The sequence below is a fragment of the Lynx canadensis genome, chromosome F1, assembly GCF_007474595.2.
Source record: "Lynx canadensis isolate LIC74 chromosome F1, mLynCan4.pri.v2, whole genome shotgun sequence".
Taxonomy (NCBI): Eukaryota; Metazoa; Chordata; class Mammalia; order Carnivora; family Felidae; genus Lynx; species Lynx canadensis.
Genome location: NC_044319.2, coordinates 56917367 through 57039262, shown reverse-complemented (window position 1 = coordinate 57039262; position 121896 = coordinate 56917367). Strand labels below are relative to the sequence as shown.

Here is a 121896-nt window from a genome sequence, read left to right as displayed (position 1 = left end):
TAAGAGAGCCACTGGGAAGCAGTCCTTGATGTTCTTCATTTGTTTGGCTTTTCACTGAGGAATGAACCTTCTTTACGTTCTTCAGCAGCATTTACCTAATCAGCAGAACCCACACTGGCTAGGTACAGTTTGTTAACGTTATTCAAGTCCTGAAGAAACTGATGCATCATTTTTCCATAGAGCCTATTGGTGGTGATGTTCAGTTCATTATGCATCAGTGGGTTTCTCTGATTCAGTAAGAAGATTTTGAAATTGGTGATGCAGACATCCTGACTTTCAACCTGACCCATTGGAGCCCTTCCTTTTGTGTCTCTGTGACTTCATTAAAGTGTGTCAAATTTCCCTCTCCAAGATGATGTCATCTTAATATCCTTAACTTCATAACATATGCAAAGACTCTGTTTCCAAATAGTCACATTTAGAGGGACTGAGGGCCAGGACTTGGACTTTTCTTGGGAGACACAAGAAATCTACTACAGACCCCAGTGAACCATACCTCCTCGTATTGATGCTTTGGTGTAGTCCCTTCTTTTGTATCCAGGTGGGCCCTGTGACTCACTGGTCACCAATCAAGTGGCCCAAAAGTGACGCTATGTGATTTTCGAAGCTAGATCAGGAGGACCCTAGCAGTTTTCATCTTGGTCTTTTGGAACCTTCACTTTCCTGATACTGAGATACCCTGTAAGAAGTCTTACTCCCCTGCTGGAGGCTTCACATGGAGAGGACCTATGGAGAGGGGTGGGGTCCAGCTGAGCCTAGGCTTCCAGACTTCCCACCTCAGGCATCAGGTGAGTGAAGCCCTTCTGCACCTTTGACCACCCCAGGCTCCAGTTGAATAGCACCAAGTGGCCCCACTTAATGCCACCCCCACTTGAGGCCACGTGGGGCATGTATTGGTGGTGGTACTGGTGGGGTGATGAAGTTGAGATATTTTTTTGGAATCAATTCTTGACCCCTTGGCTCGAATACCAGCCCTTGGAGTACACACACGCACACACATGCCCCTACCTCTACCCCCACCCCTTCCCACGGGGTGTAGAGGAGAAATCCGCGTCCAGGCAAACAAAGCCAAGACAAACGCGGGCACTGGCTTTTAGTAACGCCTTTTACAAATAAATCCTTTCTTTTTAAGCATTATTTTCAAACATGAAAATAACTCTTGGAAATGCATTCTTCTTTTGAAAAATGCGGAAAATCAGAAAAGCTCCCCCCATCCCCAGTGTAACATGGTTTGATGTGCACGGTGCTTCCACGACTTCTCTGTGTTTCTAAACACACAGTGCCCATCAACAACACACCGCTCCCCTGGCGTGTTCCGTTTTGTGGCTCACGTGCAAGCCCTCACACCTCGGAAACGCTCTCACACCTGCTCTTCTCGCTTTACGAAGGGTCGTAAAGTCTCGTTCGCCTCAGCCCCCTCCGTTGGCCGCGCGAAACGCCTCTAGGCCCTCCTTCCCTCTGAAGCAGAGGGGCGGGGTCGAAGACCACGGGGCCCGCGGCGGGGCGGAGACGGCGCACGGCGATGACGCATCACGGTGTGCGCGGAGACGGCGGCAGCCACGACGCAGGGGAGGGGCGAAGGCTGCGGCAGCGTCAGGCGCGTGCACACGTTGCAGCTTCTCGCTTTCGGCGGGTTCGGGGTGGTTCTGACGGCCAGGCAGGCGCACTGACAGAGCCGCAGACCGGCGGGGATGGCGACGCTCTGTCTGACCGTAAATGCAGGAGACCCTCCGCTGGGTAAGGGACCGAGGCCGCCGACCTAAGTGGGTTGCATCAGCCGGGGAGGGTGCGGGGCAGGGAAGGTCGCCGCGCCCGGCGTTGCGCAGTGGCGGTCGCGGTGTGGGATTAGGCCTGCCGTCTTCCCGAAACTGTACACGGAGTAAGCAGCGCGGCCCTCATCTTCCGTCCTTGGCCGTGTGGATCTGCTCCCGGAGACGGTTTACTCGGGCGTGGAGGGAGGCGTGGTGTGAGCCCGGGCAGGGCGACACGTCGCTCAGCCTCGGTCCTTTTCTCTAAGAGGGATGACTCTCAGCCAGCTCCCCTCTCCCTTTTTGAAGTGGCTTTCCCTAGAGACCTAGAACTGCTCATAGAAATATCATTTTGAAAGTTAAAATCCCATTATCTTCGCCTCTCTTGTAGCATATCCCCTTCCGTCTCCCTTCCTCCCTCGTCTCAGAAAAGATCTTCAGTGCACTTCACTACTTTATGTTTTATTGGATTCAAAGGGAACCAGGCAGACGATCGTAGTCGCTGAGGTTGTATTAAAACTGAGGTTGCACTTGTTTTTAATTAATGGTGGCACGGTAATTGCTGGAACACTCAAGTATACTGCGGACTGATCGGGTTGCTTTACCACACACATCCTTATGGATGTAGTCAAGGCCAGAATAAACATCGGATCTGTCACCTTCCTAATACATCTTTTTTTTTTTTTTTTAACTGCCTAGAGTTTTATTTACAGAATTATTTTTTGCATTTTACATAGTATGTGATATAGTGTGAAGTCATTTTAAATATTATCAAAGGAAGTATATTATTTGAATTCAGTTGTAAATACTTTTCTTATTCATAGGCACTTGTTTTAGATAGGGATTTTTTTCTCAATATATGAAATTTATTGTCATATTGGTTTCCATACACCTAATACATCTTCAGTTCTATTTGGAATTGCTTTTTCTTTGTGGCTGAGGTTATTGTAGATAGATGGCTTGGAATTTCTGCTTTTTTATTACTTTGGAAAATTACACAAAAGAATTTAAGTAGTTTATTAATCTCCTATTTGGTAATGTGTTTACATAGTCTAGACTCACAGATACTTTACTAATGTGGGAGAAGTGCCGATCTTTAGATGCAGTTGACCACATACGGTTGACAGAATTATTCACTCCATTTTCAGCTTTGGTGGCATTCTGAGTCTTTTGGAACAAAACCCACAATAGCCATTTTAAGTACTTTAAAAATGCTGGTGTTTGAACCTATTGGTTCCAGTAATTATGGGCTAACCTCACCCTAATCCATGAACTCCGGAAGAAATGGGTTTTGCTTTTTGGGCTGGAAAGCACTAGACAGTGTGGTCTCATGGTTAAGAGCAAAGACATTTGCTTCCTGGAGACTTAGGTCCAATCCTGGCTGCCACTTACTAGTTGTGGAACATTGGCAAGTTCTTTGTTTGGCTTCTCCTACAGTTTCCTTGATTAAGAGGAATAGTATCTTCCACATAGGGTTGGTTGCCAGAATTACATGAGACTGTAGGTAAAATTCTTAACAATTTATGTATTTTCTAGCTGTAGTTTTTACTAATGTTACTTAGAAAATCACCTTGAAGGTGATAGACCTGTTTCCTTAGTGAATTGTAGAACTCAGAATCACATTCTGACTTAATTCTGGAAGAGGATCTTAAAAAAAATTATTGTCATTTTGAACGGTAGACCAGTTATAGAATATATATTTGCTTCTCTCCTTTTTTGTTTTTAATTCTTCACATTGCTTAATCAAAATACATCTTACCTTTAAATCAGTAAAATTAGATGAAACATTTAGAAAACAGATTGCATTATTGTTATTTCCCTATTTTATATGCGTTCAGCATGTGGAGTTTTAATGTTAAGATAACTTCAAACTTCAAGGTACAAGAATAGAACAAAATACTTTTCCCCTTGTACCACTGGAGAGCACACTGCAGATAATGATGCTTCAGCATCCAGAATATGCCAGTGTAGTGCTCTCTCAAGTGAGGAAAAAGTTTGTGACCTGACAGGAACATCAAAATCAGGAAGTACACATTGATATCATTCTTCCGTTTAATGCACAGACCCTGTTCATTCATATTCCAACACTAATTGTTCCAGCAGTACTCTCCATAGTGCAGGAATCAAAATCCAGAATCATGCTTTGCACCTAGTTGTCATGTCTCTGCGGTTTCTTTCAATCTGGAATATAGTCTTAGTCTTTCCTTGACTTTCATAGCTTTGACCTCTGTGAAGGCTGAAGACCAATTACTTGAAGAATGTCCCCTGATCAGATTGTTTGATGTTTCCTTGTGGCTAGATTCAGCTACACATCTTTGGCAAGAGTAGCACAGAAGTGATTCAGTATTCTTCATTTCAACCCATTAATTGGTGCATGAAGTTAATTTTTCCCATTACCGGTGATCTAATCTCAGTTACTTAAGATGGTGTCAGCCAGCTTTTCGCACTGGAAAGCTTTCCCTTTGCATTTAAAAGGCATTTTGAATGCTTTGGGACCATGTAAACATCCTACTCAAACCTTCACTTACTGGTTTCATCATCCATTGATGCTTCCTTCCCAACTTGATTATGATTAAGAAGGTGCCAAAGGTGACCTTCCAATTCTGCTGTTCTTCCTACATGTATTAGTTGGCATTTTTGTGTCAGAAGATATTTTTCTTTCCCATTAAAAAAAATTCATAACAAAATGTACTCAAAAGTTATAATCTGTATTATTTACTTTTATTCTTTTAAAATTTTTATTTTTTGAAATCATTTTATTGACTTACAACATGCATATACTAAACTTTGCCAATTTAAAATTGACAAGTAACATACAGTAACCACCACAATAATGATAGGGAATATTTCTCTGATTTCGGAAAGTACCTTTATGCCCCTTTGCAGTGAGTTTCCCTTCCCCATCTCTCATCCCTGATAGTCACTGATCTGTTTTCTGTCACTGTTGTCTTTTTCTAGAATTACATATGTATTGAATCATATATATATTCTTTTGTACATAGGATAATGCTTTGGGATTCATCTGTCCTGCTGCCTGTAACAGTACTTCATGCTTTTTATTTGCCATTTAGGATTTCATTGTGTGGAGACAGTAAAACTTGTGTCATTTACTTTAGTGGTTACATTGCTACTGTTTGCCAGTGGGAGCCCCTCCAAGCTGGCCTCTGTGTCCTTTTGGCATATCTATTTGTGTACTTGCTTTCTAGCACAAGATTTTCCAGGGTTATCTCGTACCTTCCCTGCCGCAGCCCTGTTTCCAGTAGAGCATGATATTTAGAAATCAATATCTGGGTGTTGGTGGCCCATGTTATCCAAACTTACAGGACTAAATGAGTCAATTTAGGATATTTAATAGGTATTGAGAGGCAGATTACACCGTGTTTTAGAGTTTGAATTCTGGACTGCCTTAGACCTGCGTTCACTTCCTGAGTGGCACATATTTAGTCAAGAACTTGGGTTCATTATTTAATCCTTCCGAGCCCAGTTTCCTCCTCTGTAAAATGGAGATAAAGGTGACCACCTCTTAAGGTTACCATAAAGATTGAAAATTCCGATGACTGTAAAGCATTTAGCACAGTGTCCACCACATAGTAATCACTGAAATGTTATTAACAATAGTTTTTATAGAAGGCGCTATTCTCATTTCTTCTTGTCTTCTGAGGGAGGAAAAGATTAATTTCAGTGTCCTTAACTGGAAGCTGAACATATTCAAAAGCAGTTGGACTGTGCCAATGAATAATTTCTGATGTAATATTTCCTCAAGACCAGAAGACCATACTTTCTGTTTATAGACCATTAGGAAAAAAGTTTACTCCTTGCAGGACTTAACACTGGTTTGTTGAGTCATTCTTACTGCTTTATGATTCAAGTTTATAAAGAAAAATCTTTTCATGTCATTATTTTTAGGAGCTTTGTTGGCTGTAGAACATGTGAAAGACAATGTCAGCATTTCTGTTGAAGAAGGGAAAGAGAATATTCTTCATGTGTCTGAGTAAGTACTTTTATATCTCTGTTTTCAGTACTGAACAGCATTTTTTGAAATATTCAGAATTCAATGTTGTGTGCTTGTTTTACTTGCTAGTTGGTAGATTGTCCCTAGAAAGAAGTATGCTATTCTTCATTCTTAAGAGAAGTATATCCAGAGACACATATTTGTCAGTAAGGTATCTGATCCCACTTATAATCTAAAAGAAAGTAGAAATGTACAGAATGATTTATACATGAGGTTTTTTTTTAAGAGTGAAGAATTTTTAATGATTGTCTATTTTTGAGAGACAGAGTGGAGGAGTGGGGGAGGGGCAGAGAGAATTCGAAGCAGGCTCCAGGCGCTGAGCTGTCAGCACAGCTGACATGACAATGCAGGGATTGAACCCATGAGCCGTGAGATCACGACCTGAGCCAAAGTCAGATGCTTAACTGACTGAGCCACCCAGGTGCCCCTATACATAAGGGTTTTTAATTCTACTGTGATTTATTCTGGTAGAAAATTGGAAATATTCAAAATTAGTAGTAATAGCAAATAACTAAATATGGTAAATCCACAGCATGGAATGTTAGGCATCTGTGAAAAAGCTTATGAAAAACTTTTAGTGATGGGTTATATTTACAATATAATGTTAATTAAAAAAACAGAACGTAAAGATAAAATCACATATTTGCATAGAAAAATATGTTTGAGAAGTGTGCAGCACTTTCAATAGTGTCTGTTTCTGGGTGATGGAATTATGGGTGTTTGGGTTTTTTTTTTCCCTTCTCTGTTTTCCAAGTTTTCTACAATGAGCATATACTATATGTTCTTGATTAAAGTGAATCATTTGCATCCTGGGATATATAGAAGATTAAACATCTTTCTTTTGGAACCCACTGGAAAGAATAAAAAGAACTGGAAAGGGAGATATTATTCTCTTTAATTTTTGTTTAATGAAACTAAGAAATGGACACAACCTGGTTTCAGATTCTTTTAACAGTATTTCACCAGATAGTAGAATCTAGACCAAATTGAAAGAAAATTTCAAGGATATTCTCCAGCAAGGTGCAGATTTGAAAAGTGTTGAAAGGTTCATAATAAACTGACAGAAAGACTTATTTTGGGAAAGGGGCAAGATACACAAAAACACATACTCAAACACACTCTTCCACTCCCCTCTCCTCCTTCCTCCTAGTGTAGTTGTATCGTAATTTTGATTAGGTCACCTTTCAGTGTTTACACTGTAATGACCTAGTAAGTTTTACTCACTGCTGAGCCACATACTATGATTACTTTTTGTGTACAACTTTTACTTTTCCATGGAATAATTGTTTGCTTTGTTCTCTTTTGAAGCCTGTCTGATTCCTGATCTGTTCTGTGTGACTTTAGGAATTTGCAGGAATATTTTCTGGTGATTCAGTATTCTGAAATTTCACAGTGATATGCTTTAGTGTGGGTCTGGTTTTTTTTGTTAAGATGTTAAAGTAATCACTACCCCCAACCTGGGGCTCGAACTCACAACCATGAGATTAAGTCACATGTTCTACCGACTGAGCCAGCCACGTGCCCCGTGTGGGCCTTTAAAAAAATCTCTTCCACTGGGTGCTTGGTCTCTTTTAAATGTGGAATGGAAATCTTTCTGTTTTGGAAAATGTTTAAAAATTTTTGATGATTTTCTCCTCCATTTTCTGTTCTTTATAGGGATATTAGGATTAAGTATCACCTTCACTTTCCATCTATTTTTTTCTTTTTACTTTCTGGAGTGTTCTTCAACTTTATCATCCCATTTTTTTCTATTGAGTTTTTTCTATTTTTGCTACTATATTTTTAGTATCTAAGAGCTGTTTTTTATTTTTTGGGTACTTCTCTTAACAGTATCTTGTTATTTTATGATTGCAATATATTGTTTCGTTTTCTTTTTCCTAATTTGTCCAGGTTGCATTTTACTATGTGCTTATTTTGGTTACTATCTTTTAAGTTAAAAGCTTTCTTCAAATATTTGGTAATTCCTGATGACCTTCTTAGATTTTGGTAGGAATTTAAAGCTGTTTGCAAATTCTGACCTCAAGGGTGGGCTTGTCAGCTCTGAGCATACTTTGGTCTGATTGAGCATTTTATTTAGTGGGAACTTCTGATGTTAGTATCCTTAGTTATTTCTTCTTAAGCTGATGAGATTATTCAGTGAAGACTTTCAGTCTCTTGTTTAGAAGGTAAAGAGTTCATACCAGAATATTTTGGGAGCTAAGAGAGGGAAGAAGGCTAAAGATCTCAGCATCTAGTATATGTATATTCATTTACCCCGTTACTTGCATAAACCAACTCAGCAGTGACCAATTTCCGCCAGTTGAGAGACCCTCTGTTTTAGTGCTTAGAGAATAAACCTCCAGTTTTTGCCGAGATTGAATAAGAGAAGCAGCCCAGCTGTGCAGAATAGGGTTTGATGGTATCTATTTCCAGCCGATTCTCTTTTTTTTTTAATGTTTATTTATTTATTGTGAGAGAGTGTGTGTGTGTGTGTGTGCAAGTGATGGAGGGGCAGAGGGAGAGGGAGAGAGAGAATCCCAAGCAGGCTCTGGGCTGTCCGTGCAGGGCCTGAATTGGAGCTTGACCCCATGAACCATGAGATCATGACCTGAGCCAAAATCAAGAATTGGACACTTAACTGAGCCACCCGTGTGTCCTCCAACTGATTCTTAAATAGACTTTTTACCAGCCCTCCTAATTTTAGCCCCAGTTCATTCTTATTTCCATTCCTAAGTCTTTTGTGGATTCTAAAATTGAAGTTAGGTTGGTTTTCAGCTTTGTCCACTGTCTGCTTAAGATTCGTTTTTTTCAGACCTGTTAAATTCATCTCTCTAGCTTCTGAATTTTTATTGTTATTCTTTCTTTTCCTTAGTCTCTTTTTCCTATGGGTGTGTGTCTTTTTAAAAAATAATTTTTACAGAACAGTTTTTATATGGTTTGATCTGTCATCTTTACTTGGAAGTTGATACAACTAGCATCTTTATGACTGTATATCCTTGACTTCTCTGCCTTGATTTATTTTACATCAGTTACTCTTGATATCCCAATTATATTTTCACCACTGAATAGACAATAGTTAGAAGGACAAAGCAGTATAGATAGTCCACTCTTAACTGAATTGTCAGATTTAACTGAACATTCAGAACATATTGGAATTTGATAGAAACAGTAAAGAATGAATTAGGCAGATTGTTTTTTTTTAGGCAGATTTTTTTTAAACTGTAGTAGAAACTACATGGTAAATGTAAGGGTTCTATTTTTACAGTTCTTCGTAAGTCTCATGACTCCTACTGATTTGCTAGAGCTATGGTAATATTTTATCTCCTGCTTGTATTCTAGAAATGTGGTATTCACAGACATAAATTCCATACTTCGCTACTTGGCTCGAGTTGCGACTACAGCTAGGCTCTATGGCTCGAACCTGCTGGAACATACTGAGGTAAGGAAGGAACACTTCCTTGGGTTTGTTTTCTTTTGTTTTGATTTATACTTCTATTCTTTTGAGAACTTCATTTTATTGTTGACTTATGTATGATTATTCTATTTAAGGTTATTGATGGAGTTTTAGTTACAGACCTAGCTAAGGAATTCTCATCTTATTTTTATTTTCAGGAAAAAACTTCCTAGCTCCTAAATTTCAACTTTTAATCCCCACCAGCAGTCCTGTTGGGTCAGTGAGTGCTATCTTCTTCATAGAGTCCTAAAATTTCATACCTGGATGTAACTGTATAGATCATCTCCTGCACCTCCCTTAATGTTACAGATGAGGCAACAGGCCTAGAAAATTACGAGGTTTTCCCAGGGTCACACACATAGTTTGGATTCTCTTTTCCTTTCTAGGTATATACTTTGATTAATTATAGCAACAGTAGATTAACTTCCTGCACAATTGTTTAGATGCTTTTCTCTTTGTTTGTAGTCAGCTCTAATTTTCCTAAATTTGCAAAATTTGAAATATAAAGAATAGTTTCCTAAGAATTTACTTTTAAATTTTGCGGGTGGATAATCACCTGCCGGTTTTGATCAAGTTGGTTATTTCTTCCTGCTGCTGCCAGTTTTCAAATCTTTTTCTTCCTTGAAGTGCCCCTCCACACCCCTGCAAAAAGAAAAAAACAGAAAAATGAATGAAATTAAAATGAAAAATGAATGAATGAAATTTGTTTATTTTAATGCCAATTTAGATCCCAGGCAACCAGAATTAAATCCACATAATGGCAGATTCTGTAATTGGAGATAAGATAGGCATGTTTCTAACTAAGGCCATTTGTTTGTTTAAATCTAAACCGTGGTGTGCATTTATTTTCCATCTTTTATGTTCACAGATTGATCACTGGCTGGAGTTTAGTGCCACAAAATTGTCTTCATGTAATTTGTTTACTTCTGCAATCAACGAGCTCAATCATTGCCTGTCTCTGAGAACATACTTAGTTGGAAATTCCTTGAGCTTAGCAGATTTATGTGTTTGGGCTACCCTAAAAGGTATCAATTATTCTTCCTGAAGGTTGTTCTATTTTAATTGATATTTTGATGAGTAAGAAGTGTACATATTTCTGAATATGTGAATATATACATACATATACATGTGCATACACACAAACATACCCACATAGAAAGAGTCACTTAGGACTTCCTTGCAAAGGAATGACCACCTGCTACTTTATGCCGGTCAAGTCACAGGGATTCCCTATCCTTTGCTGCCCCTAGAGGTCATCTTTCTCACTAATCCATCTCCCTGCTGCCTATGAAGCTGACCTTGGCCCTGCTAAAGAAGCCCTCATCCCATTTATGTCAGCACCTCTCCTGTCTCAGCCATTCCTTTACTCCAGGCAGGCATTGTTGTCTCTGATTATGGGTGTATATGTGTTTGGGGGGTAATCTGGAGTTGTTTCTCTTGGGGGTCACTGATCTGCTCTTCTGTGACTAGTTTGTAACAGGGTAAGATTATGGGATTGATGAGAGGTATAAAGGGGACTTGAATTTTGTTATTTTCTTTAAAAAAAAAAAAATAGCAAATATGCCAGAAGGTTTTATCATTGTTTAATTCTGCATTATATGGCATTTTTTACATTATGTGTAATATTTTTGTGGCTAAAACTTTTCTCCAAATTCAATTAAATTATTATTAAAATAACATAAAATGAAGTCCTTTTCTAATTAAATGTTTTCATGTATAGGTTTGACATTGTTGTCTTTTTTTTATTTTTGACTTAATATGTGTGAAAAGGAAGATAATATCTTAAGGATGTAGCTTTGTGATGTTAATTAAATTTTCCGTCAGTGCCTACTTTTGATGTTATATCTGAAGAAATGAGCTACTTCTTGATCTTGATTTCTATTTTGTTTTCTAGTGGATCTACTTAAAGTTTTTCCTTATCTACGAAATGTGGCATTGGTTGGGGTGCCTGGGTGGCTCAGTCAGTTAAGTGACCCACTCTTGGTTTGGGCTGTGGTCATGATCTCACAGTTCTTGAGATTGAGCCCTGTGTCGTCAGGCTGTGCCCTGACAGGGCAGAGCCTGCTTGGGATTTTCTCTCTCTCTCCCCTCAAATAAACTTTAAAAAAAAAAAAAAAAAAAAGTGTGGCATTGGCCTTACAGTGGGTGTGTGGTGGTGGTGAGAGCAGGATTTAGTATTCATTTCATTGAGTTGAACTGCAGAAATAGTTTTAATTACCTTTTGTGAATTCTGTAAAGTATGTTAAAGAATTACATGAAAACATTGCAATGTGTGTTTACATTTAAAATGTTTCATTATGGAAGTGTACCTTTTTTTTTTTTTTTGGTAAGTAGACTCCACACTCAACAGGGGGCTTGAACTCAAGACCCTGAGGTTAAGAGTCACATGCTCCACCGACTGAGCCAGCCAGGCGCCCCTATAGAAGAACAACTTTAAGCCATCTTGTTTATTTAAATTAACTACAACTAGAACTTTGCTTTCAAAGTCGCAGATTTATTGAATGGTTTTAAAATTATGTTTGCTAACAGGAAATCCAGCGTGGCAGGAACAGTTGAAACAGAACAAAACTCCAGTGCATGTCAAACGCTGGTTTGGCTTCCTTGAAGCCCACCAGGCCTTCCAGTCCGTAGGTACCAAGTGGAACGTTTCAACGACCAAAGCTAAAGTGGTGAGCCATTCTTAATGCTGAGACTGTAGATCTGAAAAGAAAATTATTCCTACTAATAGTTTGTTTTTTTTTTCCCCTTTCCATCCATGAAAAAGGATCTTCTTGGGAAAAATCTGCCAAGGCTATTATAAAGTTTTAGCTTACCTTTAATTATTTAACTACATAAAGCCTAATCTTTGTAATTATATGTCTAAAATATTATGGTCATCCGGTGTATGTCCCTTAGGAAATCCAAACTCCAAGTAACTAAAACCTCCTTTTTATAGCTATACCGTATTTTCTTCCTCCTGACTCTCTCCTGTTTGTTGATTTTTAACCATTGAGTCCTAGGCTTCTGCAGAGCCTTTTTGTTGATTCTCTAGGACGTGTGACGTAGAGTACAGTAGAAAAGATTCTCTTCCCAAGGTCTCTGTACTGTGATCTGTTTAACATATTAGGCATGCGTAGTAAAGTTTAAAGATTTTCTGGCACAGTAAAATTTGAAAACTACTGTCTGCTTGGGTAAAGACACCACAGTCCACTCAGCTGTTTTTGCTAAAAATCTTCATTCATCCTTCACCATTTTTTTCCCATGAAATCAGTCAACAAGTTGTGTTCTCATATCTATGTTTTCTGTCTCCACTGCTTTTGATTTTTATTGAGGCCTCATTACCCCCTGTTGATTTAATACCATAATCTCATCAAACGTCTCTCTCTTTTCTAGTTTAGCTTCTGCACTGGGCTGGGTATCATTTTAGAAAGTACAAATAAATGGTCCCATTACCCCCTGAGATTTCCTCACTGCCTAAAACTTAAAAGCAAGTTCATAAGAGGCTTCGTATTTTGGACCTTGTCAACAGCTTCAGCTTCTTTGCTCATTCACCCACCCCATGTATTTCTAACTTTTCATAGACATTGCATTGTCTTTGTGTCTTACCTGTGCTGTTACCCCTTTTCTTAGAATGAATACCTTCTACATTCTGCATCTGATGTATCTCCATGTACTTTTTAAGGTCCAGCTTGGTTCTTACCTCCTTTTAAGCTTTTCCTGATGACCCTAGATGCTGTTGGTTAACTTCAACTCACTGCTGTAACGCATTCTATACATACATATGTATGGTCTGTTGCCAGTGTTTAGTTTTATTTATGTCCTTCACAAGATTTGGCGTCCTTAAGTGCAAGGATGACGTTCTAGTCATCATTTGTCTTGTAACCGTGCCTGGCACATAGTGGGTATTGAGTATTTGTTGAATGAGTGTATTCTTAAACATCTAACGATGTAACTATTTTATATGTTGTTTTTCTTCTGCTTTTCAGACATCTGAGAAAAAGCAAGATGTTGGGAAATTTGTTGAGCTTCCAGGTGCTGAGATGGGAAAGGTTACTGTCAGATTTCCTCCAGAGGCTAGTGGGTAAGAAAATGTAACTTGTAATTACAATGAAATATATTTAATGGAAAAGCTTAAAGACCATTAAATGCTTTTAATATTACTAGATTACTAATATGGAAGAAAATGAGTAAGGTTTTAATTGTTGGGGGGGTCAAATTTCTGAACATTTAAGTCTGTTATAATTAATGTTAATGTATTGAATTTGTAGTTTTAGCTTTTTAAAGCAATTAGACAACATTGTTATTTTGCCCCAGATGGAATTTTAACTATAAATAGGAAACTTTCCATAAATAGAAACCCTTAAGTTTTATTTACATTTTGAGATTTTTAGGCTCTCATTTAATAGGGATTTGTTTTGTATCCTGAGCAGTTCGTTTGGTGAGCAGAAGTTATGGTAGAATTATTTTTAAGTTACTTTTTTACGAAATAAAATGGCATCCTGAAAAGCCTATTCTTATTGAATTCTTTCTGTTGTTAGCATGTTTCCCAGTCCCTTTCACTTTTGGCACCAATAGAAAATAATATTTGAAGGGTGCAATAGAGAAAAAGACTGTTCTGGCTGGTGGTCACCAGCCTGGGGCTGTCTCAGGCCTTGCCCAGCATTACCCAAGGTCAGGGGGAGTCCACCTTTGCACCAGCCTCTGTGAGCATACCAGACAAGCTTTGTGATAGCCCCTTTCCCGTGATAGTGAGTAATACAGTAAAATGCCTCTTATTAATGCCAGAATTTTGCTTAATTTCAGATTTTCTTACCCATTTGTGGTAAGTGGAATGTGTAGATAACAGAAAGTGGCAGATAAGGAAAAACCCATTTTATTTTAGTTGTTCTTAAGAGTTCTCCACAAAGTTTTCATAAACATCATTGACAAGAAAATCTGTTTTAGAATTCTGCATTTTCTCTCTGCTTTTCTAAGTTTGCTGATTTTGGTGTCAAAATAAAGGATTGATGGAAGGGGATGAAAGAGAAATAAGGATTTTGGAAAATTCACAGACTAAATCATTAAGTGATCGATGGATAGTTGACTAAGTGGAATCTCATAGATAAGACTTCTCATACACACTTAATTCCTACTGACATCTTGGGTCCATGCGGCCCTGTGTTCTGTTCCTGTGTGCTTACTGCGACAGGTCATGCTTTCCCGTTGGGAGTGAGTAACTTTAATGGTTTGATAAAAAGCCACTTTCTAAGCAGTGGCTGTTTATAGCTGCGGCATTTGGACATTTGTCCTTTTAGAATCTTCTTATATTTTTGTCACCATCATTTCTTGGAATAGTGAGTGCCTCACATTTATAATTTACTCTGTAAAACACATTTGTCTGCCATAAGTCATGTCAATTTCAGAGACCATAGTCTTGGCCAAATACAATTTTGGGATTTGGAATATAAATTAATGTTCAGGTATTTTGGGAATCTTCTTTTTTGTTTGGTGGGTTTTTGTTTTGTTTTCTTATTCATAATTTTTGTCCTATCCCCGTATACTGCTAAAGAATTCTTTAATTTTTCTTTTTTCTTTTTCTATGTCTTTCATGAAGAGCCAGAAGGCACGGCTTCAGCCCTGTTTCTTTCTTTTTTTTTTTTTTTTTTTTAAGGTTTATTTTTGAGAGAGAGAGAGAGAGTGCGCAAGCTGGGGAGGGGTGGATGGAGAGAGAGAATCCAGGCTCCGCACTGTCAGCGCGGAGCCCCATGCAGGGCTCAAACTCACAAACTGTAAGATCGTGACCTTAGCCGAAATTGAGAATTGGACACTTAACCACCTGAGCCACCCAGGCACCCCAGCCCTTTTTCTTATTCCAAGCTAACATATATAGAAGCTGTTATGTACAGGTACTATCAAACCCTATACACACAGCGTTTTAATCCTCACAGCCCTGTGAAGAAAGCACTGTTAACATCTCCGTTTTACAGATGGTTTCGGAAACTGATTCATTCAACATTTTAGTAATTTGCCAAACTCAAACCTGTGCTATCTGGTTCTAGAATCCATTTGACTTAAAGTTCTATTGCCTATGTTTGTTATGGGTGGCAGAAGCCCTATTCAGCATAAGTGCTAACTGTGACATAGCGCGAATCTCACTTTTTTAGCTATTCCAATTAGGTTGTTTCTTGAGCTGATTACTATTTTAGTTACCTTGTGAATATTTCATAGTCTTGTTAGCTTTCTTGACATTTAGACTTGTTAGAACTGCACACATTATTTCAGGTTCAGAATAATATCTTTAAAATTTTTTTTTTTTTAATCTTTATTTTTGAGAGAGAGAGAGAGAGAGAGAGAGAGAGACACAGAGACAGAGTGCGAGTGGGGGAGGGGCAGAGAGAGGGAAACACAGAATCTGAATCAGCACAAAGCCTGACACAGGGCTGAAACTCACGAACCGTGAGATCATGACCTGAGCCGAAGTCGGACGCTTAACCTACTGAGCCACCGAGGTGCCCCCAGAAATAATATCTTTAAGTGTAAGAGAATGGTTTGATTTCCTCATTCCTCTTAAATTAATTCTTTTGTGTAAAGCCTAGCACATTAACTATCATATAGTATGGGTAGTCAGTGATTAGTAGTTGTCTTTTTTTTTTCTGTTTTTAATGATAGGTATAACATGATACAAGTATAACACTTTCCATGAAAACTGCAGTAGGTGTTTCTGTTTCTTGGAACTCACAGTCCTTTGTTTTATTTTACTTTCGGTAAACCTTTTATCTTAGCATAGTTCTAGACTTACAGAAATGTAGCAAAGATAGTACAGAAAGTTCCCACATATACCGTACCCAGTTGTCCATGATCTTAACATCTTACATTACTCTAAGGTACCATTGTCACAAGTGGTGAACCAATATCAGTATATTACTATTAACACTAAACTCCATACCTTTTTTTGATTTCATTAGTTTTTTACTAATGTCCTTTTTCTGTTTTAGAATCTCATCTGGGATACCAGTGACAGCCTTTTATTTTATATAGAAAGTTTTGAATAGCCGTAAATGCATTGCTTTGTACTTGTCTGCATTAACTGGTGCATATAAATCCTTCTTAACATTGAATCATTGATCTAGAATGCTGCGTGAATTTTTAAAACATGGATTGATTTAAAAACTGGTGTGAAGACATGCAAGGAGTTGTATTTTCCTCTCTCCTGTTGACCCCAGCTGAGATTAGAGGTGGGCGAGAAACTAGGAGACTAGCGCAGGGAGACGGTGGCTACCATTGTCAGTGGCAACTAATAAAAGTTCGTGAGAGCGGATTATTAAACTTCCTCACTTCATGCCCTGTTTGCTGCCCGGGAAAGTGTATTTTCATCGTTAGTGGTACAAGATACTGCTTTTTACCCACTTCACTGATCAAGGGAAATGGTGACTTATTATATCAACAGGGCCTCTGATATATTTTATTCCTTGTAATTGCCAACTGCCCATAGGAACAGAATAGTATTTTCACAGATTGCGGTTCATGGAGCATTGGTCCTGGATGAGACCTGTAAAGTCCTTTAGTTGAAATCCTTGTATTTTGGCTTTTGAGAAAATCGAAGCCTTGAGAATAAGTGGCTCTTCTGCAGCTTCCCGATTCCCGTGTGTCCGTCCACGAGTTAGCATGTGGCAGTGGCGATCTCAGAGGCGCCTCTCGCTGGTGTGCACGAGATGGGTGCTCTGTCCACCACAGAGTCAGGTCTCTGTGCAGACGCACTCCCGTGTAGCCCTGGACACCGTTTTCCAGGAAGCAGGTTTCCCCTAACTAAACGACCACTCATTTCCTCTGTAAAAAAGAAAAAGATTCTCCTTAAGGTGGTAACGTGACTAAATCACTTGTCTCTTTGTGAGATGTTCCATGTGAAATTGTTTCTTGTGATGACTTTATAAATGTTGTAGTGTCTTTTTCTTCCTGTGAGGGTCAGCTTTTCTATCAGAGTACTTTCTTGTTAGAAAATAAACTATGACGGGAGTACCAACTAGAAGGATTTTTGTTTAGTTCTCATCTCCTCAGGAAGGTTAAGTTCAAGTATTTAGGTAAAACATGTTAATGAGTTTCTTTGTGAAATGTTTTTGTTTTAGTTACTTACACATTGGGCATGCAAAAGCTGCTCTTCTGAACCAGCACTACCAGGTTAACTTTAAAGGGAAACTGATCATGAGATTTGATGACACAAATCCCGAAAAAGAAAAGGAAGATTTTGAGAAGGTAATTAAAGGTGTAGTGATGACCCTTTGTCAGAAAAGTTAATTAAAATTAGAGGGTGACTGGATACCTTCATGGTAAGAAAATAAATGAAGTTTGTTCTCATAGCTGCCTTTTTCCCTCATCTGTCTATTCTGTGTCTGAGACCTAAGGCAAGCAATATTGAGCTCCTATAGCAAAAAGCTTCCACTTACTGTTTTCTTCCTCAATTGTACAATTTTACCAAAGTGCTATGTTTTCCTATAAGTACCAATTTCTTAAATGAATTGGTCACTAGAGACAGGCTTCCTTTCTGTCATATAATTGTAAGTGTGTGAATGAAACAAACACCAAGTAGGTATCAGAAAATGGGGAGGTTTCTTGGCCTCTTCTATCCTCTTTGTTCAGAAGCACTGCAATATGTTCAAAGAGAGGGCAAATGATTGTTGGTATGACCAATAATAACCAGTTTTCCAGAGTAAATGGAAAGCTCCATCATGAAATCAGCTTTCTCAGCTGAAAATTTGGAGACTAGTATAATGATTATTTTTTTTTTTTTCTTTTCTGACCTAATATACAACTTGTACAACCATTTTCAGGCTTTTTTTTTTTTTGACTGATGGTGTATTATTACATTTGCCCAAATGCAGTATCAAGGATTGAAAATACACAAGAAAATGCAAAAGATAAGTTGATGGTTATTTTGGATTCTCTTTGCAGGTTATCTTGGAGGATGTTGCAATGTTGCATATCAAACCGGATCAATTTACTTATACCTCGGATCATTTTGAAACTATAATGAAATATGCAGAGAAGCTAATTCAGGAAGGGAAGGCTTATGTGGATGATACTCCTGCTGAGGAGATGAAAGCAGAACGTGAGCAGAGGATAGAATCCAAGCATAGAAAAAACTGTAAGGCTCATTTAATGCCTTATATTTTAATTGGCGGTCTTGTGTTCTACTTCTTTAGTAGAACAAGATTTCTGTGAAAGATGCTGGTTTGAGGCCCATTTGGGAATGTGATCCATACGTTCATCACAGGTTTCTTTTCTTCTTTCGTTATCATCTTTACATTGTTACTACTTTGTTGGTGTCACAACTGCATGCGAAGTGTGTGTGCCCGTAGTTGTGCCCATAGTGTCTCACTGCACTTGGTCCTTTGCATTGTGTTCATTCCATTGCAGTGAGTACTTCTGCATTTCTTTGTAGTTCTCCCAATTTAAATACTTAGCCTTTCTAAGAGGTTCAGTGATCATGTTATTAGTACCCGAATCTTCTTTTCAGCGTGTGAATGTAATATGTAAGCTTAGTTAGTACAACTCTATACCTCTGAGATATCACTTAACGAAAAAGCATATTTCTTATTCATTACTTGTCTCCTGAGCTACTGATTGGGGCTGTTTTTATTCTGCATTTATGTTGCCATAATGTCACATTTGGGAAGTGTATAGTGAATTGTCAAATTGTTAAAAAGTCTTTTTTTTCCCCCTCTTTTTGAGGTTTCCCTAACATTTTCAAAAATAGTTAACAACTGTATTTTTAGACTCATTTGATTTTTTTTGAGGGCAAAGTGTCCATCATATCTTCAGGAGCTTCCACAGAGAGTCATTGTTTAATAGTTCTTTCTTACCTGCATGGGGCAGGTTTTCAGTATTTTCACAAGATAGAACCGTAGCTACTTGGGACAGAATTTTCTGGGATGAAATTTGTATCATTGTTTTCTGTGATCTCTTTTTTTTTTTTTTTTTTTTTTTTTTATCCAAGAGTCTCCTGTTTTCCACTGGAATGACTGACAGGGCTTTCTGGTAGCCCATGGACTCAGGCTCACAGCCCAAGCCATGTTCTTTACATGGGCACAGGCTGCAGCACTGATGCCTGTGGGCCCTGTGGATCAGGCCAGTCTGGTCTGTCCCCTGAGCATGAGGAGGCAGAGGAACAGAATGCTTCTGCTTCAAAAGCAGAATTAAATTTGAGACGCTCAGGGGCTGGCTAGCTGTGCCTTGATCGGCAAGTGGGAAACACAGGGCGAGAAAAACCTTCAAGTCTCATGTTTCGTCTCTTACCCTTACTTTTATTTATTTATCTCAATGAAAAAAAATTTTATTTAGTTTTGAAAGAGAGACAGTGCGAGCAGGGGAGGGGCAGAGACAGAGGGAGACACAAAATCTGAAGCAGGCTCCAGGCTCTGTTAGCACAGAGCCTGATGCGGGGCTCAAACTCATGAACCAAGAGTCATGACCTGAGCTGAAGTAGGACAATTAGCTGACTGAGCCACCCAGGTGCCCCAGGTCTCTTACCCTAAATGAGTACTATATCAGTGAAATGTATTGCTTTGACTTCTGAAAACGTATTCATAGAGTACTTTTCCTAAGTGTTTTTTGTGAGACTTCTTCATAAAAAATGATGCATTTACTCTTCGTACCAGATATTGAAACTATGATGGTATTTTAATTTATTTTTTATTTTATTTTTTTTAATTTGTATATTTATTTATTTTTAAGAGGCCACGTTCGTTTCTATTGACAACTCATTCTCTACATACATACAGTTATGATGGTATTTTTAAATTAGGGGAGTGTGCTTATAATATAAAAGTAAACCATTAAAATAATTTCAGTTCAACTAGGTTAGTAATATATTAAACTGTAATATAATTAATCTTACAGCTATTGAGAAGAATTTACAAATGTGGGAAGAAATGAAAAAAGGGAGCCAGTTTGGTCAGTCCTGTTGTCTGAGAGCAAAAATCGACATGAGTAGTAACAATGGATGTATGAGAGACCCAACGCTTTATCGCTGTAAAATTCAGCCACATCCAAGAACTGGAAATAAATACAAGTAGGTGTATCTCTTTCATTATGCTAGGCAGCCTACTGTGATTTCACTTTGATTGCCTCTACACACAGAGTAGATGCAGAATAGTCAAGAGACCTGGATCTTTGTTCACTCATGGATTAATAACTGCTTTTGGTAAAGCATGTAACCTAATCTCTTGGGCTGTTTACTCACCTATTGATTAAGGTTATACTAGGTTGTTTCTCAGGTACTTCCTTAAGGTCCTTCAGTTTGCCTAAAGTTGCTTTTTACGTATTGATTAGGTGTATTGTGGTGTGTATCTTTAGAAGATCTTTTTCTTCCTCTTATAAACTTGGATTCTGCTGGGCATAAGTTGATTCACAAAAAAAAAGTGATAGACTTGAAACTTTACAGAAATGTGAGCATTATAAGAAAATATGTGGGGTTTTTTTTCTAGTTTTGATTAGTTTTCTAAGTGGGTTTTCAGTTAAAAGATTCTTTTTCTTTAAATCGGTTCCCCTTCTCCATTAATTTACCATATAAAGCAACCGTAGAATGTATTTTTTTATACTTTGAAGAAACCCACTATAGATAAATGCTGAATCATAACTTCTGAAGAGATTAGTGAATGTAAATGATAACCTGTTTAGCTAACGTGACTTTCTTTAAACTTGTGGGTATAGATCTGTGTGTCCGTATGTAGACAAACACATTATGGGTGTGGTTACACATGTATACACAAATCTTTTGTTGTTTTTTGTTTTTTTTTTTTAGTAAGTCTCATTTTTAACAGGGTGCTTACTCATTTTACTAGGCAAATACTTTGAATACATTGGAAAAGTTAATTTGGATGTGCATTTTCAGTATGAAATAATTGCTAAGCATAATGAAGTAGAAGTTTAATGAAGTTGTAGCCTAAAAATTAGAAGGCATAATACGGCATATTTTTTAAAATTCAAATTAAAAGTACTTGTGCATTATGTACATTGTATTAATCAGAAATTGTTTTTGAGACTATTCCATCTTAAATAGAATTTTAATTAACCTAGTTTTCTTCCCTTTTACTTGTCAGAGAAGGAAATGCTTTGTTCTTGAATTCATTTAATCACAGGAGATTAAGCATAGGGATTTACTTGAGTGTGGGATTAATTAAGATATTGGAAAGCTAAAATTTCCCTTGAATTATTAAGTACAGTTGACTCTTGAGCAGTGCAGGGGGTTGTGCAGTCAAAAATCTGTATGTAACTTTGGATTCCCCAAAAACTTGACTATTAATAGCCTCCTATTGACCAGGAGCCTTACCGATAACACAATTAACACATATTTTGTTTGTTATATGTAATATATATTGTGCTCTTAAATAAGCCAGAGAAAAGAAAATGTTGTTAAGAAAATCGTAAGGAAGAGAGAATACATTTATAGTGCTGTATTGTATTTATAAAAATTCATGTGTAAGTGGACCCATATAGTTCCAATTTGTGTTGTTCAAGGTCAACTGTATGTATATTGCTTATTGTTTTCTACCATGGTATACATTGGCCATTACAGAAATGTGATTGTGGAATTTGCTGTGAATTGGTTTGAATATTGAGTGGGTTAACTGATTTATTTTCCTCAAAGACTGATGTTTTGATATGCTTTGATAATATTATGGGTTGTAAAACCTATTATTTTTAAGAAATTCCTAACTTGTAAGGAATTATTTCAAATTACTGTTGCTGCTTATAATGCATGATCTAATATGGAAAGGGTAAAATGCTTTATTTTGCTTTTAAAAATATTCTTTTTTTCCAGTGTGTATCCGACATACGATTTTGCCTGCCCCATAGTAGACAGTATTGAAGGTGTTACACATGCCCTGAGAACAACAGAATACCATGACAGAGATGAACAGTTTTATTGGATTATTGAAGCCTTAGGCATAAGAAAGCCGTATATTTGGGAATATAGTCGATTAAATCTCAACAACACAGTGCTATCCAAGAGAAAACTCACATGGTTTGTCAATGAAGGATTGGTAGACGGATGGTATGTTTACTGTTACTTAGAATTGAGAGGAAGTAAGAACGTGGTATATCAGTGATTTTAAAACTTTTGAGTGGTGGGGAGGATGAATGGGAAGAGGTGGAATGGGTGGGTCTCTAGGGGTTTTGGTCCTTGTCTTTATTTCATCCAGTGCATCGGGTCCCCTTCCCCTCCCCTTTATTTTAATGCTACAAACACGGAGTGCCCATTGTGGACCCTGGTGCATGGGAATGAAACACACAAGGGCACAGCCTCTGCAAATCTCAGCATTGTTTAGAAAAATAGTTGTGACTCTGGTCCTTTGTAGATCTGGTTACCACTCTCCACACTGCTGAGGCTCTGAGGCTTTTCTTTTCAGCTGGGTCCCATGAAGACCAAAATGCCCTGAGTTGAAGCAAAGACATAAATGGTCTCTGCCTTGGTGGTGAAGATCCACCTTGTGGAGCAGTTGGTTGCCCAGAGGATTCAGCACCTAGGGAAAGTTTGCAAATCTCGGTAGCATATTAATAACCTATATGGGATTTCTATGAGGAAGAAGAGTATGAAAATTAAAGTCACCTTGTAGCCATGTATCTGTGTAAACAAAACCTGTTCACATGGGTTACCATGCTGATAAGTCAAGAATATTTTTTATCTAAATAAGAATGTATTCAGTAGTTTCTGTTGGCATCACATAATAGTGACAGTATGTATTAAGTATTATATGTTGAATAAGATGTATTTTATACTGGTTTATTGTGAAGCTATATTTGACAAAAGGCAAATGTTGGGCTCCAGGCAAAGGGTTTTATTGCAAACTTACTAAAGTGTGCAAATTTCTGCAGAATATTAATAAGCAGTGTGTATATTTTTTATAACCCAAATGTGTATATTTTTTTATAACCCAAAGGGCTTTGTGAAGTATATTCATATGTGGATGACATGAGACCATCTCTTCTCTGATTTTCATGGTCATGTATAGAATAGAGACCATGAATATTGTAAAATAAAAAGCAAATAAGAATGTCTTAGTGCATGGATTTTCTGTATTTGAAGCTGTCACCTTTGTGTCTTTTTGAAATGTACTTTACTCTTTCTAGTACATTTATTTTACTGAGCAGTATTTGACCAGAGAGCAGTTTTTGCTCTTCCATGAACGAGGGCTCACGGGAACCCAGTTCTTATAAGCAACTGTTAGTCACAAGTCTTTTCACAAGCTGTTTATAGTTTATTATTCATTAAGGCATTTTGTACTCCTTGTGATTATACATTAAAGAGTTCTCCTTGGTAACTGAACATTTCCTTCTTTCCCAGGGATGACCCCCGATTTCCCACAGTTCGTGGTGTGCTCAGAAGAGGGATGACTGTCGAAGGGCTGAAACAGTTTATTGCTGCTCAGGTGACCTACGCTTTGTTTTCCGGCTTCTCGGTGTTTTTACGTGTCTCATTAATACCCCTTTAGTCTCTGTTATTTCTGTCCATTCTGTTCCTTATTTGTTCCTTCTAATGTAAGGGTAGGATTTTTTTTTTTTTTTTTTTTTTAAAGGAGTATGTTTCTAATAGTGGAAAATTGAGAATGTCCTAAACCCTTAAGCTGGAGTGGGACAGAGGCAGCCATGGTATGCTTACCTGTTGAAATATGTGCTCTTGACTGTTGCTGTTCAGGGCAACTGGATTGGTTCGTGCACACTGTTTTATATCCCAGTGGAAGTCAACAGTATTTATTGGGTGTATTCTTTTCTAACATGCGTGCTTTAATTAAATATTCTAATGGACACTTCTTGACCTTTAAATCGTTTTATTTATTGTTTTTCTAGGGCTCTTCACGTTCAGTTGTGAACATGGAATGGGACAAAATTTGGGCATTTAATAAAAAGGTACATGTTTTGACTCTTGGTCCTCCTTTCTCATGCCTAACTCCCGAATAATGTAATATGTGTGGAATTCATTAATGTGTTCATTGTAGAGAAAATTTTGTGAAGGATGTTGTCATTTTGCAGACCTTCAGGAAAATGGAATGTTTTCCTTTCTTAAACATAAAAAGAGCATTAAGCCTATTAGCTATACCAAGCAAGTAACCATGATTAAAACAAACTTGGAGTTAGTGGGGAACGGTAACAGTTTTTTCGTTCAATCTTTTATGAACACTGCATTTCATTTTTCTGCTTTCAAGCTGCGAGCTCTCTGTAAGAAGGTATTACCTAATGCTTTTATCTGCCTTACTTAGCACATAGCTTTTAGCATACATGTTATAACCTGAGATGTTATACAGCCTTGAAGCACAATCACATTTATATAAAAGACTTGCTTATACAAATCCATTGAAAATGCATTATTCCTAGTTTCAAAAAAACATGTCCTCTAGTTTTCTTAGTGGCAAAGGGAAAATTGGGCTAACTCCATTCTCCTGTTCCCTTGTGTACTGAGAGGACAGAGTTTTAAAGTTGTATGTTTCATTGAGTTGTATTGAAGGTTCACTGTGTCTTAACTGAATCTAGCTTTTATTTTTTTAACTATTTCTTAAAGTCAAGGAATACTGCATATGGACATTTTTAATTACTAATTGGAAGCAGATGCTTAGACACTATAATAAGGCAAATCATTAAAATGCCATGTTTTAAACTATAGTCTCTGTGATTGTGTTCTGTAATTTTTTTTTTCTTATTGCTGCTTGATTGTGCTGATGCCTTGCCTCAAGAAATACTTGCTTGTCTCGCATGTGTCTTGAATTTGTTTTATTTAGTCTTGTGTGTTTTTTGATACATAACGGAACTAATTGGTTCTTTCTGTTGCTGCAGTTACTAATAATAAGTACAAGTAGAATTTATAGGTAAAGTTAATTTGGAGTACTTTTCATTAATAAACCAAATTTTACAGGTTTTCAGTTCTAATAAAATCATACATGTGCACTTAGTTCAATTGTATGAGCTATATATTTCATTATGGTTAGAGAGTTCTGTAGGGTCTGTTAAAGTGAATAGCAGATTTTCCTGTCTTCTGTTCTTACATTTTCTCCCTCTAGAGAAATCACTTTCAGCTCTTTTGGGTAATTCTTTTGGTATTTTTCTTGCCTGTATCTCTAAATAAGATGTGTGTTCGTACTTGATTTTTTTTTTTTTTAATTTCAGGCATCCTTATTTGACTTCCTACAGTGGAAAGCAGGGATGTGGGTCTCTTTTTCTTATATCTTGTTGGCTTTCTTGTAGCTGATTGTTTTGTTTTCCCCCTCATTTGTTTAGTTTTCTAATTCTGTCTGCAGCTTTCTGCAAGTTATCTAAATTTCCTAACAAGATGTTCTTATGCCTCAGTATACTTTCAGTTTCATTGTGGAGACATCTCTTCCAGAGCCTTCTGTGCTACTCCCTTCTGATCTAGATTAGGGCCCGTTAGCTTCTGAAGCATAGCAAGCAGTCTTCTGAGGTCAGTCATCATCGTCCCGGAATCCCCTTTGTGTTTGTTCTGTGATGGATCCTCTGGTTCTTGGATCTCCCTTCTCTTTTTATTACTCTCTTGCTTTGCTGTACTCCGTCCTTTGGTAGCTCCCTGAGAAGGGGGCAAGGGATGAAGATTTTTGAGACCTTGTATATGGCCTTTTTTTTTTAATTATTATTTTTTTAATGTTTGTTTATTTTTGAGAGAGAGAGAGAGAGTGCAAGTGAGGGAGGGGCAGAGAGAGAGGGAGAAAGAGTATCTGAAGCAGGCTCTGTGTTCTTAGCCCCGGTGCAGGGCTTGAACCCATGAACTGTGAGATCATCAGCGGAGCTGAAGTTGGATGCTTAACCCACTGAACCATCCAGGCGCCTGACTTTTTTTTCCACTTAAAAAATTTCATGATTATGTGCTGTGCTGGGGATCTGTTTTCATCCCTATCCATCAGAAGAACATGTGGCTTCTAGTTTGGAAACTCATTCCTTCAGTTCTGGGAAATTTTCTTGAATGCTTTATTTTTTCTCTACTATGTTTTCTTCTCTCTGGAACTCTTCTTGAGCAGATGTTGGGCCTCCTGGACTGGTCCTCTAATTTTATTTTCTCTCTTTTGCCTTTGCTTTCCGCTAGATCTGCTTGACTCTGTCTTCCTACCTTTCTGTTGAGGTTTTCATTTATGTATCATATTTCTAAGATTCCTTTTTTATTCTCTGCTTCTTGTTCTGTTCCTGCTTAGAATGCTAACATCACTAGGAGTATTTTTCTCATGACATCTCTTTCCTGCAGATTGTTTCTTTAGGCTTATTCTTTCCTGTTAAAGGCATATCAGAGGCATCTCTGATGTCTGGTTAGTCTTGGTCATCTGCACGTGTAACATGGAGGACTAAGGGAGCAGTTAGAAGCCCTGAAGGGAAGAGTTGGACCTTCAGCTGAGACTCACTGTAGGATGACCTGGCTGAGTCAGTTAGTTGGACAGCCTCTGTGTCAGTAACTTTATATCTCACTTCTTGGATTAGGCAGGTTTTCCAGAGGATTTCTTTTCCTTTTTGTTTCTACTGCTGGCCTTCCTGACATCTTCCCACATGTCATTCACTTTGCCATTCTCTCTGACCCTTGCGGTACAGATCTCTTGTTTAGGGCTCATGTCACATTCAGCCTGATCACTGCTTTGTTTTTTTGTGGCTTGTTCTTTTTTTCCAAGTTCTGCAAATAAAATGTAAGTGAAGCATCAGTGAACTAAATTTAATGCTCTGGCATTGTGAAGCAGTTATTAAGGATAAAGAAAATGTCATTCTTTGGACACTCTCCCACTCTTAGTAACTTAGCATTTCTGTTAAAGCATCTCTTGCTAAAAGACAAGTGGATTAACTCTGGATTAGCTGGAACTCTTTAAATACATTCTCCTTTGGGGAAAGAGCTTTATTTACAGAGTGTGGTATATATAGTAAAGAGAAGAGAGGAGAAATGGATGAAGGAGACAGTGACATGTGGGGTGGTAATAATCTTAGTATCCCTCTGCAACTACTATAATCTGTATTTTCTTAGCCTGACTTTTCATCTCAGAAGGAAACTAATACAGAATAACTAAATAGAATCCATTTCCATTAAATGATCTACCTTATTACTGATAGACATTTCACCAGCTCCTCTCTAACTTCCTTCTTGGTTTTACATGTTAAGGTTTGAAGTCTTCAGTCAAAGCAGAAGAGTCACAAGCTTTATTAAGGTGTTCATTTCAGAATAGTATTTACTTCCATCAAATTTTATCTAGTGCTTTAATTTTAAAATCTGTGTTAGTATTTCAGTGGTATGATAATATAACAGTTTTTTCCCCAAATCTCATCTTTACCCTCATGTGCTCCTAGCTAGAAAATTCATGTAAAGACTTCCCTCTTCAACCCGAAACAAGCAGAGTCTTCCTTGAAATGAACAACTTTCAAGTAAACCCCAGTCAGTGAAAGGGTGTCCTGGTTGAAGTGTGTCGAGGGTTCTGGAGTCCTCTTCTGCCCAGTCCGAGGCCTGTCCTTCCCCCACTCGGTGGTGTCTGCTAGAGCAACTCCTTGAAATTCCTGGGACCCTTTAGAGTAATTTGATCCAGAAAGTTTTAGAATTACAAACCTTTAGATAAATAAAACTATAATTTTAGAGCTGTAAAAGACTTAAATCTTTTAATCCAAGATTTCCCAAACTTGTCTGATCCTGACCATCTATGGAATGCTTATTAAAAATAGATTTCTAGAGGGGCGCCTGGGTGGCGCAGTCGGTTAAGCGTCCGACTTCAGCCAGGTCACGATCTCGCGGTCCGTGAGTTCGAGCCCCGCGTCAGGCTCTGGGCTCATGGCTCAGAGCCTGGAGCCTGTTTCCGATTCTGTGTCTCCCTCTCTCTCTGCCCCTCCCCCGTTCATGCTCTGTCTCTCTCTGTCCCAAAAATAAATAAACGTTAAAAAAAAAAAAATAGATTTCTAGAGGTGCCTGGGTGGCTCAGTCGGTCGAGTGTCTGACTCTTGACTTCGGCTCAGGTCACGGTCTCACGGCTTGTGAATTCGAGCCCCGTGTCAGGCTCTGTGCTGATGGTGCAGAGCCTGCTTGGGATTCTCTCTGTCCCTCCCCTGCTCATGCTCTCTCTCAAAATAAATAAACTTAAAAAATATGTAGATTCCTAGACTTTACTTCAGACCATTACCTTGATAATCTTTTAGTGTCGAGTGGCCCAAGTACAGTGCCGGCCATTGCCCTGAGTGAGCGTCTCAGGTAGTCAGCTATGGGAGGCCGTCTTCTACTCCTTTCATCAGTTGAGGAAACTGACTTGTCAGGTTGGCTTGTCTGGTTGTAACTTTAAAGAAATTTCATCTGTCTTCCTGGCTTAAATACTGAACTGAGTAATCACTAATTAAATCTTGGATCATTCTAGCCCAGTTGTAGCTGAATGAAGAAATCCCAAACAGTAAGAATGACCTGTAAGCTAACTCAGGGAAGCAAAGAATGAAATAATTGAGAGGCTGGTGTTGATCTACTACCGACATGGAATATAAGCCATTAGGAGTAGCAGACAAGGGGAAGTTCAGTAGCTTTTCTAGTTTCTTTGAGGGACTCTCTAAGGGTGTTTCGAGTCACTCATAATTTTCAGAAGCCGAAAAATAGTCTCAAAGCAAACAAACAAAAACCAACCCAACAGTGGCAACGACAAAGTTAATACAAAACAAACCAAACAGCCAAGTTTAATTAGCCATACCACTATTTCCTGCATCCTTCTACTTAGCTGTTTGACTCTACACATGCCTCTATCTGCATTTTCTTCCATATGCTTTATTTAGTGTCTAACCACTGCTGTTATATGTGGTCATCATGGATCATTTTAAATTTTGAACAGTGAAGTGAAGAAAAGACATCAGACCTAGAAGGGCAGGCTACTCACGTTTTGGAGGTGGAGTTAGTTTAGAGCCTCGGGAGCACGACCATTTGTTCAGTTAGCCCGCAAATGCTTGTTCATTACCTGTGTGTGCCAGGCCCTTGCTGAGTACTGGGAACACAGCGTTCCCTGTATATATGGCTTGCAGACCAGTAGAAATGTCTTGTTTATACTAAGATTTATAGAATTGCCTTATTATAGTGACCTAATGCTATTTTGCTTTTGATGGTGTTGTGTTGCCAAACGCTAAAAACGGTACTAAAACACATATATCTATATTCTTTCAAAATGGACTTTTCCAACAATACAAAATTACGTAACACATTTACCTGTAGGATTGATACATAACCCCACAGGATAATTTTTCCTCACCTTCTTATACTAGAGTAAAACATGACTTTCAAAAGAAGTATTTTGCTGTAACTAATTGGTTTCTTTTTTACCTGTTAGTAGTTAATTCTTGGAAAGGAACTCTAAATTTCATGATTGTTTTTTTTCTTTCTTTCTACTTGACAGTTAAATATTAGAAGACTTAGCAGGTAAACCAAAAAATTAGTAAATGCAGTAACAAAGAAAGCCAGTTAGTATTCCTGTGCTATTATTTATTTATGATGTTTTTAAAATGTCTGAATGTTTTAAAACGAGGGTGCATTTGTTACAGGTTATTGACCCGGTGGCTCCGCGATATGTTGCATTACTGAAGAAAGAAGTGATTCCGGTGAATGTCCCTGAGGCTCAGGAGGAGATGAAGGAAGTAGCCAAACACCCAAAGGTCACCTTCACTTCCACCAATGTTATTCTCAGAAGGAGCAGGATTAAAGAGGGGACAATGTGGCTTAGTGGTAATAGTGTGGTTTGGGGATCATTTTCTATTCAACCTTATTTGTTAGGGGTTGATACTAATTGAAGTCAATATTTTTGTGGGTTTCCTGCTGAAGAAAATTTTTCTAGTAATAATCCACAACACCTCTCAGAGAACTACTACCCTCTGTGCCTCTTTTTCTTATTCTGTAGAGACAGTATGGAAGTATATAAATAAGAATTATCTTTCTGGAGTCATTTTGAAAGATGAGGTATTACAATTCATGCTCTTATCTTTATAGGGAAGATGAGGTGCATTCGCTGTTAACGAGGTTATTCATCATTACCTTTCTTTGTCCTGAAGCCAAACATTAGACCTAGTAATATTAATCACATTTTTTTTTTAAAGTAGTCTCTACACCCAGTGACTCCACACCCAACAAGGGGCTTCAACTCATGACCCTGAGATGAAGAGTCACATGCTTTACCAACTGAGTCAGCCAAGCGCCCTTTGAATCACGATTTTAGTCCAGGATCTATCACAGTATCATTTACTCTGTTGTAGAAAGTATCAGCAAAGAGAGAATATAAATCTTAAATGTAGATAGTGGGGAATTCCTCTTAAGTTAAAGCATGGTTGTTGTCTTAGATAGTTATGACTGCTTGGTTGACAGTCATGAAGCAAAAATAGGTCCATGTATTCCAGCTTTGGGGGTTGTCTATAAATACCTTCATTGTGTGATGGAGATTCATACACCGATTCACTACCCTCATAGCCTTACTCATAATTACGTTACATTCACAGACTAACTCATGTATAACAATATGCATCACGAAGAGCTATGGATTTTCTAAGATGCAGCCTTAATATGATTGCCTTTCTATGACATTGGCTATTTTTGACTTTAAAGATTTGAGTTATTTTAAGGAGATTCCTGATAAGATGTGGAAAGTGTGTGTGTCTGTTATTGATTTGGCTTTGCCTTTATCTTACATCTGATTGGTTCAGCCCGGTGAGTGGTAGTATCTGATATATCACCTACTACTGTTAGCTTAATTGTGAAGCTAACTGAATGTTTTGAAATTTGAATGGTGAGGATAAAACTTTTTAAGGGTGCTGCTGCTTTTAAAATGATGGTTAAATGTATTCAGATAGCTTAGTTAATAGAGTAAGTGATAAAGGAAAGTAATAAGTTAGGAACTAATTGAGTTGGAAATACACTTTAAATGATGACTGGATTACTCGGTTTGATATGTGGAATTTTCATTATTATTACCCTCACAAAGTGTTATAGATTTAGCCTGTTAGCATCCTGTTCTGAGCCCAGCAGAATATAGCTTGATACAATATACTAATTTTTCTCAGATATATTGGTACTTTCATTGAACAGTTATTAAACACATGCTGTGTAAGATTTATTTCAAAGGATCTTCTTATACTTTTTTCTCTTGAAGTGAAACAACTGAAAGTTAACACAGCATTCTTTTTATTCCTTAGGTCTTTTTTCTTCTTTACATAACACATTCTCTGACAAGGCAGAAAATTTATCTGTATGCAAATATAATACTTGTTAAAATTTGTTTTTTAAAATATGAAAGGTCCACAGTTTCCTGCTGTGGGGACATCTGTTGTCCTGTAATACTCTGTAGTCACTGATCAGGACTGACTTTATTTTCTCCTTTGCTGAAAAAGCTTTAGTGACATTCTGAGGATAGCAAAGCAGATTCTGTTTGGAGGGACACCAAGGACAAATAATATGGGCTTAGCTCTGAAAAACAAAGAATTTTAGGCTGGAAGTAAGTTTAGAGGGACAGGTCACTTCCTCTGACTCCCCTTAGCATTATTGGTCAGATGGCTTACTCATTGTCATAGAGCTGGGATTCGGACTAGCATAGGTAATACATTTGGTTAAAGAATAAAATGAATGAATATATAAATCTGCATGCTGGGTTCAATAAGTTGTTTCAATCAACACTCTTTTTTTTTTTTTTTTTTTTTTTTTTTTTAATCAGAATCCTGATGTTGGCTTAAAGCCAGTGTGGTACAGTCCTAAAGTTTTCATTGAAGGTGCTGATGCAGAGACATTATCAGAGGGTGAGATGGTTACCTTCATAAATTGGGGCAACATCAACATTATTAAAATAAACAAGTAAGAACTTTTCATCTATTTTCAAATAAATGTGAAAGGAAATTCTTAAGTTTCTTCATTATTAAAAATTACCTAATTTAGACTCATTCATTTTCCCAACTGGTTAACTTGCTCAGGTGTAGAAACTGCCAATTCTGGACACATAACAAATTTCTTTTACATATGTGTTCCAATTAATTAATTGGATATTGGGATATGTTTTGTTTGTGATGTTGAAAATTACTACATCTGAATATAAAAAAGAGTTCTAATGCTTACAGGGTCCCTTTTTGTCATTAATTCTCATTATACAGTTTGCCTGTGGGAGGGACCCTTTGGACAGAATTTGTATATGTAACATAATCTTTATCCTAAAATCTGCTTTAAAATTATTTTGTGATGAGTATGCTACTGTCCAGTTATTATAGTGTGCTACACTTGTCAGTTCTTAAGATTATGTAAATGGAACATAGCATGCTAGTAAAATTAGTTTATGTGAACTCAGAAATCTTAATTGTCCAGTCATTGCATATGATTTCAAGTAATTGTTACATGTTTTAAAATTCTTTACATTTTTTTAATACTTGGTGCTGGTGACCTTAAAATTTGTAAATATATTCTTGTTTTTCATCAAATATTAGACATTCAAATACATGTTTGACACTCTTCCAAAGAAAATTTCTAGCCATTTATTACAGATCACAGAACAAAATAATGCATTCATGGCAATTATGGTTTGTTTTCTCTAAACACTTTTCAATCTTACATCTAGAAATGCAGATGGAAAAATTGTGTCTCTTGATGCAAAATTGAATTTGGAGAACAAAGACTATAAGAAAACCACTAAGATCACTTGGCTTGCAGAGACCACGCAAGCTCTTCCCGTCCCGGCAGTCTGTGTCACTTATGAGCACTTGATCACAAAGCCCGTGCTAGGAAAAGATGAAGACTTTAAGCAGTATGTCAACAAGAACAGTAAGGTAGACCCCTGAAAGAAATCGTATTTCTTTTTTCCCTGTCATATAAGCTTTTTTTTTTTTTTTTAAGAATTTTTAAAAATTACTTTTAAGTACTTGGTTTTCAAACAAAATGGAGAAAAGATCTGTAAAATTTTATTAAAATGAAAAGATGTAAAAGGGTGATGTTTCCATTTTACGGAAGATAGAAGCTGAAGCACACTGAAGGTGAGTAAGTTGCCTGAGGACAGGCAGAGCCCTTGTGCCTAAGTGCTGAGGGCTGTCATGAGTTTCAGCCAGGTCTGAGTGTGCTTTTTGCACTGTGGCTCCTACCTATGGTGGGAAACTTACTTATATATCTTCAGGGACACCAATCAAGTTAGTTGAGAGGTTTTCTGAAATTCGTCAATTTATAGATTTTGACTTTTGAAAATACAATAAATGTAATTGTTTAATTCTTCACTGTTTCACGGTGTCTGCTTAAGTAGTAAAGCTTTTAACATATTTGTTGAAAATAGCCTCTGGAAAAACAGCTTGTACTGTAGAGTTCTTTTGAGTGCTCTGATTTCTGAGAAGGTGTATTTTCGTCTTCTGTCCTCTTTACAGCATGAGGAACTAATGCTGGGGGATCCCTGCCTGAAGGATTTGAAAAAAGGAGACATTATACAACTCCAGAGAAGAGGGTTCTTTATTTGTGATCAACCATATGAACCTGTTAGGTAAGTAAATGTAGTTAAGCGTTTATTTATTTTTTAATTTTTAATTAAAAAATTTTTTTATAAATTTTTTTATTTTAGAGCATGTGAGCAGGAAAAAGGGGTAGAGGCAGAGAGAAAGAGAATCTTAAGCAGGCTACCTGCTCAGCATGGAGCCCAATGGTGGGCTCAATCCCACAACCCTGGGATCATGACCTGAGCCAAAATCAAGAGTCAGATGCTCAACTGACTGAGCTACCTAGGCACGCCTGTATTTGAGCGTTTAAATGAAAATGCTTAAAGTTCTTACAGTAAATAATATTTTAAAAATCAAGTTTCTACTTAAGTACCATCCCTGATAATTCTCTATTCGGTCCGATTTGTTTTTTTTATATTTAGTATTTCGGGCTTTATAGTAATAAGGGGTAACTTTGAAACAGTAATTACTAATAACAAATTATTCATTTCTAAAATTAAACCATCTTATAATTCATCTTCATGGAGTCCAAGTATAAACAAAAAAGTTTCATCATATCTTACCTTTTGGGTGAAAATTATCACTCTTACCTCTTTTTTCATAGTGTATTTTCTTTTTTTAAATTTTTTAAAAAAATATTTATTTTGAGAGAAAAAGCATGAACTGAGGAAGGGGCAGATAGAGAGGAGAGAGAGAGAGGCCCAAGCAGGCTCTGTGCTGTTAGAGTGAATCCCCATCCAGGCTTGAACTCACAAAACATGAGATCATGACCTGAGCTGAAATCAAGAGTCAGATGCTTAACAGACTGAGCCACCCAGGTGCCCCTGTGTTTCTCTTTATTTTATTTTTTTATTAAAAAAATTTTTTTTTGATGTTTGTTTATTTTTGAGAGAGACACAGAGCGCAGGTGGGGGAAGGGCAGAGAGAGAGAGACACAGAATCTGAAGCAGGCTCCAGGCTCTGAGCAGTGAGCACAGAAGTATGATGATCAACCCACTGAGCCACCCAGGTGCCCCTCCCTGTGTTGCTTTTTAAACTGTGAACTAATGGGATTATTAGGAAAACTTTTAGTTTCTAAATTTTTGTCCGTGTTCCTTTTGGTTTTCTTTTTGGTCTCTGCTGTTTTTTCATTGTCATCTCTTGCGTGATCAGACCTTTCTCTTGAGCGCTACACTTGGGAATCTGATGCCTTTTAGACATCCTTGAATAGACATGTCAAACTCCATATCTTCAAAATCCCGAGATCCTTAGTACCATCTCTGCTCTGTTCCTTCATCCCCTCACTCCAGTTGGTAAACTCTAGTGCTTGCACTGCCAGTCTAGGCTAGGCTATCTCTGTGTGGCCCCTGCTCTGCTGTGTTAGCCCCTCCGCTCCTGCCTGCCCCTCCCGGGCATTTCTTCTTGATTACCAAAACAGCTTCTAAAGTAGCGTCCCTGCCTCCAGTTCTGTCCATTTCTAATCCACTTTTCACATGGGGCCAACTCTAAAAATTTCAAAATAACAATTTTATCACATTTCCCCCCTGCTTAAAAACTCTTCTCGATTTCAGGGTAAAATCTAAACTTTTTAGTGTGACTTGTAGGATTTTTTTATGTTGTGGCCTCTCCACCCCCCCTGGGCCATATCTTTTGTAATTACCCTGTCACGTATCCATTCTGTTCAAGATACTGGATAGCTTGGAGCTTTCCAAAGGCATCAGATGCTTTTGAGCCTCCTGTCCTGCCTTTTGCTGGAATGGCCCTGCTTTTTCTTCATTTGGGTAACCTTTCAGATGTTACTTCTCCCAGAGCTCTGGTCTGGATAGGCACCCAACCTATGTATCTCCATAGTATCTCGCACTTTTTCTCTTTAGAGTGTTTATCACACGCTATTGAATCTGTCTTGTTTCCACTACTGGAATTCATTCATCAGGGAGAGATACTTTTTTTTTTTTCCTTAATGCCACATTGCGTTCAGTCATATAACATCATACATGTAAACAGTGTGGTGCAGTGCCTGATACCTACTAACCCTTGTCACACATTTAGTGATGATGGTGGTAGTGGTGTGGGTGGTGATGGTACCACAATTAGAGTAATGCCCCGAACAGAGTAGGTTCTTAACTTAGTCTAAAAAAAATTGCCAAGTTTAAACAAATGTGCCGGATCAGTTGGATGGTCACATGCAAAAGAGTGAAGTTGGACCTCACTCCGTCTACAAAAATTAAGTATGAATCAAAGAACTAAATATCAGAGCTAAAACTATAAACCACTTAGGAGAAACATTAAGTGTAAGTCTTTGTACCTTAGCATTGCTTTCTTAAACAAAGCACAAGCAACCGAAGAAAATATACATAAATTGGACTACATCAAAATTAAAAAATTTTGTGCTTCGAAGGATACCACCAAGGAACTGAAAAAACCCACAGAATGGGAGAAAAATGTTTACACGTGTATCTGATAAGGGACTTGTGTACAGAATAAATGAAGAATTCTTACAACTCATAAAAACAGATTAAAAATGGGCAAAGGATTTGAATTTTTTTTTTTTCAACGTTTATTTATTTTTGGGACAGAGAGAGACAGAGCATGAACGGGGGAGGGGCAGAGAGAGGGAGACACAGAATCGGAAACAGGCTCCAGGCTCTGAGCCATCAGCCCAGAGCCCGACGCGGGGCTCGAACTCACGGACCGCGAGATCGTGACCTGGCTGAAGTCGGACGCTCAACCGACTGCGCCACCCAGGCGCCCCAAAAATGGGCAAAGGATTTGAATAGATATTTCTCCAAAGTGGATATACAAATGGTCAGTCAGCATGCAAAAAGATGCTCAGTATCATTAGTCATTAGGTAAATGCAAATCAATACCATAATGAGGCGTCACTCCACACCCACTGGGATGACTATAGTCAAAAAGACCGACAATAACAAGTGGTGGAGGATGTGGAAAAATTGGAACCCTCATACACTGCTGATAGGATTATGAATTTTGAAAAAAACTTTTTTTTTTTTCAACGTTTTATTTATTTTTGGGACAGAGAGAGACAGAGCATGAACGGGGAGGGGCAGAGAGAGAGGGAGACACAGAATCGGAAACAGGCTCCAGGCTCTGAGCCATGAGCCCAGAGCCCGACGCGGGGCTCGAACTCCCGGACCGCGAGATCGTGACCTGGCTGAAGTCGGACGCCCAACCGACTGCGCCACCCAGGCACCCCAGGATTATGAATTTTAAGATGATCTGGTCACTTTGGAAACTGTGGCAATTCCTCAAAAAGTTAAACATAGAGTTAGCATTTGAGCCAGCAATTTCCTCCTGCCTGTGTACTCCAGAAAAATAATAACGTGTTCATAAAAAACTTTGACAGGAACGCTCAGAGTAGCCTCATTTGTAATAGCTAAAAGTTACAAATAACCCAGATGTTCCTCAGCTGATGAATGGATAAACAAAATGTGGTATGTTCATACAAGGGAGCATTATTCAGTCCTAAACAGTAATGAGGTACCCTTCATGCAGTAGCGTGCACGAACCTTTAAACATACGCTAAGTGAAAGAAGCTGGTCACAGCCGACCATGTATCGTGTGACTCCATTTAAACAAAATACCAGAATAGACAAATCCATAGAAACAGATTAGTCGCTGCCAGATGCTAGAGGCATGGAGGACCAGGAAGTGGTAGATAAAGGGCACAGGATTTCTTTTTGGGGTGATGTAGATGTTTTAAAGTTAGAGGGTGGTGATGTTGCACAGTTTCATGTAATCATTGAATTGTGTACTTTCGAAGGTTGATTTATAATAATATCTCAATAAGACTATTTAAAAACATTGCAGAGATACAGGACCCTATTGTTACTGAATTCTTTTTGTTTTTCCTACAAAATTTGAAGAAATCATTTGCTTATGAATAGTCTCAGGGACAGTGGATCTTGCTAATTACTGTACTTTTAGAATTGAGAAATTCTTATAAATGTTCTACAGAAATTCTTGTTTATAAGCAGATTAGGTGTGGTATGTAGACGCACTTGCTCTAAATCAAGAATGAGACCATTAGCAGCCACTGGTGCCATTTCTGGTGACAGAGTAGCTTTTGTCCAGGAGTTAGCATGTTTATATCTATAAAAAGTTCTTAAATTGGAAGCATGCACTTAGAACTGCAAATTTTTATTTGTGTATTTATTGGTTTTAAACTACTCTGAAGAGCTTCTGATTTAAATAATAAGAGAATGGACTGTTTATACTTTGAAAAACATTAACGTAGACGGTACCATTGAATTAATCTAGGAATTCAGTTTTAATTGATGTCAGATAGTTTTGTTCAAATAAACTTTATTTGACCCTCTATTTTCTCTTTAGCCCCTATAGCTGCAAAGAAGCCCCATGTGTTTTGATATACATTCCAGATGGACATACTAAGGAAATGCCAACATCTGGGTCAAAGGAAAAGACCAAGGTAGAAACAACAAAAAATGAGGTAAATATTGACTTTTATGGATATGGCTCTAGTCGATGATATTTTTGCCCCAGGGTTTACACTCTTTCTTTACCTTAAGTAATCTCTACATTCAATGTGGGGCTCGAACTCACAACCCCAAATTCAAGAACATGCTCCACCAATTGAGCCAGCCAGGTGCCCCAAATCCTTTTCTTTTCTTCTTCTTCTTTTTATTTTTTTTTGGAGAGAGCTCACATACCAGTTGGGAAGGGGCAGAAGGAGAATCAAGTAGGCCCCACCCCCAGCGTGGAGCCTGACATGGGGCTCTATCTCAGAACCATGAGATCACAACCTGAGCTGAAATCAAGAGTTGGACACTCAACCAGCTGAGCCACCCAGGCGCCCCCCTTTGTTTTTTTTTTTTTTTTAATAACCTGTCTACTTTAGGATCGTTGTGTAGAGCTAAAGAGTACTTAGAGGACCACCTGTTCTTAGCTACTCATTTACACATGGAAAGAAAAGGAAAAATCCCTTGCCCAAGATAACAAAAGTTGTTATTGACAGAGTTAGGACATTGAAGCGGTTTTATGGTTCCCTATCTGTACTTTTCTGTCAGACTCCAGTGTCTCTGAGAGAAGAGCTCCTGATAGACCAAGGTTCAGAAAAGAGAACATGGATAGGAGTTGCCATGTTGTGGGCGATAGGTTTCTTTCTTGAATCTTGGACTCAGATTCGACACTGCCATGCTGATTTACTGTTCCACAATGATTTTCCTGTAGTACTTGATTTTCACACAGCAGTTGTGGAAAATTTAGTTTTGCAAAGATATGACACCATTGAAAGAAATGTAGCATACTGTAAAGACTGAACCACTTTGAGCTTGTAGTACATGCAAACTACAAACATGTAATGTTTGAGAGATGTTGGGTATATTACTCTGTTTACCTCAAATACATAAAATATTTTGTGGCACCCTGGAGCACCTTGATACCTGGTTTGGGATCCGTAGATGTTGGCAGTTGGGTAAACACTGGTGATTTGGTATCAGCGTAGAAGATACTTTGATGTTGGCAGTTGGGTAAACACTGGTGATTTGGTATCAGCGTAGAAGATACTTTGGAGGGTGGACTGGAAGTAGGGTTAGAAGATGTTATGAGTGGTAAGGAAGCCAGAGGGTGAGAGCATGGAGGATGTAAAGGAAGACATGAATTTGGGAAGTAGAATTGTTGAGACAGTAATTTCTAATTCTGTTGGGTTCACTAGGTAAATAAAGATAAATAACCTGAGCTAAGGAAGACAGAAATATGAAAGTTTATTAGATGTGAGTTTGGAACTGTTTACAGTGATGATGTCGTGGCTTGAGCTTTTAATTTACACAAATATTGTGGGATCTCAGCCAAAAGAAAAAGGAAGAAAAACAAGAGGTTTTTAAAAAAAATTTTTTAACGTTTATTTATTTTTGAGAAAGAGAGACAGAGTGCAAGCGGGGGAGGGGCAGAGAGAGGGAGACAGAGAATCCAAAGCAGGCTCCAGGCTCTGAGCTGTCAGCACAGAGCCTGACGCGGGGCCCGATCTCAGGAACCTGAGATCATGACCTGAGCCGAAGTCAGGCACTTAATGGACTGAGCCACCCAGGCACCCCGAAAAATAAGAATTTTAATGGGGCAGTATCTACGTTCTGTTTTTTATAAGTATATACCAGCAGCTCTCAAACTATTTAGTCTCAAGACCCTTACATTCTTAAAACTGGACCCCTTTTGTTTTATGTGAGTTATGTTTATTAGTATTGGCTACGCTAAAAATAAAATTGACAAGTTTTCAAAGAACATATTCATTTTAAAATGACAATTATAAGCCCAATTATATGTTTATATAAATAACACTTTTTATGAAAAATAACTATGTTTTCCAAAACAAAATTGTGAATTAGAATGGTGTGGTTTTTGCGCTTTTATTTTACTTACTTGTTTTTAAATGTTTATTTTTGAGACAGAGTGCACACATGCGGGGGAGGGGCAGAGATAGAGGGAGAGGGAGAATCTTAAGCAGGCTCCGCCCTGATGCAGGGCTCAATCCCGTGACCGTGAGATCATGACCTGAGCTAAAAGTCAGTGTCAGGTGCTAACCCACTGAACCACCCAGGCGCTCCAGCACTTTTAAATTTCTCTTTCTCTTTAGTGTCTGACTTAACAGCCTCCAAGACATTGCATTGTACCCTCATGAAGGACTGACTCAAAATGACAGACTACGTGTTAGTATTATTATTAAATAACTGTGGGCTTGCAGCCCTCCTTCAAAAGGATCTCAGAACTCTTCTGGGTTCAGGGTGCCTGGGTGGCTCAGTCAATTAAGTCTTCAACTTTGGCTCAGGCCATGATCTCATGGTTTGTGGGTTCAAGCCCCGCGATGCTCCACACTGACAGTGTGGAGCCTGTTTGGATTCTATCTCTCCCTCTCTCTCTGCTCCTTCCCAGCTCGTGCTCAATCTCTCAAAAGTAAACATTAAAAAAAAAAAAGAAAGGAAGAAGTTCTCTGGGTTCTGTAGACCACACTTTGAGAACCACTAGTATCTGTAATGAAATAAACATGAACTGGGAAATGTGACCGTTCCCTCATTGGTCCCAGTTTCCACCTGTACCTCTCACCTTTTACATATTCTATAACGATGCTAGTGTTATGCTGTAAGTTTATGTATTCCTTTTTTATTTTCAAAATTTTATATACATTTTAGTTAACTAGCATATAGTGTAATATTGGTTTCAGAAATTTGTGTATTCCTGAAAAACTTTATGTTTTGCAAAATGGCATACTAAAAATAACAGGGCTGCTTTATTAGGGAAAATAGAGTTGGGGCAAAACACTAAGAATAAGAACCTGTACATCTCATGTAGTTTCAGTCAAGTGGTGGCTGGTTAGCAGTCATGGAAGGCTCAGCTAGGCTGGACATCACAGTGGCTCACTCAGAAAGTAACGAATGGAACAGCTGCAAGAAACCTCTTTAGTCTGGTAGTGTCCGGGTAGTGAGACTTTGTATATGACAGCTTGCGGCTTCAGAAGTGAATGTCCAGTAGACACGGTGGAAACACCATTGCCTTTTATGATTTAACTTTGAAAATCTCACACGGTGTCATTTCTGCTGTTGTCTGTTGTACCGAGCACTCATAAGCTTGCCCACATTTCGAGGGGAGGGGACATAGACTCCACCTCTTGATGGAAGGAGTGTCAGAACGTTTGTGGATATGCTTTGGAACCTGCACAGACCCTCCTGGAAACTCAAGAACAGTTGACTGGCATTGGTGTCCAACACTGCAGTCAGCCATTGTTTGCAGCCTTAAATCTTAAGGCTAATGCCCTGTCCTTTGATATGTGGGTTTGAGGGTATTTGCCTCTAGTACAGATCAGTGTCATCAAAAATAAAGTCTGACTCATCATAGACCCTGCTTCATCTTTTCTTTTCTTTTCTTTTTTTTTTTTTTAAAGCCCAGGAGGATAGTTTTTTGAAATTTCTTCATTTACACTTGTGCACCTTCATTTGATGGCTTAATGTTATGGTAACAGTGTTGTTAAAGTACCACCTGCACTCAAGCCACTTCTAAAGCTTTCTCTCTTAATAGTGAGAAAGCTTTTCCCTGTATGCTTCTTTGTCTCATGTACATGAACGAACACACTGGGAGAAATCACCACCAGGTGGTGTGATTTTTCAGTGTTACCCTAATATTATTTCCTTGTTTACCAGGCATGATTGAGTCAGTTCATGTTATCAAAAATAAGTATAACAGAACAGAATGTATGTATTTTTGGCACAGAGTGGCTCCCTTTGTGTATTTTCCTTTACTGTATAATAGGCATTTATATGTGTATATTAACATTCATGGTTCTGTATTTTGAAGGAGTAGTTTTGAGTGTATGTAGGTTTTTTTTTTTAAGATTTTATTACTTTTTTTAAGTAACCTCTGCACCCAATGTGTGACCCCGAGATTAAGAGTCACATGCTGTACCCATTGAGCCAGCCAGGTGCTCCACGTGTATGTGGTTTTTGACTTACATGCTAACTTCAGAACTTAGCCCCCATGTAAAATGCAACTCTGATGTAGCTTAAGGTGCTTCTTAGCTATCCAGGTAAAGATGTCTTAAAGACCATTCAGAATGCTGGGTCTGGGGTCAGGACAGAGTCCTGGCCTAGAGATGAAACATTTTAGAGGTAATGCATGTGACTCATGAATATGGATGAGATTCTGAAAAGTTAAGTGGAAGACCATTAAAGAAAAAAGTCATGGGGAAGGTATGATGTGAGCTGGGTTTTAAATTTGGAAGGGTTTCAGTAGGGTAGAAAGCATCCTAGGTAGAAGGAAAGTATGACATTGAGAATAAAAATAGCATAGTTATTCACTATCCAGAACATATCTCTAGGTTTATTGCATACACCTTTATATAACCATTTGCCCATAAGTATGTAATTTTATACAAATAGAGTTATTCCACAGTACTGAGTTAAATTTGTATCAGTGTTCCGTGGAAGTCTTCCTTGTCAGTAATCGAGATATTGTCTCCTCTTTTAAAAAATTAATAATACCTAAAACTTCGTGATACTTTTTCTCAGGCTTTGTAACTAAAAGCTTTACACATATTTATTACCTTTATTTTCCCATCACACTGTTGGGTTCAATACAATTATTCCTGTCTTTTAGTTAAAACCAGAAACAGCTTTTGTAAGTAATTCAGGTCGCAGTATGTGGTGGAACAATGATTTATTCTCAGATATATTGGATGTGTCATAATTTCTTTAATCCTCTAATGGTTAAGATTTAGGTTATTTTCAGTTTTTTACTGTGATAAAAATGCTCCAGTGAAATCTCTACCTACCTCTGTTTTTATTTCTGTCATTTTTCATTAAGATAAATTGTTAAGAGTGAGGTTATTTACTTAAACTTTTTAAGGGATTAAAACTTAAAAATTTTTTAGCATGGAATGTTATAAGACAATGTGTATAATTTTGTGGGAAGACATTTAACATGAATTAACTATTTCACTTTTGGTTTTTTGTCTCTGTAGCCAACTATTCCTTTTAAGGAAAGACCAGGTCCTTCTTTGGATAACACTTGTGCTACATTTGAGGATTCCTTGGTCCTTTACAACAGAGTGGCTGCTCAAGGGGATGTGGTTCGTGAATTAAAAGCCAAGAAAGCAGCCAAGGAAGATATAGATGCGGCTGTAAAACAACTTTTGGCCTTGAAAGCTGAATATAAGGAGAAAACTGGCCAGGAGTACAAGCCTGGAAATCCTGCCGCAGTGGTACAGAATGTTTCTTCTGTATCAGTAGCACGTCCTCTGGAGAGTAAATCTCTGTATGATGAAGTTGCTGCCCAAGGAGAGGTGGTTCGTAAACTGAAAGCTGAAAAAGCCCCCAAGGTCAGTATGCTGGAATGAGTCGAGACAGCATTGTGAGGAAGCTCATGAATTCAGATGGTCTAGGATGGTCGCGTCTCATCTTCTTTGAAGACATGCTGTGTATAGACTGTCTGCTTGAATATTTTGGCAGAACGGTTAACACCTACTGATGCCTGCTGTGTGCCAAGCTCGAGATACTAACAAGCAGCAGCTCACCATCTAGTTGGGAGAGGTGTCAGGGAAGAAACATACACGCTGTATCCCATGTGACACGACTGTAGTCCTGTATGACGTGTAAACTGTTCTCCCCAGTGTTTGTGGTGGTTAAGTGGCAGGGAAGGAGGAAGCAGTTCATAAAGGATATTTAAAATAGTCCTGAGGTAGAGGAAGCCCTTTATGGATGAACAAAGTTCAGGGAAGGTACTCTTTAAGTGTAGATCCGTGCTTCTCAAGCTTCATTGTACATCAGAATTACTAGAGAGCTTGCTAAAACACCGATTGCAGGGTCCCACCTCCTGAACTTCTGCCTCAGTAAGTTCACGGTATGCAGAGAATGTGCACTTGTAAACAGTTGTCCAGGGGATGCTCGTGCTGCTGGCCTGGGGCCGGGTGTGGAAGACACACACTGGCAGGGGCAGAGAGGTATGAAGGTTCAAGGTGTATTCAGGGAGTAATGGGTTGTCAAGAGGTTTTGGACCAGTGACTATTTCTCATTCTTCTCAGGGGAACCCTAAAGCGATACTAAGTTTTGACTAAAGTATACATATTATTCTTGTTTTAATGATATCTTTAGGCAAAACATTTAGCCAAATGGATGGTAGCCCTGAGTATGGAACAGGATTGGTTGCTGTGAGAGATGAAAGGAATGGCATCTGTGGTAGAAAAGGGCCATATTTAATAATCAAGGTGTACAGTTCTGTTCAAACAGTAGTGTAGTTCTAAAACATGACCGAATGGGTAGTGCTGTAACTGGATATAATTCAGTCCCTCTTAAACTTCCAAAATTATAGGCTCTGGGCTGTGACAAGAACACAGAGAGGTATGGGGAACTCTTGGACTTGACTTCTGGTGCTGGAGGGGATTTGTTGTCCCATCAGTGTCCTGGGCTTTGGTTGGAGAAGAATGGAATAGGAGGTTCCTCACCTCATTAACAGTTGCTAGGCCTCTGACTAGAAACTATCCCCCTAAGATTCTTTCTTTCATGGACATTTGACCTCTGCTGAAGAGAAAATGCTTTAGGGAAGTCTTAGGGGTTTGGTGCAGAAGTTAATGTTTTTCTCTCTATTGTGAAGTGTGATAAATCTCTTTTTCTCTTTAGTGAGCCTGTTGGAAGTCCTGCAGAGCCATGACGATCTCAAAATAGCTCTGCTCCTAGGAATAAATCCTGGAACTTAGGACATAAATCCTTGGTATCTCCTACCCTCTGGCAAGGTTAGGAGTATTTCCACTCTGTACATGATCCACTCTATAGATCAGACACAAGCTGTGGACCCCTCTCTAGATGTCATTTGAGGGGAAGAGCGTTGGTCTTTAAATTCCTTCATTCTGAGGGGCTCCTGGGCGGCTCAGTCGGTTAAGTGTCTGACTTCAGCTCAGGTCATGATCTCGCCGTTTGTGAGTTCAAGGCCCGCATCGGGCTCTGTGCTGACGGCTCAGAGCCTGGAGCCCGCTTCCGATTCTGTGTCTCCCCCCTCTCTGCCCCTCCCCTGCTCATGCTCTGTCTCTCAATAATAAATAAACGTTAAAAAAAATATTAAATTCCTTCATTCTGAGTAGAGTATATTGAGATTCTGTGCTGATTCTTGGACAGCTAATGATGTGTGGGGTAGTAACAGCAGTAACCGTTATATGTAGGGCAACAGCCAGCTACACCTCCCATCTCGTTGAGTAATGGATTATGGCATACTTTCCTGACACAGCATTGTCAAGCTTATGAAAAGTCCGCCTATGGGTAAAAAAATCTGTGTCTTTGGTAATTAGTCAGATACTTTTACTAGGTGCTTTTTGATCATGGTGACTGTGATACTGAAATTAAGCTGACTTTAGTTTAACCTTGTTTTAACTGAATGCTTAAAATGCACCATAGCAGTGTTTTAAAATACTGCTTGTGTTTTTTCTTCTCTAAATGCTAACAGTGGCACATAGTGCTCTTTCCTGTTCCAGAGAATCGGCCCAGTTGCTAGGAACGGACGGTGTTATTTAGACCACATCTGGCACTGTGGACTACACACTGGTGCTGTTCTTGCATTGACTCCTCCCCACAGCTTTGTTCAAGAGTGTCCAGATGATGCTCCCTTTTTTATTGCCTCGTTTTAGTAACCAGTAAGAAACTGGATCTGAAAGTAACTTCCTGCAGTTTACAAAGCCTGGATTCTAATTTGGCAGTCAAATTCCAAGTTACTTCCCTTTAGAGGTGATGGGAGTGGTGTATTGCATTAGGAACACTAGAGAGTTCTGGTTTTACCAGTTTATTAATTTATTAAGCAAGTCCGTACACATTTTACATTAATAACTTGTCTAAGCCTCTTAATTCCATTTCCTACAAAAGTAGTTCTTCTGTTAAGTCATGTTCAGTGGCTAAGTAAGCGATAGTTACAAGCTTCAATTAGACTTTTCTTTTTCTGTTTGTCCATCCTTCTGTTCTCCTCCCCCGCCTCCCTCCCCCCACTTGAGGATCAGAAACGTGATTCTGTGTAGGAACTTGTAAGCATAAAGGCAGAGTATAAGCAACGGGTAGGCAAGGAATGAAAACCTGGAAGAACCTACCTTCAGTTTCTCCTTCAAGTCCACCTTCTGCTCTTTTCCTTTCTCTCCTGCTCAGTAGGTTGTTACAAAACAGTGGATCAGGCAGATACAGTGGAAGTTGCATGTCTGAGAATACACCAAAGATAAAATAATTCTGCATGCTGAGTTATTTAAAAATGGAAGTCACTTTTCAGATTTGAAATACTAACTTTTAAAGCTCTAAAGTTATAGCTTCAAAAAATAAAACTTTGATAAATAAAACACATTTCTCTAATTTGAAATCTAAATGAATGCAGTTTGAACATGAAATTACAGTGTTGCTTGAAATGAGAGTCAGAAAATTAAGGGCTTTATGGAATACTTAGCAACACTTTAAACTCTGGGACCGGGTTTGGCAAACTGTAGTCTGCACCTGTGTTTTGTAAGTGAAATTTTACTGGGACGCAACCATGCGTTTTAGTTTACATATTGTCTAAGGCTGTTTATGGGCTATAATTGCAGAGTTGAGTGGTTATAACAGACTCTCAAAAACCTACAGTATTTTTTATTGACCTGGCCCTTTATTGGAAAGTCAGCTGACCCATCTCTTAGAGGACAGAGTTTTGAGAAGCTTTATGGTAATGACTTTTTTTTTTTTTTTTTAAATTTCTTTTTCAACGTTTATTTATTTTTGCGACAGAGAGAGACAGAGCATGAACGGGGGAGGGGCAGAGAGAGAGGGAGACACAGAATCGGAAACAGGCTCCAGGCTCTGAGCCATCAGCCCAGAGCCTGACGCAGGGCTCGAACTCCCGGACCGCGAGATCGTGACCTGGCTGAAGTCGGACGCTTAACCGACTGCGCCACCCAGGCGCCCCGGTAATGACTTTTTTAATTGAAGTAATAAATGGCAGCAAAATCAAGTGATTATCATGTTAAATAAAAACTATTTAGGGGCACCTGGGTGGCTCAGTTGGTTGAATGTCCGACTTTATCTCAGGTTATGATCTCACAGTTTGTGGGTTCAAGCCCTCATTGGGCTGGCTGCTGTCAGCACAGACCTGTCTTGGAGCCTTTGTCCTCCTCTCTCTCTACCCCTCCCCTGCCCATGCTCTCTCTCTCAAAAATAAAAGTAAAACTTAAAAAAACAAAAACAATTCACAGTTGTTTCATCTTGTCATTGACAGCCTCTTTTTGTCCAATCCTGTCCCAGTGGACAGATGTTGATCGTCTTTTACTTCTGCACTTACAGCATTTCAGTTCATGGCATGTTTTTTATGCCCCCAGTAATTCATCTTCAATATCCCACCCATCTGTGCTCTTTTATATTTTACACCAGTGTTTGTGGTTTTAAAACCCAAATCATAGCTTATCTGTATTTAGCTTAAGGAAAGGAAACCCCATCATTCTACCCCTTTGTCTGGTAAACAGGCTATTCTAGGAAACCACTGCCCCTCACCCCTACCCCAAATAGCCTTAAGAATTCTAAGGCCAAAAAATAAAGATTAAAGGGGGAGAATATAAGAAGAAACAAACCCGTCCTTTTTCTTGACAGATTTTGAGCTTCTTGTTTAGGATTTGTATGTGGTGGGTTTCTGCTATATCTGTATTTGGTACTTGATGCAAACTTGCTTTTGCTCTAAACAAGTATAAAACCATCCATCTTGTCTGTGAGACCCAACACTTCACAAGACTGACTACAGCTTAGGGATCGTCTAGGAAAATCTGAGGAGTTTCTATTGATTGATTTGTGTCAGAGAAAAGTAGCAGATACATTGTGATTTAGGTAAATGAACTATTAGCTGAGAAACAGCAGAACAGGTGTTCCAACCCGACTCTAGTCTGGGTCCTCTGTTGTGCTGGATTGGCTCCTGGGATTGGGGTTCCATAATTGGGCTGGTTGGGATTTCAGTAAATTTAAGTAGATTTAAATAAAATTTATTTAAGCTAAATACAGGTTTCTAATTAGTTGACTTAGGAAAAAAAGACCCTTCTTTGAAAACCTGTGAACTTTTAGTTCGCTAATTCTCCTAGCAGACTTTTTTGTATGAGACCGGCTTCATTTCTTTCTCTCCTCAACTTGGGAGGATTCCTGCTTTGGATTGTCATCCGTCCTCCCCCACCAAGTGAGAATCTGCTTCCGGAGTCATTATCACTGATGTGTGCAGGTGTAGTTCTCTCGAATTATGTTAGAAAGGAACAAAAAGTGGGAAAGCGTTTATTATAGAGTTGGAAAAAAGTATTTTTTTAAAAAACTGTTTTCGCTGATAATTAAAGTGCTCAGGCCCTTTCGAAAGGTTCTGTTCTTAGAATTTTAAATTGGTAAAGTTCTAGGTTTTTCTTATTAAAGTTCTTTCGTTCCCCATGGAGAAAGGTTCCATCTAGTGGCTGCTGCGTACATGGCTGTTTGGGTACTTCTCAATCTGCAGTCAGCTCTCATCTGCAGATCATGTTTACTTCCTCCAATTCCCATCTTAAACTTTCTCATTCATCTGCATCAACAATTATTTACTGAAAACTTTTCGTGTTTGATTTGGCACACGTTAGATAAGTTTAAAATGATCTTTGTCTACTAAGAACTTAAAATTTATCAGCATACGCTTTGTAGGGTTCTGTTGTTTACTCTTGTATGGAGTAGTACCATCCAATTTCCCTTTGTAAATGCCTCTTATTCCAGAAAACTAGAATATTAAAAGACATTTTTTCCTCATTGTAGGAGTCATCATCAAGTAAGAATCAAAGATATCTTTTGAAAATGCCGTTTTCGTGGCATGGCAGGAGTGAACGGAACACTTAAATCATTGTTTCATACCTTCTGTGATGCTTGGCAAACTGTGAGGGTCAAGATCACAGACTCTAGAATAAACCCTAGATGAAATCCCGGCTCCACTGCCACTTAGTGTGTAACTTTGGGTAAGGTGCTTAGTCTTTCTAAGCTTTACTTCTTGTATAAAATGAGTCAGGGTTGTTTTGAGAAATAAAATGATCCACGTAAAGCACTAAGCATAATGTCTAGTGCGCAGTAAATAAATAGGCCATCAAATGATAGTGCTAATTTTTTTATATTGATAATTCTAATTCAAGAATCTTTAGATACCTTCTAAGTCATCAGATAAAACTGCATAGGGAGTAGTATAATTTCATTGTTTTGAAAAATAACCTGAATAGAAAACTTAGTTACCCACAGTATTCCATTTCTCACTTGGAGGGGATATAAGTATATATAATTTAGTCTATTTTTAGAATATCATATAATAATGAAGTGATGGACACGTTAGAATTTTCTTCTTTATAATATTTTGAATTGTAATCTTGCCCAACAAGGTTTTTGTTTTTCTTCATGAAGTGTGTGCCATTTGACTTCAGACTCTGGTCAATACTTGCTTATGGTGTAGATTGGAACTTCTTTCAAAGGCCTCTTTTTGTAGAAGTGGTTGCAGGAAAGTCCCTTAACTTTTTTCCCATTTTCTTTCTTTTAGCTGATGGAAGTTTCTTTTTCTTTTTTTTTTTTTTTTTTTTTTTTTTTTTTTTTTTTTTTTTTTTTTAAATTTTTTTTTTCAACGTTTATTTATTTTTGGGACAGAGAGAGACAGAGCATGAACGGGGGAGGGGCAGAGAGAGAGGGAGACACAGAATCGGAAACAGGCTCCAGGCTCCGAGCCATCAGCCCAGAGCCCGACGCGGGGCTCGAACTCACGGACCGCGAGATCGTGACCTGGCTGAAGTCGGACGCTTAACCGACTGCGCCACCCAGGCGCCCCTGGAAGTTTCTTTTTCTTGCTTCTTTTATGTATCACTAAGTGTGTCTTATTTCTTATGGACAGGTAGATTCTGCTGTGAAAATGCTTTTAACTCTTTTTTTTTTTTTTTTTTAGTTTTAAGTTTATTTATTTATTTTGAGAGAGATCATGAGCAGAGAGAGAGGGAAAGAAGGAGAATCCCAAGCAGGCTCTGCATCACCAGTGTGGAGCCCAACATGGGGCACGAACTCGTGAACTGTCAGATCATGACCTGAGCCCAAACCAAAAGTCAGACGCTTAACTGACCGAGCCACCCAGGTGCCCCCAAGATGCTTTTAATTCTGAAGACAGAATGTAAGCAAGAGACAGGTCAGGGGTACAAATCAGGCAAGCTGCCAGCTTCTCTTTGTGTGATTTCTCCTCTTCTGTTTACTCCTTCTGAGTGGTACCGGGTGTGACAGACTCTACTTCAGTACCAAAACGTTGTATCATAAGTGACGAGGAAATGTCACTTGTTGATTCATAGATGCAAATTCTTTAAAGGTATCCCAGTGCTTCCTGTAGGCCTTTGACCCCAGTTGTGGTAGTTTCCTGGTTTCTGTTGTGTTGCTTTTAGCTGTCTGGAGCATTGTCATAATGTAGCCGTGAAGCTTGGCTAGGGTAATTTAGAGGCCCTTTTTCTCTCTGATTGATAGATGCTTTGCCTTTTCAGTGGTATCTTGGTCTGTGTTTAGACAGTACTACCATTCAGGTAAGGCGTCCAGCTTGGGCCCTTTGCCTGTGTTGTCCTCTGCTGGCATCACAAGTGTCTCAGTTGGGCTGAATGTTTCATTCTTTTTCATTCTGATTATGTTGAAGTATCAGAGGATGATGTATATAGGTTAATGTCTAATTAAAACCTCAGCACACCTTCCCATTGTATTATAAATTTTTAAAAGAATAATGTAACTGTTCTTTACTTGGGCCCATATTGGTTTGTTTGTTTTAATGCTGTATTTAGTGTTTGTTTACTAGGCTAATGAAAATAAGGTTTGTGTAGCAAAGCCGTTGAGCTGATCTTTGTTCTGATTTTGTAAATGCTGACTCCACTATTTATAGACCCAGGGCTTGGACACTGCCAGTTTGCTTGGATATTCTATTATTTATTTGTCTGTTTACATATGTAAAATGAGAAATTATGGTACTATATGTGTGTGTGTTTACTTTTATGACTTGTATAGAGGATTATAATTTGATTTATGTTTTCAACATTTTTTTTTAGCTTTGATCTGTTACTTTATGATTGAGCTCCTTTGTTGCTTGGGTTTCTCCATGATTATTTATAGGAATACTTTGATAGAACAAATGATTTTTAATAATCATTGAAATTTTCAGAAATTTCACAAAGTTTCAAATAATTGTTTTTGTCTTTCATTTCAGGCTAAAGTAAATGAAGCTGTAGAACGCTTACTCTCCCTGAAAGCTCAGTACAAGGAAAAAACTGGGAAGGAGTACATTCCTGGTCAGCCCCCATTATCTCAAAGTTCAGACTCAAGTGCAACCAACAGCTCCGAGCCTAGGGGTCCAGAAACACCAGAAGCCAAAGTTCTTTTTGACAAAGTAGCTTCTCAAGGAGAAGTAGTTCGAAAACTTAAAGCTGAAAAAGCTTCTAAGGTTCGTGGGATATTTAGTTTGTATTTTTGTTTTTTACATTACAGGCTATTTTCTTTGCCCAGAAAACTTTCTGGCCCATCAAATCTAAGTTCTGCTCATGTATTTCAGTTCTCAATTCTGTGTAGTAGAGAAGCCTTCGCTGACCATTTCTCTCCCCAACTAGATTTGACTGGATAGTCTCTTATATAAGACTCTGCCTTTCTCTGGCATAGTACTTAAACCCTGTGTATTTTTAGCTGTTGGTTCAATTGTCCATTTCTCTCTAGGTTGTGAGATCCTGGAGAATAGGGCCCTAGACTCTAGCAGTGCCTGGCCCATTGTAGGCCCTTGATGTCTGCTCTTTGTTTTACTCATTCTCCTAAAGCTGAATCAGTCTCAGATGGCAGGTTTTATTTATTTTGAGCTCTGGTGTAGTTTGTGCTAATTATATTCACTTCCTAGGAGTAGGATTTTTTTTGGTACAGATTTGTGAGTGGGAAACAGTAAGTCATTACAGGTTTTGAAGTTTAACCAGTAGTGCAGAAACTTGATTACTGTTATTTTTCTGATTGTGAAATGCTCAATATGTATAGTTTAATGGCTCCTAACTTAAATTGCAGTGGAGTGCTTGTTACATACTAGTGCTTTCTTACAGAACTTTCTCTGATGGCGGGCGTGTTGTGTAGCAGCTCTGTCCAGTACTGCAGTCACTAGCCGTGTGTCGCCATTGAAGACTTGAAATACGGCTGTTGTGACTGAAGAACTGAGTTTCAAATTTTATTTACTTCACATTTAAATAGCCGTGTGTGGCTGGTGACTGCCGTTCAGATAGTGCAGTTATAATACTGTTTTTCAGTCCCTCTTTTGCATAATTCTGTTCCTGTTTATCATATTTTTTTGTTCTCAGTAGTTAGCATATTTAATGTTCGCCACCCCTACCCTATTCCCCTCTACCTTTACTTGTGTTTTCAAATCTGCTTATGAAGCTTCGGAGATGGGTGCTTAGTCAGTGATTTGAATTAAATATTATCTTCTCTTTTCCTCTTTTGTTAAACTGAAGGAGCAGGTAGATACGGCTGTCCAAGAACTCCTTCAGCTGAAGGCACAGTACAGATCTCTGACAGGAGTGGAGTATAAGCCTGTCTCTGCCACTGGGGCTGAGGACAAAGATAAGAGAAAGAAAGAAAAAGAAAATAAATCTGAAAAGCAGAATAAACCTCAGAAACAAAGTGATGGCCCAAAGAAAGACTCCTTAAAAAACCAAGGAAGTGGACTGTCATCAAGTGGAGCAGGAGAAGGGCAAGGGCCTAAGAAACAGACCAGGTAATAAAGCGTGGAAGCTTCAGTAGGAGTGAAGCAGAGCTTTGAATGAATTCGGCTCTTAAATGGCTTTTTTAAAAAACAAATTTTGCTTAGTTTAACTGTCACATGAGGTTGGAGAACGCTAGAAGTATAGTGCCAGCAGATAGCTATTGTCGATCTTCTGTTTATTTAAATAGGTAACAGATTCGTTTGCTTGGTTCAGGAATCTCAGAATATAGAAAGCTCAGTGAAGTCTCACTCTTACACGTTTTGTCCGTCCTTCCCAGTTTCTCCTACCGCCATAACGAGTTGGTAACCACAGCTAGTCTCTTCTGTAACCACTGACAGGTGTTCGTTTGGTCACACAGTAAAAACAAATATATATAAACAATCCTTTTTTCCTCCCTTTTAACACAATTGGTAGCCTGACAGTAGTCATTGCTTTTTACCTTAAGCAAATTTTTTGAATGAAAATCTTTTATGGAATGACAACATCATTCTCAATAGGATTTTAAATTTGGTTGGTTAAATACAAAACGAAGGTGTTTTAAAGACAAAACAGTGGCATAGATGGTGTTTCAGTATGTTCCAGTTCGTGGGAATAATGTGATGCCCCTGTCTGTGATCCCCATGGCAAAATTAGAGTGAACTTTGTGCCAGCTTCCTTTCATGGCTTAATAAAAGGAGAAAGCTGCCATTAGCAACTGCTATTGTGAGATCTTTTGGTTTTAGATTTGTTTAGCTGATTTTAAAATTCTGCCTCTTAGCTCTCACATCATACATGCAGTATCTCCTTAAACAGAATATAACGGTGGTTTTTCTTGCCTTTTGACTGGGTGGTCAGATTTATAGATTATAAAATAATAGAAGAGAGAACAGAATCTCTCACCTTTTACCTCTTTGTGAAAGGGTCAAGTTTCATGTAGGCATCTTGTTGAGCTGTGTCAAAAGTGAAACAGCAGAGAAGTCAGATACAAATACATTAAGATTTTAAGCCAGTAAGCTTTGTTGGTAACTCTAAAATGTAACTAATGGGTGAATTTTCCTATGTGGATCATAAGCCACAGTGCTTGAATAATTACTGATGTTCCAAGAAAAGGATTCTCATCTGGAATAGTTTTTTGTTTTTTTTTTTTTTTATCGCAGATCTAACTTATTTTAGAAGCATCTGTCTGTGCAACTTTTTTTTTTTTTTTAAACATTTATTTTTGAGAGACAGAGACAGCATGAGCAGGGGAGGGATAGAGAGAGAGGCAGACACAGAATCCAAAGCAGGCTCCAGGCTCTGAGCTGTCAGCACAGACCCTGACTCGGGGCTCAAACTCATAAACTGCGAGATCATGACCTGAGCTGAAGTCAGATGCTTAACCAACTGAGCCACCCAGGCACCCCTGCAACTTTTATTTACTGCAATTAAAAGAAAAATTTGTAGGGACAACTGGGTGGCTCAGTCCATTGAGTGTCCGACTCTTTGATTTCTGCTACGTCATGATCCCAGGGCCTTGGGATTGAGCCTCGTGTCAGGCTCCGTGCTGAGCTGGGAGCCTGCTTAAGAGTCTGTCTCCCTCTGCCTCTCTCCCCCACTCATGTGCTCTGTCTCTTTAAAAAAAAAAAAAAAAAATAGACCATGTAAAGCTTATTTATACACAGACAGCTATTGGTTTTTATACTTTTTGTATGTTACTTTCAGTGGGACACTGATCTTGCTAATTATAATTTTTTTCTGGATTGAGGTTGGTCAAAGATTCTTCTTTTTAGTGAGAGAATCCCATGTAAGTAGATTCTTTATTACAGATACATTGCCTTATAAATTATAAAGGACTTTGTAAAAGAGATGTCTGCATTAAAATCATAGCTGTTCTTGGGCTTGACTTTCCTAGTTCTTTGTGGACAGTACCTTACCACCTTTAAGAGATGGTGAAATTGTTTTCTAGGTTAAAAACTTTATTTTGGGAATGAATATACAAGAGAGATACATATGGAAATAACTCATACTGAAGAGAAACTAATCTGTTTTGAGGCTTATTTTCATTCAACCTACAAGCAATTGATGAACGAAGGGATTCATATTTTATTTTTCATGCCTGCAGGTTGGGCCTTGAGGCAAAAAAAGAAGAAAATCTTGCAGATTGGTATTCACAAGTGAGTATTTTATTCAGTTGATTTTTATGTTTTAAATTTCTCGAAGACTACGTTGTATTTAGGTTCTAACGTTCAGACAAAGTAATAATGTGTAATGTCGTTAGTAATATATAGTATAGTCCTTTAACGTGTCCCAGTTTTCAAAGCATGTTCACATAAAGCATTGAATTGAGAAGTAGCCCTATGAGGTAGTCATTATTCAAGGTTGTTTGTTTTTTTTTTTTTAACGTTTATTCATTTTTGAGAGACAGAGTGTGAGTGGGGGAGGAACAGAGAGAGAGAGACACAGATTCCAAAGCAGGCTCTAGACTCTGAGCTGTCAGCACAGAGCCTGAGGCAGGGCTTGAACTCACAAACCGTGAGATCATGACCTAAGCTGAGGTTGGATGCTTAACCGACTGAGCCACCCAGGCGCCCCATGGGGCACTTAGGCTTTAAAAAAAATTTTTTTTAATGTTATTTATTTTTGAGAGAGACAGAGACAGAATGTGAGTGGGTTAGGGGCAGAGAGAGAGAGGGAGACACAGAAGCAGAAGCAGGCTCCAGGCTCCGATCCATCAGCACAGGACCCGACGCGGGGCTCGAACTCACGAACTGCGAGATTATGACCCGAACCGAAGTGGGATGCCTAACCGACGGAGCCACCCAGGCGCCCCTGTTGTTATTTTTTAATGGTGAGGTAAAGGGATTAATCCAAAGTCACAAAGATAGTAAACAGAAGAAGCAAGATTGGAATTCAGATCTTAAGAGTTTAGGGCTTGGTGTTTCTCAGCCAAGGAAAGTCCATTTTACGGGCACAGTAACAGTGGAAGCCTTCAGATTTGAAGCTTGGTTATCATTCACTTGGCACTTGTAGTGTAATTTTGGTTTAATTTAGGCTTCACAGACTATATTTTTCTTTTAAAAAGGTCATCACAAAGTCAGAAATGATTGAATACTATGATGTAAGTGGCTGCTATATTCTCCGTCCCTGGGCATATTCCATTTGGGAATCCATCAAGGACTTTTTTGATGCTGAGATCAAGAAACTTGGTGTTGAAAACTGCTATTTCCCCATGTTTGTGTCTCAAGGTGCATTAGAGAAAGAGAAGACTCATGTTGCTGACTTTGCCCCTGAGGTAAGTCAGCTTGCTTTATTTATTTTTACAGTTTTCTCATCAACTCGAAAGTGTATTTTCAGTTTACACTTGAATGGTAATTTAAATGGCAAGTTACAACAACCAGTTTAGATAAATATACAGCCATTTTTAAAAGTATATATATATATATATATTTCTGTCTTCAGGGCAAGTTACAGTTCTGTTTGTTACATTAACTGGCTCTTACTTTTTGCTAAACATTTATAAGGACAGTAAGTGTCTACTTTTCTTACCATGAACAGCAGCAATTATTTTAACTTGCCTTAATTTCTCTAGCAAAAATTGAAGTAGAGATTTGCCTGCATTAGTGCTGTTTTTCTAAACTGCTGTTTAAAAAATGTGTGGAAAATGATTTTCTCTTCCTAGGTTGCTTGGGTTACACGATCTGGCAAAACAGAGTTGGCAGAACCAATTGCCGTTCGTCCTACTAGTGAAACAGGTGAGGATGGGCCTTGGAGCAGGAGGGCACTCACTGGGACACTAAGAGGTGGCTTCTAGAGTCGAGTCTCAGTGTCTGTTCTGTGATATTTATAATTCTTGTTGACGGTACAGAGTTGAACGAATGTTGATAAAGGTGAATGTATACTGAGGTTACGTAGAATTTTATTCTGTGTGCAGTAGTCATTAGGACGAAGGTGGTTTTTTAAAAATAAAAAACACTAATCATTTTTTATTTGATGCTGTAACTTTTCAGAACTTGCCAAGAATTTGATTCTTGGAATATTTTTTTAATGTTTATTTATTTATTTATTTTGAGAGAGAGTACGAGCAGGGGAGGGGCAGAGAGGGGGAGAGAGAGAATCCCAAGCAGGGTCCTCACTGTCAGTCCAGAGCCCGACATGGGACCTGAACCCACGAACCATGAGGTCATGACCTGAACCAAAATCAAGAGTCCGACACTTAACCGACTGAGCCACCCATGCGCCTCTCTTGGAATTGATAATAAATTTGCAAGCACTGATGTTTTATGCCATATTTTCTTAGGAATTTTTAGTTATTTTAACATGACATTCATATTTGTATAGGTTTTTATAGGTTCCTAAGTGACTTCATTTCCATGGTGTGTTATTCTTAAAGTAGTGAGTGGGAGAGGTGGAGGCAGCTGTTGTCTCAGTTGTGGAGGTAAAAAGAGGTCTCTGAGGTTGAGTGGTTTTTCTAAAGTTACATGTAGTGAGTAGGAGTGCCACTTGGAGGTTTTGAGTTTTGGGGCTTGTCAGTGTTTTGCCAAGTGATTATCCATCTTTAGAATGAGGGATTGTTTGCTCTTTATTTCATACTTCTAGGGATAACTCTTGTATAATATAAGGATGCATTATTGAAATTATGACCACAACTGTTTTCAGATAGGCAGAGTTTTATTTTAGGAATTATAGGTAGTCGTGAGTACCTATAATAAGACCGACACCTTCCCTTAAATTAGCAGTTCATGATAAGAGTTTCCATACTTTGGATTGATGCATTGAATAGGTTTACTCTAAATAGATAAAATTTAACTTGCTGGATTCAGCAAGTTATTTAACTTCTCTATGCTCAGATTCTGCATCTTTAATGATGAGATTCAAGTATCTACTTTGTGGATTGAATGAGAATTGAACAGTATAATGATGCAAAGAACATGACATAGAACATGATATATACTCTAAGATCTTCACTTAGTGTTTTTGAAAATAAAACAGCTGAAAAGCAGTCAACTTTAATGTCAAATGTAAATCCCAATGTAAAAAGAACATAAAATAAGGTCAAGTTTAGATAGATTTTCTTGACTAATCCGCTTTATGCAAAATACAACAATACCTTTTACTTACCATTACATACGTCAGATACACATTTACACAAACATCATTTTAATTTCTGGTAATTATGTTGTTGGTGTAACTGTTAGCAGCCTTCAAAGAGAAACAAAATCTTCAGTGATTAACTCTGCCTGTATTTGCCTGTATCTTTTCAGTAATGTATCCTGCGTATGCAAAATGGGTGCAGTCACACAGAGACCTACCCATCAGGCTCAATCAGTGGTGTAATGTCGTGGTAGGTACACACTCTTTCTTCTATTCTTTCATTCTTCTTCTTACTCATTTTTTTTTAAAGCACATTTTGTTTCTCCTGATTTTTATATTCAAGGGATTGGGAGAATGGAAGTATTTTTTTTATTACAGTTATGGATTACAATTATGATTTCTGATTACTTACCACATGAAATTGTTAATAAAAATTGAAATGCTCTCCATAATGATGAAATTATATTCCTGCCTCTTCCAGCGTTGGGAGTTCAAACATCCTCAACCTTTCCTACGTACTCGTGAATTCCTTTGGCAGGAAGGGCACAGTGCATTTGCTACATTTGAAGAAGCAGCAGAAGAGGTATAAAAAGTTATCTTCCATATTAATTATGTTCCATTTCTTTGTCCAGGCTGTGCTTTTATTTTCCCCCAGCTGTAAGTAATACAGTGCTGTCTATTTGTATAGAAATCATTCAACAAATAAATATAAGTTGAAATATAATCTGATCTCAAAATAACTTTAAAAGATAATTTCCTGGTATAATTGTTTTGTTACTTAAAATTTATGTATTACTTGTTAAAAGGAAAAAAAGCAAGTTATTTACTTATTTATTTAGAGAACACGAGTGGGGGAGGGCCAAAGAGAGAGGGAGAGAGAGAGAATCCCAAGGAGGGTTGGTGCTGTCACATGGTGCCCAACGTGGGGCTTGATCTCACGATCTGCAAGATCATGACCTCAGTGGAAATCAAGAGTCAGATGCTTGACCAGCTAGCCACTCAGGCAGCCCTTATATTTTCAAATGAAAGTATTTTTGGACTTCCATGTATAGAGGAAATTATAATCCCAGGGGTGAAATTAATTATTCTTCAGAAGATTTTCACCCTGGTTACTATATATTTTTATATCTTTCATAAATGTTTCTTTTTATTTTTTTTTAATTTTTAAAAAATTTATGTTTATTTTTGAGAGACAGACAGACAGCATGAACAGGAGAGGGTCAGAGAGAGAGAGATGGAGACCCAAATCTGAAGCAGGCTCCAGGGTCTGAGCTGTCAGCACAGAGCCCGACGCGGGGCTCGAACCCACGAACTGTGAGATCATGACCTGAGCTGAAGTTGGAAGCTTAAGCCACCCAGTGCCCCTATTTTTCTTGTATTCTAAACTTATGAACGTTTAAAAAAATTATTCAGTTTCTTTTACACTACTTGGTTGAATGTTTTTCCATAATAAATACACACTAGCTGCTTTAGCCTTCCCATAAAAAAAAGGTATTTATTGTTTGAGATGCTTGTTCCACCACATTTAGTTTTAAATAGTACAGTTTTATAGACCTTTAAGAAATAAATACAACGTGAATTTTGATCGCTTTCACATTTAAAATGTTGTTACAGGTCTTGCAGATACTTGACTTATATGCTCAGGTGTACGAAGAGCTCCTGGCAATTCCTGTTGTAAAAGGCAGAAAGACTGAAAAAGAAAAATTTGCAGGAGGAGACTATACAACTACCGTAGAAGCATTTATATCTGCTAGTGGAAGAGCCATCCAGGTATCAGCAAAGTGTGCAAGCGGTTCATAGGGACTATGAGCATAGCCTCTGGGCACATCCAACAGACTGCAAGTCGTCAGAGAAGTAGACCATTTTCAAACAAATCAGTACATTTCATGTGCTTCCTGGACCATATAATTTCAGGCTTCTCTGTCCCATTCTTCTCTAAATCTCTGAGGTCACTTAGTTAAGCAAAGGCTTGTATCCTGAATTACCAAAGCACAGATTCTTTTTTAGCCTTTGTAGTTGAAATTAATCCTATGAAAGGGACTGCTCCCAGCAAATACACTTCTGTAGTGTTTTTTTGACTAATCCTAGTCTCTTTGTTGTATCATTTATGCTTTAAGAATTTACTTAATATAAAAAAATCAAGGAAGCTAAGTTTATATATCTAGTGTCATTTTGGGTGTGTGATCTTATAGAAATCATTTTCAGAGGCATGATTGGGGTTATTAAAATTAAAGCTTATATTTCTATTTTTAGGGAGCAACATCACATCATTTAGGGCAGAATTTTTCCAAAATGTTTGAAATTATTTTTGAAGATCCAAAGACACCAGGAGAGAAGCAGTTTGCCTATCAGAACTCCTGGGGCCTGACAACTCGCACTATTGGTGTTATGACCATGGTTCATGGTGACAACATGGGCTTAGTATTACCACCCCGTGTAGCTTGTGTTCAGGTAAGGAAAATATTTCTGCTTATCATTCCTTTTATAAAATACAAGCCCTGTTTACTAAAGGAAATTTGAAAGGGTGATTTTCTGAGTATCATTCAGGTAGATTTTGCTAACATAGAAACAGCATAGAGTATGATCTGTTAGTATTGTGTAACTACGTGTATCATTTCTGTTATTGTTTTCTTTGCTCTTAATTTTTAGCTGCTTTTTAGGTAAAACTCAGAAATCATTTTTTGAAATGACTTACAATAGGTTTAATGAAATATAGTAGGTCAAGTAAAAATGCATTTAGCATAGAAAAGTAATGCAGCTGAGTGCTACACGTTCAGTGGAGATGAGAAATCACATAAGTTGATCCGTGTTAAAATTTATAGTCCCTACTTGGTTTTGACATCTGGGTGTCCCGCAGCGGTAAGACTTTATTACCTTTGTACACTGTTTCTTTGTATAAATTTGTGACATTGTGCTGGTTCTAGGTGGTGGTTATTCCTTGTGGCATTACAAATGCACTTTCTGAAGAAGACCGAGATGCTCTGATTGCGAAATGCAATGATTATCGAAGGCGGTTACTGAGTGTTAATATTCGAGTTAGAGTTGATTTGCGAGATAACTATTCTCCAGGTTGGAAGTTCAACCACTGGGAGCTCAAGGTAAATTCTTCAGTTGTATCTTTCCCTTCCACACTCCCAGTTTGGAGTTAGAGCTTCTTTATGCATATGCTTTTGTGAGACATAAGGCTTCTCATTACATTTCTCTGTTTGGATAGTTGTTTTTTTTCTTCTTCACTTAAACTTCACTTAGACAAAGTCCAGATCTTTGTTACAGCGAGGGATACCTAAAGCTTACATATTTTCTAAATTTAAAATCTTTTCTGTGGAAGCTTATTTTTATTATGTTAGAATAAAAATGATCTTAAAGACCTTCTATATGATCAATAAACTTAAGACTGTTATACAAAAATGTTTACACCAAGAATTCGTATAATAATAAACTATTTAAATATTTAAGCTATTTAAACAGTAAGACTGTCAGAATAATGGTGCATGGTTATCACCTAGCTGACATTGTAAAACATCAGAGATTATTATCGTATTTGGTTTTTCACACCACATTGTTTTTCAACACCAATTTGTTGGTTTTTATTTTGTATATTCAAGGCTAAATTCTGGCTTAATGTTTTAATACGAATTTCATTTATTGCACATTGTCATTAGTAGAATAATCTGTATTGTTAATTCCATTTTGTAAACTTCTGGGATTTAACTTGATTTCATATGCTTTGTTTAACAAGGGAATCATATTAGATTTAGCAGTGAGGAGTCGAGAATTTATAAACTTACAATCCAGGAAACATGCGAGAAGATGTAGTGATACTGCAGCTGCAAGCTGGTCCCAAGTGTGGAAGCTCAGCAGTATGGGGATTATTCGGTGTGAACACACATAGGGTTCCCCAGATTGCTATTAATGGCCCAGTTTATTTTAACTGGCCCCTAAGGTAAATCTTCTGTGCTAAAAATTAGTAGTTATATTCATTCTGCTTCCCTTCTGTGTAAAGTGCTTTTTCCTTTACTTACTCTCCTACGTTTAATGAAGACTTTAAAGATAAATGTTTTCTCTGCATAACTTGCCTTTAACTGCAGTGTTTTTTGCTTACTTAGAAGTAACTGTTGTGTGATTCTGGTGGCAGCTCGTCTGAGCCCATGAGTACTTAGAGGAGAAACTTTCTCTTTGCTGCTGGCTGGATTGAAAGGGGAAAAAAGGCATCCGTATTCACTTCTCCCTTCTGTGTTGTTCCCCTTTCGTCTCCCTTCTTCTCTTAGAACCGACTTGACTTTGTCCCCGTCACTCTTCTTTTTCATATCCTGCTGAACCTGTACCGTGAAGGGGACCTCTTAGTAGGAGTTGGCTCTCCCACAGCTTCCTTGTCTACAGTTCTCGGGAAAGAAAACAAAGCCCCTGTGTTCCAAACATGATTCCGAAAACTAAGGAACACCAAGAGAGTTCTCCAGTTAGTGAAAAGTATTGACGGCACTTTTTAATGCCATTTTAATCTCCGTTTAGTCCTAGAATTCCTGAGAAAAGAAAGTATTTTGAAAGATCTAGATTCATACTCATTTGGTAGTAATTAATTTTATATAGAGAGGCGGTGGGGGTGGTGCGGGATATGTACTGTGAGACTCAGTTGAATAACTGGGGATACGGTTTGGTGGTGAGACCAGACCCTGCGACCCCCCACAACTTCCTTAATACCTCTTCCTGTAGTAGGAAAATAGAAAGGGGGAAAATAATATGAGTGAATTAAGTACTTTTCCTTTTACTGTGTTGGATCATGTTGTGTTGCTATTGAAAAGAAAAACAAGCAAACAGCCTTTTATGAGTAAATTCGTAACTTGTTACTTAGAAAAAACTATCAACAAAATCTATGCCTCTGCTATGGTTTGGCCTCAGATTATCTTTCTAGCTGTTATTTTTTGTTAACCTCCTTTCATACATCCTTGTCTCTGTTCTCAGACAGTCTCTTTTCCACCTCTGTGTCTTTGCTTGTGCTATTTCTTCCACCTCGGTTGTAAAATTTGCTATCATGAAACAATCATACATTTTTTTAATGTGTTTTGTAATGTTGTAATTTATTTTTGAGAGAGAGAGAGAGAGAACAACAGAGCACAGGCAGGGGAGGGCCAGAGAGAGAGGGAGACACAGCATTCGAAGCAGGCTCTAGGTTCTGAGCTGTCAGCACAGAGCTCGACGCCGCGGGGCTCAAACCTACGAACCGTGAGATCATGCCCTGAGCCGAAGTCAGACGCTTAACCAACTAAGCCACCCAGGCACCCCAGACAGTCTCAATTTTGTGACAAGCATGTATAGTACAAAAAATTAATTTTTCCTTCCTGAACCAGTTGAAAGTAAGATTCTAGCCTGATGCCTCTTCACTCTATGAACACAAAATTGGAGAGTTAACATTGATCCATCACCAGTGAGTTTTTGAACCCCATTGAATTTTCTCAGTTGTCCCCTAGTGTCTTTCATAGCAGAAGGATCTGGTTCAAAACTGAGCTACATGTAGTTACCACATCTTGTTAGTCTTTTTTACTCTGGAATAATTCCTTAGGCTTTTCTTTGATTATCACCATCTTGACACAGCACTTTCCACATTCACCTTTTAATCAATTAAATAATACATATTTTTGTTTTAAAAAAAATATTTTTGTGGAGCCATAGTTTCTCATGTCATTCAGTGGATTATAATCTATTACAATCAGTATTTTGAGGCTCAAAGTATCTTTGATACGACTCATAAAATCCCTTAAAGCTGACTTTTGAGCATTTCCTTGCTGTCTGGTACTAGAATTAGTCGTATCTCACAGAAGCCCTGGTTCTCTGAGCAGAGATGGTATTTCATGCTGGATGCACTCATCACTTTTGAGCTGTCCCTCTTTCCAAACCTTCTCAGTAGACGGGGCTGCAGACTGGGGATGTGCACGCACACACGCACGCACACACACAAATTTACGTCTGTGTTTCTATATCTATGTAATTTGATAACTGAGAGTTCACAGTAATACTTTCAATTCCAGTAAAAAAACAGGACTCATTCTAGTTTTCTCCCATCCCAGGTTTTCACTCCCTTCTCTGACAGTGAAACACCTAGCTCCAGTTATCCTTAATACCTTGATTTATTTGATCAGCCCCTCTGTATGCAACCAGTCTCTCTCTGCCTTTGCCACCCACTCCCCACGTGAATGCCCTTCCCATCCCACAAGGGTGGTGTCACTCCATGCCAGGCTCTTCTCAGGCCCTCTCACCCCACTCAGGCTCTGACGCCCTGCCCTGGGCTGCCACGGCTCTCCTTGTCCAGTATAGGATCCATCTATTGCTGTTAGTTGTCAGTGTCATTTTAGTTTCCTTTCATCAGGAGTAGTTCATCAGCCTTTCTTTGCCATTCATGAAATGGGCATTTTTGTAAATATAGGTCAGTTATTTCATAGAATGTTCCTCAGTTTTGATGAAATCCCTCATTAATTTTTGCCTTCTGTAGTAACGTTCTTCTCTCTTCCAGCTGAGGGTGGTCTCCCACTTCTGATTTTCTGTACTTACTGTTTGTATGCGTGCCTTATTTGCCTGGCAAATGGGAAGCTCCTGGAGGACAGGATCTGTTTTTTATCCCTCTTGTAAATCTCATTACACTCAACACTGTTACACATGCATGTACATTGGGTAAAGAAAGGAAAACAATGAAATAATGTCATACTTAGTATACAACAATTTGATGGTGTTCATTATTTTATAAAACAAGTCTTCTCTAAAGGTAAATCATTTTTTCTAGAATAACGTGTAAAATTTTCCTGTGGCTTTGATTTGGAGGACTACTATCAGCAAAACCGTGTATGTAGAGGTTGCCTAACTTAAATTTGAAAACCCCAAATTAGTTTTACAGGCTCATTTACTCAAAAAAAAAAAAAAAAAGTTTGAAAAAAAACCCTACTGTTTATCAGGTAAGGTACTCGACCCTAAAAATAAGGTTTCCCTGAGCCTTAATCCCCTCCTGGAGCATTCATGAGGGTTGAACATTCACAGGCTTAAAGTTGCATTTAGTCCTTAAGCGTCTTTGTAAAATCCAAAGGTATTGAATAGGGGAGTAGTTCCCAGAGTGTAGCCCCAGGACGAGCAGTGCCAGCATCACTTGAGAACTTGTGAGAAATATGAATCTTTAGGCCCCATTCCTGGGCCTAGTGTAATAAGAAATTCTGGGGGGCAGAGAATTTGCAGTCTTTGCTTTAACAAGCCTTCAGAGATTCTGCTGCACAGTAGAGTGTCCAGACCTGAGACCAACCAGAGTATACCATTGTGCCCCGTAAGAGTCCCAGATGTGCCAAGTTATGCTAATCAGTGGTTTGGTGGCCTTAGGTTCAAGAAGCCTTCTCTGTTTACCAGCTCGTGCCACACAAATGTAACTTTCTGTGCGTGCTGTCATTTGAGAAGAGTCAAGAATACTGATCTAGACAGCACTACCCTCCTGTTTCTCCATTAAACACTTTATTAGCTCAAAACCACTTGGGCACTACCTCTTTTCTTAGGTTCATACGTTCTTATTGGAGATCACCTTAGTATCTTAGGAATATTGCCTGCTGCCTTTATTTGTTAATGCCTTTGATTTGGGGGTTTTTATGATTTATGGTAGATAAAGCCATGAAATAATTCTTTATCTTCGAGTGGAGACATGCATGTATCATTTTAACTGTCTTTTTTTTTTTCTAGGGAGTTCCGATCAGACTTGAAGTTGGGCCACGTGATATGAAGAGCCGTCAGTTTGTAGCTGTCAGACGAGATACTGGTGAAAAGCTGACATTTGCTGATAATGAGGCTGAGACTAAACTTCAAGCTGTTTTGGAAGACATCCATGTGAACCTTTTTACAAAGTTAGTCCTTAGAATTGCTTTTGTCTCTGATCTTGAAATCCTGTTCAGCTTTTGAGAACTTACTGAGGGATTTTTTGAGCACCCCAACTGGAAGCCATCTTTCCCTCTGAGCTCCTATGGTTCTTCATTTACGTTTCTCTTTGTGTTTTTGACTGGTAGCATGACGATTTTTCCAAGAGCTTTCTGCTTAATAGGTTTGCAGCAGTGGACTCTCTGTCCCATGGACTAATTGGGGTTAACTTCAGATGCAGGCTTTTATGACATGAATTTGGGGGATTAAGGCACTGATTGTCACCTGTGTGGGTAGACATTAGCAGCAGCCAGGAGCTTTAAAAAATACCAGTGCCTAGAACCCTCCCTAGAAATATTAATTTAGTAGGTCTAGAGTGAGCCTGGCAGCTGTAATATTAAAAGCTCCTCCCCACGTGATGATGACCTGTAGCCAAGGCTGAGAACCTTTCGATTGAGATTGTAGGTCCGGGATGAGAGGGAGCTTCAGGGCTGCCCTGACCTGTGGAGAGGGGTCTTCTAGAATCAGGGGTTTCAAGTCAGAGGCACTAGAAGATTGGTGTGTGTGTGTGGCGCCTTATTTTCTCTCCGACCCACCCGAGGCAGAGAGAAAGGCCCACTGCCCCTGGGGATGGAGGTTCAGTTTGGGGGAAGGTAGTGCCTGCATCTTGTTTATTCATATGTCTTCTGATGCCTTGTGCCGGGCTCATTAGGCTCCCATAAATCATGCATTTAAGGAAAGAACTAATTTTAGCTGTGGCATTGGTGCTTGCTTACGTTTTTGGGCAAGTGGTTTCATTTCTCTGGGCTTGCTTGCCCTAAAATGGGAATGATAATGGGTCTCTTGACTTCAAGGATTTACTTAACCAGCTAATGAATAGTGCATTTGAAGTCCATCTGAACTCAGAACAGGTAATACTGTCAGAGGTGAAGGATCAGAAAGCTGCCTGTCTCTGTTGCTGCCATTTAATGCTGCTGTGCATTTGGGGGTGCCTGGGGGGCTCAGTTGGTTAAGTGTCTGACTTTGACTTGGGTTATAATCTCACGGTTTGTGAGTTCGAGCCCCGCATAGGACTCCCTGATGTCGGTGCAGAGCCCGCCTCAGATCCTCTGTCCCAGTCTCTCTCTCTGCCCGTCCACTTGAGCGCACGCACTCTCTCACTCAAAAATAAATAAAACATTAAAAAGTAAATAAGTCAGTCATGCATTTAGGACAGTGGTTCTTTTCTAGGGATTCTCTTCAGAGTCACCTGGGAACTTTGGGAACAGAAAGATGCCTGAGCCTCACGGGTTTTAAGATAGATTCTGGTTATCTGTAGTATTAAAGTGTTCTCTGTGTGATTTCAGATGCACACGCCTGGTTGGAAAACTGCTTTAGTGGCTAAAAAGCAGTTTTTTCATTGGCATTTTTATTCAGTAAATTTGTTAACAATGTAGGTTGCATAAAGGTGCATTTTTTCCCCACCTAAGTCTTAAGCCTGGGAAGCGTGTATTCGTTTTTCTCGATCTCATTGGCTATAACTTATTCACATAAGCTTATCTCAATATGAAGAAGCCCACAGGAGGGGATTTGGTGGAGAGCTAGCAGGTACTGGCACAAAATTCACATGGTCTTAGACCTGATAGTCAGAAAAGAAGTGTATGCTTTCTCTTTCTTTGTCACCACCCATGAGTGGTCCTCATGTATTGTGTGGCTTTGAATGTGGAAGAGAATAAATACTTACTTCCATTTCTAAATGTAGTTTAGAAGTACTTATAAGGGAGTTACGTAGTGTACGATAACCGCTCGAATATTGTGTGTTTATTGTTTTTCCTTTTTTAAAACATGCTCATGCCTTTGTGTTCGATTCTTATAATAATCCTATATGGTAGTTAGATTACTTGAGTATTTTTCCAGTTTTGTGGAAGGGAAAACTAAGACCAAAGAGGTTTAAAAAATGATACAGACTCTCATAGATGGTAGTAGTATAGACAGGAATAGAATGTTGGTGAGTAGAGATTTAATGGCAGTAACAAAAGTAATTAGAGCACCTGGCTGGCTCAGTGGGAGAGCCTGTGACTTGATCTCAGGGTCCTGAGTTCAAGCCCCATGTTGAAGTGACTTAAATAAATCAAACTTAAAAAAAAAAAAAAAAGTATTACCTGTTGTATGCTTGGGAAATTCCCCTTTCATTTACTGTTAATAGTAATACAATGATGAGTTGGCTGAGACTTACTGCGTGTTGCTGTTATTGACAAAGTTGAGATTCAAATTGGTAAGTTCTCACTTCCAGGTAATTGCTCTTTTGTTAGATTATGCTTATTTTTTAAAGAAAACTTTGTCATATTTGTAAGAAAAAATATATTCTTTTTCAATTATGTTTTGATAGGGCTTCTGAAGATCTTAAGACTCATATGGTCGTGGCTAATACAATGGAAGACTTTCAGAAGATGCTAGATTCTGGGAAGGTAAGAGACTTCTGGAAAGTTTTGAATATAAAATATTTCAGTAATGGTATTTTAAGACTCACTGAATGATGTTAATCCCTTTTATAAGGCCAGTCACGCAACAGGATTATATATTACTCCACATTTTATCCTGTTTTCCATTGGCTTTCCTAAAGCATTACAGCATTTTATCATTTCTGGATAACACTGTGAACTGATTATGTAAAAACTTTTTCTCTCACTTTAAATACTGGCTAAACAGCATTCATTCTGTATGACCCTTAATGTTTTAATTACTGAAGGTGTTTTTCATCTTGAATTAAGTTCCTGAAGTAAGCGTTAACATAATGTAATATTGAAATATAATGTGCATATTCCTAAAATAAGGTTAAAAATCCATGTCAAAATTTTCAATTCCCTGATCTTAATTGATTGAGCTTTTCTGAATAATAAGGGGGAAAATATTGCTCATGTCTAAGCCTGTTTTTCAAAATGAATGGGTACTTCACGCTCCTTTAAAAAACCTAGGTCTTTCTAATCAGGTGGGTACATAGTGGTTCTTTCGAATTTTATCAGTTTTATGTGTTGTGAGTATGCAGATGTTCCTAGCTGAAACTTCTCTAATTTTCAAAGAAAAGAGGTGTCCTGATTTGCACAATTATTAATTATTGCAATGAATCACTTGTGAACTTTAATATTCTGGTATTCATGCTTGATTTTACAACCAATCCTGTGTTCTCAGGTTATAAATGAGAAAACCATGGGCCAGAGTCTAAATGAATTACCCCGAGCTCTACAGAGGCAAACTTGGTCCTAAAATTTAGATGTCATTTTGACTAAGTTTAATGCACTTCTGTATATTTTTGTTCTTATGTATTATTTTTTTTAAGTTTATTTATTTTTAGAGAGAGCAAGAGCAGGGGAGGGACAGAGAGACAGGGTGAGAGAGAAACCCAAGCAGTCTTTGCGCTGTCAGCGCAGACCCTGATGCAGGGCTCCAACTCACAAACGGTGAAGTCATGCCCTGAGCCAAAATCTAGTGGGACACTTAACCGACTGAGTCACCCAGGCGCCCCAGGTCATAACCTCTTAATATGTCTTTTATTGCATGAACTGGGACAATGTGTTAATCTCTCTGGCTCTCAGTTTACTAATCTGTAAATGAGTACAAGATAGATAATCTTAAAATCCCCTTCAGATCCATGATTCTTCAGTAGGTTTCTATTATTCTTGGTTTATTGCCTTTGTGATCTTCCACCTTTCTGGTTTCTGGAAGTTGTCACTTGATTCAGATTACGTACTTCTTTTTTTTAATTAAAAAAAATTTTTTTTTTAATGTTTGTTTATTTTTGAGAGAGAGAGAGCTGGGGAAGGGGCAGAGAGAGGGAAACACAGAATCCAAAGCAGGCTCTAGGCTCTGAGCTGCCAGCACAGAGCCCGACACGGGGCTCGAACTCATAAGCTGTGAGATCATGACCTGAGCCGAAGTCGGACGCTTAACCAATGAGCCACCCAGGAGCCCCTCAGACTACATACTTCCAATAGAAGGCTAAAGATTCAATGTTTATTTTTTCTTTCACTGTAATTTATTTATGATTTTATTTTTATTCCATTAATTACTGAATTTTTAAAATTTCCTTTATTGGGGTGCATGGGTGGGTGGCTCAGTTGGTTAAGCATCTGACTCTTGGTTTCAGCTCAGGTCATGATCTTACAGTTTGTGAGATCGAGCCCAGCATCGGGCTCTGCTCTGAGAGTACAGGACCTGCTTGGGATTCTCTCTGTCCCTCTCCTGCTTGCTTTCTCTCTCTCTCTGTTTCTCTTAAAATAAACTTAAAAAAAAAAATAAAATAGGGGCACCTGGGTGGCTCAGTCGGTTAAGTTTCCGACTTCAGTTCAGGTTATGATCTCACAGTCTGTGAGTTCGAGCCCCGCGTCGGGCTCTGTGCTGACAGCTCAGAGCCTGGAGCCTGTTTCAGATTCTGTGTCTCCCTCTCTCTCTGACCCTCCCCTGTTCGTGCTCTGTCTCTCTCTGTCTCAAAAATAAATAAACGTTAAAAAAAATTAAAAAAAAAATAAATAAAATAAAATAATGTTTCATTTATTATGGAAATATAGTAGTCACTTTTGCAGTCCAGTCTGGTAAAGACATTATGTAAGAGTTAATAAATCAATAGAGTAACTATCAGTTAATCCATTGCTTTCAAAGAAAGGAATCTCAGCAGATATCAGTAGAGTCATATCTTTTATTCTAATATCAGATTAGAGATTTCAACATCTATTCTAAAGCACAAAGTGGGATGTTAGTTGTATGTCCAAAGAGCACGTAGAGATTAGATTTTGTTTCTTGTGTCAGTAGCCAGTTCTATCCCCCACCTCCCCTCATGTTGGTCACCTTCTGTGTGTTGACTGACCGTCAAGCAACCTTTGAGGCTCTTGTAAATAAAACTGTATTTACTAGGTGGGGAGAAGGAGAAAGGGATCTTTGGAACTTGCATGTAGGTGAAAGTTTGATTTTCTACTCTTTGTTGGTATAAATGAAAAAAAAATTAGATCTGATTTATAGAACTTCAGTAAATTTTTTCAAAAGTATAATTAAATGAAAAACAAATGTTATTTATATATAGTTTTTTTAGTCTTGATGTATGTTACTCATCTGTTGATCACTATGATTTTTGAGTATTGCTATTTCTCGTCATTAACATTTTCTGCTTCAGAATTCAAGATAGTATACATTGTGGAAAATTGTATCTTTTTAAAGCATATAGAAATAATAAAAAATAAAAGTTAAAAACTTTTCTGTGGTTGAATAAATAGGCTAAAAATATATATTTTTCTTTCATATTAATGAATTATATGCATAAATAGAAATTTCACGTCTTATCACCTACACTTTACTTTGAAGCTACAAAGAATTAAAACATGCATTTTTACAAAATTATCATTTATGAGTTTAAGTAACTTCAGTTGAATTTTTCCATACTATGGCATTTTTAAATTTTAAAAATTATTTTAGAAATCCCTTCTCAAGGCTCAGTAATTTTTTCTTAGGGAAAAAGAAAATAAGACCACTTACTGTAGAACTTGTTAAAGTAATGAAAATATAGTTGTGTTGTGGGTTAAAAATAAAAGCAAAATTTTCTAAGAGACCAAATTTAAATTTATAATCCAAAGACCCTCTTTGTAATTAAGTCTTAATATTTTTATCATTGCACAGTGACAGTGGTTCCAAGTTTTCCTCCCATTCTGTTTTTTGTAATGAATTTTAAACAATACTTTTATGAATGTACATTCTTTTCATGCTTTCTGTTTGTACAAATGCTAATGATTTACCAAATTTCAATACAGGGGGGTAACTTTGGGTTATTTCAGCCCTTATATATCTAAGTTTATTTTGCTTCCACTTACATCGCATAAACAATTTTTATTAAAATGTTTCAAATTCTTACTAATACCATTCCTTACACCTTCTCTTCACCCACTCATTCCCTCCCACCCCCCACTACCCTGCCTGGATTTTCCTAGCAAGTTATCACTTCTTTATTGTCTTAAGGCAGATTATCAAAATAACAGTTGATCAATTTTGGGAATTAGGCTAACACATTTTGTTGAATAAGAGACAGATAACTAACTATTCGTTATCCTGCAGAATGTTCACCTGATGAATTACTTGTTCTTTTTATAATTTCCTACTGTAACTTTCACTTTACTTCTTAGAGAAACCTTTTAAAGTATGTTTAACTAAATTCCCAGTGCCTTATAAGGGGTTTGCAAGAGGGTCATGATTTGAGTATGGAATGTGTGGCTCAAAGTAGTTGATCAGAAATTGATGAGGGGGTGCACCTCGGTGGCTCAGTTGGTTGAACGTCCGACTTCGGCTCAGGTCATAATCTCGCGGTTTGGGAGTTCAAGCCCTGCGTTGAGCTTGGGCTCATTGCTGTTATTGCAGAGCCCTCTTCAGATCCTCTGTCCCCCACTCTCTCTCTGCCCCTCCCCTGGTCTCACACACACACACTCCCTCTCTCTCTCTCTGTCTCTGTCTCAAAAATAAACATTAAAAAAAAATTGATGAGGGAGCTGGATAACTTTCTGTTTTTAAACTAATGTCTGGGGATTGTCCCCATCTTTGATCTCCCCACTGCTAATCTTTTTTTTTTTCAACGTTTATTTTATTTTTGGGACAGAGAGAGACAGAGCATGAATGGGGGAGGGGCAGAGAGAGAGGGAGACACAGAACCGGAAACAGGCTCCAGGCTCTGAGCCATCAGCCCAGAGCCCGACGCGGGGCTCAAACTCACGGACCGCGAGATCGTGACCTGGCTGAAGTCGGACGCTTAACCGACTGCGCCACCCAGGCGCCCCTCCCCACTGCTAATCTTGATCTCCAGGAACTTTCTGTAGGATTGTTACATAATTGTTCTTGCATACAAACCTCACTTTGAAGTAGACATGCTATGAAAAGTTTAGGGTTTACAGCTGAGAGAACTCTTAATTCTTGTCTAGTCCAACACGCATTTTACAAAAGAAGATTCAGAGCTAGAGAGTTTCAAATATGCAATGAATTTCAAAATTAGGGTAAAATCCCAGCTCTCTTGATTCTGCCCAGTATTCTGTATGATCTATAAAAGAAAATTTGAGAAGTTATTTTTTTCTGATACAAATTATTTTTGACTTTGAGTACCCTTGGACTTTAAAAGTGATTCACTTGCCTATCGCATTATGGCATAAAGCGAGGTTTACCTGATTGTTCATTGTTACCGTTAACGGCAGTTTAAAAATCAGTTTATTATTCGTCATCTCTCCTCTGTCGTACTTGTAACTGGTCACCTAGGCAGAGCAGGTAGTGTCCGGATCTGAAATGAGAGCGGTACAGTGAGAGGCTGGACTCAGGTCTACCGATCCTTTCTTTCCTCTCTTTGGGCACTGTGTTGTAGCCAGTTTATTTGGACATTGACGTGTATGGCAAAGATGTTTTGTCGTGTTGCTTTACAGTGTATGGGTTTTGGATAGAGGGACAAAAACATTTTCCCATCCCTTACGCCTCTGAGCAGAGTTTCTTGCAGGTTTGGAAAGGTACCGTGGCCTGAAACAGGTACCATGGGAGATGTGTCCTTTTTGCTTCAACTCAGGTATTCCTTTTACGGAATGGAATTCTAAACCCAGAATATTTTTTCTTTTCTATTAGATTGCTCAGATTCCATTCTGTGGGGAAATTGACTGTGAAGACTGGATCAAAAAGACCACTGCTAGGTAAATGTAGTTAACAGAACTTGTGAGTATTGCAGTGAAAAAGAATGGGAATTTAGAGCATAAATGAGTGGAATTCTTAATTTGTTTTTAATTTCAGAGATCAAGATCTTGAACCTGGGGCTCCATCCATGGGAGCTAAAAGCCTTTGCATCCCCTTCACACCGCTCTGTGAGCTGCAGCCGGGAGCCAGATGCGTCTGTGGCAAGAACCCTGCCAAGTTCTATACCTTGTTTGGTCGTAGTTACTAAGGGATAAAGCAAAACTCCTATCTCCAACCCTCCCCACTTTTTAAAAAAATTGATATTAATATCTTCCCAGATATAGACAGTTTTATGATTTTTTAAAATAAAAGTTCTAATAGGAGGTCACATGAGACACAGACCCCTTCTTCTTAGGCCTAAATTAACAGTGGGAAAAAGGCTTTTCTGTAAACAACCCCAGTAATAAATATCATGAATTAATACTGTTTTATGTATTCATTTATTTCTGAAATACATGATTTATGTACCACAGGACGTCCTTACAAAGAGATGAAGAAAATTGGGAACCCAGTCTCCCTCATGTTTCAGACCTCGAACGAGCAGTCCTCTCGTTTCTTGTATGTTGAAGTCCTTCTCTTCCTACACTCCTTCTCCTGAATCTAAAATTATCCTAAATCTTTCTGTTTAGAAGACAAAACAAAACCTCAAATGGACCGAAAAACAAAGAAACCCCTTACCTTTCCCGTGAGCTTCTTCCTCCCTCTCATTACTGCTAGTCTCTGTGGGGTCTTCACCAACAGGCCATGGTTTCTGAAGGAGGCATAACCCCCTCACTTCCGCTTCTTGTTTTGCACTTGTCTGCACCCGCCCTGCCTCCGCCCCACCGCCATTCTCCCTGCGACCCCTAATGCCACTTCTGACCCAAGCTAACGTCTCCGTCTCTTGTCTTCCCATATCACTCTGCTGCGTTTTTGCTGCTATAAAACATTTCTTTTTTTTACTAAAATTACTCCTATGACTTGCCCTCCCACTCTGATTCTTTTTCTTAGTTCTTCCCTAGGCATTCCTAGGCTAAACTTCTGTACCTGGCCCTTTTCTGGTGCTGCCTAGTCTACCTCCTCTAATCCCATGGTTTGAGAGAACACGAATAGGATGACTCCAGCCAACATTCTTTCTCTAGGTCTGAGCTCTAGACCTTATTCCAGCTGCATCCTCAGGCCTCTCGAATGTTCCCATCATATTTTCAGGCTATTTGTCCCAAACCCTCGTTTTACCGTCCACTCCCAGACCTGCTCTCCCTACAGTATTTCCTGCTAAAGGGCTTCACATTTCCAAAATGTACCTGGTAACCTAAACCAGAACCGGAGTCATCTTAGCCTCTCCAACACACCGTCTGCTGTGTTCATTTGGCCAGCACAACATCCCGCCATTCCCACTCGTGTCTCCTGGGTCTCCCCTTCCGCAGATGCCTCTACTGCCTCATGTCTGTTAACCTCTGACGTCAGTTACGTACACTGGCCTCCGGAGTTTTGTCTCAGGCGGGCCCCACATTGCCACAGGTGTTTTCTTCCTTAATGTACAACGTACCAAGATGTCTCTCTTCCCCTTAAAAGTCTTTTCAGGGCTCACCATCAGTAACAATAAAATATTAATGCTATAGCCAAGTCTGGTTCAGCCTATCTGACCAGTCTCTCTTCTTCAACCAATCCAGCGAAGTCCTATGCAACCTAACCATTTGGGGTTTCTTGTGAACAATGCGCCATTTCCCATCTCTGTCTCTGTCCCTTTGCCTGGAATGCCTTTTACTCATTTCTAGTCAACTAGGTAAATCTCTCTGGGGCTCCATTCTCAAAACACTTTCCCACTTTGTAGTAATAAATACACCAATAAAAGGAATAAGCTTCAAAAGGACTTGAATTTTGAATCATGTTTTGAAGGATAAGTAGAATTTTACTATTTTTTTTCTGGGTGAACTTGTTTTATTTTTTCAAAGAAATAATTTTGCTTATTGAAAAGTCATACATACTCATTGCTAAAAAAGAAAATATAAATTAAAATAAGACCATAAAAGTCAATTGGTAATTCTAAAACCCAGGTAAATTACTATTTGAGTATTGCATATTTACATGTCTAAGATTACTAGGCATACCATTTATAATGTTTTTTTTTTTTTAATTCTAATTTTATTTTTTAAATTCACATCCAAGTTAGCATATAGTGCAACAATGATTTCAGGAGTAGATGCCTTAGTGCCCCTTACCCATTTAGCCCATCCACCCTCCCTCAACCCCTCCATTAACCCTCTGTTTGTTCTCCATTTAAGAGTCTCTTACGTTTTTGTCCCCCTCCCTGTTTTTGTATTATTTTTGCTTCCCTTCCCTTACATCCATCTGTTTTGTATCATGAAGTCCTCATATGAGTGAAGTCCTATGATATTTGTCTTTCTCTAATTTCGCTTAACATAATACCCTCTAGTTCCATCCATGTAGTTGCAAATGGCAAGATTTCATTCTTTTTGATTGCCGAGCAATACTCCATTGTATATATACACCACATCTTTATCCATTCATCCATCAATGGACATTTGGGCTCTTTCCATGCTTTGGCTATTGTTGATAGTGCTGCTATAAACATTGGGGTGCTTGTGCCCCTTCGAAACAGCACACCTGTATCCCTTGGATAAATACCTAGTAGTGCAATTGGTCGTAGGTTCTATTTTTAATATGTCATTTGCAAACATCTTCTCCCATTCTGTCGGTTGCCTTTTAGTTTGTTGATTGTTTCCTTCGCTGTGCAGAAGCTTTTTATTTTGATGAGGTCCCCATAGTTCATTTTTGCTTTTGTTTCTTTTGCCTCCGGAGACGTGTTGAGTTAGAAGTTGCTGCGGCCAAGATCAAAGAGGTTTTTGCCTGCTTTCTCCTCGAGTATCTTGATGGCTTCCTGTCTTACATTCAGGTCTTAAATCCATTTTGAGTTCATTTTTGTGTATGATGTAAGAAAGTGATCCAGTTTCATTTTTCTGCATGTCACTCTCCAGTTTTCCCGGCACCACTTGCTGAAGAGACTGTCTTTGTTTTATTGGATATCCTTTCCTGCTTTGTCAAAGATTAGTTGGCCATACGTTTGTGACTCCATTTCTGGGTTCTCTATTCTGTTCCATTGATCTGAGTGTCTGTTCTTGTGCCAAGGATAAGTAGAATTTTAATACATAGAAAAGGAAGGACATTCCAGGCAGAGGGAACAGCATATGCAAAACCTCATGGTTTTGGTATATGCTATGTGTGAGAACACAGCAAAACTGTTATTAAGTTGGTAGGAAATTATCAAAGCAGATTAAATATAGCATATCTTCAAGACTGATGTTTTGAGTATGTATTCATATAGATGAATGAGATAAATACATAAGCCACATTTCTGTCAGAATCAATTTCTTATTAAGCTTTGGCAATACAGAATGCTTTATCTTGTTTTTCTACCTTTAGTAGCTGTGTAAACCACCTATTCATTTATAAAATGGAGAGACGTCTAATAGCTTCACCAGAGTTACTCTACCTTATAAAGTACTTAGAACGATGCCTAACACACACTAAAAAATAATAGCTAATGTTAATGACCTTACAGAGTCAACTGGAAGTTGCTCCTAATTTGTAGCTTTAATTAACAATAATTAGCCTCTGATTTTTTTTTTTTGTCCTGCAAACATAAATGCTTTAAAACACAAGGTTTTTTTAGTGGATCCATGACAAAAGCCTGAAAAGTAGATCAGAAACTAATAACCACGTTTTGTCCCATAGCCCAAGGCCATTTTGGAGGAAGTGGCAATCATCGGAGCAAAGACAAACCCCAGGCTATTTTTTGAAGCTTCAGATGAGTAGAACTAATCACAGAAAAGCTTGAAGTTTGCTGCTTTAAAGGTATTCACCATTTAAAGGAACCTCCAAATAATTATGTTGAGGAAGGAATCCTTCCTCCAAAATCTGCTTGTGATAAATTGCTTTCTTTCTCAAACTGAGGTTCAACTAAAATACCAAAACTTTTTCAAACATCTGAAGAGTGGTGGTGCTTTTCAAGAGGGTGCTAAACCTGAATCCAAGTGATATCCTTTAAGAAATGATCAGTATTTTACTTGCAGATGACAACCATTAATTAGATACATGACCAACAGTCACAAAAGTGATCGTGTGCCTTGTGTTTGTTCCAACAAGAAGAAAACAAATAGGTCAAGGTATATTATTGCTGGCTGTGCTCACTAGGACCTGCTAGTGTATATTATAGGATAGCAATTTCTAGGTTCATCCATGGCTGTTCAAAATAGTTCCTAATGCCAGTAAATCATTTGACACCTTCATGAAAATTAGTAACAGCAACTTCTCTGGCTTCCTGCTGGGGAGGCTTTGAGGCTTGAGATCAGCAACAAGCAGAAGGCATTTTGACTGGAGGGTCTGTGCCTGTCCCCCTATTTGGTATCTGATTGTAGTTATAAATATTAGTCATCTGTCATAAAGCTGTGGTTTTCAGGGGGTGTCAGGAGCATCAGAAGTTTGGGGAGGCAGCTACCGCTACCAAATCTTCGGCCTTTTGCTTGTCACTTTCGCCGCGTCTAGAAAACTCCAGCCATTTATTTAATAAATTTGAGCGCCTGCTTTGTGCAAAGTGCCTAAGCAGACAGCAGCGAGTAGAGCCAAACATGAGTTTTCCTCTTCTTGGCTCTATCTCCTTGAAGTTATCTAGTTCAGCTGCAAAAGCAGGCAATCGAGTGGACAGGGAGGTGGAGCAGGGAACTGGGGCTGAGCACTGTGAAGAGGGGGGCGTTGCCTCGGTGACCCTCACGGAGACATGGCAGGATCATCCCTGCCCACAGCAGCGTGCTGACAACAACCCCTGTACTCAAGACGATAATAGCTGGAGAATGAGGTCCACCCGATCCTGCCACACCTCAGGCTTGAAATCACAGAGACAAACACATTCCCCTGGCTCAGCAGGCGATGTGAAAACGGTGCCTCCGTTTCACTTTACTGGAGGATTCAAGAGTTTGAAACATCCGTAGTGCTGAAATGATATAAAACTGTTTTAAAGGAGTCTCATGTAATGGGGATATCTCACCATATATTTTAGTTATGTTCCCGAAAGCAAACTTTGTGACTGGGAAGAACGTGTTGAATGAACGAGGAGCTTGGGGGATATACAGGCTGGTGACGGTGCTAACAACAGAATTATGTGATAAAAATGTCATTATACTGTATTTCCCTCATTTATTCATTCTCTCACTCTCCTGGACAATTATTTCCTACATTTTTCCCCTCAATTTTTCCAGATTTCCCCTTTCTGACTTTGAGTTGGTCATCTCGATTTCGATTTCATCAAGAAGATAGAGACAATAAGAATAGACCCACCAGGGGCGCCTGGGGGGCTCAGTTGGATAAGTGTTAGACTTTGGCTCAGGTCATGGTCTCACAGTTTGTGGTTTCGAGCCCCGCATTGGGCTATGTGCTGACAGCTCAGAGCCTAGAGCCTCCTTTGGATTCTGTGTCTCCCTCTCTCTCTGTTCCTCCCCCACTCATGCTCTGTCTCAAAAATAAATGTTAAAAAAAATTTTTTAATAAAAAAAAAAAAATGGACCCACCAGGACCTCCCACCACTGCATCTACCCTCTTGTGTGGGTACATGCTGTCATCTTCCCCAACTTGTCGATTCCCTATCCCTTTAGCTTGAAAATAAAGCTGTCTGTACTTGCCAGCTCCTGTTTCCCTTGTCTGTTCTGAACCCACTTCATTTGCCCTCTTGTTCAGGCCACCAGTGGCGTCCGTAATGTGAAATACGAGCCATCACTTCCAGTCCTCCTCCCGTTTACTCTCAGCATTTGGCCCGGCTGATGCCTCCTCTTCTTTGAAACACATTCTTCCTTGGCCTTGAGAATACTATACCCTCCCATTTTCCCTTCCACCTCTCTGGTCCTTCTCTCTCATCTCTTCGTATTGCCTTCTCTTTGCAATTTTCTCTCATTTCCCTGGTGACCTCCTGCAGTATATTGTCAGCATTCAACTTCATATATTCCTAGCCTATTCATCTCCCCGAACTCCAAACTTTCTTACTCGACACCCTATGTAGCATTTCAGCCCGGCTGTCTAATAGATACACCAAACAATGTCATTTCTGCTCCTTGCTCCCCTACACCCCCAATCCTATAGCTGTCACCTTTGTCCTACTTCCATCTCACTTGCAACATCAGGCCACAGCCCTAATGTCACCTTGACTGTTCTCTTTCATACCTCACATCCAATTGCCCAGCAAATGCTATTGGCTCTAACGACCCTGAGATCGAGACCTGAGCCGAAATCGAGAGTCGGATCCTTAATAGACTTGAACCACCCAGGCGCCCCCATCCTAACCATTTTTAAGTGTATGCTTCAGTGTTAAGTATATTTGCATTTTGGGGTAGCCAATTAGCAGAACTTTTCCATCTCACAGAATTGAAGCTATATTCATTAAACAACTCCCTCATGTCCCCCTCCCCCCAGCCCCTGCAACCACCATTCTAACTTTTTGTTTCTATGAATTTGACTGCCTTCGATAGCTCATAAAAGTGGAATCCTTCAATATTTGTCTTTTTGTGCCTGACTTATTTCACGTAGCTTGGTGTCCGCAAGGCCCGTCTATATAGTAACGTGTTAGAATTCCCTTCATTTTTAAGGTGGAATAATATTCCATTGTATGTATACGTATGTGCACACACACACACCCACACCACATTTTATCCTTTCATCTGTCAGTGGACACGTAGCCTGCTTCCGTCTCTTGGCTGCTGGGAGTAGTGCTGTTATGATGCACAGACCCTGCTTTCAATTCCTTCGGTTTTATAACCAGGAAGTAGACTTACTGGATCAAACAGCAATTCTATTTTTCATTTTTTGAGGAACTGGCATACTATTTCTCATAGTGACCACACCGTTTAAAATTTCCTAGTAATTTTTCAACAAAGGGCCTTGCGCTTTCATTTGGTACCCAAGCCCATGGATTACGTGGCCGGTTCTGCCTGGGTCTTCCCACTTCCCACGTGGTCCAAGTCACCGGCCTTTTGTTTAGATTATTGCCACAGTCTCCTAACAGGTTCCTTGGCTTTCATGTCATCTCAACCCAGGATCCAAGATTCTTTTAAAACGTGAATTCGGTCTTGTCATTGTTCAGCTCTCCCGTCTCAGGATACTACATGATCCTCCCCCCCACCCCCCACCATTGCTTCTCAGACCCCACATCCCGTTTCTCTCCCTCACTCCTCTCCAACCACACTGAGCTCCTTCCCTGCTCCTTGAACTTCCCATGCTCTCTGCTTCCTCTGCCTAAGAAAGAACTGCTTTCAGGCATCTCCATGGCTCAGTCTCTTCCTTCCTTCCTTCCTTCCTTCCTTCCTTCCTTCCTTCCTTCCTTCCTTCCTTCCTTTATTTATTTTTTACAGCCCACCCACGTCCCCCGTTCAGATCTTACTCAAGAACATCTCAGTCAATTCTTCCCTGACCACTTTATTTAAAATAACACCCCCACCTCTATATCAACACTGTATCCCTCTTCTCTGCTTCATTTGTCTCCATTATTCTTTTTTTCAAAAAATTTTTTTTAACATTTATTTATTTTTGAGACAAAGAGAGACAGAGCATGAATGGGGGAGGGTCAGAGAGAGAGGGAGACACAGAATCCGAAACAGGCTCCAGGCTCTGAGCAGTCAGCACAGAGCCCGATGCGGGGCTTGAACTCACGAACTGTGAGATCATGACCTAAGCTGAAGTCGGACGCTTAACCGACTGAGCCACCCAGGCGCCCCATGTCTCCATTATTCTTATTACCATCTGACATTCAGTAGATTTTATGATTAATTTGTTAATTAATCTCCCTCCCCCACTAGAATGTAAGCTTCATGAGGGCAGAGACTTTCCTCTGTTTTATTCACTGCCGTCTCCCCAGAGTCTAGAACCATGTGTGACATGTAGGAACTTAGTATCTGTTGCGTGAATGGACGAGTGAGGTGGTCTTAGTGCAGTAATTTTCATAATCTCATTCAAAGTCCCAATGTTAGAGTATCAGCTGACCAGGAGATTATTTCTGAGATGCTGAGGAAATTACTAGGGCTGCACCTAAGTTGTCAGTGTTTTCCAGATGAAAAAAAACCAATATGGTGTGTATATAAATAGATGCATTAAAAGGAATTGGCTCATGCGATGGCGGAGGCTGAGAAGTCCCAAGATCTGCAAGGTGAGTCGGCAAGCCCGAGGACCAGGGGACTCACTGGAGCAGGTCCAGTGAAAGACCACAGGCTTGAGACTGAGGATGAGCTGATGTAGGGGTTTAAGCCTGAAGGCAGGAGAAAGCCAAGTGTTCCCACTTGAAGACAGTCGCGGGACCAATTCTCTCTTACTTGTAGGGGGGAAGTTCTGTTGATTCCTTCCACTGAATGCATGAGGCTCTTCTACATCAGAGAAGGGCAATCTGTGGCACTCAGTCTACCAATTGGAATACCAATCTCATGCCAGAATGATGTTTGACCAAATGTCTGAGCACCTGGTGGCCCAGTCAAACGGACACATAAAATTAACCATCGCAGTCAGACTTTTTTAATTCAGAAAAGATTGGGTGTAGTAATTTTAATCTGCGTTCCTCTATAGGATTGACTGTAGGGAGTCTACTCAAAACAATAGAGGCCGCTACTGTTTTAGATATTCGGGACCTGGAAAATCGTTATGATTTATAAGTGACACATTGATAAGATTAAAAACAAAAAAATTTGCTTGCATCAGCTGAATTGAGTTATTCTAATTTAGCTTTCTTCCTGAAGCTAACTGGGATCATGGCTTTAGCTCCTTCGGCTTAACGGTGTTTTATCTTTTCTGAACACGAGGAATGTTTTTCTTGTCTTATTTGTGGAGAATGCTTGGAAGTAGGGTGCTTGTTATTCCAGACTAGTGGACACGACAGTAGAAAAATCACCCTAGCCTCTTTGGCTTTGACTTCTTGTAGCTCTGATCTGTGGATTAGAGACCCCTAGAATGTTCCCTGTTCCATGTGGTTAACAGAATTCATATTTTTTACCCACCAGGCAGACAAGACCCAATTGTTTATGACAAACGGCTTGACCCACCACAGTAGCTATTGCACACACCGAGGCTGGAAAGGCCAAAGCCACAGATGAACTTCTGCCCAATTCAAAGATCTGGAGGCTCCTGGCTTTTGTGCATAAACACACAATGAATGAAAGAAGCCCCTCAAGTCTGCATCGGATACCCGTGCCTTCACTTTCCGTAAGTCCCAGATCACGTGACATATCTTGCTTAATTGCCCTTTAAACTGTTTTATGGCTTTATAGCAGCCTATAAAAGGTGATTTCCAAATATGACAAGTGCTGCAAGGCTGAAGGGGAGAGTTACCCTTCCCAAGAGAGGGGTGAGGAGCTGCCCGAGAGCGGGGCGCCATGGGGCGATACTCGGGAAGAAGCTTCCGGTTAGTCCTCCTGTGCGCGGTGAGCGTCCTCCTGTTCGTGATGGAGCTGGTGATCGCCCACATAGGCAACTCCCTCTCCCTGGCCTCCGATGCCTTCGCCGTCCTCTCCCACTTTGTTTCCATGATCATCGCCTGGCTTGGCGTGAGGGCCAGCCGGATAAAACGGCACAGGAAGAGCACTTTCGGCTTTCTCCGGGCAGATGTGGTGGGAGCGTTTGGCAACTCCATTTTTGCCGTGGCTCTGATGTTCAGCATCCTGGTGGAAGCTGTCAAGAGGTATATCGATCCCCAGAAGACAGAGGAGCCACTGCTGGTTCTCAGTGCTGGAGTTATTGGTCTCTTCTTCAGTGTCCTTAACTATGTCACCTTGGACTGCTGTTACTGCACGGCACACAGGCCCCAGGGAGACACTGAAACAGGTAAATAGCTCCTTAGATGTTATAGCATCTAAGATGTGGCTGGTGCTGTCTGCAGGGGCCTCTGATGGTGCTGTTGAGACAGGCCCAGCTCGTTTGGTCGGCCTCGTGTCCATGACTTCACAAAAGATCTTTCTCAAAGGAGTTGCTTCCAGGCCAAATTTGCTGGTGAGCTGGGTGGCCACAAGCCGCTTTCATCTTGGGGGCTTTAATTTTTAGTCACCAGGAATGAAAAGTGTTCAGAGAGGTAGACAGGGAGTAAAGGTACTGAGCAGGGCCATGAAGGGAGCAATTTGAAAGAAAGTGGATGTGGCATTGAAAACAGTCTCCTTTAATTAGTGGCCAGATGCGACACAGCTGTGTTTGAATTTAAAAATAATATTTTAGAGTCCCCATAAAATATGTTTAAGAAAATACTGGGCCCTCTAACCAGCTGATATGAAGCAAAGGGTCAAACAAGTGTCTTGGCTGACAAATTCATAGGACTATATACTGGAAGAATTTACAGAAAATGGGGAGAGAAAAAATAAAGGAGATGATCTAGTGAACTTAGTTCTTTTCAAGATGGAAATATTTGTACTTATTGTATGCATCCATTCTATTTGACAAAAAGAAAAACTATTTACACATGAAACTTTTGGAAGGGCTTAAGAGTGGGTACCACTCATTGGGCTATCTGTCAAAAAATGGAGTTAAATCTTGGGAGAGAGCAGTTGACTCTAAAGCAATGAATCCAAATGATAAATCATTAGATGAAAATGTTTCTTTATTCCTACAGTAGGAATTAAACATATATATAAAGAGCTTCTTGCAGAAGAGAGAAATTTCCAGTGCTTTTTAAAAGAGTCCCATAGCACGAACAGACCAGGTTCAAATCATGGCTTTACCCCAGGGCAGCATTCGAGTTAGCTCAGCTAGCCTGTCTGCCCACAGGTAATGTGAAAGTAGGAAGCACCAAGTGAGATCCTGAGTGTTTAGCACTTAACAGGCACTTGGTAAAGAGTAACTTGTTTTTTTTAAAAATCACAATGCATGGGGCGCCTGGGCGGCTCAGTCGGTTAAACTCTCAGTTTTGGCTCAGGTCATGATCTCATGGTTTGTGAGATCAAGCCCTGTGTTGGGCTCCGTGCAGACAGTGTGGAACCTGCTTGGGAATCTCTCTCTCTCTCTCTCTCTCTCTCTCTCTGCCCTTCTCCCACTCTCTCTCATTCAAGATAAATAAACTTAGAAAAAAATCACAATGCAAGCCTTTGAATTATGTAATAATCCAGTATTATTGAATTCTAATTGCTCATCTGGATTTGAAGAAATTTTAAGATTTTCCTTATTTGATGCTGATCAGTTTTCTCTGGATTTGCATTTTTCATTTTATCCCTTCTGCCTTTGCTCCCAGTGTAAATTATGTCCACTAGGTTCAGTCTTTTATGCTATCTCTGTCTAAATTTCCCGATTAGTAGAATGTATGTTATGAGAGCACCTATGGTATGTATTAAGGATAAAAGGGAACAAAGAAGAAAATAGAACCTATATCTTTATCCAATTTAATGAATCAGTTAAAACCTTATCCTTTTAAAAAGACAATTAGTTAATTTGAGACCCTAAGCCTTGTTTACATCAGTCATCATGTAGAAATTATTACTTGAGACTCCAGATTATAAAATTCACATATCTGATGTAAGAAAAATATATTTCTTATTGCTAAGTATAATTTTAAGGCAAGGAAGTGGATTTCAAACAAATGGTTAGTTTCAGCTTTAGAAGTGTCATCATCACTAAACTTACCATTGTGTTTCAGACATATGATATATTTTAGGCAAAAATATACATACAATAAAAAAATTTTAGGCAAAAGGTTTGACTCTGACCAACGTGAGAATTGATAGACAAGTGTAATTTTATTTTTGTAAATTGAATTATTGTCATATAGGTCTTAGATTAGCTCTTGTTTGGGAAGTGCTGCTTTCTAATGTTTATGTCCATGCTAAGACAACAAAAAGAGGCTTAAGACAAATATTTCACCCTGATCATATCAGTTTCTATTGCCTAAATTCCAGAATATCTATCTTCTTTTGAAAGGTTGGATGCTATACAATATTCTACTTTATATAACTAAGTACAGTATAGGTATACACATAGAGCTAATGATTTAAGATCCACATTCTGTGTTCACTTTCTTTTGATAGCTTTTGGTATTGCATTCTTCTGGTAGAAATTTTAGAATGTGTAAACCCTCCAAGTAATTTTAGGATAGCTACTTTGTTTTGCATTTATTGAGTTATGTACTTAGCACTTTTAGTAAAACATACATTTTGGTATCTTTCCCATTACCTAAAAAAGTTTAAAGTAAACATTTGGATGAATCTCAGAAACTGACATTACCCCATTTTAATTGTCTTCCATTTCAAGGAGAAATTGATTAATCCATACACATTAATTGATACCAGGAGGTATACAATATGAGAGAACAATGACTCTTTAAATTTTTTTTTTTTTCCAACGTTTATTTATTTTTGGGACAGAGAGAGACAGAGCATGAACGGGGGAGGGGCAGAGAGAGAGGGAGACACAGAATCGGAAACAGGGTCCAGGCTCTGAGCCATCAGCCCAGAGCCCGACACGGGGCTCGAACTCACGGACCGCGAGATCGTGACCTGGCTGAAGTCGGACGCTTAACCGACTGCGCCACCCAGGCGCCCCGAGAACAATGACTCTTGACTTCAGAAGATTTGACGTCCATTTAGGATAAAGAATTTCTGTATGCCTAGAACTCTAGCTTGCAGTGCTGTGGTCCCTCCTGGGTTAGTGATCAGAGTCAGGATAATCTATCACTGCTTCTGTGGGATCTGTGGCCAGAAAGGGTCTTTACTTAGCAAGTCTTCAGTCTCTTTTGGTTCTGTGGATCTTTAACTGGTTCTGCTGGATCCGTCTGATGTGGGAATTGTATCAGTTACATCTGCTGTCTGAGGTCATAGGAAAGTAAAACATAAGATCACTAACTCTAAATATTAATAGAATAGACTGTCTAAACTGTTAAGACTTTAAAATATCCGTGAGTTTCAAAGAGTAAGAAAGGTTGGAAAATCAGACAGATGGAGCCAGAAATTAAACAATAAAACAAAACAAACAAAACAAAACAAAACAAAAAACCCTGGGAGAAAAGAATGTAGAAGATTCAGCTGAAGGACCCCGGAAACCCTGGGTCAATCCCTCGCTGGCATGAGTCCATCCCTGACATGAAAAGTGATAGGGGAGCAGGTATTTTTGGCTAAAGTAAAAGGCAAAAATGAAAAAAGTAAAAATCACAAGCATGGAAGAAAAAACAAACAAGGGGGAAAGTCTGAAATGTAGATGGTTACGTGTGTGTTTGGGGAAAGAACAAGGGGTTAAAACAACATGTAGATTCAGATCCCAAGAAATATGTGACACCAGCTTTCTTTCTCTAGACTAAGGACTAAATCTGCTGTGCTTACAGTTTTTCCTACTCCTTGTTTCCTTGATTTTCCTTGACTTTCACATTGTCTTTTATGTTTTGTTTTGTTTTTAAAAATTGAGTTTTCTTTAAAATATAACTACTGTAACTCTCTATGCACTCGCCCTATATTGAACAGATACCTTTATATACATTGGCCTTATTTTAAACCAAAGACAATTTTGTGTAGATCTGTCTGGGATATATTAGCCTTGCCATTTATATAATTTATAGGGGAACAATTTATATCTGAAATGTCTGCTTATTACTTTTATTTTATTTTATTTTTTTTTTACAAAATGCCTTTCCTTTGAATTTATTTAAATTGTTTTCGTTTTGAGTCCAAATTGTGCTCATTCTCTCTCTGTCTCTCTCCTCTTCCCCCCACCCCCCAGCCTCCTCCTCCTACCCTCCCTGTCCCTGTCCCTTTAGCCACCTTTCTGGCATTATGTTTCTCCAGCCAAATCGCTGGAGGCAGTGACAGCACAGTAATCAACCAGACACGCTGTTGTGGAAGGTTGTAACACACTGCTGATTGGTTGTTCTCACAAGCTTCTAATTTAGACTCAGTACTAGTTAAGACTCAATACCATAGCCTGATGGGAGCCTTTCACATGGACAGTCCTGTAGACCCTGAAAGCAAATCTGGTTTCCTTTCCTTGTAGAGCAAATTTGATCCAGAAACCAGCAAAATAAGCAAGGCTCTGAGAGTTTTAGGAGAGGCAAGGGGGAATCGGCTTCCTATCTCCCAGTAGCAAATACCAGGGAGTGAATAAGAGGTCAGAAACTGCACCATGGAACACAGCTTTTCAAACTGGAAAGGGAAAGTTTTCTGGGCAGAGCTTCCCTGAGTTCTCTGTCCAGTTCACAGGAATGATTGGGAGTTTACAATATTATTACATCATTTTAAGAATCATGCTTAATTCCCGAACCTGTTACTTTGCCACTTGTCCATACCTGACGCTGTTGTTTTCCAAGCACTGTGTTGGATTTTGAACAATTAACTTCCACGTGAGGGTTCAGTGGTAAGTGTACACACACACACACACACACACACACCTATTGTAGATTACAGTGTCTCTCCCATGCTAGATGCTCCTTATATTCCCTTACATCTCTTTCCATGTGTTCATGACAGCTTGGTGAGCCCCTCCTCTCTCTTTTTGCCCAATTACAGCATTCTGGGTCAGTTCTAGGGAGTGAATAAGAAAGATTAACAAAAGATTGAAAAATAGGTGCTATTTCACATTTGTGAAGTCAAATTCAACTGAAGGGGGAAAAAAAAAAAAGAAGGATAAACCAGTTCCTTGTTCTCAGCCATTTTCTTCTAACATGCAGAGGCTATTCTGATATCTGAGTTAAATGTTAATGAAAACCAAGTGTTTATTGACATCCATGGGTTGTCGGGCACTCGGGAAGTGTACAGACAATAGTCACGGCACTGTGTGGCATACATTTGGAGAGCTCCATGTCTTATGAAATAATTAGAACGTATTGCATTGATTTGCAGAATTGTATGTATTGTGACAGAATATTTGCTATTTCCATTTTACAGACAAGAAAACAGAGGTTGAGTCAGGTCCATGGTCATACAGGTAGTTCATGGTAGGGCACAAAGAAATTACAAGGTTGAGTCTAGGCCCTTAATTAAAGACCTACTCTGCTTCACCAAAACAAACAAACAAACAAAACAAAAACAAAAACAAAAAAAAAAAACACTGAAAATTTGCTCAGCAATAATCACAAAATAACATGTCAAAAAGTGCCAATTAATACACTAAAAATTGAATCCCAGTAGCTGACTGACCTCTAGAAAGATACTCAAACTTTCTAAACCTCAGTTTCTCTGTCTGTAAAGTGGGTAGTGTCTATCTTTTAAGATGTTGCAAGGATGAAATTGTATTGTGTGTGTGAACTTGTCGGCATAGTGCTTGGTGGTAGTGGATGGTACTGATTGTCCAAGGATTGAAGGGCAAAGAATGAATGAAATATTAGTAACACCCCCCTGGGGACAAGTCCCTTGCTTACTTCACAGCCATGACACAGAGCCCACCTTATCCTGGACCAACACTCATGACTGTTTGCTGTTAGTTATGCATTTGATCAATACAGACCCATCACTACTCCTGGAAAACCACACAAAACATGTATCTTACTGATGACAAGTTAGTAGCATCCTTACTAGGATGAACCAAAGGGAACACGGACCAGTCACTGGAAAACACGTGTTCTAGCACTTCTTCCCTCATGTACTGGGTCTGATAATGGAGAAGATACTTAACCATTTTGAGCTTCATCTCATGTATCATTACACCAATTTTAAAGAATCAATATGCTTTTCTTTTGTTAAGTAATACCTTCATGATGCATGATTTTTCAAAGGGTTCTTGTAAATGTTACTTTCCTCGTTTTCAGTGTTCAAAATAACACTTTGTAGAAGGGCATTGATTATATTTTTCAACTGTTAAAAATTATATTATTTTTAAATATATTTTTAATATGTTTATTTTTGAGAGAGAGAGAGAGGGAGAGAGCAAGCATGAGCTGGGGAGGGACAGAGAGAGATGGAGACACAGAATCTGAAATGGGCTCCAGGCTCTGAGCTGTCAGCACAGAGCCCAAGGCAGGACTCGAACTCACAAACTTGTGACCTGAGCCAAAGCCAGATGCTTAACCGACTGAGCCACCCAGGTGCTCCAAAAAATTATATATTTTAAACCTTTGTAATGGTATTAACATCAGACTATCACATTCATGAAAATAATGCAAGTGTAGTTCATATTTCCAAGTTGCAAATGAAGAAGCCGAGGCACCAAATGGTTTTTTTTTTGTTGTTTTTTTTTGTTTTGTTTTGTTTTGTTTTCCAAATGTTTTAATGTTAGCTCACAGTTGATGCTGGAACCAGGACTTTGCATTTCCATACCTTTATCCTGCCATAAGGTGATTTGCCTTTTAAACATTTCCCTACAGTTCTGACTAGTGAGTAATGACGTACCCATTCACCTTGCTCATAGGCCTAATTTTCCAAGAAGGTGGGGTGAGAGTAAGCTTACTCTTTTGGTTTTCTTTTGCCAGATGCTTACAGGATGTAAAGGACATATTTGTTATTTTTCTCCTTTGTCTTAGGCTTTTGACAGAGACAGTAGTCAACACAGTTTTTAGAAAACATTATGTGTAACTGTCTCTGATGACTATGACGTGCCATCATTTTTTATAAGTGGCCATAAATCTAGTGACTCCTTTTTCTTAGAATGTTTTCCAAAGTCCACATCCTGATATTTATTGTTTACCTTTGAGAAGGTATCTTGAGAGAATTTTGAGGAAAGTAATTTTTTTTAATTTTTAAAAATACTTGTTTTTGAGAGAGAGAGAGAGGATGAGAGAGAGAGAGAGCATGAGCAGGACACGGGCAAAGAGAGAGAGGGAGACACAGGAGCCGAAGCAGGCTCCAGGCTCTGAGCTTTCAGCACAGAGCCTGATGAGGGGCTTGAACCCACGAGCCGTGGGATCATGACCTGAGCCAAAGTCGGACGCCTAGCTGACTGAGCCACCCAGGCAGCCCGGAAGTAATTTTTGATGAAGCCTATCTATGCTCTTGCTCTTTATCTGCAGTGACAACACTAAAAATGTATCAACCCAAAAGACAATAGGAAAAAGATGATCCTAACTCAGACCAACGAGAACTAGAGATTTGTTCCTTATGGGGGAGCGGCACAGAAGTCAGGTTTGAAGGAGGTACTGTCTGGAGGGTCCACTTGTTTTCTGTAGGGTTCTTTACCTGAAGAAACTGCCTTGAGATTTTGTAGGACAGAGTAAGAACGGAACCAACATCCAGCTCTATAGCTGGTGACTAGAGTCAATTGAGGAGATTGGACATTATAGAGCCAATAAATAATTTCCACCTTGAGGCTTGAGCTAGGTGAGGATGAAGGAATCAAAGATGGTCAGATAGCAATAAAAAGAGTAGTCCAGTTCTTGATAAAAGCCGGATGGGAGAAGGTACCTTCAGTATCATAATAGACTTCCTAGCACTCATCTCAGTAGTAAACATACCCTTCCTCTTGCAAGCAGAGCTCAACAACTTGGGGAGCAGAGGTGGGCCCCTACACACAGAGAATGTACATTCTCTGAAGGCAAACAGTTGGAAGGGTAAAGCCCAGGAGGGGCTGGGCCAGGCTTCTTCCATTCTTTCAACTAAACCTACCACTGAGAGAAGAACTTCCCACTCTAGGAGTGACTTCTTACCTGAAAGTTGGAGAGGGAATGAAGGGGGTCAGACAGAGACCACCCGAGAGTGTCTCTCATGGAAACATGAGACAAGAGGAATGGAGGTCTCCCCCTGCTCTCAGCTGCTATGTGTTCTCTTCACTCATGACTCTCCTTGAAGGACTAGATGAAGAGGTTTGTGTGGCCCACGTTCTTAAGCTGTGTGCTCCCAATTCCAACCATGTTTTCTTTGGGTATTCTTCTTGGGACAAAGGCTTGGCAATTTTGATCCCACCTGCCCCCAATGACTGAAGCGGATTAGAAGAATAAGCATATTAGTGAAATCAACTCTGAGCCTCCACGGGTGTTCAGAAATTACATTGTGACATGAGATTATAGCATCGAGATATTTTAAGAATTCAATGTCAACAATGTAAAAATGCCCCCAATTTAAACATGATTCTCCTCACAATATCAAATTATGAGAGAAAAATTAAAATTCCAAATTAGGTATGTTTGACCTTCTGAGTTACTATTCAGAGAAATCAAAGCTTGTGATTATTAATTTAAAGGACAGACCAAAGGCAAGTCAAAATGCAACCATAATTGGGGCGCTTGGGTGGCTCAGTTGGTTGAGCGTCTGACTTCGGCTCAGGTCATGATCACATGGTTCGTGGGTTTGAGCCCTGTGTCGGGCTCTGTGCTGACAGCTCAGAGCCTGGAGCCTGCTTCGGATTCTGTGTCTCCCTCTCTCGCTGCCGCTCCCCCGTTCATGCTCTCTCTCTCTCTCTCAAAAATAAACATTAAAAAAAAATTTAAAAAAAAAATGAAACCATAAAACCCCGAATCTTCTTCACTTTGAGCTCAGTCTCTGTTTGAGTGTAGTCCTGCCTGGTAGACACAGGGCTCCTCCAGTAGTTTTAGCCTGAATTGTTTTCCACTGGGATGGATGTCATTCCTTCAGGACATCCAAGTTGGGTAAGTTTGGCACCAAGACTTCCATGTGCTCCACCTTTTAAAGGTCTCCATCGTTGGTTTTCTTCAGTTTTGCTACAATATTTCCCTATGTGAATTTCTTTTTATTTATCCCACCTGAGAATCACTGTGCTTCCCAAATCTAAGCATTTTAATCTCTTATACATTCAGATACCATCTCTTCTAGTTTTGTCCCTCCCCTGTTCCTTCTATTTTCTCCTTCTGCGACACTAATTACGTAATATCAGATCTTCTTACTCTGTCCTCCGTTATTTTGTATACGCTTTGTCATATTTCCCACTTCTTCTTGTTCTGTGTTGTATTCTTAGATTCTAGGTAATTCTTAAGATTTGTCTTCACTTTTTCTGAAACTGATACTGGTACAACATGTGTGTGTGCTTCTTTGCCATTTTGCCACATGTGTAGATTTGTGTGACCGCCAAAATCAAGATACAGAACGATTACATCACCATGAAGATACCCTTCTTGCCTTTTATTTTATTTTATTTTATTTTATTTTATTTTATTTTTTATTCCTACTCTGAGTCCCTATCTAGGCCCTCAAAACCACTAATCTGTTTTCCATTTTCATAATATTATAATTTCAAAAATGTTATGTAAATAGAATCATACATACGTGACCTTTAAAATTGGCTTTTTTCTTTCAGGATAATGCCCTTAAGATCATCCAAGTTGTGCATATCAGTAGTTGGTTTCTTTGTATTGCTGAGTAGTATTCCATGGCATGGATGTAGTTGGAATTTTTTTAAGCCATTCTGCCAATTTTATGCCTTGTAATTGTTATATCTATACCATTTATGTTCAATGCAATTATTAGAGGTTAGGGCTTAACCATTTCATCTTTATTTTCTGTTTGTTCTTTCTGTCTTTCATTTCTGTTTTCCTTTTCCTATCTTCCTTAAACATTTTTTAGAACTCAATTTTGATTTTCCTGTTGTTTTGAGTTTTTGAGGGCATCTTGGCATAGCTTTGTTTGTGGTTACATTACACATATCTAATGCTTGTCATTACATTACACATACCTAATTAATCACAGTGTGTCAGTACTGGTGTCAGCATTTTACCAGTTTGAGTGAAGTGTAGAAACCTAACCTCTCTTTATCATCCCCCATTTATAATTGATATAGTTACTCTAGTTCCTGAGACCTTGTTCACTTTTTTTTTTTTTAGGAGTGAATAGAATTTTAATCCATGACTTATTTTGAAAACATTTATTTTCTTTGCTTTTTTAGTTTTTTGAGTGGTTTTCAGTCTCCTCTTTTTGAGGAGTCCCCATCTCTGTTGTGTGGCCAGTATTTACATTCAGCTTCTCTTCTGAGCTGTTTGAGACTTGCATTATTTTTGTTAGCCATGGCATTCACACCATTGTCATCACACTTTAATTCCACATTTTCATCCAGTAGGTGGCCAAACTCTTCAGCAGATGCAAACAGACAGGAGTCATTGAGATTTGTCTTTTGTTTTTTTGGTCTATTACCCATTCGTTATAAAGGATACAATGTAGGAACAGCCAAAGAGAAGAAATGCCCAGGGCAAAGTATGGGGGAAAGTGTGCAGAACTTCCATGCCCTCTTGGGGTGCACCATTTTGCCAGCATCTTGATGTGTTCACCAACCCAGAAGCTCCTGTTCAGTTTCCCCCTACTTTCTCTCTGTTGTAGGGTAATTGCTGTTATTCTGTCTTCAAGTTTGCTGAGTTTTTCCTTTGTCTTTTCCACTCTGCTGTCAAGCCCATCCACTGAATTTTTAATTTTGGTTATTGTATTTTTCTTTTTCTTTTTCATTTTTTTATGTTTACTTATTTATTTTGAGAGAGAGAGAGGGGGAGAGAGAGAGAGAGAGAGAGAGAGAGAGAGAGCATGAGCAGGGAGGAGGCAGAGAGAGAGGGAGAGAGCAGATCCGAAGCAAGCTCCATGCTGTCAGCACAGATCCTGACATGGGGCCGAATCGCTTGAGCCATGAGATCATGACTGGAGTTGAAATCAAGAATTGGATGCTTAACTGACTGAGCCACCTAGGCGCCCCTGGTTATTGTATTTTTCAGTTTTAAAATTTCCTTTTAGTTCTTTATTTGTTGAGACTCCTCCCCCCCATTTATTTCAAGTATATTTGTAATTGCTTGTTGAAGTATTTTTATGATGGCTACTTTAAAATCCTTGTCAGCTCATACTAACATCTGTGTTATCCAAGCATTGGTATTATTTTTCATTCAAGCACAAATTTCCCTGGTGTTGGTATAATGAAATATTCTCAGTTGAGTCCTGAACATTGGGGTAGTAGGAGACTGTGGATCTTATTTAAAATTTCTGTTTGTGGGGCGCCTGGGTGGCTCAGTCGGTTGAGCTGTCTGACTTCGGCTCAGGTCGTGATCTTGTGGTTGACGAGTTTGAGCCCTGTGTTGGGCTCTGTGCTGACAGCTCAGAGCCTGGAGCCTGCTTCGGATTCTGTGTGTGTCTCTCTCTGCCTCTCCTCAGCTCATGCTCTGTTTCTCTCTGTCTCAAAAGCAAACAGTAAAAAAATAAATAAAATTTCTGTTTGAGCAGTCCTCTGACACTGTGCTGGTAGAAGAAGGGGTTTGTCATTATAAGATGGGAATAGAAATCCACATTCCCACATGGCCTCTGTTGACACTGGGCAGGGGTGAGAGTCCAGGATCACCATTAGACTTTGACTGATAACACTCTGGCTGGGAGGAGAAGGGCACCTTCTACTGAGTTCTTAATTTTAGCTATTTTTCATTTATAGTGCTTTTATCTTTACTCGCATTTTCCATATCTTCCTTTATTCTTGTGTATTAAATATACTTGGTTTATATTCTGTATCTGATATTTCAACATTGGCAACTTTTACATGTCTGATTTTCCTGTTTATTATTTTTGCTGCTTCTCTCAAGGTGGCTTCCTTTCTTGTGTTTTAAGTGTTTCATTATTTTTTAGTGTGAACTCACTCATGTTCAATGGAACTTTCTCTGAGGGAGTTCTTTGAGGAATAGATGATGTACATTCTTCCACACAAATATGCATTTGTTTCTGTCGGGTGCCTAAGGGTATTACCAACTTGAGAGAACATAAAAAATTCTTTGCTTGAGATATTGTTATCAACATAGGTAATGTAAACTCAGACTGCATTCTCACATGAAGGCCACAGTGTGGTTTCCACTTTTCCTCTTCACCCATAACCAAGTCTGAAACATGCCCTTTCTTTGTTGTCTTCTTTGCAAGGGGTGAGTTTTTATTTGTCTGATGGTTTTGTTTCATTTCAACCTTTCACCAAGTGATTGATCTTTGAGGGGATCTCTGATCGAACTCTCCCATTTGCATGGATGTAAGTTCTGTCTCTTATGCCATCTGTGTCTATATGGCTATTAAAATCACTTGTTCTTATCAGAAAGATATCTTTAAGTAAGATTCTGGCTTCAACTCTTCTGGTTGGATTTTGGTTTTTACTACATTTTTGGCCTCTGAGTATTTTCTTAATTTCCTGCCACACTTTTTGAAGAGTTCAAAGAAGTCTGACAGAACTACATAATGGAACTACAGAACCCAAACCTAGAGCCCTTAATATAGATAGATTCAGGTTCTCAGAACTCAACACTTAGGATAAACCAGGCCCTTATTACCACGTAAGGACCATAGCAGAGACTCAAGGCTGTCAGATGAAAGGACGGCAGACAGAGGGCGCCCTCCTGTTTTCTGTGTCTCCACGATGCCGAAGAGATGGTGCCAGACTGGCCTGCATACTTAACTCCACTAATAGAGACCTCACAACAAGAGGTTAATTATGTACTAAAATTTCCATATCTGGTAAACACACTGCATCCTTTCCCAGAGAGTGACATTTAAAATATCAGAGTTTAGAAATTTGCAGCAATGACATCCTAGGCTCCATAGTTTATTTGTGGCACTTTTTCTTCCTAATCCGTGTGTGTGTGTGTGTGTAAGAGAGAGAGAGACAGAGAGGGGAGGGAGGAAGAGAGGAATGGAGGAAGGGAGGGAGGGAGGGAGGAAGGAAGGAAGGAAGAAAGAAAGAGAAAGAAAGAAAGAAAGAAAGAAAGAAAGAAAGAAAGAAAGAAAGAAAGGAAGGGAAGAAGGAAGGGTGGGAAGAAGATTTTGAATTCCATTTCCATCTTGACCTCCTGTTTCTGGCTCTGTTTACACTCAGTCTCCTGTGAGTGGGCTTTTTCCCATCCTGTACCTCAGGGACCATCACCGCTGCCTCTAGCTTCAGAACCACTTAGACCTGCGACTCCTGCTCCCTGAGGAAGCTTCTCCCACATTCCACATGTGATTCAGCCTGAGTGTCAGTCTTAGCGGGTCTCTGAGCTGAAGCTATTTTGAAGGTTTGAAGATCGACCCATTGCTCCAGCTCCTACTTATGCTCTTGCAGATACTGTCTTTCCACAGCTGTGGGATGTTTCAGGCCTTGAGTGGCATATCATCCCGCTGAATCTTCTGTTCTGAAGTTTGGGAGGTGCTTCTGGGGTTTTGCTTCCTTTTTGTGTTCTTTCCTCAGAAAGGCTCAGTTGAGTTGTCAGTGATGAAATGGTTTAATCAATTGCTTAAAATTGTTCCCTTTCCTTCTCTACCACATGTGAGGCTGGCATTTTTGTTGACCTTTTTTCTTTTTACTTTGCCATTGTTTTGGGGGTCAGGCATTTGTTTTTCCCACATAGATTTTTTTTTTTTTCTTAGCACAGTGAGAAAGTGAAGTCACTGTTTTCTGGGTCTGCCAAAAGCAACTGTTGTCCAAATAAATCTTGTCAACTCTCACCTCTCTGAGTTGGATCACCTCATTTGAAAAGCATTTTCCACTTAAACAAAAAATGTAACCCAGACCTGGGTCAAACTATCACATCTTCCCTCAGTCCCCTTCAGTGTGTCTCATCCTCCGTGTGCCTGTCCTGGAGTCCTAACTGTCTATCTCTTGACCTGTTCCCACAGGACACAAGCAAACCCTTGCATCCACAGTAACCGTTTTGATTTGAAGCTCATCTAACAATGCCTTAAATATTCTATTCTAATCTTCCTAGGCTTCTCCTCTCAAATAGTTCCGAATTTTGTGGAAGCTTTGTAAGTCTGTGCCAATCTTTACCCAGTGGGTCCTTGTTCTTGTTGCTGTGTAATGAACCACCACAAATTTAGTGGCATACAATAACAATCATTTTATGATATTTGGGATTCTGTGGCCTGGCACTTGGAAAGGAGCCAGTGGGAACAGCCTTTCTGCCTCATGATGTCTGGGGCCTCAGCTGGGAAGACTACGAAGTGAGGTAGTGATTTGGTGGCAGGTGGTGGCACCATCATCTGTCTGGCTCGTGGGCTGGAAGGTCTCAATGTCTTGGCTTCCTCGCACTGGGGTGGCCTCAGGACATTGTATGTGGCATCTCAGGGTCTCAAACATGAGTGTCCCATGAAACAAGGTAGACGCTTCAATGCCTTTTCTGGTCCAACCTCAGATTCTATAGATTACGTGCAAGTGATAACATAGAAGGAGGTCAAGCCCATGGACCCACTTCTGATGGAAGGAGCATCAAGGTCACCCTGTGGGAAAACATGTAGACTAGAAGATATGGTTGGGCCCATCTTTGGAAGGAGCAACCTGCACAGACTGCCCTCAGCTCAACAGTTCATATCACTTCCCATGTACAAAATCCACTCCCCAGGACCCCTGAAGTCTCATCTCATGGGGCATCAGCTTCAGGCCCTGGCTCCTTCCATCTTACTCAAGGCCCGAGTGAATGGGGTTCCTCGGGTGAAGTTCCTTGAGTGTCTTCCCCTCCATCTGAAAATCTGTGAACTAGAGATACAAAAGACCTGTTCTCCACACACCCAGCACACAATGGGGGTGGGTGAGGAATATCACATAGATCCTATATTCCCCAGTTGCTTTTATTTCAGACAGTATTGACAGCTTTAAGAGGAGGACTTTTAATAGTTCCCTGGATCTGGTTCTCTCTGGTGGTGATGGAAGCATTCCAGAGCCCAGTCAGCTGTCTGAAATCTTGCCTTTCTGCTTCTGAACTGAAGGATTTCTTTGGGAACCAAAGAACCTGATCTGATCTAATCCCCTCTTTAAGAATATTTAAAGAACCCCAGTCGGATCTGATCTAATCCCCTCTTTAAGAATATTTAGATATGTGTGCATTTCCCTTTCTTTTTTGCATCTATCTCACTTCAGGAAAACTCCCTTCCTCTGGTGCAGCCTTATTGTTTGTGAGAGCAAACTATGCTCTCCCTCTCACTCACTGTACATTAAGTCTGAAGCATAGAGTAAAACCAGTCTTGAAAACTCATGCTCACGAGGACCTGTTAAAACAGCCCTGCAGCTATAACAACAGCCATTTTTTTTTCTGTAGGCAATAGGCTCCTGTGATTGCCACGGTCAAATGCTGTCAGGCTCACACTTACTGGAGCCTTAAAACCTTACAGCGCCCGCTCTGTCCCTCCAGACGCTTCAGTCACCCTGTGTTACTTTGGCCTGTACATTCTTAGCTTAATCCTTCTCCAGGCTCCTCCCCACTCACCAGTATGTTAAGGCTTTAGGGAGTAATAAATAATACCCCTTTCTTATTCTCCTAGGTTTGGAGACCATTGTTACGTAAGATATAGGTGACAATTGAGCATAATACCAACTTTATTAGAGGTATGGCTTTGGCTTTGACTCTGGCTTTGATGTATAGCAGCAAAAGGCTTAATAGTTCATCCCAGAACTAAACTCACCCACCCCATCCCAGACCTCCCTCCACGGGGCAGAGCCTGTCCCAGGCAGTTTCCTTCCTGGACCTGCAGACCAGGATTGCAGGTCTCTGCGGGAAGGCGAATCTGAAAAAGAAAGGCCAGAAAAGGTCAGCCAAGCATGCTCCAGTCTTTCTCCCACACTTAGCAATCCGGAGTAGTTACCCTGCTTCCAAGAAAAGCTGGGCAAGCGACAGAAGGAGACCAGGAGTGTTACTCCTGTAGAGGTGCCTCTGTGGAGATGCAAAGCTTGGGGAATGGAGAGTCTCCTTAACACAAGAAGCTGTGAGCTCCAGTGTGAACCATGTTCCTTCATTCGTGCTCTTCCTTCCTCCCTCCCTTTTTCTTTTATTATTTAATCTATTCTTTATTTTATTTCCTGTCATCCTGTGGGCCACAGACGGAGTGGATACCAGGGGAGACCCCCTGAAGAAGTGGCTTTTGAGGCTTAAGGCATGAGGAGGAGAAGGGCAGAGACTGTTCTAGGAGGTGGGAATAGCATGAGCCAAGTCCTGGAGAATGGACTGGGCGAGATAACCAAAGGAATGAGCATAGACAGACAGGATTAGTGAGCCTAAGACTGAATCCTGGGACACACCAACATTTAGAGACTTAGAGGAGGAGGAGGAACTACCCATGAGATAGAAGGGAATCCAGGAGGCTGCATTGTTGAGCCATCAAATGGAGAAAGTCTTCAAAAAGGAAAGCAAGGTCTTCAGTAACAATTGGTGCAGAGAATTCCAAGAGAGGAGCACAGAAAACCAGTGGATTCAGGCATGAGAAAGTCGTGAGTCAGGCTTTCACAAAGCCTTTCCAGTGGTGTCATGGAGATGGAGGTGGCATTGCATGGGTGACAGAGAGAATGGAATTTGAGGAAGTAAAGACTGTGACAGTGTTTTCAGTTTTTCCTTTGGAGAGAACAGAAAAATGGAGTGGGAATAATTTCCAACATTGGGGAGGAATCCTATTTAGTCTGCCATTTATTTATTTGTTTAAACATGTTTACTTACTTAGAGAGAGAGAGAAGGAGAGAGAGAACGAGTGGGGGGGGGCAGAAGGAGAGGGAGAGAGAATCCCAAGCTCTGTCAGCGCAGAGCCCAGCATGGGGGAGACATGATTATTAGGGGCTCTGAGTCACCTCCTCACTGCTTAGTAACCAGTCAAGAAAAGGAACCTCTCTCTCTCTCTCTCTCTCTCTCTCTCTCTCTGTCTCTGATATATTTTGAAAACCTCAAGAGAAGAACTGTGGTCCGTCCACCTTGGATCAAGCGCCCATCCTTTGAATCACGCATGGTGGCCAGGGAATGAGGAACTATGTTTGGCTCAGCCTCGGTTATATGCCTATGTCTGTGTCCAAGAGGACAGAACTTCTTACCAGAAGGAAGCGGTGGGGGGGTGGGGGGGGGTGGGATCAGGCAACCTAAAACCTTGGCTGACCCTTGTACATTACTGGTGGTTACAGATAACAGTACTCGCTTTCTAGAACTCATGGTGATTGTGGCTCCACAATTGTAACAACAGCTATGCCTTCTCTTTGTCTTCATGTTTGTATCTTCATTGTCTTATTTGATGTTCAAAACATCTACATGCCCTAAGTAGTATGAGGTTCTTATTTGCATTTGGCAGATTAGGAAACTAAGGCTCAGGAGTTTAGTGGCTGACTAAGTTGTACGGTAATTTAGTGTCAGAGGTCAAGAATCTTAGTTCTCCTCCAGACCTCATTGTAATATTTAACATAGCTTCTGATTTTTTGATAGTCATAAAGTTATGTCTCTCCATCATGCTGATTCTCTCTGACCTTCTGCCACATAATAAGAGATGATAGAACCATGATGGACAAAGAAGTGTAGTAATAATGATAGCTGCGAACTTTGGAATTTTAGGTTTATGAAACATTTTGTTTTGAATATGTTTATAGTCTTAAAATATTTTATTTAATCATATTAAATGAATTTTACATTCATAATACCTTTTATTAATCCATAGCTAATTAGGTGTAAGCTAGATGGATTATTGGAACCAAAGGGAAATAGACGATCTTATAAAAAATAGTAATCTAAATAACTGGGAAGGGGGCTCCACGTTGGCACCTGTCAGAAGTCAACAGTAGTCCTGGGAATGATGACAGCCAGAAGGTAAGGAAAGGATCCGCTCTTTGTCAGCTGTCTACCATGAGAGCATCATGCAGTGTCTCCTCTATGCTATCTCCTTTTAATTCTCACAGACACTGTGTGAGAGGACATCTCTACCTCCAGATTATAGAGGAGAACATAGACCTCAGAAAAGTTAGGTGACTTGCCCAGTTGCCAACAACTGATGGAGCCAAGATTGTATCCCAGGTTTGAGTGGCTCCAAAACCCACACCTCTCCACTACAGAACCCTGAATATTGGACCACCCCGTTTGGCAGATAAAGGCGAAGGTATTATTTATAGGTTTTATTTAAACCCCCACAATTATTCCAATGACTTCTCGGGCAAATGGAGTTTCTCATTTTCACGTACAGTAGTCATGTGGGATATGGTTCTCAGACCCCCAGTGGATACCTGAAACCACAGATAGTCCCGAATCCTATGTCAACTGTGTTTTTTCCTCTACATACGTATCTGTGGTAAAGTGTAATTTATAAATTAGGCACCGTAAGAGATAAACAATAATAACTAATAATAAAATAGATTATAGAAATGAACTGTAATAAAAATTATGTGAATGTGGTCTCTTTCTCTCTCAAAATATCTCACTGTACTGTACTCTCTCTTCTTGTGATGATGTGAGATGATAAAATGCCTGGGTGGTGAGATGAAGGCAGGTAAATGACGTAGGCATCAAGACGTAGTGGCAGGCTGCCATTGACCTTCGCGTCAGGAGGATCACCTCCCAGAGCACAGCTGACCGCAGGTGACCAAGTCTGTAGAAAGTGGAATGACTATGGTCTAAAAGTTAAGGTGAATCTAGCAGTGAAGAAGTCTGTGTGTGTGAGAATATTTCAGATGGAATTAAATAACACACGTAAAGGCTTTCCGTAAATTATTAAGTGACAGCGGATGTAACTTAGAGCTAAAACTATTACTGGGTTTGGAATCAACATCGAGGGAGAGTTTCTCCCTGTTTCTTGCAACTTTGAGGGCTTTTTTGGTTTTGCTTCCATTTGAATTGAAAAAAAAATTTTTTTCCTCGTGTTCATCAAGTAGAAGGAATCACACCCAAATACTGTCAGTGAGTGATGAGTTTTGGATGATGTGCTTCTTGAATCCCCAGTTCTGCCTCTGATCCTTTTCCCTTCGTCCCGATAGCCAGATCCCCTTTCTTGTGATTGTTCTTACTTCCCTTCCCTTCCCTCTTCAAACCTCACGCACAGCACGTCCCCACGAGTACCCGGGTGAGCCCTTGAGATCTGCAGATGGTAGGAAGCACAGAGACCAGAGCCGCTGTGCCCACAAAGACAAGCCGACCCCAACCACCATGGCATTGTTCCGGCCAAATGTGTCAAACAGCTCAACCCCATCATCCCTGGGATATAGAAATCAAAGTCATTCGTTTATACCCGTGCACTCAACAGTTGGTAACTTGGGTTCTTACACTAGGTCTTAGTCCATTTGGGCTGCTACCAAAATACCACAGACTGGGTAGTTCACAACAAACGGAAATTTATTTCTCACCTTTGTGGAGGATGAAAGTCCGGAATTAGGATACCAGTACGGTCAGGTGTGGGCTCTTTCCTGGGTTCATAGCCAGAGCATTTTTGCTGTGTCTGCATATGGCAGAAGGCGCTAGAAAGCTCTGTTGGGTCTCTTTTATAAGAGCACAAATCCCATTCTTGAGGTTTCCACCTTACAACCTAATCATTTCTCAAATGCCCCACCTCCTAATACCATCATCTCTGGGGTTTAGGATTTCAACATAAGAATTTGGGGTGGGAGCACAAACATTTGGACCATGGCACTCCCCTTCCAGCTGTAGGAACTCAAAAATAGTTTATCTTATATCTGCATAAGTTTCACTGCTCCTTAGATTAAGTTGCAAACCATTCCTTAAACACATTTTTCTCTAAAAGTAACTCTGTGTGGATCCTTTGGAGAAAGGAAATGTTTCTCCCTCCCTACACTTGGATTTACAAATCAAAGTGGTAGTTATTTTTTATTAACACTTATTGAGTGAGCCTTTCTTATGAACTAGGCACTGCACTAAGCAATTGAGATGTTTGGTCACTTAAGCCTCATGGCAACCCCGTGAGATGCATACTATTATTACCCTTAGTTCACACACAAGGAAAGGGGAGGTTGTCAGGAACTTGCCCCGGGTCACCCGAGTGAGCATCAGAGCTGGGATTTGGTTCCAAGTCTGACTCCAAAGGTCAAGTCATAACTGCGATGCTACTCTCTCTTTCAAGCTTTCTTAAAGTGAATACAAACTTAAAATTATCTAGAGCTTGTTTGTTCGTTCAATAAGCAGGTTGTATCATTGATGTTATGGTGGGGCTTGCATTCTTACCACTTCCGGGCCCAGTGCTAGGAGCAGACACATCACTCTGCTGCAAGAAAGCGGCATTTTGGAGAGACCACGGCTGGCTGATGGGCATGCTCCAGAGTCACGTTGGAGCTGCCCTTTCCGAGTGGGCCACAGCTCATGGTGCTGCCGAGAATCCCTCCCCGAACGGCCCCGGGCACAGTGGAGCTGACCACTCACCTACTTGTTACCTCTTTCACACCGCATGCCTCTATCATCAAAAACAATGTGGTCACCTCAAGTACAGAATCTCGTAAATGGAATTGTATTCTAAGACACTTCGAGAGACATAATGTACATTATGCAAAATGTGCATTTTGGGGTATAAAATTATCTGTGTCACGAAGTGCTACAATTATACATGTTATATAAATTTGCCAACAAGGAGCTGATGTGTACACAAGATCTCTCAGCTGCCTGGAGAAGTAATTTCCTTTTTTTTTTTTTTTTTTGAGAGAGAGTGCCAGTTGGGGAGAGACGGAGAGAGAGAGAGAGAGAGAGAGAGAGAGAGAGAGAGAGAGAGAGAATCTCAAGCAGGCTCCATGCCCAGGGCTCCATCTCATGACCCTGGGGTCATGACCTGGGGCAAAATCAAAATCTAGTCGGACACTCGATGGACTGAGCTACCCAGGTGCCTCCCACCCCTTTTTGTTTTGTTTGAGAGACAGAGGCAATTTTCTTCTGGGAAGTCATCACGATATATCATGCTCTGCGGGTTTGGAGCTGGGCTAAGCGTGAGGAGCATCCAGCTTCTGATGATGTATTTCAAATCTGGAGGCAGGAGCAAGGGGGCAAAGGAGCTACCTCTTTTATGAGAGTAGAGTTTGGTGCCTCGGACCAGACGTCCGTTCTCCTCCTCGAAACTAGCGTCATCTCGTCAACTAGAAAAAAAAATGAAAACGGGCTCCTGGGTGGCTCAGTCGGTTAAGCGTCCAAGTTTGGCTCAGGGCGCGAACTCGAGGTTTGTGAGTTTGAGCCCCGCGTCGGGCCCTGTGCTGACAGCTCAGAGCCTGGAGTGTGCTCCGGATTCTGTGTTTCCCTCTCTCTGCCCCTCCTCTGCTCATATTCTGTCTCTCTCTGTGTCAAAAATAAATAAACATTAAAAAAAATTCAAAGAAAAAAAGAAAAAAACGAAAACAAAAACAGCTGCTTTTTCAATTTCCTGAAAAGTTTGTTAATTTCTGAGTCAATACCAGCGTAGGAAGAACGTTTAGTGTTACAATCTCTGACTTTGTAAATTGTAGTGCATCAAGTTCTATGCCAATAAAAGTAAAACTTAAAAAGAACAAAAGGAGTGTGGAAAATTATCAAATCAGGATAATATGGGGGTGAAGACTGTAAGCCCTAGAGTCTGATGCCTAGATCAGATCTCCATTCTATCAGTTACATATTGTGTGATCTTGGACAAGTGACTTAAAATCTCTGGGTTCTGGGTTCTTCACCAATAAAATAAGTGCTTATGTGATGAGTCAGTTGTGAGGATGAAGTGAGGTAGTGCCTATAAAGTGCTCAGCACAGGGCCGGACAGTCAAAGCCCATTAAACAAACCTTTCGAAACCTCATCATATACAGGAAAGTGTAAGACACAGCCTAAATTTTTGTCAGTTAACTTAGATTATATATATTCTCCCTGTATATAAACTGTATCTATCTGTCTACCCATCTATCTACCTACCTACCTACCTACCTATCCATCCATCTAATCATAGTTAGCTAGTCAAAACATTTTTCATAAGTGCATTTTATTGCCACCCTCAGCCTGTCTCGAAGGCCCAGCCCTGGGCAGGGGCCCTCAGACACAGCTTTCCAAGGCCAAGGCTTCCTCAGTTGCCTGTTGGCTTTCTAGTTCCATCAACTGACCTCCTGGGGCAGCGACATGATTCTTCTTATCTGCCTTCAGTTAGGAGAACGACTGGGTAACAGGCACAAGTGATATATTTCTGCTGACCTCGGGTTTTTCTTTCAGTTGTGAATGACAAATGCAATCAGCAGGGACTGTGGGAGAACTGTCAAGGGATTTGCACAAGGCTTCCGTCTTGTTCTGACTGCTTTGCTTGCTGTCCCGCCTTATGGGTGTCAAAGGCTTTATAGTTTGAAGACAGTATAAGCCAGAAACTGGGATATCTTTCTTCGTATCAGAGTAAGACATCTGTAGTTCAACAGTCTGCTACACGTCTGCCGTGATGCTAATGTCAATACTAGCATGCTAACGATGAAACGTGGCCCCCTGAACCACTTTGCCCTTCCGTCCTCCTCCTGCCCAGTCTCCTCCCCCTCATGCCACACCTTCTTTTTCTTCCTGTTGTTTTTTTCTTTTTAATAAGCAGCTAGCAATTTATGGAGTGCTTACTCTGTGCCAGGCACTGTTATAATCACTTTATACTTATTAACCCATTTAATCCTCGCAAACATATGAGAAGACCCTATTATTATTCCCTTTTTACAGTAGTGAAAACCAGCCCAAACAATTAAGGATCTTGTCCAAGGCCAGACAGCTTCAAAACTTTCATCAACCTATCTGTGTCTCTTTGCTTCTTTTAAATTATTGACCATTTTAATACTAATTTTTAGAGATACTTTAAATGATCAGTTTCCTCAAGTTCTCAGCATAGGGATATTTTCCTGGAGGCGGGGAGGGAATGCTTAATGGGAGTCTTGAGTTTGGGGGCTCATCTTGTGTAAGGTGGCACCCTCGGATCAAGGATGCTTGTTAGAAACCCTTAGAGAATGTTAAAAGACAAGATCATGTTTCATAAGGCTAAGGCAATGACTGGGGCTAGAATCAGAGCGTGCTGCTAAATGGACACATTTCTTTCCAAGCCCAAACCAGATGTGTTTCAGGAATGGTTAAAGTTCAGGGGTTAGGAACAGGAGAGGGGGAATAGAGATCACCAGACTTCACATTCAGATCCTTTTGGGAATGAGAAAAGAACATAAAAACAAACCAAGAAAGAAAATCGTGGGCTCTCCCACCACCCCTCTCTGAACACCCAACAGCAAACACCCTTCGTCAAGGATTCTGGTGCTCGGCCTCTCCCAGAGTCCTGGGGACAGCTCTCTTCTGGATAACTTTTACTTGGAACTGAGCCTGTGGTCAACAGGAAAGGCTTTATTTGGAATAAACCTTCATGGAGGGCAGGCGATTGAACTTTGAGTACCAGGTCATTCTCTGAGGGACACATGGGGGGTGAGTAGAATATTCTCTGCAATGGAAAATGAGGCAAGTACACAGAGGAGGCCTGGCCTCGCTTCTTCGGTGGTCAAGGGACTTGTGCCCACCAGGGGGAAAGCGCATTTCTGAGCGCTGTAGGGTGCCATGCTTGTTTGTTTGTTTTTTTAAATTCCCTTCCTCTGCAGCCCGGCTTTAATTCTCTGCCTCTAACTTAACGTATTCTCCAGTTTCTTTTGTTTTCTCCTGGATCCTCAAGACTTTTTTTTTTTTTTTTAAACAAAACGTACAAAAGTATGATCCGTGCTCTCCTCCACGGCCACCCGCAGTTCACCTGGTGGGAGGCCTTGTGAGTGAAGGTGCTGGTGGGGGTGGGGTGGGGGACAGGGATGACACTGTGCCGTGAGGGGGTGACAGCACCAATAACGCGCTCTTGGCGCGAAGGCGATGCGCAAGGCGAGAGAATAAAATAGCCCACGGGCTGTAGTGAAGTGGGGATGCTACGTGAGGGCTCAGCTCCAGCTTTACGACAGGCAAAGCAGGACGCGCCCTGAAGGTTGGGCAGGGTTGGCCGGGGCCTCCCCGGGTTAATGTGGAATCTACAATGCCAGCCCCGTCTGGGCACCTACGCGAAGGTGTCCACGTTCACCGCAGAGCACACACCCCGCAGCTCAAGGTCCTTATCGCCCAGAGTCAACAGTCGGCGCACTGGGATGGGAGGGACTGGGGAAGCGGGGTCGGTGGGTGAATCCCACCCAGGCCTCAGGGGGTCGGGGGGGAGGGCGCTGCAGACACGCCCCCTCTCCCCAGCAGCTCCGTCTCTGCCCCGCGCTGTCCTAGAAGGCCAGACATTGGCCCGTGGCCACCTGCCAAGTGGGGCCGGGACGCGGGAAGGGGGAAGGGGGCCCGCAGGCGGCCCGAGGGCCCTCAGAGACTGCCGCCGCGGCCACTCCCTTAGACTCTGGACGTGCCGGGACCGGGGGCGCTCTGCCTCCGCCTTATAAGAAGCCCGGCGCCGGGCGGGCAGCGAGGCCAGAGGCGGGCACCGGGCTGGGCCGCGCAGGGGCGCCCCCACCGGCGGCGGGCCCGGCGACATGGGCCGCTACTCGGGCAAGACGTGCCGGCTGCTCTTCATGCTGGTGCTCACCGTCGCCTTCTTCGTGGCCGAGCTGGTCTCGGGCTACCTGGGCAACTCCATCGCGCTGCTGTCCGACTCCTTCAACATGCTGTCCGACCTGATCTCGCTGTGCGTGGGGCTGGGCGCCGGCTACGTGGCGCGGCGACCCCGCGGGGGCCTGGGGGCCACCTACGGCTACGCGCGCGCCGAGGTGCTGGGCGCGCTGAGCAACGCCGTCTTCCTCACGGCGCTCTGCTTCACCATCTCCGTGGAGGCCGTGCTGCGCCTGGCGCGGCCCGAGCGCATCGACGACCCCGAGCTGGTGCTCATCGTGGGCGCGCTGGGGCTGGCCGTCAACGTGCTGGGGCTGCTCATCTTCCAGGACTGCGCCGCCTGGCTCGCCTGCTGGGGTCCCCGCCGCCGCCGCCGCCGCCCGCCGCCGCCGGCCGAGGGCCACACCCCGCGCGCGATCGGGGCCCCGCGGGGCGCCCCCGGCCCCGGCCAGTCCCCGCGCGGCGCGGCCTCGGCGGACCGGAAGGAAGAGCGGGGGGCGACGGTGTTCTCCAACGTAGCAGGTGCCTTTCGGTTGCATCCTCCGCACCTCTCTGCCTTTCCCTCCTCCCGCGCGTCCCTTCCTCCGCATTCACGCCCTCTTCTTCTGGCTTGGCTGCGGATGCTGCTTCCATGTTTTTTTGTTTTTTTTTTAATTCCCTTCCTCTGCAGCCCGGCTTTAATTCTCTGCCTCTAACTTATCGTATTCTCCAGTTTCTTTTTCTTTTTTCTTTTTTTTCTTTTTTGGCCTCTTTCCCCTTCCCCTTATTCTATCTGCTTTGGAGTATTGATTGTCTTGAAAATCCGTTATCATTGAGCAACAGATAACACTCCCCATACCCTGCGCCTTCCTTAGATGCTGTCTGCACTTTGTTTTCTTCCTCCCCTTTTGCCCATCCTTCTGTCCCCCTGGGGGTTACCGGGTTTGGGGATGGGGGTGGGCTCCCACTTGCCTCTTTTTTTTTTTTTTTTTTTTTTTAACTTGAATAGGAGTGTGAATGAAGGCTGATGTCAAGGCCAAAATGTACCATTCTGGTATATGTGTGCGTGTGTGTTTGGGGGGGGGGGGGGGGTAGGGGGTCTGATGAGCTAGTGGGAGTTTAAAATAACAAAAACTGTTTTTTGAGTCCATTGGTTCTTTTTGTTTGTAGAACTTATACACAACACAAGGTTTCTTCTTTGAATGCAGGTGATTCTCTGAACACCCAGAATGAGCCAGAAGAGACTATGAAAAAGGAGAAAAAGTCGGAAGCCCTGAATATCAGAGGTAGGATTACTTTTGGGTCAAAGGAGTGTGCAGTGCTGTGCCCTTCTTTTCTGTTTGCCTTTTAAGAAGGTGTGTTAGAAAGTAGGCCAGTTGCATGAATAGACTATGACCCTCGTCTCTTGCCTAATCACTGCATTGATTCTGAGGGACACACTGGTCGCTAATGATTTATCTTTGCTCCACTTAGAGCCATGCTGATGCCACCTGCTCCAGAGCCTCGCAGATCAGCGGCATGCTATTACTTTGCTTGATTTTGCCCACCCCCGGCTATTGTTAATGTCCAATGCGACCTATTTCAGTTGAATATATTTTGAGAAAGGTGAGAGGAGGGTGGGTGGCTTGCATCCAAGGTGGCATTGCCGAGTGACCCTCGGACCTCATTTATTTCTGCCAGAAATCTGTGTCTGGGACGGGTTTGTTGGCTCAGTTGAATCTCTACTTCCAGGCCCAAAGTGGAGGTTCTGGTGAGGCACGTGGAAGGCACGTTACTAGTCTTCCCTCTACCATGTGCTCAAGGTCACAGGTACTGCTGGGCAAAGGTTAGTCAGGGAGTTCAAGGGTGCATTTCTCACCCAGACACCAACACTGTATCCAGCATTTCTCGCTTTCACCTTCTTGGGCAGAGAATTGGCTCCAGAGTGATTCGAGAAGCCCCGATCGTGACTTTGAGTATTTCCACAAAGATTATGCAAACCTTTACTTTCAGATGATTTGGGGAGGCCTGTGATGGGACTTAGTTGGAAATAATATACAGAAAAAGTAATCATCCAGGAGACACTTTCATTTTTGAGAGGCTCCCATCTCTTTTACAAAGTGGTACCCAGAATGGATCTATAAGGAAAATCAGAAAAAAAGCGCCCCCCAAACCCCCAAACAATAGTAACAACCACACATGAGCTCCTAAACATTTCTAAATGGGTCAGTTTTAAAAAATTGAACCGCAACAGGGGAATTTCTAAAGTGCTTGGTGGTCAGTCTTTTTGGAAAGAGAGAATCTGTAATGAAAAATCACTATCCTTTATCTTTCTTTAGGTTCGGTTTAAAAAAATATATATATGTATATGTATGTATGTATGTATATATATATACATATATATAATATCCATCAAATATATACTATATATTATATATCATAGGTTTTTCATAGCACGTTAACTTTTCAAAGCACATTGTGTTAATTATTCATGCTTATGTTGCAGAGAAAGAGAACAGGTAGGTGGAAAGATGCCGAAGAATTACGAGCAGGACTGGTAGATATCGTGACCTTGTTTGGGAAGCATAATGTATGGGAAACTTGTATAATGTGGCTGATCTTCGGTCTAGAGCTGTTGGAGATCCTGGGTGCAAAGATGTCAGAGGTGACGTGCCTTGCTGTACGTGGCTGAGCCCTGTGGTCCACAAGGACTGTGAGCTTCTAGCCTCTGACAGGGGTGAATGATGCAGTGGCTGAAGGATTGGGATTTGGGCTTAAGATGCCTCATTTTGGGGTCTTGACTCCTATGTTAGGCAAGTGTTTGGACTTCTCGAAGCCTCCAATTCCCTCATCTTTAAAATGAGGATAGTGGGGCGCCTGGGTGGCGCAGTCGGTTGAGCATCCAACTTCAGCCAGGTCACGATCTCGCAGTCCGTGAGTTCGAGCCCCGCGTCGGGCTCTGGGCTGATGGCTCGGAGCCTGGAGCCTGTTTCCGATTCTGTGTCTCCCTCTCTCTCTGCCCCTCCCCCATTCATGCTCTGTCTCTCTCTGTCCCAAAAAAAATAAATAAACGTTGAAAAAAAAATAAAAAAATAAAATGAGGATAGTAATATCTACTTCATGAGGCTGTTGTGAAGTGCTTGGGCGACGACGCGGGAGGAACAGCAGCCACCATGTTTGTGGAGTGCCTGCTTTGTGCCAGGCCCCGTTCTTGAAGGAGTCACTTGGCACTTGTAAGAATCCCACCAGGTGGGAGCTGTTGTCGTTCAGGCAGTGGGTGGAGTTGCCAGGCTCACCCCTGCACCTCTTGGGTGAGGGTGAGTGCCCGTCAGTGCCCGTGCTGTGGCTGGCGGGAGACTTTCCATCCTTCAGGCCATGAGGAAGGCTGGCCTCCCCTTGGGCCTGTGTCTGAACCGTCTGGAGCCATGACTCGGAGAAGGCAGACAGAATGTGACAGCTGGAAAGGCCTCAGTAGGAGTGGACTCTACCCGCGCACTTTATAGATAAGGAAACAGGATCCAGAGAGTCTGGTGACTTCCCAAGTCACCCAGGCTCGAAGCGGAGGCAAGCCTGGCTTCCTGGGCTCCTACTTCACATTTCTGCCCCTTCCAAGTGCCCCACACTGCCTGTACACCCCCACGCCCAGTGGCTTGCTTCACCACTGTAGCCGGTCCACTGAGTGGTTACATCTTTCACATTTATTTATTTAAAAAGATTTTTTTAATGCTTATTTATTTTTGAGAGAGAAAAGAGAGACAGAACACGAATAGGGAAGGGGCAGAGAGCGAGGGAGACACAGAATCCGAAGCAGGCTCCAGGCTCTGAGCTGTCAGCAGAGCCTGACGCAGGGCTCGAACTCACAAACTGCAAGATCATGACCTGGGCTGAAGTTGCACACCTAACCCACTGAGCCGTGCAGGCACCCCACATTTTTGACCTTTAGAAACCCCTCCCGCCCCAGATCTGCAGGGGAACACCAACTGATGAGGATTCTTGTGAACAAAAATCATTTCTAGATTTTCATGACTGTTTCTCTTATTTAAATGGAGTAAAAACAAATGCCTTCTGAGAATCATGCTCCAGCTTCCGCAAAGCACAGTGAAAGCACGATCCTTTAAAAATTCTCATCAGTCGTAGTGGTTGATTTTATTTAATGGGATCAAACGTGATACGTTAAAAAATGTTGTAACAGAGTGTCAGGAAGATTATTAGCTTTTGTATTTCATTGTAAATATGAATAGATGAACAGCAATCAGATGTTTCTTTCTAATTGTTTTTTTTCCAGTAAGAAAGACCTCAGGGGTAGAGGAGGGGGCTCCTGGGTGGCTGTCGGTTAAGCATCCGACCATGGATTATGGGAAAGACAAGTTTGAAAGCTATTTTGTATAGTTTTTAGGAGCTGATAGTGAAATTTCTTAGAAGGAAAGCCCGGAATTGAAAGGCAAGAGTTATATGAGACAGGATGCATACTGGTTCTCTCGTCAGACTACCCAGACTTCTATCCCCACTCTAACACTTTCTAGTTGTGTGATTTTGGCTAAGTTATGTAGCTACTCCATGCCTCAGTTTCCTCATTTGTAAAATGGAGAGAATAACCACTTAAGAGGGTCCTTAAATGGACTTAATATGTAAATATGTGTAATATACTTACAATAGCATCTGATGCATACATGTTAGCCAGCATTACAATTATTATTAAGTAAAAGACAGAAGTTACTCTATGTCATGGGAGTTACGACTGACCAACCAGAAAATAGTGTTTTCTTGAATGTATACATGGTATGCCTCTAGGGCTCGAACCCACGAACCATGAGAACTTGACTTGAGCTGAAGTCAGATGCGCAACTGACTGAGTCATCCAGGTGCCCCTTTTTTATTTTTTACTTTAATTTTTATTTATTTTTTATTTTTTTAGGTGCCCCTTTTTAAAAAAAATTTTTTTAAGTTTATTTTGAGAGAGACAGAGACAGCACGCGTCGGGAAGGGGCAGAAAGAGAGGGAGGGGGAGAATCCCAAGCAGGAACCATGCTGTCAGCACAGAGCCCGATGCAGGGCTTGAACCCATGAAGCTAAGAGATCATGACCTGAGGTGAATCCAAGAGTCTGGTGCTTAACCGACTGAGCCACCCAGGTGCCCTTGCTGGAGTGTCTTCCTAAGGATCTCCTGAACCAGATCCAGTTTGAATGACCCTGGCTAAGTGAGCAGTAGGCAAAGTCATGTAGGGAAGGGAGAAAATGGATGAAGGGAGAGGCAAGACAAGGAATAAAAGGAACCATTTTCGTGATATATCTTTGTTCCCTTTCCTCTTAAAAATGTTTAAAACAATTTAGATCACAGATACTTGTCTGAAAGAACAAGAAACCATTTGCACAGCCTCCGTTTGCCAGCTCGGTGCCTTCTGATGGGTGACAGATGGCCATGATGTAGCACTATGAACAAGCACAGTCCCTCTCGCCCTCTCCCCAGATGTGCGTGCGCCTCAGAATCTTCCTAGGCTGTTCCAGGTTCTCTGGGTCCTGGGATGGTGGCCTAGGGTTTTGTTTCCTGTGAAGTAGTTGCCCTTCCTTTCTTTTTTTTTTTCCATTCAAACCCATCCTGCTGTTCTAACCAAAAAGAAAGCAAATAGCACCTGGTATTCATAGATTTGGGAACCCAGGTCCCTGAGTGTCACATGGCCCCCAAATTTGGATCTGTGCTTCATTGGTCTTCCTTTCTTCCTGGCAGGTGTCCTTTTGCATGTGATGGGCGACGCCCTGGGGTCAGTGGTTGTGGTGGTCACGGCCATCATATTCTACGTGCGTCCCCTGAAAGGTGAGGACCCATGTAACTGGCAGTGCTACATAGACCCCAGCCTGACCGTCATCATGGTCGCCATCATTTTGTCATCTGCCTTCCCACTCATCAAGGAGACTGCTGCCATTCTGCTGCAGATGGTCCCCAAAGGAGTCAACACGGAGGAGCTGAGTAAGTCAGATGATTCTTATCTAGAACCATGCCCATTTGATGTTCTTCAGGCCAAAGGGCCAGCATTATTTCAGAGCAGTGTTTGATTTATGTGTCCTGAAATACTTCAAATCACCAAGCAATAGAGACATCCATCATATGTTTTGTAGCCTAGGAAGATGACTCACAGCTCCAAGAACCAAAGGTCCTTTACGACTCATGGCGCTCTGACTCAGCTGCAAGTTTTTGAGAATATGGTGCTTGGGCCGTAACTATTCCTCAGCTTTTACCTTCATGTCAAAGATTTAATGCAAAGAAGGCTACCCTGCCAAGAACTTGATTTTTACTCTCCTTATTCTGAAAACATAAATCATTCCTTTATATTCTAGATCTTGCATTCTATTTAATTGATTTTTATGGGCATGCAAGTCACCGGGTCTCTTGTAACGCTGTAAAAAGGACTGTATTTCATGTTTTAACCTGAATTCATGACCTCGTTCAGTAATGAAATCTGTTTCTTTGCTTTGCTCAAACGGAAGGTCAAACTCTCCTCTTAGTTATGTGTATCTGAGGATACGTATTTTAAAGACTTGGCAGAATTTCTAAATGGGAACTATCCAGATGTTGGTGAGAAACTGAATTTGCAACTTCATCTCTAGTGTTTCTAAACGGAGGTTATGTTTTTGTAAAAAAACATTTTTCGTGCATATTTGTGTTATACACTCACTGCCCCACCAGTGAGCCCGTAAACTTGAGATAGAGCCCAGGCCTCTTAGAAGACCTTACTTCATGAGAAGCTCCTGAAATGAGGTTTGAATGGGTCTTAACACATTTTATGGCCATGGCTAGGCTTTCCTCTATGAAGGAAGGTGTGATTTACAGTGTGACTGTCTGATGAGGGCCATAGCCCTGCCAAACCCACGTTTAATAGCGTGTGTTGGGACCAGTTGGTTGTGCCATTGCTAATAGCTGGAGCTTCTCCTGCAGTCTTTTCTCCTGGATGTTCTTTCTGCCTTTGGGGGCCTCTTTGGCACCATTGTTGGTTTAGAGTCTCAGAGTTGGTAGGTGCGGTCAACTCTCTGGCTGCTTTACTGCAGAATTAAAATAGTCAGGCTTCATTTCCTGCAACCTACTATTTGCCCGATGCCGCAGGCAGAGGAGGTAGGAGATGGGGAAGGAGATACCCAGGCACAGATACACAGCATCGTCTCTACTTTCTAGAAGCTTGTTTTCCAGTTGAAGAAAAAGATACACATATCAAAACCAATTTGTGATATATAGTGATATATAATGATATATATATATATATATTTTTTTTTTAAACACATTTTTAAAAATTAGATAGTAATGGGATGCCTGGGTGGCTCAGTCAATTGAGCATCTGATTTCAGCTCAGGTCATGATCTCACAGTTCATGAGTTTGACCCCTGCATTGGGCTCTCTGCTGTCAGGACAGGGCATGCTTCGGATCTCTGTCTCTTCCCTTCTTGGCACTTCCCCTGCTCATGCCCTCTCTCTCAAAAATAAATAACATATTTTAAAAAAAATTAAAAAATATAGTAATAATAATAACACACTTGTAAGGCACTTATTACATGCTAGGTAATGTTCTAAGTGCTTTATATTCACTCATTTTAATTCTTTTTTTTTTTAATGTTTATTTATTTTTGAGACAGAGAGACAGAGCATGAATGGGGAAGGGTCAGAGAGAGAGGGAGACACAGAATCTGAAGCAGGCTCCAGGCTCTGAGCTGTCACCACCCGAGCCCAACGCGGGGCTCAGACTCACGGACCGTGAGATCATGACCTGAGCCGAAGTCGGGCGCTTAACCGACTGAGCCACCCAGGTGCCCCCATTTTAATTCTTAAAGTAAACCTATGTGGTTCTATCATTATTATTCCTAATTTATAGATAAGGACACTGAGGCACTGGGGCCTAGGTAAATTACCCAAGGTCATGACTACACTGGGATTCAAACCCTAGCTGGCTACAGGGTCTTTGCTCATAATCCGTCTTCAAAACCATTTCTCTATGTATGTGCTCATTTGAGAAAGTATGGAAAATATGGAAGAGCCTAAGTATGAAACTAGAAATCTCTCGTAATCCTGCTACCCAGAAATTACCACTTTTAATATCTTGTATCAATCATTCAATAAAACAAGCCTTTATCTGCATAAGATTTTTGTGTGTGGGGTGTTGCCTGGGTGGCTCAGTTAAGCGTTCGATTCTTGATTTCAGCTTGGGTCTTGATCTCTGGGTCATTAGTTCAAGCCCCACACTGGGTTCTGTGCTAGGTGTGAAGCTTACTTCCTGTTTAAAAAATTGTGTGTTTGTGTGTGTGTGTGTGTGTGTATACACACTGATGTTTGTGAAAGAAAGAAAGAAAGAAAGAAAGAAAGAAAGAAAGAAAGAAGAAATATCATGCCATATGCACAGTAAAACTATTTGTTTTTTTTCACTTACAGATAGCTTATATGCCTTTTCTCATATCCTTAAATATGCAACTTACTTGTTAATGGCTGTATCATATTTTATATAATCGATTTAACTCTTCCCTTGTTTCCGTTTCTTCATTAATGCAAAGAGCATCGCTCAACTCATTTTTGTGCGTGAACATTTGGGTATTTCCCTTTAGGTTAAATTCCTGGCACCAGGGATGCTGGAGAAGTTTTTGGTCCCTATTGCCAAGTTCTCTCCTTTCAGAAAGGCATCCTGCTTCACGCTCCCAACACAGCCCATGTGGGTGTCTATTCCCTGGTAAACTCAACAACCTTGGGGATTTGGGGGGTTGTTGTTAAACTTACTTTCTTGAATGACCTCTTATGGGCTGATGAGGGATAGTACAGGGATTCTGAATGGAGAAAGAAGATTACTAGAAAACGTACCCGTCCAGGTCCAGCTATTTTTCTTTGTGTTTTTGAAATACATCGGGGTGCTGAGAATGCTTCCAGGGCCCACGTCCCTCCCGTGGTGGGTGCCATGCATGTTTCCACTACAGCACGCGCCTTAGTGTTTGTCTGCTCTCCTCTGTTCTAGTGAGTAAACTCTCGGCCGTGCCCGGGGTTAGCAGTGTACATGAAGTGCACATCTGGGAGCTTATAAGTGGAAAGATCATCGCCACCCTGCACATCAAGTATCGGAAGGACAGGGGCTATCAGGACGCCAGTATGAAAATTCGAGAAATCTTCCACAATGCGGGAATCCACAATGTGACCATCCAGTTTGAGCACGTGGACTTGAAGGAGACCATGGAGCAGAAGGATCTGCTGTTGCTCTGTAGTTCACCCTGCATCTCCAAGGGCTGTGAGAAACAGCTGTGCTGCCCGCCCGGGGCCCTGCCTCTGGCCCACGTCAATGGCTGCGCAGAGCACAATGGCTGTCCCCCTCTGGACACGTACCCAAGTGATGGTCTCCGTGGACAAGTAACAAGAGAAGTGGCTATTGAAGTATCTTTGGACAGCTGTCTGAGTGACCACGGACAAGCTCTGAGCAAAACTCAGGAGGACCAACATTATGTCAACAGCACACATTTTTAATCTTGTCCTGACGTACACAGACAGTATAGACGAGGTGTTCGGGCTTGTGGAAGGACCTCTGTGGGCTGTAGGCACTGGTCAAATTCATGGTGTGCACGCTCTGTGTTCATCAACGGGCTGGTTGTTTGGGATGTTAATTGCATGTGTCTGTTAATTTTTATGTGACTGTGAACTCCTTTACGTCATCCTGGGTGTCTCATGCTGCTCTTCAACAAACTCACTGTTTTAGTTTGAACATTTATTTCAAAAAGCAAACCGTGCCAGCATACGTATCAGGGACATTGAAGGCTGGGACTCAATGGCTGTGGACACAGGATTCAAAGTAGTTTTTGTTTTAAAGTGATTCGATTTTGTGGCTGACTCTCAGGTGAGCTCATAGCCAAGTACATCGAAAAAACTTAAGAACCATGTTAGCTAATGTTTTTTTCATTCCATCATAAGATCATAAAAAAGGAAGGTTGGGTAGTCCTGTCACTGCAGAATTTTTGTTCTTTGACTTGTTTTCAAATAAATGCAAAATGAATACCTATTAAAGTAGAAAATAGTCTCAGAACATCAAAGGAAGGAGAGATTATTGGGGGAAGACAGGAAGAAAATGCCTCCTGACTACCTCTTCATTTTGCAGGGTGGAGAGAAAACTAGTGTTTACTTTCTGTTGTGAACTGAACTACAACTATAGGGTGCTTCAAATGTTTAATACACAAATGCTTTTTTTTTTTCACTTGGAAGTGTGGGAATATTTCTACTTCCTGAAGTATGACACAATACTTACATTCTGTCTTGTAGAATCAGTCCAGTTGGGATTGTTTTCATTTATTGCTTAATGACTTATTTGTCCAAATTTCCTTTGAGTCTTCTTTTATATGATCATGTGGATATATGTAGCATTTATCAGGAGAAAATGGATATTTCTGGGAGAGAATAATATAGGACACTGAGTATTCCTTCCTGCCAAAAATAAGCTGGATTGACTTTTCTTCCATTAGACATATTTCAAAGTATTTAGTAGAGTTGCCAACTAGTAACTTCATGGAAAAGTCTATGTGTAGAGAGACCCCGATGGGTTGCAAAATTGACTGACAACGATCATCTCTTAGGCTCTAGACACAGAGTCCTGTTGTAAATCTGTGCGGTACTCAAACAGAAATCCTGGGTTGGTAACGCAAAAAGCACCCACATTTTTCAGCATTAATGCCGTTTAAACAAATGTCTTAGTGTTTGTTCTTAGGCTGAAATAAGTAAGCATCTGTGATCAGTAGGATAAGAATTTTTTTTCATTCCTTGAAAATTTATTATCTGAGTTTAAATTGGCCATGAATTAGTCGAATACGTTTTTGTCCCTAGGAGTTTGTTGGACTAGTCTATAGACAGTGTATAGCCAAAAGGGGGGTAAAATATAAGACAACATTTTTATCTTTAATCTTAAAAGTATGGCATGCACTCACAAAAAAAACCAGGGGATTCTCTTTGAAACTCACCACGGTGATAAGTGGACCAAAATCTAGACAGATGTTGGTTGAGATGCCTTGACTGGAGCCAAAAGGAAGTCTGTCCCTCACTTCCAATTGGTTCCCATCATTCTGCTTTTTATTAGAAGGAAAAGATTATAATTTTCTAGTTTCTGTGCCCCTGGCTAAAGAAATGCAGACTAGTTTACATCCAGATAATGTTCTCTACTCTCTAAAATATTTTTTAGGAAAGGAAAAGGCACTAAATTTAAATGTAACAAATTTACCACAGAGGTAGCTTGACGACCACTTAATCACATACCGCATTATGGAGTAGAGTCATTGTGAAATAATCCCTTTTAAGACAGCTAGAGTACATTTCATGAGTTCGAACAAGCTCATTCAGTGCAATATTTTTGTATGGGGTTAAGTGGTTTCCTCTGTCATCTCAGGCAGTTATCGTGACATCCTCTGTCATCGTGATGCCTGCAGTACGATATTTTTACTTGAGTTTTACTCTCTCTTTAGTTGTCCTGCATTTCAAGTCTCCCAAGGAAATGCAGGAACTTTCTTCTCGTTCAGTCAGTCTTGCCTGGTGGCTCTAGGGCCTGCTGAACAGTGGCTTTACCCAACACTGTTTTCCTCTGGGATTAGAAAAATGCTGTCATTTCACTTTCTAGTGTTCCTGTGTGCTTAGGTTCATTCCAGAAATCTTTCCTTCTTTTTTTTTTTTTTTGAAGTGAAAATAATTTTTTAAAAGTCTAGAGTGTCCTCTGTGGGTCTCCAGGCATTGCTACAGCCCCTGGGGGCAAATTTGTCTCTATTTCTGAGTTACTGACTTAAACTAAGGGTAGGTGAGAGTTATTGCTGACAAAAGTCCTTCGAGAGCCCTGTATTCATTTTAATAGTATCAGTTCTGCAGAATTCATTCTTTAAAAAATGAATTTTAGGCTGGGTGTCTCAGTTGGTTAAGCGTCCAACTCTTGATTTCAGCTCAGGTCATGATCTCATGGTTCTTGAGTTCGAACCCTGCATTGGGCTCTGTGCTGACAGTGTGGGGGCCTGCTTAGGCCACTCAGCTTAGGATTCTCTCTCCCTCTCTCTCTCCCTGCCCCTCCCCTGTTCATGCTATCTCTCTTTCTCAAAATAAATAAACTTAAAAAAATATTTTTAAAGGTGAGATCAAACTGCTCATCAAAATTCTAGTTATCTCTACACAGGAATTTTGAACATTTAAAAAGATATAGTTTGGGGGAAAAAAGGCCTTACAAATCTGATTATACAGATCAGTCAATAGAACAGTGAAGGAAATGAAGAAAAAAGCATTTGCTGTCACTATTCTGTCATGACCTCTTCAACTCATGAATGTTTTCAGTTTGATGATGGAACTACAAAAGGAGACCAGAAAATACTGGTATGATTGATTCTTGGGGCTAAGGTGTTTAATTAATTCTCTATCAGTTTTAAACTTGATGATATGTCTTTTATTGGTTCTAGGACAAGCAGTTCATCTTGGTGCTAAGGACAAGTTCAGATGTTAAAAAAAAAATCTGTATTATTTGTGGTTAACTGAATCCTTTGCCAAATCCTACCGCATTTTTTCCCAGGAGGACAAAATATATTTCCTGCTTTTAAATGTATCTTTACACCGTTACAGTTAAAGACTACAAAAAAAGACTGTGCCAGAAAAATAATGAGGAAACATGACCTGATTTGGGTTTTGAATTTAGACTGAATAATGATTATGCCTGTTTTATAACTCTGCTGTTCACCTGATCGTGTGTTACTTATTTGTGCTTCTGAGTGTATCTGCACGTGAGTCGTCACAGGTAGGAATGAAGTTATTGAATCGGGAAACCGTGGCGCAAATGGAAATTGCATCAGACCCTAATCCTCACCGTAATCTAAATGTTCTTATGAATTTGGAGATTAGCTAATGCGTTATGTGTCATGTTCAGGAGCGTCTCTTCTCAGGTGTTTTATTCTGGACCTTTTTGTTTACATGGAACGTTTTTGAATATCGCTGAATGGATCGATATTGCTGGATGTCTCCTCTTGGTACAAAGCCAGGTCAGAGGCGATGAACCTGCTGTCTAGCGGGGATAATCCAGGAAGGATGATGGTTTTCGAGGGAGAGTGACCCTTCCAGGAGGTCTGAAGTTATGTTACAGTATTATGGAGTTTTGTTGCTTGAAGTCTTCCTTCTGTCCTCACAGGCGATTTTGCCAAAGTGTAATTGTCACATTTGTGGGAACTATTCAGACTTGAAGATGTCAAGTTTAAATAGCGCATTACTAATTGCATGTGAACTCCCCCAGTAATGTATGCACACACACATACCTGTAAAAGCGAAAGATGTTCAATGGTGCTGTAAATAAATAAACAACAACAACACATGACTGAGATGTTTGTGGAAATCGGATGGAAAGCTCAGAGTGGTTGAACTCATTTGTTTTTGTCCCTGAGTCTAGTTGGTTTATCACTCAGTAACACTTCAGATGGGTTTTAGTAAAGTGGGACTACTTCTGCATCCTTATTTTGTGGTTTCTTCATACCCCTCTGCCACTGTCCACCACCTGCAATGTCACCTGGCCCATGTTGGCAAAAATGACCCAAACTGACCCAGCTACCTACTTACTGCAGCCTGGACTGATCTGGTTTTCTAGGGGGGCTTCCTGGGGGCGGGGCTACCCAATAGGGCTTATGCAGGAGGGGAGCTCCTGGGGGTTAGGGAATGGTAGAGAGGCTGGGCTTGTTTTGGAGAAGTCCTATAGATGTGGGGAGCTCTCCAAAGAGCTGACTGTCACCTTTATGAATATTGAGTGAGGGGAACAGTCTTCCAGTTCTTCCAATTGCTTTTTATTTAATCTGATAAGCTGATAACCAGCATACCCTTACTGGAAACTGTGCGAGGGGTTCTTGCCTCCAGGGGGTTTGTCGTCTACACTGGAAGCTAAGTAAGGCAGTACAACTTTGGGGGAGGTTATGGAGACCTACTTACAGCCTGGTGTGGGTGGGGGGGATCTTGTGCTGAATGGTTCTGGTGCTCAGGGGTGCACATGCGAAGCCCTGGGCAGCCTTTGAAATGAGACGGAGGTATACATTTCGTGACCATCCACTCTGTCAGCACGAAGAGGAACAGAGGGCTGAGCTCAGGGCTCAGAGTACGGAATGTCTGACTACTCCATCTAGTGGGGAACCCTGCCTCCTCGGTGTCTCCCGCTGCTCCCTGTTTCTCCGTAGCACTGTCACTTTGTAACATTCTATTATACATTTACTTCTTTATTTCCTGTCTGTCCCACTAGAATAAGGGTATGGGTGATCCACAGCTGTGTTCTTCAGCCCCTATCCCGTGCTTGAAACAGTGCCACAGGACCTGGCACCAATAAATATTTATTGAATGAATGAATAAATGAATACACACATGAATGAACGAAGAGGTTCAACTCTTGGTGTTACCAGTTACAGGATTTGGACAGCTCATTTAACTCCATTGCACTTGG

General features: G+C 40.3%; 2 protein-coding genes across 3 annotated transcripts; both read left to right on the top strand.

Annotated features, from left to right (window-relative positions):
• Positions 1 to 1582: 1582 nt before the first annotated feature.
• On the top strand, positions 1583 to 73836 carry EPRS1 (glutamyl-prolyl-tRNA synthetase 1). Its single transcript, XM_030302346.2, has 32 exons — positions 1583 to 1737; positions 5655 to 5739; positions 9079 to 9178; positions 10062 to 10218; positions 11723 to 11862; positions 13159 to 13253; positions 17275 to 17401; positions 18098 to 18290; positions 20045 to 20216; positions 21969 to 22202; positions 23493 to 23577; positions 23996 to 24055; positions 29675 to 29785; positions 31828 to 31964; positions 32716 to 32923; positions 33506 to 33618; positions 37901 to 38018; positions 43032 to 43388; positions 51251 to 51484; positions 52524 to 52786; positions 54856 to 54907; positions 55816 to 56025; positions 56413 to 56485; positions 57995 to 58074; positions 58306 to 58407; positions 59439 to 59594; positions 60078 to 60275; positions 60749 to 60922; positions 65529 to 65689; positions 68068 to 68146; positions 73311 to 73375; positions 73473 to 73836. Exons 1-32 carry the CDS (start codon positions 1692 to 1694, stop codon positions 73621 to 73623), a joined length of 4536 nt encoding a protein of 1511 aa, XP_030158206.1. The 5' UTR covers positions 1583 to 1691; the 3' UTR covers positions 73624 to 73836.
• An 8977-nt stretch (positions 73837 to 82813) lies between these two features.
• On the top strand, positions 82814 to 119366 carry SLC30A10 (solute carrier family 30 member 10). Of its 2 annotated transcripts, none has more exons than XM_032591821.1 (4): positions 82814 to 83261; positions 108694 to 108771; positions 113190 to 113429; positions 116446 to 119366. In XM_032591821.1, the coding sequence occupies exons 1-4, from the start codon at positions 82814 to 82816 to the stop codon at positions 116943 to 116945; spliced, it is 1266 nt and encodes a 421-aa protein (XP_032447712.1). In that variant the 3' UTR covers positions 116946 to 119366. The 2 variants fall into 2 exon arrangements, with proteins under 2 accessions (XP_032447712.1, XP_030158883.1); XM_030303023.1 differs by lacking the exon at positions 82814 to 83261 and adding an exon at positions 107427 to 108028.
• The last annotated feature ends 2530 nt before the right edge of the window (positions 119367 to 121896 follow it).

Bases quoted from the DNA above. Each gene is read 5' to 3' on its own strand.
- SLC30A10 (XM_030303023.1), top strand. From the start codon at position 107,431: ATGGGCCGCTACTCGGGCAAGACGTGCCGGCTGCTCTTCATGCTGGTG. The intron at 108,029-108,693 runs GTGCCTTTCGGT...CTTTGAATGCAG, and splicing joins GGTGTTCTCCAACGTAGCAG to GTGATTCTCTGAACACCCAG. The intron at 113,430-116,445 runs GTAAGTCAGATG...CCTCTGTTCTAG, and splicing joins AGTCAACACGGAGGAGCTGA to TGAGTAAACTCTCGGCCGTG.
- EPRS1 (XM_030302346.2), top strand. From the start codon at position 1,692: ATGGCGACGCTCTGTCTGACCGTAAATGCAGGAGACCCTCCGCTGG. The intron at 20,217-21,968 runs GTAGGTGTATCT...CTTTTTTTCCAG, and splicing joins AGAACTGGAAATAAATACAA to TGTGTATCCGACATACGATT. The intron at 24,056-29,674 runs GTACATGTTTTG...CATTTGTTACAG, and splicing joins TTTGGGCATTTAATAAAAAG to GTTATTGACCCGGTGGCTCC.